At 45.6% G+C, this 144,179-nt stretch overlaps 1 long non-coding RNA gene across 1 annotated transcript; it reads left to right on the top strand.

Moving 5' to 3' along the window:
* Nucleotides 1-38,080: 38,080 nt before the first annotated feature.
* LOC137561711 (uncharacterized) lies at nt 38,081-135,938 on the top strand. Its single transcript, XR_011030093.1, has 3 exons — nt 38,081-38,172; nt 61,254-61,319; nt 135,683-135,938. It is a non-coding gene; the product is annotated as an uncharacterized lncRNA (long non-coding RNA).
* Nucleotides 135,939-144,179: the final 8,241 nt, after the last annotated feature.

The raw sequence follows: 144,179 nt of genomic DNA, 5'->3' as shown, positions 1-144,179 counted from the left end.
GTAACACCGCTCAGCCAGACTATATACCATTGTTTACTGACACTCTGTGTACACCGCTCAGCCAGACTATATACCATTGTTTACTGACACTGTGTACACCGCTCAGCCAGACTATATACCATTGTTTACTGACACTCTGTGTACACCGCTCAGCCAGACTATATACCATTGTTTACTGACACTCTGTGTACACCGCTCAGCCAGACTATATACCATTGTTTACTGACACTCTGTGTACACCGCTCAGCCAGACTATATACCATTGTTTACTGACACTCTGTGTACACCGCTCAGCCAGACTATATACCATTGTTTACTGCCACTCTGTGTACACCGCTCAGCCAGACTATATACCATTGATTACTGACACTCTGTGTACACCGCTCAGCCAGACTATATACCATTGTTTACTGACACTCTGTGTACACCGCTCAGCCAGACTATATACCATTGTTTACTGACACTCTGTGTACACCGCTCAGTCAGACTATATACCATTGTTTACTGACACTCTGTGTACACCGCTCAGCCAGACTATATACCATTGTTTACTGACACTCTGTGTACACCGCTCAGCCAGACTATATACCATTGTTTACTGACACTCTGTGTACACCGCTCAGCCAGACTATATACCATTGTTTACTGACACTCTGTGTACACTGCTCAGCCAGACTATATACCATTGTTTACTGCCACTCTGATTCTGCTGGGAACAGTAGTACACCGCTCGCTCAGCCAGACTATATAGCATTATGTTTACTGCCACTCTGTGTACACCGCTCAGCCACACTATATAGCATTGTGTACTCTGCCAGTCAGTGTGTATATTGCTGGGATCAGTAATAATCCACTCACCGTCAACCACTATATGAGCTCAACATGAGTTCCCCAGAGACCTCCGCTGTGAGCAGCACTCCCAACAACAGCAACAGCCAACGCCCCACGCAAGCTATAACATCCACCCCAGCAGCCAGTGGTCAGCAGCAGCCCTCCCCGGAGGAGAACGTTGTGTCCATCGGTCCGTCGCCAGAGCGATTAATGAGGGCTGCCATTGAGGAGATGATGGGGCCTGATGTGGAGGAGGAGGTCTGGCTCAGGCCAGCATCCCAAGTTAATGTTGAGGACGATGAGGGGTCTGTGTCTGGGGATGTTGGGGTGGCAGAGGTGGTGGGTGGGCCAGACTCAGGAGAAGAGTTGTATGATGAGGATGATGATCGGGACCATCTGTATGTGCCTCAGAGTCCGACCCCGGAAAACATATTGTATCGTGTGTTTAGGTACTAAAATCTGCGTTCCCTCCCAGTAGTGTTGGGCGAACAGTGTTTGCCACTGTTCGGGTTCTGCAGAACATCACCCTGTTCGGGGTGACTATATAGCAGACTATATAGCATTGTGTTTAATGCCACTCTGTGAACACGGCTCAGCCACACTATATAGCATTGTGTTTACTTCCACTCTGTGTCTGCTGGGAACAGTAGTACACCGCTCACCCGCCACTGTATAGCATTGTGCTCTGTGTCGCTGCTGACAATAGTGGTACACCGTTCACCCACCACTGTATAGCATTTCTGTACTGCCACTGTACTGCTGCCAGTCAGCGTGTACTTTAAGGATAAGTGAAATGAGGAAGAAATCCGGTGAAAGAGGGAGGGGCAAGGGAAGAGGTGTTTCCCCTGACGGTTCACGTACAGGCCACAGGGGAGCACCCAAGAAAACCCACTCAATACCGCCCATGTTGTCCAGGACAACAACCCTCACAGATCCAAAAGAAGAGGACCAGATAATTACTTGGATGACCTCTCAAGCGTCCAGCAGTGGGTTAAGCAGCACCAGCACATCACGCACGAGGTCCGAGTCCTCAGCCAGTTACAAGGAGCCAGTGGGCACAAAGCTGACACAACCGGCAGCGACACCACGCACACAACTGCCAGATAACCAGACGACGTTGGAGTGAGCTGCGCAGAGGTTGTTCTGGGGAGCTCTACTCCACGGCGGCGGCCCCCCACAATGACATATGACGAGTTTGGGGAGATGGAAGAGGAGGGTATGGACAATGTGGACATAGACCCAGATTTTGTTTGTGAACGAGAACATCGCCGTCGTAGCAGCAGCACAGATGAGTCTGTTGAAGAACCCACTGCTGCACGAGTTCGCCTTGTGCCACAAGGTAGGCGGCGCGCAATTTCAGGCACCGCAAGCATGGAAGTTCAAGTGAGAGGCAAAAGAGGCGCAAACAGAAATCGCCAGCAAGGCAGGTGCTCCAAAGTCTGGGCTTTCTTTGAAGACTGCACTGAGGATGTTACCATGGCGATTTGCAAGGTGTGCAAGACCCGCCTGAGCAGGGGGAAAAGTATTAACAACCTCTCCACCACCAGCATGAGCCGCCACATTCTATCCAAACATCCCACTCTGTGGGCAAACGCGGCAGGACAGGGTACCACCAGCAACACTGCCTCCCTTGGGTTCACCAGACTCACCACCAGACCCGCCTCAGCAGCAGCAGTAGCCCAGCCATTGCGTGGTTCACAACATTCACAAACATCAGACGATGCTGACACTGTCACTTTCCGGACTAGTGCTCTTGAGGTCTCCCAGTGTTCATCAAACACAACAACCAACAGCCCTTCGGTGTGCAGCCCTACGGTTGAGTTGTCTGTCTCTGAGATGTTTGAGCGCAAGAGGAAATTCCCAGCAAATGACCCCCGGGCCGTGGCAGTAACAGCCAGCCAGCATAGCCAAGGTTCTGGCCTGCGAAATGCTGCCATATCGAGTGGTGGAGACAAACAGCTTCAAGGGCATGATGTCAGTGGCCATCCCACGTTACGTGGTTCCCAGCCGCTACCACTTTGCGCGCTCTGCAGTGCCTGAGTTGCATGAGCACGTGGTCAGCTAAATAACTCGAAGCTTGAAGAATGCCGTTGCCTGCAAGGTTCACCTCACCACTGACACCTGGACGAGTGCGTTCGGCCAGGGTCGATACATCTCCCTTACCGCGCACTGGGTGAACCTTGTGGAGCCTGGCAGCGATTCCTCACCTGCTACGGCGCGGGTGTTGCCCACGCCGCAAACAGCTGCACCGCCGTCCCTCCCACTGGATAACAACAGCAGCACCTACCTCTCTGACTCCTTCTCCTCCAACGCATCTCAAAGCTGTACCTCATCCGGAAACGCTAACCCAGCACCAGCAGCAGTAGGATCGTGGAAGCAGTGCAGCACGGCTGTTGGCATGCGTCAGCAAGCGTTGCTGAAGCTGATCTGCCTTGGGGATAAGCAGCACACAGGGGAGGAAATTTGGAGGGGAATAAAGGAACAGACGGATTTGTGGCTGGCACCGCTGGACCTGAAACCGGGCATGAAGATAGACACCTGGCACGCAGGCGCGGAGCTAGGGGGGTCAGGGTAGGACAAGTGCCCCGGGGCGCCTGGTCCCTGAGGGCGCCCTCAGCCTGGCTGAGCTGCGGGGTTTTTGTTTTTTTTTGCGGCGGAGAGGAGGGGAGCAGCGCAGAGAAGAGGGAGAGCTGCGCGGACGGTGGGGAAGGGGGGCCATATCCCCCCTCCTTCCCTCACCTTAGGTGCTCTCCCTCCCTCGCTGTCCCCTCCAATGTCCGGGTGGCTCAGGCTGGCAGCGGCGGGCGGAACTCACCTCCGTCTCGCTCCAGCGCCGGCCGGAAGTTCGAGTGCGCAGCCGCTGCTCTGGTCTGGACCAGACCAGAGTAGTGGCAGATCCATCCGGCGCTGCGACGAGACGGAGGTAAGTTCCACCCGCCGCTGCCAGGCTGAGCCACCCGGACATTGGAGGGGAGAGCGAGGAAGGGAGAGCAGCTCTTCTCTGCGCTGCTCCCCTCCTGCTGGGGAGGGGGACACCTGACCTGGCTACCTACTCTGGGCACATATACCCCTGGCTACATATACTGGACATATATCCCTGGCTACCTACTCTGGGCACATATACCCCTGGCTACCTACTCTGGGCACATATACCCCTGCCTACATATACTGGGCATATACCCCTGGCTACCTACTCTGGGCACATATACCCCTGGCTACCTACTCTGGGCACATATACCCCTGGCTACCTACTCTGGGCACATATACCCCTGGCTACCTACTCTGGGCACATATACCCCTGGCTACCTACTCTGGGCACATATACCCCTGGCTACCTACTCTGGGCATATATACCCCTGCCTACATATACTGGGCATATACCCCTGGCTACCTACTCTGGGCACATATACCCCTGGCTACCTACTCTGGGCACATATACCCCTGCCTACATATACTGGGCATATACCCCTGGCTACCTACTCTGGGCACATATACCCCTGGCTACCTACTCTGAGCACATATACCCCTGGCTACCTACTCTGGGCACATATACCCCTGGCTACCTACTCTGTGCACATATACCCCTGCCTACATATACTGGGCATATACCCCTGGCTACCTACTCTGGGCACATATACCCCTGGCTACCTACTCTGGGCACATATACCCCTGGCTACCTACTCTGGGCACATATACCCCTGGCTACCTACTCTTGGCACATATACCCCTGCCTACATATACTGGGCATATACCCCTGGCTACCTACTCTGGGCACATATACCCCTGGCTACCTACTCTGGGCACATATACCCCTGGCTACCTACTCTGGGCACATATACCCCTGGCTACCTACTCTGGGCACATATACCCCTGCCTACATATACTGGGCATATACCCCTGGCTACCTACTCTGGGCACATATACCCCTGGCTACCTACTCTGGGCACATATACCCCTGCCTACATATACTGGGCATATACCCCTGGCTACCTACTCTGGGCACATATACCCCTGGCTACCTACTCTGGGCACATATACCCCTGCCTACATATACTGGGCACATATACCCCTAACTACATATACTGGGTACATATACCCCTGGCTACATATATTGGGCATTTATACCCCTGGCTACATATACTGGGCACATATACCTCTGGCTACATATACTGGGGACACATACCCCTGCCTACATATACTGGGCACATATACCCCTGGCTACCTGTTCTGTGGACATCTCTACCCCTGGCTACCTGTTCTGGGGACATCTATACTGCTGGCCACCTATTCTGGGGAAACCTATAGACCTGGGGCTACCTATTTTTGGGCAAGCATTGCTGTCAGATTGAGTGTATTTTGGGGAACTGCTGCCAGGTGAGAGGTGTCTACCATATTAAGGGGACATTCTGCCTATTTATGTGAAATGCTGTCTATTTATGTGCCTCATGACTGCTGAATTTGTCTTGTTGGGGGCCTCCTGGTTACTGAATTTGTCTTGTTGGGGGCCTCATGATTTGTTGGGGGCCTCAAGATCGCTGAATTTGTCTTGTTAGGGGCCTCATGATTGCTGAATTTGTCTTGTTAGGGGCCTCATGATTGCTGAATTTGTCTTGTTGGGGGCCTCAGGATTGCTAAATTTGTCTTGTTGGGGGCCTCATGTTTGCTCATGATTGCGGAATTTGTCTTGATGGGGGTGGGGGGCTCATGATTGCTGAATTTGTCTTGGAACATGCTGGAAGGTACATACTGAGGGAGGGTGGGTGAGCGTGAGCCTGCTAACCTCCATGTACATTTGAAGGGGCGTGACCAAATGTGGAGTACCCATAACCACGCCCACATTTGGTCACGACCCTTCACCTTAGGGGGCGCATTAATAGTCTTTGTCCCCGGGCGCTGAAAACCCTAGCTACGCCTCTGCTGGCACGAACTGGCAATGTACGCAATAGAGGTGCTGGCTTGCCCGGCAGCCAGCGTTATGTCGGAACGCTGTTTCAGTGCTGCCGGAGGCATCGTCACAGATCGGCGTATCCGCCTCTCCACAGAAAATGCAGACCGTCTGACTCAAATTAAAATGAATCAATCCTGGATTGGAAACGACTACGCAACACTCCAGGACCCCAACCAAGTAACATGACCAATGAACATCTGGGATGGTTTAGCGTTTCCGGTCCCTGTTTATTGAACCTCTCATCTGTATTACATTTATGACTGCATGGTGGCAAAAAGCATTGCTGCTATATCCGCACGCTTTTTGTCCTCATGCAAGGCCTGGGTTGTTGTGTCTCAAAAAGCATGGCCTTCTTCTCCTCCTGCGCCTGCTCCTGTTCCATCACGTGTGCTGCTGCTGCTGGGTTAGCGTTGCCGCCCGGTCCCTGTTTATTGAACCTCTTATCTTTATTACATTTATGACTGCATGCATGGCGGTAAAAAGCATGCTATCCGCACGCTTTTTGTCCTCATGCAAGGCCTGGGTTGTTGTGTCTCACAAAGCGTGGCCTTCTCCTCTTGCGCCTCCTCCTGCTCCATCACGTGTGCTGCTGCTGCTGCTGCTGGGTTAGCGTTGCCGGTCCCTGTTTATGGAACCTCTTATCTTTATTACATTTATGACTGCATGGCGGTACAAAGCATGCTTTCCGCACGCTTTTTGTCCTCATGCAAGGCCTGGGTTGTTGTGTCTCACAAAGCGTGACCTTCTCCTCCTGCGCCTCCTCCTGTTCCATCACGTGTGCTGCTGCTGCTGCTGCTGGGTTAGCGTTGCCGGTCCCTGTTTATGGAACCTCTTATCTTTATTACATTTATGACTGCATGGCGGTACAAAGCATGCTATCCGCACGCTTTTTGTCCTCATGCAAGGCCTGGGTTGTTGTGTTTCACAAAGCGTGGCCTTCTCCTCCTGCGCCTCCTCCTGTTCCATCACGTCTGCTGCTGCTGCTGCTGGGTTAGCGTTGCCGGTCCCTGTTTATGGAACCTCTTATCTTTATTACATTTATGACTGCATGGCGGTACAAAGCATGCTATCCGCACGCTTCTTGTCCTCATGCAAGGCCTGGGTTGTTGTGTCTCACAAACGTTGGCCTTCTCCTCCTGCGCCTCCTCCTGTTCCATCACGTCTGCTGCTGCTGGGTTAGCGTTGCCGCGTGATCCCTGTTTATTGAACCACTTATCTTTATTACATTTATGACTGCATGGCGGTACAAAGCATGCTATCCGCACGCTTCTTGTCCTCATGCAAGGCCTGGGTTGTTGTGTCTCACAAAGCGTGGCCTTCTCCTCCTGCGCCTCCTCCTGTTCCATCACGTCTGCTGCTGCTGGGTTAGCGTTGCCGCGTGGTCCCTGTTTATTGAACCACTTATCTTTATTACATTTATGACTGCATGGCGGTACAAAGCATGCTATCCGCACGCTTCTTGTCCTCATGCAAGGCCTGGGTTGTTGTGTCTCAAAGCGTGGCCTTCTCCTCCTGCGCCACCCTCCTCCTGTTCCATCACGTGTGCTGCTGCTGGGTTAGCGTTACCGGTCCCTTTTCCTGGAACCTCTTATATGTATTACATTTATGACTGCATGCCGACAAAAAGCATGTTACCTGTGCAAAGAAAACAGACATTTCCCGCATTTAAAAGACAGTTTTCCCTTTGAAACTTTAAAATCGATTTTCTCAAAAACTATAAGCTCTTTTTGCTAAATTTTTTTTCCTCTTGTACCCACTCCCAAGGTGCACATACCCTGTAAATTTGGGGTATGTAGCATGGGCAGCACGGTGGCGTAGTGGTTAGCTCTCTCGCCTTGCAGCGCTGGGTCCCTGGTTCGAATCCCAGCCAGGGCACTATCTGCAAAGCGTTTGTATGTTCTCTCCGTGTCTGCGTGGGTTTCCTCCGGGCACCCCGGTTTCCTCCCACATTCCAAAAACATACAGATAAGTTAATTGGCTCCCCCTAAAATTGGCCCTAGACTACAGTACTTACATTACATAATATAGACATATGGCAATGGTAAGGATTAGATTGTGAGCTCCTTTGAGGGACAGTTAGTGACAAGATATATATATATATACAATGTACAGCGCTGCGTAATATGTCGGCGCTATATAAATACTAAATAATAATAATAAAATAATAATGTAAGGAGGCTTTACAAAGCACAAAAGTTCGGGTCCCCATTGACTTCCATTATGTTCGGAGTTCGGGTCGAACACCCGAACATCGCGGCCATGTTCGGCCTGTTCGGCCCGAACCCGAACATCTAGATGTTCGCCCAACACTATTTCATGCCACCTCTCTGCACAAATTTTGTAGCTCCCGTTCCAGCAGCACCCCCTGGCTGTGAGAGAAGCAGCCCTTGTGCCAGCTGCAATCACCACTATAATAGCAGCAGCCCCTGTGCCGGCAGCCACCATGCACCAGCAAAAGCCACGCAGCAGCAGCCCCCACTATGCCAGCAGCAGCAAAAGCCACTATGCGAGCAGCCCCCACTATGCTAGCAGCCGCCATGCACCAGCAGCCCCCACTATGCCAGCAGCAGTAACAGTTACTCACCAGCAGCCCCCACTATGCCAGCAGCAAAAGCCACTCACCAGCAGCCCCCACTATGTCAGCAGCAGCAAAAGCCACTCACCAACAGCTCCCACTATGCCAGCAGCAGCAAAAGCCACTCACCAACAGCTCCCACTATGCCAGCAGCAACAAAAGCCACTCACCAACAGCTCCCACTATGTCAGCAGCAGCAAAAGCCACTCACCAGCAGCCCCCACTATGCCAGCAGCAAAAGCCACTCACCAGCAGCCCCCACTATGCCAGCAGCAAAAGCCACTCACCAGCAGCCCCCACTATGCCAGCAGCAGCAAAAGCCACTCACCAGCAGCCCCCGCTATGCCAACAGCAGCAAAAGCCACTCACCAACAGCTCCCACTATGTCAGCAGCAGCAAAAGCCACTCACCAGCAGCCCCCACTATGCCAGCAGCAGTAAAAGCCACTCACCAGCAGCCCCCGCTATGCCAACAGCAGCAAAAGCCACTCACCAGCAGCCCCCACTATGCCAACAGCAGCAGCAAAAGCCACTCACCAGCAGCCCCCACTATGCCAACAGCAGCAGCAAAAGCCACTCACCAGCAGCCCCCACTATGCCAACAGCAGCAGCAAAAGCCACTCACCAGCAGCCCCCACTATGCTAGCAGCAGCAGCAAAAGCCACTCACCAACAGCCCCCACTATGCCAACAGCAGTAATGGCTACTCACCAGCAGCCCAGCAGAGAAAGGAAGACTGGGTCTCCACCTGGATTAGTGCAGTTATAGCAGAACATTGTATTCCATAGCAGCAAAAAGCACACAACGTTTCAGCACTAGGCCTTTGTCAAGGCCTAGTGCCGAAACGTTGTGTGCTTTTTGCTGCTATGGAATAAAATTTTCTGCTATAACTGCACTAATCCAGGTGGAGACCCAGTCTTCCTTTCTCTGCTGGGCTGATGTATCTGCACCTTGATGGATCCAGGTGCTGACTGGTCGACTCCCTGGTATTGAAATTACATTGCACAGTTGAGCTCTGGGACTTTCTTTTTCCTGTACTCACCAGCAGCCGCCACTATGCCAGCAGCGTAATGGCAACTCACCAGCAGCCGCCACTATGCCAGAAGCAGCGTAATGGCAACTCACCAGCAGCCGCCACTATGCCAGCAGCGTAATGGCAACTCACCAGCAGCCGCCACTATGCCAACAGCGTAATGGCAACTCACCAGCAGCCGCCACTATGCCAGCAGCGTAATGGCAACTCACCAGCAGCCGCCACTATGCCAGCAGCAGCAATGGCCACTCACCAGCAGCTGCCACTATACCAGCAGCAGAAATGGCCACTCACCAGCAGTCGCTAGTCTACGTGTCACGAAAATCTGAACGTTTGGTGTGATGTGTCACGACTCCAAAAAGGTTGGGAACCACTGCTGTATGTTATTCCAGGTAATATACTATGTGTGTGCCAAATTTCATTCAAATCCGTTCAGCCATTGTTGCGTAACAAACAGTAACAGTAACTGACTGTTAGTCAGTTGTGAGTAACAAACATCCAAACTTTCACATTTACAATATTAGTGAGATTAGTTCACTGCATCAGCATACCTCACAACTTTTTGAGATGTGAAAGAGGGACACTTAAGCCACGCTTCTGCCACACCCCTAATCACGCCCCCGCCGTGCCCCTAGTTACGCATACCATAAAGATTTCATAAGAAAAATATGTGGTTTTATAATTCAAACTACACTGGTCCTTTCTATCCTGGTTCATTTTCCTTCATATTAATGTTATAAAATTAGTAATATATCAATTTAAAGGATGAGAATAAAGTTTAGAGTCAATCAAACACATGTTTTAATAGATACATATATATATTTACATAGAAAGAGGGACAAAGTCCTGAAAGAGGGACAAATGAGGTGGAAAGAGGGACAGAGGAACTGAGTTCCCAAAGAGGGTCTGTCCCTCCGAAAGAGGGACAGTTGGGAGCTATGCATCAGCGGTAATCCACTATTGTTTTGTATTAACTGTTGTATTGCTTATTTTGTATTGTTAAACCCTGTATGCTGTTGTGAACCAGGTTCACAGACAGGAAACTGTGGGAGGGGTCACACCCCAATATCAGCCACACAGATGTCCCTGATACACTATTAAAGAAAAGGTAAAGATTTATGGTGGGAAACGCGGTATCTGCTACCAGGATGAAGTTTGATCCTGGGTTAAAGTTACTTTTTAATGTGCCTATTATTGATATAATTTTAGCAAATGATCAACTTTCCCATCTGATAATTGTAGCAAAACTGTAACAGAGGCACCAACAAGTATAGACTGTATTAAAACTGGTTAAAAATAGAGGTAGGGGTGAACTTCCTGATTAATGACCCAAATTGTCAATTTCAGAAAATATTTTAATTAATCGGGGACTGTAGAGAAAAAACCCTCAAAAAATGCCATGCGTTTCGTGGGACACAACCCGCTTCCTCAGGCAAAAACAGGAGCATCAGAATTAGGATCTGTGCTTAGCGACAGGTGTGTGTAGTGTTCCCAGTTGCAGTGAGACATGTCCTCCAATATCCGTTTGCCTGACCCTCTTTGTGGGCCTGACTGCCACTATGTGGAAGATCTTCCCTGCAATGACTGCAAAGTGTCCTGCTTGTGTTTAAATCCACCACAATCTCTGTGTGTACACTCCATAGATCTGACTGCCTAAACCACCGCTCATTTGACCAGGCGTGAGCAAGCATGACTTCCTGGTTACAGAAGTAGGGGAGAAGCCAACAAATCTCACTAATGTTATAAGAGTGAAAGTTTGGACGTTTGGATGTTTGTTACTCAATCTGGCAACAATGGCTGAACGGATTTGAATGAAATTTGGCACACACATAGTATATTACCTGGAATAAAGTATAGGATACTTTTTATCCCCATAACCAAAAAGTGGGTGGAGACAAATACAAATCTCACTGGAAAAATGTAAATTGCAGCCATTCTTATGCTTCATACACACTTGAGATAACAGTCTTTGGAAAATGAAAGATCACAGACCAATTTTACCCCATTCCATGTAGTATGAGAGCCATACTCTACACAGTCTATTCTATGGAGCTGCACTCCCCATCAGATAAAATCTTTGCAAGATGCTGCACACAAAGATGCCCGTACACACTCAAAAGATCATTATCTGCAAAAGATCTGTTCCTGCAAAAGATCCATTCCATGCAAAATGCATTATAGTCTATGAGATCTGCAGATCATCATACACACTTGGTTTAACAGACTTCATCTGCATATCTGGCAATCATCTGCAGATCTGAAAATCCACCCTGTTGAATCTGATCTGCAGATGATCTGCAGATGATTGTCTGTTAAACCAAGTGTGTATGATGATCTGCAGATCTCATAGACTATAATGCATTTTGCATGGAATGGATATTTTGCAGGAACAGATCTTTTGCAGATAATGATCTTTTGAGTGTGTACGGGCATCTGTGTGTGCAGCATCCTGCAAAGATTTTATTTGTTGGGGAGTGCAGCTCCATAGAATAGACTGTGTAGAGTATGGCTCTCATACTACATGAAGGGTGGTAAGATTGGTCTGTGATCTTGCCTTTTCCAAAGACTTTTATCTCAAGTGTGTATGAAACATTACACTGTCAATCGCAGGGTTCTCCAACTTTGCACAGTTGGTCACTGAGTGACTGGGATTAATATTCAGCAAAGTAGGTGGAGCCTACAAAAGCCAATCAAAATTCACCTATTGATTTTCAAGGGGAATTTTTAATTGCTGCCATTCTTGCACTGTTAATGGCTCAAGCCTCAAACCTGGCACAGTTGGTCATTGGGTAACTGGGGTTCCAATTCAGAAAGAAAGGGGTAGAGCCACAGCCAATCAGATTTGTTTCATTTCAGTGTAAATTATTGATGCCAAAGACCGCAAAGCTCACAAACTAGGTCATTGAGTAACTGAGTAACTGTGTGTTAGGGATAGAAAAATTGGGCGCAGCAAACAAAAGCCAAATAAATACCCGGGCAACACCGGGTCATCAGCTAGTAAATAGTGCAGGCTTTGCCACTGGATGGAAACCTGCACAAATAAAGATGCACTAGCGTAAAAAATGCTTGGTTATTATCACATCAAAAAAATGTTATCCCAATAGGGTTTCGGCATTTGCCTTCGTCAGGGGCCCATAAATGGTATAAAAAAGTATAACCAATCCCATAATTTCAAATTGCAATTGGACCATTAAGGACCAGGGGATTTTCTTCTGATCGGTGCTGCGGGCTGGAGAGTCCAAGGATTATGCCAGGGTGATCAGACTTACCCCCTTTTTCCCCACTAGGAGGATGTCCTCCTGGGGGGTCTGATCGCCGCCGGCTTGCTGCGCTTTGCGGGGGGGGGGCTCTTCAAAGCCCCCCTCCGCAGCGTTTTCGGCGCTCTCTCCCTCTCCCTCCCCCTGTGGGCAGCGCAGGACGGATATCCGTCCTGCGCATTGAAGGATAGGCTTCAGCCTATCAAATGACGGCGATCAGAGGCCAGGGATTGCCGATCTGCTCTACGGCGCTGCTGCGCAGCAGCGCCGTATGATGTGAACAGCGGGGATTTCTTCCCCGCGTGTTTACATTTTGCCGGTGAGCCGCGATCGGCGGCTCTCCGGCTGTTCACGGAGACACCCTCCGTGAACTGACATGGAAAGGCCGCTCGAGCGGCCGTTTCCATGGTAACCCACTTAAGACCTGCTGACGCCTATGGGCGTCAGCTGGTCCTTAAGTGGTTAATAAAGTGATTATTTGTGGTTGATTGATTGGCACCATCAACACTATTTGATCTGTGCAACTGGAAAGGTCGATTATTCACTAAATTGTGTCTTTAATGGGCAGCTTTACAGTTGGTTGTACAAATCTGATAGATCTGATAGATTTTGGAGTAGTCCAACTCCTCATGGGGGATTCTCAAGGGTTTCTTTATTTTCAAAAGCACTTACTGCATGATAGTTGCTCAAGCCAACTGCTAAATTAGCGCACAAACCCATGAGAAACAGGGCGGCGCAGGAATGCTGGGATGGACCGAGGACTGAGAAGGATTTATGGTATATGGAACCTTCCCTCAACATAGGTATGTATCTATCCAGAACTGAGTTTCCTCCCCCCTCAGGTTCACTTTAAATGCTCATTGATATAGGTTAAACAGGAAGTAAGCAAAACGAAAACAAAAAAAACTCCATAAAACTAAAAAATGTAATAATTATTTATACATATCTGTGCCTATTCTGTATGCTACTGTAGCTAAGGAGCTATGAGCCCCAGTGCAAGTTTTACATTGGGGCCCCCAAGAACTCTATACATAACAATTTTTAAGGTGCACCAAAACCTGCCAAGGACAACCACAGTGTCAGAGGTGCAAGTAGGGGAGGGGGAACAGCTTGTCAATGATTACTACTATTCAAAGCATCTATAGAAGTGATCATTACCAGCACAGGACCAATAAAGAGTTAAAACTGCAGTTGAGGGAGGGCCCTACAGGCTGTGTTGATCGCAAATTTTCACTGAAATAATTTTTTTAAATGGCATTTTCGATTTTCAGAAAATTTTTGTGAAAATACATATCTTTGCAATATGGCAAAATTTCTTAAAAAATTCAAACATTTTTTATTTTCACCGCAAAAATGCAAAAAAAATCGTTTATTTTAGCAACAAAATTAAATAAATAAATAATAATAAATAATTTAATATAATAAAAATAAATAATAAATAAAATAAAAAGCAAACATCATTTATTTAAAGAGAAACTGTGACCAAGAATTGAACTTCATCCCAATCAGTAGCTGATACTCCACTTTACATGAGAAATCTATTCCTTTTCACAAATGGATCATCAGGGACTCTGTATGACTGATATTGTGGTGAAGTCACCAGAGACTGTGAGGAGTCGAGGACCATTTTCCTGGCAGGTTCCTGTCTGTGAACCTTGTTGCACTGTGGGAAATAGCTGTTTACAGTTGTCTCCAACTGTCAAAAAAGCAAGCAGCAGCTACATAACCTGCCAGCATTAAAAATGTCACCCTGTGATAAATGTCAGAATATAAAGGGAGAGGAAAGCTTTTACAATGGGCCAACACTGACTAAACCATTTATACATAATTATTGTAAAAATGAAGCACTTTTTTATTACATACTTTTCACTGGAGTTCCTCTTTAAAGGGGTTCTTTCACGAATGAGGAAAATAAAAAGTGGTTTATGCATGAACTATTAAACATTCTTGTAAAATAGTGTAAACAGTTTTTTAAAAAAATGAATGGTTTCATCAATATAACATGTATTGTAAATAGTGACGGATGACGGCTGGGAGGCTAATCCATTTGTTAGGGGTGGTTTGTTTGTTTTTTACTTTCTTTTCACAACCATAACTGCTGCCTACATAGTTTTCAGTGGTATAACCCACTTCTACCAGGAATCGCCTTTATAACTTAACTGCTGAGCTCTGCTGAGCTGCTGAATATGTGTTTATATTGTTGCTAGGCAACCAGACCCCGGGTGCAGAGACTGGTTTTGTGAAAAGAGTCATAAGCTGCAGGGAGAATCAGTCTCATCTACACCATATGATTCTTTGTCAGATTCGATTCAATTTGATTTGATTCATTGATATGATTTGACTCAATCTGACATGTCTGATTCATGATTCGATTGAATTTAATCATGAATCAGACATGTCAGATTGAATCAAATCAAATCAATGAATCGAATCAAATTAAATCGAATCTGACAAAGAATCATATGGTGTAGATGGGACTGATTCTCCCTGCAGCTTATGACTCTTTTCACAAAACCAGTCTCTGCATGGGGTCTGGTTGCCTAGCAACAATGTAAACACATATTCAGCAGCTCAGCAGAGCTCAGCAGTTAGGGTTATAAAGGCGATTCCTGCTAGAAGTGGGTTATACCACTGAAAACTATGTAGGCAGCAGTTATAGTTGTGAAAGAAAGTAAAAAAAAAAACACCCCTAACAAATGGATTAGCCTCCCAGTCCTTCATACGTCACTATTTACAATACATGTTATATTGATGAAACCATTCATTTTTAAAAAAAACTTTTTACACTATTTTAGAAGGATGTTTAATAGTTTATGCATAAACCACTTTTTTTTTTCCTCATTCGCGGAAGAACCCCTTTAAGTGTGAAAATTCATGAAAAAATTTGAAAATTCACAAATGTATTACAAAGTGATTTTCGATAGCATTTTTTCACTCAACAATCAAATTCAACATTATTTTTGAAAAAATGAACGTGAAAAGAATATCAGCATTCTTGCTACCCTGCCTTCAGGGCCCCTCTGGCCCAAGGGCCCCGGTGCGGTCACAGCCTCTGCAACCGCCATTGCTATGCCACAGTTTCTAAAGCAAGGTGTACTTAAACGCACTACCGGCTCTCAAGATATGCTTACAGTTCTAACTGCGTCTGCGTGACGCACAAAGTCATTTAGCCAAATTTAATTTGATTAGCTGCTAATTTCCCAGTCAATTTGTACATAATGGTGGGTACAGTCGATGGGGCCGGCAGGTTGATAGTAGCAGAGTAATGGACATATTAGTCCCTTTGAATCACATGTAATGTATATGTGGATTGCAGGCTCTTTACATTATCCTGTAGTTCATTACATGATATAACGGAGTGCGCAAGGCTGCAGGGTTATCCTGATGTTACAGAATGCCGTGGGGATGATTCATAAAGATCTATTAGCAGAAGTCTGTAATTTGTAGTGACTTGAATAGTGAATACATAACCTTCCCCCTAATGGAATGATTAATCACCTCCTTCATTGCTCATATTCATGACTTGTTTACCGAGACGCCAGCGAGGTCCATGCTCAAATGTTTAAATGCATAAGTGGCCATTTTCAAAGCCAGTGAAACGATGATTCAGTTTTGTATTGGTTTTATGTGATTCCAGGTAAGCGGATATCTTATGTTAAATGAAAGCTGTAACCCTGGATGGAACTTTATCCTAAGCAGTAGCTGATATCCCCTTTCCACCGAGAATTCTTTACCATTTCTCGACTAGATGATCAGGGACATCTGTATGGCTGATGTTGTAGTGGTGTAATCCCTCCCACAGTGTGATGTCAGGGCCAGGGTCCTGACAGTTTCCTGTCTGTGAACCTCAATGTGTTTCGAGAAATACCGTATTTTTATGACTATAAGATGCTTCTGACCTTAAGAGTCTAAGACACACCTAGGTTTAGAGGACAAAACCAGGGGAAAAATAAATATAAATAAATATATATCTATATATATATATATATATACACTAAACCTGGTGCGTCCATAGTGAAGCGGATTCTTGTGGATTATGCCCCCTTGTACCGCTTGTGTCTCTATATGTCCGCCTTTGTCCCCCGATTTCCGGGCACTGCGCAGTTGCATAGCTATAGAGCTCGGGCCCCGGTGCGAGTTTTACATTGGGCCCCCCCTAAGCACTCTATACATAACACTTAATACGGCGCAACAAAACCTGCCAAGGTCATCTACAGTATTTGAGGTGCAAGAAGGGGATGGGGAACAGCGTGTTAATGATTACTACCATTCAAAGCATCTATAGAAGTGATTATTACCACCACAGGACCAATAAACAGCTTATTGTAACAATTCGGTGAAGCAACACAGATGTCTGATTATTAGGTGATCTGCAGTATCACCAATAATACAGATGCTATACCTGATTATGTGGTGATCTGCAGAATCACCAATAATGCAAGTATAGCTAGCAGAGATACTGTGTAAGTAGTGCTTGGTGCAACAGTACGTAATGGTTAGATAGGCCTTGCCAGAGGAGCTGAAAGGTCTACCTGAAACAGTAATAAAGTAGACAACAACCTCACCAGAGGAGCTGGTGGGTTAAATATAACAGTAACTGTATAGTTTGGCTGGACCTTCCAGAGGAGCTGGTAAGGTACTATCAGTAACTGTAATTAGATAGTTTGGCTAGACCTTACCAGAGGAGCTAGTAAGGCACTATCAGCAACTATAATCAGATAGTTTGGCTAGACCTTACCAGAGGAGCTGGTAAGGTACTATCAACAATAGTAGCTCACCAGTGGCAAGGGCCCACTGGTGAGTAGAAAGGTCACACAGGCTGGGTTCGGTAACTGAGAGGCAGATGCAGTACAGAATCAGAAGACAAAAGCATAGTAGGTAAACAGGCAGGGGTTCAGCAACAGAGATCAGATGGGCAGAGGTACAGGACAGTGGCGTAGCTAAGGAGCAGTGGGCCTCGATGCAAGTTTTACAATGGGGCCCCCCCAAGCACTCTATACATAACAATTGATGCAACGCACCAAAACCTGCCAAGGGCAACTACAGTGTCAGAGGTGCAAGAAAAGGATGGGAAACAGTTTGTTAATAATTACTACTATTCAAAGTATCTATAGAAGTGATTATTATGAGCACAGGACCAATAGAGAGCTAATACTGTAGTTGAGGGAGGGCCCTTCGTGGCCCCTATTGCCCAAGGGCCCCGATGGGGTCGCTACCTCTGCAACCCCTATTGCTACGCCCCTGGTACAGGAACATTAAGCAGAAGCAGGGTCAGAGAATAGCCAGAGTCATACACAGAATATCAATACAATAGTCCTAGTGTTGTGTGAAATCCCTGGTTTCCTCCCAGATCAAAGCACACCAGATACTAGTCTAAGATCTGAGCGCTCACACGACAGTATTCACAACAGCAGACAGTTTGCAAATGGGAGCGAGAGGCTTAAGAAGCAGAGGAGACCTCACAGCCGCGCCCACAGTAATCAGCCAATCCTGAGCGGCGTGAGTCTCCTCTGACGTCAGCCGACCAGCGGGTCAGCTGACGCGCCTCCTCCCAGCATAAAGTTCCTGTCTACGCGCGCGGCCGTGCGATACTGCATCCCTCTGTGTAAATGACAATTCTGTCCTCGGCGTGCTAGACGCCGTCAGAATGGAAAAGCCTTCCGAGCAGGGAACCGAGGAGGCTGCGGATGCACCCCGCATGCCCGCAGCCGCCAGCCCGGCAGACGTTACAGTACCCCCCCTTGAGGCGTGGACTCCGGACACGAGCCCCCCGGTCTGTCAGGATGCAACCTATGGAACTCCTATTCTAAATTCTTCTGCATGCATGCGATGACTGGGAACCCAAGATCTCTCCTCAGGCCCATACCCCCTCCAATGAACCAGGTACTGTGTAGAATTGCGCACCAACCGAGAATCCAAAATCTGTTCTTTCATACTCAGGTTCACCCTCAATCACAACGGGGGGGGGGGGGGGGGGGGGTTAGGGAGAGAGGAATCGACATGCACTGCAGGCTTCAACAAGGACACATGAAGTGACCTAACACCTTTCCAACTGGAGGGAAGAGAAACAGCACATGTGACTTTATTAATTCTTTTGGAGACAGGGTATGAGCCTATATATCTAGGGCCCAATTTGGCAGAGGGTTGTTTCAGAGTCAAATGTCACGGAGACACTCACACCAGATCCCCTGGAGCCAGGTCCCACTCTCCCAAATGTCTCCTGTCTGCCTGTCTTTTCTGGGTCACAAAAGGCTTTTTTAAATTTTTCTGAACCAAGGTCCAGATTTCTTTCAAAGTTCCCTGCCACTCCTCTAGTGCTGGAAAAGGAGATGCCACTACAGGCAATGAAGAGAATTTAGGAGATCTCGCCGTCACAACCTGAAACGGAGAGAACCCTGAGGAAGAACTCTTCAGATTATTATGGGCAAATTCTGCATAGGGCAAGAATTTGACCCAATCTGTCTGGGTGTCTGCCACATAACACCTCAAAAACTGTTCCAGGAACTGGTTAACCCTTTCTGTCTGCCCATTTGTCTGTGGGTGGTAGCTGGAGGAGAACGGTAGGTTCATGCCTAGATGATTACAAAAGGCCCTCCAGAATTTGGATACGAACTGGACTCCCCTATCTGACACCACATTGTCTGGGATACCATGCAAACGAAAAATGTGGTGAATGAAGAGCTCTGCCAGTTTCTGAGAAGAGGGGAGTCCATCCAAGGGAATGAAGTGGGCCATTTTGCTAAACCTATCGACTACCACCCATATGACAGTCTTTCCCTAAGACCTGGGCAGTTCCCCTATGAAGTCCATCATGGACAAATGTGTCCATGGCTGTTCTGGCACAGGTAGCGACTGTAAAGTGCCAACAGGAGCTCGTCTGGAGGGCTTGCTCCTGGCACAAACAGAACAACTCCCCACAAAATCCTTACAGTCAGATACAATGGAGGGCCACCACACACATCTGTCTAATAACTCCTGCGTACGGGCAACATCAGGGTGAACCGCATTCTTGTGAGAATGAAACATATGAAGAATTTTCAATCTGAACTGGAGTGGTATGAAAAGAACTCCATCTGGTCTCCCTTCAGGGACTTCTTGCTGAAATGGGCCCAGTGTAGCTGCCCAGTCTTTCCAGGCTTCAGTATCAGTAGAACCAGAGGAGTGAGTCAGTAACTCCTCCACTTGGATCTCGGTAGCTGCTACTGTGACCTTCTCCAAACAATGATGATGACAGTAGGAGGACCAGGCTAACAACTGTTTGGAACTCCAGTCAATCTGAGGGGAGTGTTTTCTAAGCCACGGCATACCGAGAATCACTGTGGAGGTAGACATCTCTAGAACCAAGAACTGTATCTGTTCCCTATGCAACACCCCCAGCTGACACAACAATAACGGAGTCTGAGTGAGTGGTAATTTCCCTTGCAATGGTGAATCATCCATTGCAGTCACTATAATCTGACGTTCCACAGGAAGGAAAGGAAATCCAAACTTAATGGCAAAGTCATGCCATCACATTAACTGCAGAACCCGAGTCTATAAAGGCCGGGGTGGAAAGGACTTGATCTTCCCAAGCAATAGAACACGGGAGAAGTACACGTTTACTCTTTAGAGGTAAGACTGGATCGCCTAAGGTAGTACCTCCAGCTACACCTAGGCGATGGAGTTTTCCGCCTTCCTGGGACAATTTGATACAACATGCCCTCTCTCTGCACAATAGAGACAGAGCTTCTCCGTACGCCTCCTGTCCTTCTCAACCTCAGTGAGCTTAGCCTGTCCAATTTGCATCGGCTCATTTGGCGGAGGAGAAGAAGAAACAAGAGGAGAAACGATGCCAGAAGCAAGTCTCCCTGGCGTTCTGCCTCGAGTCTGCCTCTGGTATCGCACTCGGCGATCAATTTTTATTGCCAGGGAAATGGCCATATCTACTGACTAAAGGCCCGTACACACGCCGGACTGGAGGCAACGACGGGTCCATCGTCACCTCCCGCTGGGTGAGCGTTCCAACGACAGTCCGGCGTGTGTACGCGCTGTCGGCGGACTGATATGGCTGTTTCTGAGCGATCCGCCCGGAGAGGATGACACTTGTGCATTAGGATTTCCCAGATGGTTAACTGTCACTGGTCTATTTGGCCCTGCTGTACGTTAACCGTCTTAACGAGATCGGTAACAGTCGTGGTCAAAAGCTCAATCCGATTGCACAGTGTATCCATATTTTTTCTGGTCTGCTGTTCTGTAATGATTCGGTAGAGCAACACAGATGTCTGATTATTAGGTTATCTGCAGTATCACCAATATTTCTGGCAATAGATGTCATTCACTAACAGAAAGAGTAGTCTTTGAGCATTAAAATTGTTAAAGAAAAAAAAGGAATAAACCCGTCTTTGAGCCATTATGATTTTCAGTGCACAGTATTTTAAGGAAATCATCTTGAATTTGATATATTGTCCTGAAAATTAGTATTGATGCTCATTGATTAATTTATGTGGTCATTAGCGTAAATATCATTACGGTCATTACAGTCTGTATTGACGCGGCGGTTCTTCGACCACTTGTGGAGGAAATGGAAAAATAATGTCTCTGTCGATAGTTTTGGCTTCAGGACATGGTGAGGAGCAACGTTCAACGAGACCAATCCTTGTGTCCTGCTGTTTTTTTTAATTTCATCTTTCTAATTCAATAGGCTCCTCTGGATCATTGCATTAAAAGGACATTAATGGTAAATTTTTCATCGAGGAAGCAATCTGTGTTCACATCACAAGGAAAAGAGTTGGAAGCTGGAGAGGACTTCTTAGCATGCTGTGCTATGGGGTGCCCAGGCCTGAGGACTTACATTGCTACAATTCCAAGAAAGATGGATATGGTGGAGGCAATGGCTGTGAAGGGCTTTGAGACAAAAACGCCCTCTAGGCCTACCTTAATTTCACTTTAATTGCTCATTAGGTTGAAGAGGTCAAACTGTTCCTTACAGATTTGCTTCAGTTGATGCGGTGTAAATAATGGCTTGACACCTGTTGTTATACTCAAGTAAGTGGAACTGTCTTATCAGGGGAGGTATAGATCCTTTGTGCCACCAGAAGATAACACGAGTCCCACCCAAGGTTTAGAAGGTTCCAGTGGCATAACTAAAGATCGTCGGAAATGCAGATTTCCACCAATGTCAACGTCTGAAGATTTCCGATTTTGGATTTCTGAGTATCCTAGCCTTTTTTTTTTGTTATTGTTTGCATTCTCTGATTGGCCAAATACTTCCAAGTTGTTTCTGCATTCTTTGCTTGGCCCAATGCTTCCGGGTTCTGATTGTTCTAAAATTACCGAGTTGCTGTAATGCGGTATTTCCACCAAAATCCGATTTCTGAGTTATTTTTGAATTCCGAAGATTACCCTTTTTGGTAATATTTTGCTTTTTCTGATTGGCCAAATACCTCCGACTCTTAGTTGTTCCTGCATTTTCGGATTGGTCCAATGCGTCCGAGTTCTGTGATAGGTCTAAAATTACTGAGTTGTGGTAATGAGGTATTTCCGCCAAAATTCAATTTCTGCGTACTGATTTCCGATTGGAAATATGGAATTTCGATCCAAAATATGGAAATTTCCATTCTGTGAGACCCGTATGAGGACGCCAAAACGTAACTACAAATCAAGGGGCCTCCCAGAAAAACTTTGATGGGGCCACCCATGCTCACACCCTTTCCTTTGCCTCCCCTGAGCCTCACAGCCTGGGGGCCCATCTCACAAGGGTCATAAAACAAGTGTGGCCATCATGATCTTCACACCCATAACAAGTGTAGCCACAAAAACACCCGATGTGAAGGATGGACCTTTTTATTAAAGACGGGGAAGGTTATAGTTGGGGCCTCTCACAGCTATGCCCCCCCCCCACCCCCGCGATTGCTGGAGCTACTCTCCTATAGTTGGACCCCTGGAGGGTTCGATATGCATGGAGTGGTTGACAATGGTTTGCATGCAGGCATTACGTTCTGGGAATAGTCATGTTGAGATTCGTACATCTCAGTTATGCTACATGGTTTCTGGGTTTCAAAGCTAGACAAGATCATTTACCTAACCAATTTTCTTACCATTAAATCTTATTCCCCATGTTTAAACCCAATCACCCCCTTTAACAATAAACATTATCTATTCCTATCTAGTCCTATCAAGTGTGTCCCTCCCCACTAGATTGTAAGCTTATGGCAGGATCTCTTGACGCCCCCTCCCTCTCGTTTGTCCTTCTTGATCTAGTGTCCCCACCAATGACACTCTTCCGTTGGACTAATCCACATCTGAATTGCTAGGTCTCTGTAAAATTGCATGATCTTCTACCCTGTTTGCAAGTATAACCTCCTGCTTGTTGTATAACCTTGTGGTACCTCTCTGCCTGACACCTCTTTGTATTTATCCCTATTTATTGTCCAGCTCTGTGTAAAATGTTGGCTATTTATAAATACAATTAAATAATAACTTTGCGGAAAATACATTGCAAAGTGAGAAGTTAAAAAAATAGAATATAGATCAAGAAGTAATTGACATTTGCTGTGTAATTTGGTATTGTTATTTGATCCAGCACCAGCTGCTATTATCTATAAGCACACCTACCAACAGTGGGCTAAAAGGATTTTATATATATATATATATATATATATATATATATATATATATATATATATATATATATATACATAGGAGAATACTGCTTGCTTGGCAAGTTGGCCATGACCATGATAACATCACACTGTGGAAAGGGATGGCCCTGATAACATCACACTGTGGAAGGGGATGGCCCTGATAACACCACACTGTGGAAGGGGATGGCCCTGATAACATCACACTGTGGAAGGGGATGGCCCTGATAACATCACACTGTGGAAGGGGATGGCCCTGATGACATCACACTGTGGAAGAGGATGGCCCTGATAACATCACACTGTGGAAGGGGATGGCCCTGATGACATCACACTGTGGAAGGGGATGGCCCTGATAACATCACACTGTGGAAGGGGATGGCCCTGATGACATCACACTGTGGAAGGGGATGACCCTGATAACATCACACTGTGGAAGGGGATGACCCTGATAACATCACACTGTGGAAGGGGATGGCCCTGATAACATCACACTGTGGAAGGGGATGGCCCTGATAACATCACACTGTGGAAGGGGATGGCCCTGATAACATCACACTGTGGAAGGGGATGGCCCTGATAACATCACACTGTGGAAGGGGATGACCCTGATAACATCACACTGTGGAAGGGGATGGCCCTGATAACACTGTGGAAGGGGTTTCACCACAATATCAGCCACAAAGATGTTGTTAAAGATCTACTTGAGCAAAGGTAAAGATTTCTCATGGGAAATCAGCTGCTGATTGGGATAAAGTTCAATTCTGGGTTAAAGTTCCTCTTTCACATAAAAATTCATCCTGATGCCTAATGCTGGGAATACACGGTTCGTTTCTGCCATGTGTTTCTCCTCTCAATCATTTTTGCCGCTCGATTCTGCAGTCAATTCTCTTATCTTCCGCTCATTTTTCTTATCTTTTTCCATTTACTTCTATCAGAAATCGAGCGGCGAAAGAATCGAAAGGGAGATCGGACATGTAGGAAATTAACTATCGAACCATCTAATCACCTAAAAAAAATGTGTATTCCCAGCATAACACTTACCTTCCTTGCTTCACGTAAACCCCTTTCTGACATTATCCCAACGTCTAACATTTGCCTTCTGATCTCTAACACAAACTTGAATCTCTGACAAGTAAATCTAACCTCCCCTCTTGTACCACATAGTTCTTTTATTTATGGATAACCCAGAACTCTTATTCTGATACCCACCTTTTATCATCCTCAGTAGGCGCTGACTGGGGCTACGTGTTGCCAAGTGCTGTCCTCCAAATGAAGCACCACTTCTCAAGAAATAGCCCTTTTTGTCCAAAAGAACCCACAGCCAAAAGAAATTCCCAGAGCCCACTTCTTTCTTTCATATATCTTCATGAAAAGAACAAAATGCAAACATATCAAAACATATTATAGCCCACAGCCACCTATGGCTGTGAAACATGGATTGCCACTCAAGATCTAGCAGGTACTGTAACTTCGATACATTTATAGGAAGATACTATGTAAAATCTGCCATCCCACCAATACAAATTGGTGAGTCAAATACAACTATGAGCTGTATCAGCTGTATAAAGGACTCCGACCACTAATGGAATACATTCAGTACATGGAGTACATAAGTTAATTGGCTTCCCCTAAATTGAATTCCCCATAAATTGGCCCTACACTACAATACATAATGGGCCTGATGCTATTCCAGGTGATAAGTAGCTTGCAGATGCGAGGTACTTATCACCTTGCCATCGCACGAGGATTACCGGCAAATCCTATTGCCAGTTTCACTCGTGCGATGGCCGATCGTTAGGGAGCATTACTCAGGCGAAAGCCTGAGCGATGCTCCCTATTACCGGGCGATGGGGAGCGAGGTTTACCCTGTGGTGCTGTCCATCAGCACCACGGCCTCGCTCCCCACACATGCGCACAACCCGCCGAACATCCGCCGCCATCTTCCGCCGCTGCATCTGGGGGTCTCCTTTAATAAGGAGACCCCCAGAGCTCCCCGCCGGCCGCCGCTCGTCTCCGCAACCCCCCACAAAGTTACAAAGCTACAAATTGCTTAAATTCCTTACCGCCGCTTTACACCCGTCGGCCGCCGCATCTCGCCGCAAATCCCCGCTGTGTAATTACAGTGTACGAGTTACTGTAATTACACTCACTAATAACAGAGTCCCGGCAAAGCATCTTTGAATCAGCCGCTGGGGCTACCCATTGGTTCACAGGCTGGACTCGTACACTGTAATTACACAGCGGGGACTTGCGGCGAGATGCGGCGGCCGACGGGTGTAAAGCGGCGGTAAGGAATTTAAGCAATTTGTAGCTTTGTAACTTTGTGGGAGGTTGCAGAGACGAGCGTCGGCCGGCGGGGAGCTCTGGGGGTCTCCTTATTAAAGGAGACCCCCAGATGCAGCGGCGATGTCGTGCGTTAGCATGTTTAGACCTGCTTTTTTCAGGTCTAAGCTAACGCTCATGTCTGCCGGGAAGCATCGCTTCCCGGAGGCATGCAAAGTGTAATAGGATAGGGTGTAAGGAACTTGCTGGGCGATAATATCGCCCAAGCGAGTTCTTTTAGCACCCTGCCTAGGGCTAAATGCAATTGGATCAGGCGACTTTATAGTCGACTGATTATCGGACTCACCAGCGTTTAACACTGGCGAGTCTGACAATTGCATCAGGCCCAATGTATTTTTCTGACTATAAGACGCACTTAGGTTTAGAGGAAAAAAAAAACAGGGAAAAAAGAAATATACTAATCCTTGTGTGTCCATGGTCCATGGGTGTCTTGTAGATGTTCATCCACAATTATTGTGTCCTTCTCAGGTCCTTTTTTGTGTTCTCCTCTTATCCCCCTTTGTGTCCTCCTCCTGCCTCCCTTGTGTCCTCCTCCTGTCCCCCTTGTGTCCTCCTCCTGTTCCCCTGGTTTCCTCCTCTTGTCCCCCTTTGTGTCCTCCTCCTGTCCCCCTTTGTGTTCTCCTCCTGTCCCCCTTTGTGTTCTCCTCCTGTCCCCCTTGTTTCCTCCTCCTGTCCCCCTTGCTTCCTCCTCCTGTCCCCCTTGTGTCCTCCTCCTGTCTCCCTTGTTTCCTCCTCCTGTCCCCCTTTGTGTCCTCTTCAGTGTCCCCTATTGTCTCCCATGTCTTCCATGTCCTCCTGCACTCCCCCGTGCAATGAAATTAGCAGCGGCAGCCATGTGTATCTCTCACCTGATCCTGGGAGCCCATGGAGATCAGCGGCTTCTCCCTCTACTCGCTCTTACCCCTAGTGGGGGGAAGAGCAGTTTGTACCGGCGGGCGATCATAAGTCAGGGACTCCCTGTATTTGGACTATAAGATGCAGGGACTTTCTCTCACCATTTTAGGGGGAGAAAAAGTGCATCTTAAAATCTGAAAGATACAGTACACTGCACAATACATACATAGACATATGACTCCGGTAGGGATTAGATTGTGAGTCCCTCTGAGGGACAGTTAAGTGACAAGACAATATACTCTGTACAGCACTGCGGAAGATGTCTGCGCTATATAAATACTAAATCATTATGAAATAATAATAATTCCAGTCCAAAGGTTGTGATGCCTGGACAAAGAACCCTAGCCATGTGCCCAAACAAATAAACAGGGCTTCTGCAGCTAAAAAAACCCTATTTTGAAAATTAAAACAATAGTCCTGTAACCCACAGCAGTTCAGCTGGAAGAGATAACAGCAAGCTGAGACGTGAGGAGGTTGGATGACATCATGGGGCCTCCCAGCAAAACTTGAATGGGGCCCCCCAATGTTCACCCCCTTTCCCTTGCCTCCCTATGGTGACTCTCACAGCCTGGGGTCCCATCTTGTAAGAGCCATAAAACAAGTGTAGTGGGTAGGATGGAGGCGCCCAATGTATGTTCTATTTTGGTATTTTTAAATGCAAATAAAAATCTATATAATAAAAAGAGAGGCAATTGCTTACCTCTCCAGAAGATATAGACATTAGCTCAACTGGATTAAAGTTTTTATCCAAAAAGCAATCTGACAACGCGTTTCATGGGTCATGGCCCGCTTCCTCAGGTCAATACAAAATGCCATGATAGCATAGGGGATGGATTAGAGGCGCCTACGCTCTATCCCCTTTGCAATCAAGGCATTTTGTATTGACCTGAGGAAGCGGGCCATGACCCGTGAAACGTGATGTCAGATTGCTTTTTGGATAAAAACTTTTTCCCAGTTGAACTGGTGTCTATATCTTCTGGGGAGGTAAGCAATTACCTCTCTTTTTATTATATAATTTTTATTTACATTTAAAAATACCAAAATATAAAACACATTGGGCGCCTCCATCCTACCTACTACCAGTGAGACCCCCTTTGGAGGTAATAGTTTTGCAGTTTTTCTAAAAAAAAGTCTATCATAGTACAGGAGAGCAACCATCCAGTATACAGCAGGACCTGGAGGACTGAGCAGGGACATTTAATTCCCTGCAGGCCTATACAGTGATTGCCGGAACTGCAGCCCACCTTTGTGAGTATATATTTATATGATTTTATCCTCCCTATACCTGACCATACTGCACCATTGAGCTCCTGGTCTCTCCCTACTTCTCACCTAGGTATTCTTGGCCCTTACAAGAATCACCAAAAGGAAAAAAAATATATAAAACAGTAGACATCATAATCTTCACTGCAAAACGAAAGAGAATGGGGTTCCAGCACTCAAGTAGGACTGCAGCTGGAGACTAGACTGGGCTGTAATAAATTGTGGACTGAAAGGGTGTAGGTCCCTTTAAACTACGTGCTCCGGCAAAATAGCAAAGTAGCAATCTTGTACTAACGGAGAGAGAAGGCAAAGCCAGAACTGCAATTAAGGTTGTTTATTGGAAGGTAAAATCACTTACAGTCGAGTTGCAGCCAGATGCTAGAGCAGGTCAAGTGGGCGCCACGTCTGTGTCCCCCTGCGGACGTCCGTTTCGCGCTCATAGCGCTTGTTCACCGCAATGGGGAGATTTGGGGGCGGGCCGCATCAGCGTGAGTTACATACCCACGTCACGGCGGCACTTCCGCCTACGTGGGCTAGCCACGCCCCCAGGTTTCCATGTCAACCAATGTTGCCCACTCGCCCTGCAAGAGGAACGGAGAGCATCCATGTAACCTGGCAACCATAGATCCCCCCACCGGCGCATCCCACCACACAAACCGGAGCTCATCCTCCCAGCAGAAAGATGCACATAGAGAGGAAATAAATAAAAATGTGCACGGTCAAAAACACTTACTATATTAGAGGTTTAGACAAACCTACTTCCGCCGCCCATACCTCCTTGCAGTAGGTTTGTCTAAACCTCTAATTTAGTAAGTCATTGGTTGACATGGAAACCTGGGGGCGTGGCTAGCACACGTAGGTGGAAGTGCCGCCGTGACGTGGGTATGTAACTCACGCTGATGCGGCCCGCCCACCCAACTCTCCCCATTGCGGTGAACAAGCGCTGTGAGCACGAAACGGACGGCCGCAGGGGGACACAGACCTGGCGCCCACTTGACCTGCTCTAGCATCTGGCTGCAACTCGATTGTAATGTAATGTAATGCAACTCGATTGTAACTCGATTGTAATGTCGCATAATTTTGTGACTACTTTAATGGTTAAAGAGGAGCTTCAGCCTAAACAAGCATACTGTCATTAAGTTACATTAGTTATGTTAATTAAAATAGATAGGCAATATAATCTCTTACCCACCCTGTTTTAAAAGAACAGGCAAATGTTTGATTTCATGAGGGCAGCCATATTTTTGGTTGAAAGGAGGTGACAGGTAGCATGAGACACAGTTCCAACTGTCCTGTGTGCTGATCACCTCTTCCAGTTGCTAGGCAACGTGAATAACAACATAGGAAATCCCATCCTGCTTTGCACAGTATCAAGGAAAAAAAGTCTGGGCAGTTTTCTTTGATGGGTGGAGCTTAACTAAAATGCAGCTAAAAATGATGCTTTGGTAAGAAAAACAAAGTTCTGATGCTGTGAAACTGTTAAAGAAACACCAAGCCTTTTCAGTTCTGCGGAGTAGATAGTTAGTCCAGAGGTTCACTTTAATATCAAAGTCCCCATACATGCTTTTGCAAAATTGCTACATATGTTACGCAGAATGGTGGGTGCAAGTAAAAAAAAAAAAAGTATTTATCAAAAAGACCTTGTAGTCGATTTAAAAAAAGCAAAGAAAATGGTTTTTAAACTGTCATTTTTCTGCTTTTAAAAAACATTTTTTCTTAGCATTTTTAGACTTTTACTTTTTTCACGCTGATTGGCGTGAGCAGCACAGCAGCCCCAGGACAACTCCACGACAATTGTCGTGAAGCGCTAGGGGCGGGGATTGCAGGAGATGACGCGCGCCTATGCGTGCATCTCCGCATGAATGACTGAGCTCCCCTCCGCCATCAGTCTCCCAGGAGACTGTTAGATGGTGAAACCGCTGTCTACTTACTGTAACGATTGTGGAACTTTCTCCGTGATCAGCGCACAACGCATGCGCTGATACGGCGGAAATCCTCCACAAGCGTATATTTGCAGGCACCCAGCAAAAGGTGCTACGCACCTGTAGAGGGAAATTCCTGTCGGCAGATGGCGCTGGGGAGTGCAGAGGAACCAATCCTCTGTACCTCCACAAATGCCAGACAGGAATTGTACGAAGCGCAGAACGCAATCGCAAGAGAGGCGATTGCGAATGAGAACGAGCAAAGGGACAGGTTGTATGTGTGTGTGCCAATCCAGTCGCCACCCCACGACCGCGCACACACAACAGCAGATATGAAATAGGAACGCGATCGCGAGAAGTGCGATCGCCAGACGTAACACGAGGCAGATCAGGACAGAATACGAGGTAGTAAAGGCACAGCAAATAATACAATGAGGAGATACGGAAAATAACAAACGCTAGATAACCGTGAACACCGCACTCATTCGCAACAGTGCACGCGGTTATGCGCGGTCTCCACGTGATAAGCACAATAGAGACAAGCACGCCTAACTAACCATCGACAGACAAACATGAAACAGAGGACGCGAGCGCTTGCTTAACGGTTACCTCACCGAGCCTCCAGCAAGCGTAGCAGACAAGACAGACACACGAAAACAGGGACAAGCGAGAGATAGGATCCACAGCACTAGCGAAAAGTGGCTAGCGTGATCCAGGTACAGAGTAGCAGAACAGGAGGATCCCCAGCGCTAGCGAAAAGTGGCTAGCGCGATCCCGGAAGACAGAACAGAAGGATCCCCAGCGCTAGCGAAAAGTAGCTAGCGCGATCCCAGGAGACAGAACAGAAGGATCCCCAGCGCTAGCGAAAAGTAGCTAGCGCGATCCCAGGAGACAGAACAGAAGGATCCCCAGCGCTAGCGAAAAGTAGCTAGCGCGATCCCGGAAGACAGAACAGAAGGATCCCCAGCGCTAGCGAAAAGTAGCTAGCGCGATCCCAGGAGACAGAACAGAAGGATCCCCAGCGCTAGCGAAAAGTAGCTAGCGCGATCCCGGAAGACAGAACAGAAGGATCCCCAGCGCTAGCGAAAAGTAGCTAGCGCGATCCCAGGAGACAGAACAGAAGGATCCCCAGCGCTAGCGAAAAGTAGCTAGCGCGATCCCAGGAGACAGAACAGAAGAGATAGCTGGTAGCAACCGCTGCACCAGCTATACTCCAAGAACAGAGATCAGAACCATTTCCTGTCGACCACCATTGGGACAGGACAATGGCAACAGGCAAGACAAGACAGAACAGGCAATACAGATAATACAACCTGACTGGGCTAGAAGGGGAGCCTAAAGCAACCCCCAGGAATTAACTATACTAGATAGCAATGGCTGACACTTCAGCAGTGTCCATCAGGAACAGACCATGGAAGGGAAATGACCAGCCAAGCCTTCTGGGAAACATAAAGCTCTTATAGTGCCAGTCATCAAAGAAGGCAGGTAGGGGATTTGCATAATGAATGTATGCAAATTCCTCAGCAAGAGAACAGACCAGAAACTTGCAATGGAAAGACAGGTCTCTGTTCCAGAGACCTGCAGCCCACAGACTAGAGGAATGGACAAACAGCTGTCTGCCTGTGCAGCCAGCTGAGCGGATCATCACAGTACCCTCCCCCCCCCCCTCTAGGGATGGATTCCAGACATCCCTCAAAACTGGTATCATCACAAAACTCTAACTGAAGACTCATGAAGGTCGGGACAGCCCGACAAGGCCCAATTTCACAGTCAGTCCATCCGAAACCGACCTCATCGGAAGCAGAAGCCACCGAAACATGCCCATCAGCACTACAAGTCTCAGCGTAACACCCATCAGGACTGTGGACACCAGAGAAGAAGCCATCGACACCCTCCAGACAATACCCTCCACCTTCCAAGGAGCGTCCAAGAATACCAAACCCGCCGCAATACCTGTTCGAAGTGTCCCTTAGAAGACACCAAAGCCATTGCTGATCGTATTCAGGGCACCAAGCAAAACCTTTCCCGGAATCTCCCAGAACGCCTTGAAGCTCCGCAGAGATCCCAAGAAGCCAGAACGCTCACTAGGCTCACATGGAGAACCACCAAGAACCACCAAGAACCCCTATGGAACATATGATCATTCCAGACTCAAAATTAGCAGGACACCCATCAAGATCAGGACTTTCAGGGACCACTTCTGGGCATGCAAGCAGGCAGGCTATATCAGAACATGTCTTCACTGAGGAAGCATCTGAGTACGCTGGTAACCGAGGCATACTTGGGCTTTCTGGGTCACAGAGCACATCGGGGTACACTAGTACAGGAGAAACCTCAGGACATGTCGGGGAACTGCCAACCTCAGAGTCCGACACGACAAGACCAAAACCAGTACCGGGCAGAAAATCATCACGAGTAAAGGTCACAGGTACTGGTCTTTCAAAAGAAGACTCGGACTCAAATTCAGAATTTTCTGTAACTGTAATATCATCATTGACTACACATGAATGAAGCTCCACAAGAGCTGCAAAAGTAGTCAGCAAGGCAGCAATGCCCACTGAAGTGGGCAACACCTCAGAAGGACCTGGGGGGCAGGAGACATCTCCTACAAGTTCTGCACCCTTTGGGAGGAACTCGGAGATCTCCAGGACATCAGACAATACCTCAGGAACACCATTTCCCAAGTTTTCTAAGAAGGATTCTGAACTATCCATGTTACAGGGCAAAACTGGAACTTTATTTTGAGAACAGGGCAGATGTCCCAGGGAAGGTTCCACCATAAACTGAGACTGAATTTCATCATCATGACTCCCTAACTTTAATCTCGCTGCACCCAGAATTCTGCGTAGCAGTCAAACCAGCTTGCAACTCCAAAACTGCAGAAAGACAGGTAAAAATAGCAGCAATACCTAGATGAGCCTCTAGGGGCAGGGCAGGAGATATTGTACAAGGCAATATTGACTCATCCAGAGTACAGGGTGGAGAGTCAGAACTTTCTTCAAAGCAAGAAAGGGACTCCCAAATGTCAGTGTGATTGGACATCGTTTTGATATTCATGGTACAGGGCAGGCTCAGAGAAAGCGTCTCTGAATAAGGCAAAGAAGGTTCAGCATCAGATTCGCAAAACCGAAGCGCTGTCTCACTCTTAGATTCGGCTAACAATGTCGAATCTGAGGAATCAGAACGCAAAACCTGCGAATCAAAATTCACTTTAGGTTGTGAAACTGATGCTTCCATAGCGCAAACCTCCGCAATCTGCGGAGCAGACTGCAAGGCATCTAGGACCGAAACACTGGAGCAACTGTCTCCAGGCAACGGGCCCTTACAGGTGAGAACAGAGTGAGACAGGGAATCATTTGCAGAAGAAATAGCGACATTAACAGGATAAACTTTATTAGGCATATTAATTTTACTTTTGACGCTGCATAGTCGAGAAACTTTCCCCATAGCAGGGTCACAGATGGAAGATCTCAAAGATCTGTTTCTAAATGACAAAGGATCCCACACATCCTTGAGGAAACCGGCAGACTCATGCCGATCACAATCTGCAGGAACATCCGAGAAACAGGCATCAGATCGCACAGATTCAAACTGCACACTGTCAGGAGAGAATCCATCAGGATTCGCACAGGAATCAACCACAGCGGCATACTCATTCATTTCAGATTGCACAAAGTCAAGACTCTCATGCTTTACCCCAGAAAGGCAGGAACAATCATCCGACCACGATGTCTCTTTATTGGAATCAATTGGTTGGTGTGTGTGCAACTCATCCAAAATCGTTTGCCATACATAGATCACCAGATCCACATCATCCTTGTCACATTCATCGGAATCAATCAGAAGGTACATAGAATCAAGACAAGCATTCAAGACATCTACGCTTTTTGCGATGTAAAAATCGCAAAAGGCTTTCCAATCAAAATCGAATTCCTCCAGCAAGGCCCCAACATCCCAGGAAGCAAATGGGGGTTCAAACAGGCCAGTATCCAGATAATCTCCATAGGGGTGGAGTTCAGGAACAAGAACAGATTTTTTAACTGCTTTAATGTAGTGTGCGATCCTACCTATAGCAGGATCCACATAAGCTTTGGATTGGGGCAAAAAACCTGGAAACTGATCAGCAGATGCATTATAAACATCATTATCATACTACATGGTTTTGCCCATTTCAGACTTGACAGAAATAACCTCTTGATTTGTGTTTGCTATGGGCAACGGATCTTTCCGCTGGGAAGCCTTCCTAGATCTTTTACGTTTAGACTTAGAGGCTTTGGATGGCTGCTTTATGGATGAAAGAGTAGATGGAACAGCTGATTGAGCTGCTGACAACAACTCATTAAGGGGGTATGGTAATTGAGGTAATCTCAGCCAATTGTGAATTAAAAAGGCCAAGAATTCCAAGGGTCTTTGACTCAGGGTGGTATGATCTAACACATCATAAGCCCACATTGACATTTCGCCCCCCAACAGAATGTAGACCATTTGGGGGGCCCAGGTAGACACTGGGATGAATTGGAATTCAGGGTTCGCTAATAGTTTCGTACACTCAGACAAAAATTCGTCTGCTGATTCAGGTTCAAGTTTTTTAAATCTCTTAAAAGTACAAGAGCCATATTCGACAAAATCGTACAAATCGGAAATTCCGTCTACACTGGGGTTTTGGGTTGGGCTGGTCATTCTGTAACGATTGTGGAACTTTCTCCGTGATCAGCGCACAACGCGTGCGCTGATACGGCGGAAATCCTCCACAAGCGTATATTTGCAGGCACCCAGCAAAAGGTGCTACACACCTGTAGAGGGAAATTCCTGTCGGCAGATGGCGCTGGGGAGTGCAGAGGAACCAATCCTCTGTACCTCCACAAATGCCAGACAGGAATTGTACGAAGCGCAGAACGCAATCGCAAGAGATGCAATTGCGAATGAGAACGAGCAAAGGGACAGGTTGTATGTGTGTGTGCCAATCCAGTCGCCACCCCGCGACCGCGCACACACAACAGCAGATATGAAATAGGAACGCGATCGCGAGAAGTGCGATCACCAGACGTGACACGAGGCAGATCAGGACAGAATACGAGGTAGCAAAGGCACAGCAAATAATACAATGAGGAGATACGGAAAATAACAAACGCTAGATAACCGTGAACACCGCACTCATTCGCAACAGTGCACGCGGTTATGCGCGGTCTCCACGTGTTAAGCACAATAGAGACAAGCACGCCTAACTAACCATTAACAGACAAACATGAAACAGAGGACGCGAGCGCTTGCTTAACGGTTACCTCACCGAGCCTCCAGCAAGCGTAGCAGCCAAGACAGACACACGAAAACAGGGACAAGCGAGAGATAGGATCCACAGCACTAGCGAAAAGTGGCTAGCGCGATCCAGGTACAGAGTAGCAGAACAGAAGGATCCCCAGCGCTAGCGAAAAGTGGCTAGCGCGATCCCGGAAGACAGAACAGAAGGATCCCCAGCGCTAGCGAAAAGTGGCTAGCGCGATCCAGGTACAGAGTAGCAGAACAGAAGGATCCCCAGCGCTAGCGAAAAGTAGCTAGCGCGATCCCAGGAGACAGAACAGAAGGATACCCAGCGCTCGCACAAAGTAGCTAGCGCGATCCCAGGAAACAGAACAGAAGGATCCCCAGCGCTAGCGAAAAGTAGCTAGCGCGATCCCAGGAGACAGAACAGAAGAGATAGCTGGTAGCAACCGCTGCACCAGCTATACTCCAAGAACAGAGATCAGAACCATTTCCTGTCGACCACCATTGGGACAGGACAATGGCAACAGGCAAGACAAGACAGAACAGGCAATACAGATAATACAACCTGACTGGGCTAGAAGGGGAGCCTAAAGCAACCCCCAGGAATTAACTATACTAGATAGCAATGGCTGACACTCCAGCAGTGTCCATCAGGAACAGACCATGGAAGGGAAATGACCAGCCAAGCCTTCTGGGAAACATAAAGCTCTTATAGTGCCAGTCATCAAAGAAGGCAGGTAGGGGATTTGCATAACGAATGTATGCAAATTCCCCAGCAAGAGAACAGACCAGAAACTTGCAATGGAAAGACAGGTCTCTGTTCCAGAGACCTGCAGCCCACAGACTAGAGGAATGGACAAACAGCTGTCTGCCTGTGCAGCCAGCTGAGCGGATCATCACATTTACTATGTACAGCGCTGCGATCTATAGAAGCGCTGTACTGGGGACAGCCGTGTCACTCGGCTGTCCCCCGGGGAGGCAAGACAGCGATCCGCGTCAGCGACAGCGGAGCCTATGACACCCGATGGCGCAGATTGGCTGAATGGCTGGTGGGGGGAGGGAGAAAAAGTATAAATAAAATAGGGAAATTAAATATATATATATATATATATATATATATATATATATATATATATATATACAGTATATATTAAATATTTGTAAAAAACAAACAAACATCCTGGCAGCAATCATAGCCCACCAACAGAGAGCTGTTGGTGGGTGGAAAAGATGGGGGGGGGGGGATCACTTGTGTGCTGAGTTGTATGGCCCTGCAGCAAGGCCTTAAAGCTGCAGTGGCCTAATTAGCAAAAAATGGCCTGGTCACTGCAGGGTTTAAGACCGGTGCCCTCAAGTGAATATGTAGCAATTTTGGTGGCAATAACATGTATGAGGGCTTTGCTATTCACCGCCAATCAATTAAATATGCAAATCGTAATTACGTATAGGCGTAATTGCAAAAAATTGCGTAATCGTAATTAGCTGATTACGATTATCACTAGTCCTGAAACAAGTGTGGCCATCATGCTACTCGTACCCAGAAGATGTGTAGCCACAAGAACACCTGATCGGAAGGATGGACCCCTATATCAGAAGGAGGGAAGGTTAGTGGTTGAGGCAGAGCAGAATCGACCACAAGGCAACCTAGGCAGGTGCCTAGAGACTAGTGGGTGTCAAGGGGCACACCTGCCACCTTCTCTGACCTCTCTCCACTTCAGCTTAACAAAATGATCACAAAGAGGCACCAAATCTACTACCTTGCCCATTACATTTGAATCCATCTCTCAGTTGGGGCCCCCCACAGCTCTGGAGCCCCCCCCTGTGGTCACATGGTCTGCTCCCCTGTAGCAAAGCCCCTGCACTGAGTGCCTACACAAATCTAAGAAAACATCCTGTGCGGAGTTGGAGAACATAAGAAAAAAATGTTTGGGAGAGTTATTTCATTTTTGCTTTGCTAGTACCAAAATAGAAATAGTGAGGTTTCCAGCTGTAGAAATAAAATAAAAATAAAATCACAGCTGTTAATGGAATGGAATATCTGCTGTAAGCCATTAAAACATTACCGTAAATTGTTTTCATGGCCTGGACAGAGAAACGGAGTAGATGGACGCGCTTCCTAATGCATCTCATAATTAACCATGGTATTTTTAACATCAATTTTTTCCAATTTGGAGACCTGTCCTCACAGTGAACATGGCTGGTGTGATCAGAAGGTAGAAGCTGAAGCTATTGCGGACTGACAGCCGGTAGTGTGACTACTAAGCAGAGAATGATTGTTCCATTCTTGTGTCTTGCAGGGAGTTCCGGGCTAAGCCTCCAGTGTCGACACTTAGCTCCTGATACTCCACCGTACACCATTAAATCCCTCATCTGAAAAACAGATCCTGAAATTCCACAGGGGAACCTAACTTACCCATGGGAAGATGCAGTTATCATTGAGTTCAGCTGTCTAATGCCTGGTACACAGGATGAGATTTTCTGGCAGATTTACTGCCAGACTGATTATTTCCAACATGTCCGATCTGATTTCTGATCGATTTTCTATAGAAGTGAAGGGGAAATCGATCAGAAATCAGATTGGACATGTTGCAAATCTGTCAGAAAATCTCATCATGTGTTCCAGGCATTAGGCACCGTGGTGTTCCTATCCAATTCTCTACTCTACCAGGAAGAGAATGAAAGACTCCCTTGTGATTATGATCTGATAGCAGATTGTCATTTCTTGATAAACGGTCTCTGTAGTTATGCTGGTTACACTGGTTTCTTTTTTGACCGGATTGGATGACCACCATCTTACGTGTATGGTAACCTGCAGCCATTTTGTGTTGATCTAACTTCCGCAAAAACTTATAAATGGCCTAGAGAGGAAGAAACAAAAACATCATAGGTGTGGCCTCTATTATTTCCTGTTTTCTCCAGATCATACTAAAGAGCACTCTATACATGATAGATCTCTACATAGGCATGTACTTGTTTGAACGTGTTCTTTATTAAATCATATTCCCCCCCCCTCCCCACAGAAGTTAAAATAAGAACAGTACAGTGTGCGTATTCTAATTTGTGGAACATTGTCAAATGAGCAGAGTCATTAATATATAAATACGTCCGCAACTCTATTATACAAACAGAGGCAGATTCGCAGCTCTTCTCGCTGTGGTGGTTGCCATGGAAACATCAAGGCCTGTCCTAATGCTGGGATCTGAGTGAGAAAACACATATTTAAGGTAAGTGATTATAATTACCATTTTCAAACAGACACAGCAATACGGCCATAAATGTGAACCAGGGTCCTTTTCTTACCAACCTCGGCCTTCACGTTTGAGCCTGGAAAGTGCTACAGTTTGAGATCTGAACCTCGAAGGCCGCAGACAGTCGGAATTTGGAGTCACGGACAGACGTGAAAGGGAAAGTCTCACATTCACAAAGACCAACCTACTTTTCGGTAGTATCCTCTCCTCTATTTGCGTGAAGGCTATTTCTACTTAGCACGCTTTACTTGGTACCATCTATATTGTTTTTTATGCATTGCCACGGGTAACCTGTTTCTGCTAACTGATTTCCATCGACAGTCACAGGTTTTCAAGGTTAGTCCATTAATTATTTTTATAGCTGGGAATGTCCCTTATTTTTATTCAGATTTATGCCACCTAGTAATGCAGCCAAGGCCCGATTTATACTTTTATCGCCCCCTAGGCTGAGAATGTTGGGTCTCCCCTTCCATGTGCAGCAGTGTCCCTCCCATTCCATGTGCAGCCCCCTCTTCCATGTCGAACATCCGCCTGATAAAATAGCAGGCACCTGGGCCTTCTGCTAGGCAAACTGCAGCTGCAAATAGTGGGTGCTTAGGTTAGGCTTGGGGGATGTTTTTTTTTAGGATAGGCTTTGTTGAGGGGCGAGAGGGTCTTTCAAGGTTAGGCATCAATGGGGGGGGGGGTGTCTTTTAAAGTTAAATGCCGGGGGATGAGAGGTAAGGTTGGCATTGATGGGGTGGAGTCTTTTATTGTTAGCCATCAGAGGGGAGTGGTTTGGATTAGGTATCAGTGGGGGGTGGGGCTAGGCATTGGAGGGGGTGGTGGTTAGGTATCCGTAGAGGGAGGGTACTGTGTGAGAATAAGGTTAGGTTTAGCTGTAGCAAAATATCTGTTAGAATTAACACTGCAAAATAGTAGAATATCAGTAAATGTACTGATATTCTACTAGTGGGCTATCTTTTTGCATTTACACATCATTTTTTTTTTCTTCTTCATTTACTTAAGAACGGGGGTTTATAAGCACTTTATCATTTCCACAATTCCAAGGATAAAGCTACTGGTACACTTGGGCGCTTTCATTGAGGCAATGCATGTTATCAGGTACGTTTTTTGGCATAGGCAAGCAAGCAGATGCCTTGGGTGATACCTGCAGGAGGTGGCGCCACAGAGCTATTTTTAGAACACTTTGGCCTCAATTCACTAAGTAGTTTAGACTAGTCTACAGATGGTTTTAAGTCTACTGATGGTTTGGTGTAATGTTTTAGACCTGTTTTTAGGCCTGGTCTAACATTCAGTAATTACACAATTCACAAAGGCAAACAAGGAGTAACCACGCCCACTTTTTCTGACGGAGATTAGACCAGCTGATTTTGTGTGTCTCAGTAAAGTAATTCTGTGAAGTATATGTGAGGATGGATGTCAGTCATAGCTACTTGTTTGCGAATTGCAGCTTTTGATGATTTCCCCTGCTTTACCCACCTAATTACCAAATCGTTTACACCAGGTCTAAAAACAGGTCTATAACATTTGGTAATAGTGAATTCCCCTTTGATGCAACTGACAAAACCATCAGTAGACTAAAAACCACCAGTAGACTAGTCTAAACTACTTAGTGAATTGAGGCCTATGTTTTATGGAATTCTAATACACAACCGCTGGTTCCCTTAAAGGAGAACTGTAGTGAGAGGAATATGGTGGCTGCCATATTTATTTTCATTTAAGCAATGCCAGTTGCCTGGCTGTCCTGCTAATCCTCTGCCTCTAATACTTTCAGCCATAGACCTTGAACAAACATGCAGCAGATCTGGTGTTTCTGACAATTTTGACAGATAGAGTATGAAAAGATTAGCTGCATGCTTGTTTCTGGTGTGATTCAGACACTTCTTCAGCAGCAGGGCTGCCAGACAACTGGTATTGCTTAAAAGGAAATAAATATGGCTGCCTCCATTTACCTCTCACTACGGTTCTCCTTTAAGAAAGGCATGGATGGTGTTATCAACAACTAAATGAGCACTGCTAATTAGCTTACCAAATGAGGTCTGAATTGAATAATAATTATGTGGCGGGTGCCATTTATGAGCTAGTTAAGCTGTAATTGTTATAAATTTTTATAATGTACAGACGCAAGGCGTCCAGTGCCTGCACAGTATGGCCGTGCTTGTTCAGAGATGGGAGCACGGCTGTGAACTTCCTGAGGGTGCCATCACTAGTCATGGGAGATGTGGGAAGCCAAGGCTTCCCTTTACCAAGGTAAATATCTAACTTTTGCTTTTTTTTAAACTTGCAGGTTTACTTTAAGTCTTTAGGCCATAAGTCACGTCACTAGGGAGGTGTGGCTGAAGCAGGGCGGCTCCCTCTGTGACGTGAACGACAGTCACTGTGAATACCATGTGACCTCGTGCCATTTTTACTGCTGGTATAAAGAAGAGCGGGAGTGAGTGTAGGTGGGCATTGTGCTGTCGACAAGAAGGAGCTCAGCAGCTGTGATCTGTTGCAGCAAATACTGTCACTTTTTATAGAAAATGCAAAGTTTAGCAAATGCAAAACTTTTCTGCAAAGTAATCCAAATTTTTTTTTATATACAACAAATAATAAAAGAATGCTATGACTTAAAGGGCCTGGAAACTCAAATATAGTCATATATTTCAAGCAAGAAATGTGTAATTTTTAGTCTTCCGTTTGAACTGCACTGCCCAGTAACCCCCCCCCCCCCCCCCCCCACATGCCAAATCAGCTACACACAGACTGCGGTGCAACACTGGGATCAGGGTTGGTTTACGCTACATGGGGAGCCCCGGGACAAAAGTAACCTACCACTCCCCCCATCAACCCCTGGGGCCCCCGATCTGGCTCACCGCACATCCACCCCGACCGAGGGAGAGCTACTAGTTGTGTATGGCATTACAGCACTGCATAGGATATGCAGAGGTCACATGTCTCCGCACTACAACCACCACAATCCCTTGCAACATTTACTGCTTATACCAGGTGACCGTTCCTAGCCAATGAGCGGAACCCGGTACAAGCAGTAGGCGATGGAAGGGATTGCGGGGGCTGTAGTGCTAGAGCGTGGCCTAAAAGGCACAGGGAGGCCTGCCAGCTGTCATGGGTCCTGCGGCAATTGCCCCCTTTGCCTTTATGGCAGTTACAGCCCTGACTGGGATCAGAAAACCTTCACAGCTAATACTTTGTCGGCTTGGCAGGAAGACTGAGCTGTGCATGTGGCTGTCTCTGAAATAATGTTAATATAGTTTTAAAAAAATCCCTTTCGATGTATAGATCTTTACTGAGGGGATGTCTTATCTATTTTTATCAACAAGTAAGGAATATGACTTTAAATGACCTCAGATGAGGTAATATAAACAGGCATAAACTATTACACAAACAGGAAATTTTCCCCCTGATTGAAATGTCTGTTTATGAAAGAAACATTCATAGAAGAGATATAAATTACAAGGGTTATTTCCCTGTTTATATAAGAGATTGCAATAACTGCTGCTATCTCTCTGTCCTAGCTAAACAAAGTTATAATAATGGTAGTTGTAGGAAATGAGAACTCAGCACTGATACAGCCAGAGCATTGTTGGAACTTGGAGACTGGAGACTCACAATTGTGTTGCTTCTATTTCAGTTTATATTTTACAGCCAATGTCCTGGAATGTGGATCATTGTCCAAAGATGTGCTGATCTGCTTAAAGGAAACCTAAACTAAGAAGGATATGGATTGTTACTTTTAAAATAATACCAGTCGCCTGACTCTCCTGCTGATCCTGTGTCTCTAATACTTTTAGCCACAGCCCCTGAACAAGCATGCAGATCAGGTGCTCTGACTAGGAATGGGCGCTGGAGTCCGCGGAATTAAAAGTTCTGTGATTCCGGCCGGAATTTGATGATTCCGTTCTGTTGTGACGGAACGGAATTGCTATATCACTATGGTGGAATTTCCACAGAAAATTATGAAATTCCGCAGAATTTTACGAAATTCAAAATTTTTTCCCCATCGAGCTAATTTCTGCCTAATAAGAAGAATTTCTGCTCGACAGATTTCCTCCCTTCCTCCCGGAAGGGAGGAGGAGAGTCTTGTCTTCCAGAGAATTGTAGGATTTCAAAAGCCAGCTTACATACCTTGGCCGGGAATCAAACCCAGGTCTAGTGCTTGGTAGGCAGCTCTCCTCACCACTATACCACCACCAACACTGCATGCTGAAGCCAGCCTAGCATGTACCATTATGATATATCCAAGAGAAAAATGAGCTTGCTTAGGGATTTGTAGGATGTCAAAAGCCAACTCACATACATTGGCCAGGAATCGAACCCAGGCCTACCACTCTGTAGGCTGCTATCCTAACCATTATACCACCAACACAACAAACTACAATGCTACATGCTGAAGCCAGCCTAGCATGTACCATTGTGATATACCCAAGAGAAAAATGAGCTTGCTTAGGGAATTGTAGGGTTTCAAAAGCCAGCTTACATACATTGGCCGGGAATCAAACCCAGGTCTAGTGTTTGGTAGGCTGCTATCCTAACCATTATACCACCAACACAACACAGTACAATGCTACACGTTGAAGCCAGCCTTGCATGTACCATTGTGATATACCCAAGCGAAAAATGAGCTTGCTTAGGGAATTGTAGCGTTTCAAAAGCCAGCTTACATACATTGGCCGGGAATCGAACTCAGGTCTAGTGCTTGGTAGTCTGCTCTCCTCCCCATTATACCACCACCAAATGCTGAAGCCAGCCTACCATGTACCATTATGATATATCCAAGAGAAAAATGAGCTTGCTGAGGGATTTGTAGGATGTCAAAAGCCAACTTACATACATTGGCCAGGAATCAAACCCAGACCTTCCGCTCTGTAGGCTGCTCTCTTAACCATTATACCACCAACACAACACACTACAATGCTACATGCTGAAGCCAGCCTAGCATGTACCATTGTGATATATCCAAGAGAAAATGAGCTTGCTTAGGGACTTGTTGGATTTCAAAAGCCAGCTTACATACATTGGCCGGGAATCAAACCCAGGTCTAGTGCTTGGTAGGCTGCTATCCTAACCATTATACCACCAACACAACACACTACAATGCTACATGCTAAAGCCAGCCTAGCATGTACCATTTTGATATAGAGATGTCGCGAACCTCCTTCGCGGAAGGTTCGGTTTGCGGAAAAGTTTGCAAACCGCAATAGACTTCAATGGGGATGCAAACTTTGAAAAATAGAAAAAAATATGCTGGCCACAAAAGTGATGGAAAAGATGTTTCAAGGGGTCTAACACCTGGAGGGGGGCATGGCGGAGTGGGATACATGCCCAAAGTCCCGGGTAAAAATTTGGATGTGACGCAAAGCAGAGTTTTAAGGGCAGAAATCACATTGAATGCTAAATTGCAGGCCTAAAGTGCTTTAAAACATCTTGCATGTGTATACATCAATCAAGGAGTGTAATTAGAGTTCTGCTTCACACTGACACACCAAACTCACTGTGTAACGCACCGCAAACAGCTGTTTGCGTAGTGATGGCCGTGCTGGACTGGTGCGCACCGTAGCGAGAGTGTAGGCCGTGGCGGTTTTCAAGCCCATATGGTCACCGGGCTGTGATAGCTCAATGATAGAACAACAGTGACTGTCCAGCTGATCAAATTTGGTCTGACCACAATGAAGCAACGACCTTATTATCTTCTTGTATGTAGGTAGGCATAGGTAGGAGTCCCAGTATAGGTAGGTAGGCATAGGTAGGTCCCCTAGTATAGGTAGGTAGGTAGGTAGGTGTCCCCGTATAGGTAAGTAGGTGCCCCAGTAGTTAGGTAGGCATAGGTAGGAGTCCCAGTATAGGTAGGTAGGCAGGGCCTGGCTGGCACAGTAATAACAATTACCAAGGTCCAGCTGCAACAGATAGGGCTGTATAATGTCAGTGAGCAACACACACAAAAAAACCACATCAGGAGATCATTAGCTCTCAAAAGAGCTGTTGAGGGGTGCTATAAAAGCAATAACAATCAGCCAGGAGCAAGCCAAGAGCCTAACTAATCTTTCCCTAGGAGAAAGAATCTGCAGCAGCTCTCCCTAGTCTGTCTATTTGCAGCAGGCACACAAGTGAGTGTCATGGCCAGCGAGCCTGCCTTATATAAGGGGGGGGGGGGGGCTCCAGGGCTTAGTGTAGCCTGAATGGCTACAATGTGCCTGCTGACTGTGATGCAGAGGGTCAAAGTTGACCCTCATAGTGCATTATGGGGCGAATCGAACTTCCGTAAAAGTTCGCCTGGTGCAGGTGAACGCGAACCACCAAAGTTCGCCTGGAACCGTTCGTCGGCGAACTGTTCGCTACATCTCTATTGTGATATAAACAAGAGAAAAATGAGCTTGCTTAGGGAATTGTAGGATTTCAAAAGCCAGCTTACATACATTGGCCGGAAATCGAACCCAGGCCTACTAGGCCTACTATTTCTCATAATGGTACATGCTAGGCTAGCTTCAGCATGTAGCGTTGGTGGTGGTATAGTGGTGAAGAGAGCTGCCTACCAAGCACTAGACCTGGGATTGATTCCCGGTTAAGGTATGTAAGCTGGCTTTTGAAATCCTTCAATTCCTTGGAAAACGAGACCCTCCTCCCTCCGTGAGGAGGGAGGGAGGAGAAAAAGGACTAAGGGAACAGTGAAAAGGTTCTATGGTCTACCATTTAGCATAAATAAGGTTCCATTTGCGAATACTTTAATTTTTCTGCTGGAATTTCGCGGAACTTCGCAAAAATCTGGCAGAATTTTCATAGCGACCCAATTCAGCGCTGGCGGAATCCGCGAATTCCGGCGGAACGGAATTTGCTCTTTCCGATCATCCCAAGCTCTGACTGAAGTCAGACTGGATTAGCTGCATGATTGTTTCAGGTCTGTGATTCAGCTACTACTACAGCCAAAGAGCTCAGCAGGGCTGCCAGGCAACTGGTATTGTTTAAAAGGAAACATCCATATTCCTCTCAGTTTAGGTTCCCTTTAAAGCAGATCTGAGATGAAAAACTATAACAAGTAACTTGTCTATTTATCTTAGCTGAAGTTTAGATAGTTTACACAGCAAATCCAGCTGCAAACTGCGTCAACCGTATATGATTATTTCTTTCTGTGATACAGTGAAAGCAGCCATATTCTGCTTGTCATCACACAGGCAAGCTGCTCTCTATCTTCACCCCTCAGCCTGTAAAAAACTCCTCTCTCCTCCCCTCACCTCTAAAATCTCTGGCTGGTTATGCCTCCTTCTCCTCCTTTGGGAAAAGCCTCCTTACCAGACTGAGCTCCCATGAGCACTTGCTACATGGGACTCAGAATGCCTAGGTGCTGGAGGAGCTGTGGGCCCAGCTTGTTTAGTTTATAGGGAATTAGGGTATTAAAAAAAAAAGTATTTGACTTGAGGAATGCCCTATAGAATATATGTAAGGGGCACAATTATGCAATGAGTAAAAGTTTATATCCGATCCCCTTTAAAAGGATATCTGAGACAGACGGGGGCAAAGATATACTTTTCTGGGGCTTCTCCTAGACCCTAGCAATCTATTACGTCCCTCGCCAGCAACCACTTGGGGCCTCACCCACAGCAGGGGCCTCCCATGCTGACAAGGCTGTCTTGTCTCTGACTTGTATGGCCACTGCTGCCACCCCGTCACTCGCACACAGACCTCAGATCAGCAGCTGTGTAAACACAGGCGAAATGGGCACTGTGACCACAGAGGACACTACAGATATAGAAGCGACATCATTGCGCATTTCCAGCATTTGAAGCGTGCCACACGATTACTTTGCGCTGCTCTCCTCTCTTGAGGTTGCCATTGATCTGCCTGTAGCTGTCCCGTCTTCTTCTCAGCTCAGAGAAGAAACTCGGGAGCGAGCACGGAGGGAGTCCCTCTCCTGCAAAGGAGGCCTCTTCTGTTTGTAAGCTGCCAACATGCTTGCTGTTGGAAATTTCAAGGTGAGGGCGCGCGGGGGGAGGGGGGGGGCATAGGGTCAGTCGGCATAGACCAGCACAGAAAGGAAGGACACAGAGGTGTGTAGTTAACTAAGTGATATGTGTCTGTGTCCCAATTACTAGGAACACACTTTAAGAGTGAAAAAGGCAAGCGTTCTGACACCATAAATAGTCTTACTCAGGTCTGACTGAAGAGAAAGTATCATGTACATAACTGGATTTTTAACCCTTACAGTGAGAAAAAAACAAAAAAGGAACACAGCCTACTTCTCTGTAGGCTTGGGACTGTACATACGCATTCATCTTAGCATATCCCATGTCAATTCAGATACCCTTTAACCACTTGAGGACCCACCCTTTACCCCCCCTTAAGGACCAGCGCTGGTTTGATTGATCTGTGCTGGGTGGGCTCTGCAGCCCCCAGCACAGATCAGGGTGCAGGCAGGGAGATCAGATTGCCCCCCTTTTTTCCCCCCTATGGGGATGATGTGCTGGGGGGGTCTGATCTCACCTGCCTGCTGTGGGTGGCGGGGGGGGCACCTCAAAGCCCCCCTCCGCGGCGAAATCCTCCCCCTCCCTCTCCTACCTGGCCCCCTCCTGGAGATCCGGCTGCACAGGACGCTATCCGTCCTGTGCAGCCAGTGACAGGCTGTCTCCTGTCACATGGCGGCGATCCCCGGCCGCTGATTGGCCGGGGATCGCCGATCTGCCTTACGGCGCTGCTGCGCAGCAGCGCCGTACAAATGTAAACAAAGCGGATTATTTCCGCTTGTGTTTACATCTAGCCTGCGAGCCGCCATCGGCGGCCCGCAGGCTATTCACGGAGCCCCCCGCCGTGATTTGACAGGAAGCAGCCGCTCGTACGAGCGGCTGCTTCCTGATTAATTAGGCTGCAGCTGGCGACGCAGTACTGCGTCGCTGGTCCTGCAGCTGCCACTTTGCCGACGCACGTTATGAGTGTGCGGTCGGCAAGTGGTTAATGAGACTTCTTATTTCTTCTATCCTATAAGTTCCTATACCTGTTCTAATGTGTTCTGTCTAACTGAAGCCTTTCCTAGTTGCACAATGGATGTATTATCTCTGTTATATGATCTAATCTTCTCTCCTCTGTCGAGTCTGTCGGGCTGAGGCAGTCAAGCTGGAATGCACTGTGCTGCTTGTGATTGGATAGAAGCTATACACACCCTCTCCAGGCCCCCTGCACACTCTGTATGACTCACACACTGAGCTCCTCTCAGCCTGTAACTTGCTATGTCTTTTGTTTGTAAACACTGCCTAAAACAGGCAATTACAAGCCAGGATTGCAGCAGGAAGAGGCAGAAATAGCACAGAGGGGCACAGGAGAACATAATGAATAGAATGGTATGCTTTTTATTGTTCGAATTTTAGAGTACAGATTCTCTTTAAGCCCCCTAAAAGAAGGAATGGGTGTGTATTGGCTCTTAATTTCCTGTATTTCACATGATGTGACCAGGCATGGAGCAGTTAATGATCACATCCCTGATGCCCCTTATATTCCATGTTTCCCATGTACCTGATGGTCTTTGTCTTTCATCCTACGAGCTTCCGTCTGCATTCTCCCAGCCTTCTGCTTTCATCATTTGTCCTTCGAAGAGCTCAAAAAATCAGCCACCGAACTGCAGGCAGACTCGCTTATTCATCCAGCCTGTGCAAATATCACAGCACGACCATGAACTACTATTTAATAAAATGCCAAACATTGTTTTGAAATTCAATAGAAAATAGTGAAGAGGAGTGTGCATGGTGTCTCTAGAAACATCTTTCATATTGCAGATGCCTCCGAGCTCAGATGTTGGTGTTTGGAAACAAAAGAATGCTTCTGTAATCAAAAGAACTGAACACTGTTCAAACTTTCTGAGCTTAAAGTGACCTAGTAATAATAATAATAATAATAAGGCGGCTTTTGTTTGTTACAAAACCCTGATGATCCCTGGCCAATCTTAACTTCAGCCGGCATTTCTGAGTAGTGGAAGTGCAGGCAAACCTTGTGATGTCATCAACAACTTTTTCTACACCAGAAGTGTCAAAAAAAACACAAAGTGGGCCGAAAATTAAACACTGGGACCAAGTTGCAGGCAAACCTCAATGTCTTGTGCTCACCTCCCTCCCTTATAAAGTTTCCTGGTGTCTAGTGACCCCCCTCCAACCACTATACAGTTCCCTAGTGGATAGTGATTGTTCTCCCTCCCCTATACAGTTTCCTGGTGTCTAGTGTTCCTCCTCCCTCCCCTATACAGCACCCTTGTATCTACTGGCCCCTTTCCTCCCCTATAGTGTTCCCTGTTGTCTAGTGGCCCTGCTCCCCCCCCCCCCCCCTACACAGTTCCCTAGTGTCTAGTGGTGCCTTATAGTGTACTGGTTAAGGGCATTGCCTCTGACACATGGGACTAGGGTTCAAATCTCAGCTCTTCCTGTTCAGTAATTCAGCACCTATTCAGTAGGAGAACTTGGGCAAGACTCCCTAACACTGCTACTGCCTATAGAATGTCCCCTAGTGGCTGCAGCTCTTACACTTTGAATCCGCCAGTAGAAATGCGCAATATAATTGTTGTGTGTGTGTTTTGCAGCGGTCCCTCTCCTATACAGATCCTAAGTGTCTAGTGACCCGTCCCCTTCCCCTGTACAGTTCCCTGGTGTCTAGTGCTTTCCCTATTGTCCCGTGCCCCCTACTGGTCGGAACCACTCAATGACTTGGGACAGGCCAGGAGGGAACATGCGAGCAACACAACCATTATAGTACACAATATTTCAGAAAAGCTGTCCCCACCCTGGATTATAAGGGACAAGAGAAACCTTTCTGACTATTCTAAGCCTGCGGATAAATCAGTTAACACACTCTAGTCTGACTGAAACAATACAATACTTCAGGTAGCGAATGTTCAGAAATTCTAGGATTCGTTCTGCGGTACTCAAATCAGGTGCAAAGCCATAAAAATTACCTTAAGTCGTTTTATTTTAAATTTTATTTTAAATGCATTAAAAATAATTCATACATACAGAAAATTACAGAAAGTAGTATAAGTAATAATTGTGAAGACAGAAGCCACAGTATAAAATAAAAGGGAAAACAGAGAAAATGAATACTTATTGATGATTCAGTCCATGTGGGAGTCCAAGAATCATTTGTCTTTAAGAACTCATTCAAAATGGAAGCTAACCTTGGGTTTTATTGCTAGCTCCAAGTCCTTAGGTTATGGTCAATGTAGAGAACTCCAGCTGAAAATGCAGTGTTCTCTTTTATACAGCCCTCAGGGGCAACCCCTGCTCTGGAAGTTAGCCAACCCCAGACTTTTGGAGGGAAAAATTAGTCTGAAATATATGACTGGTCTACTGTATATCTCAGGCAATATTTATCGCACACAAATAATAATACCGATTCCAAAACCTTAAAGAATACGGATCACATTAATACCAGACATACAGTGGCTTGCAAAAGTATTTGACCCCCTTGAAGTTTTCCACATTTTGTCACATTACTGCCACAAACATGAATCAATTTTATTGGAATTCCACGTGAAAGACCAACACAAAGTGGTGTACACGTGAGAAGTGGAATGAAAATCATACATGATTCCAAACATTTTTTTTACAAATAAATAACTGCAAAGTGGGGTGTGCGTAATTATTCAGCCCCTTTTGGTCTGTGTGCAGTCAGTTGCCCATAGACATTGCCTGATAAGTGCTAATTACTAAATAGAGTGCACCTGTGTGTAATCTAATGTCAGTACAAATACAGCTGCTCTGTGACGGCCTCAGAGGTTGTCTAAGAGAATATTGGGAGCAACAACACCATGAAGTCCAAAGAACACACCGAACAGGTCAGGGATAAGGTTATTGAGAAATTTAAAGCAGGCTTAGGCTACAAAAATATCCCCAAAGCCTTGAACATCCCACGGAGCACTGTTTAAGTGATCATTCAGAAATGGAAGGAGTATAGCACAACTGTAAACCTACCGAGACAAGGCCATCCACCTAAACTCACAGGCCAAACAAGGAGAGTGCTGATCAGAAATGCAGTCAAGAGGGCCATGGTGACTCTGGACGAGCTGCAGAGATCTACAGCTCAGGTGGGAGACTCTGTCCATAGGACAACTATTAGTCATGCACTGTACAAAGTTGGCATTTATGGAAGAGTGGCATTTACTCAGGGGGCTGAATAATTACGCACACCCCACTTTGCAGTTATGGATTTGTAAAAAATGTTTGGAATAATGTATGATTTTTATTCCACTTCTCACGTGTACACCACTTTGTATTGGTCTTTCACGTGGAAGTCCAATAAAATTGATTCATGTTTGTGGCAGTAATCTGACAAAATGTGGAAAACTTCAAGGGGGCCGAATACTTTTGCAAGCCACTGTACGTACAGTGGCACGAATCATTAAAAATGGGCACCCGTGGCCGGTCAGATATCTGGGGCTCCTTTAAAGACCACAATGTTAACTGCAGCTATAATGGCGGCCAATTAACAATTTCAGGACCAGAGGCGGCGGAAAAGCCATCAAGGAAAAATCCTCTTCCCTCCTCTTATTTCCAAGAGAGGGAATAGTAAACAGAAGGGGAGATGAAGTAAGTAACGCGTGTGTAGGGGTAGAAATTTGGAAAATTAAGAAGAGGACAGGGAATAAGAAAGAGAATGGGAAATGGGAAAGAGGATGGGAAATGGAGAAGAGAATGAAGAAGAGGATGGAAAATGGGGGGGAAGAGAATGGGAAATGGAGAAGAGGATGGGAAATGGGAAAGAGGTTGGGAAATGGGAAAGAGAATTGGAAATGGGGAAGAGGATGGTGCTCACAATTTTTCCTTCGATTGATAACCCTGCTGGCAGGTTTACCCGAAATGCACTTTCAAATGTTTAGTTGGTGTGCAATTCCTTTTTCTTTTTTTTTTCTTAAAGTTTGAACATGAATATGAAAGGATACTGTGGTATTGAAAATGTTGCTGCGATGCTATAAAGAGCACTTTTTTCCTCTTATCTATGTATACTGTTGACCTTGGTGACTATAATTGATTAATAAAAGAATCCGTCTGCAAAAGAAGGCCTGGTGCCGTCTGGATTATCACTAATATCACTCGGAAAATAAAAGACTTTAAATGCACTAGTTATGACAAGAAAATAATAATAAAACTCATTACTGCCAATTTGAAGCAATTAAGAAAAAAAAATACTGAAATCATCTAGTACTGGAATATTGTCTCAATAGTTTTAAGCCTTTGCAATTAAAACTCTTGGTTTGCAATTTTGATCACCTGATCAATAGAGATGGTCGGAAATGCCTATATCCGATTCTGCGAAAATTCCAATTTTCGATTTTCTTATTTCTGATATTCCATTTTTCCGATTTCTGATTTTCCATTTTTCCCATTTTTGAGGAGAATTTTACTGGTCATTTTTTTTAATCAAAGAATGCAGAAAAATAAAAATAAAAATCGGAAAATAGAAAACCAGTCTTGTGATTGGGCTAAAATTTAAATTTTGCAGAAAGATTCTGCATTCTCTGATTGGTCCAATACTACCGAGTTCTGTGATTTGGCTTAAATTACAGAGTTAAAGAGAACCTGAACTGAAAATAAAAAGTCAAAATAACCATACACAGGTCATGCTTACCTCCTGTGTAGTGTACGCCTCAATCTCTTTCTCCTCTCCTGCGTCCTATTTGTCCACTGTGATCAATGGATTTCTCCATCCTCCATTTTGAATATGGCCATTACCCCATAACAGCTTCCTGGTTAGCATACTGTTAAACTGCAATATCACTCACTTGAGCCATAGGGAAACATAGACATTACCTTGCACATTCAGTTGTAACTGACAGCTGCTGAAATATAACTGCAACTGGTATATTTCAGTTCTGACAAAATATTGTCAGAACTGGAAGGGATCACTGGAAGAAGACAATGGTGAGCTTCTGAGAGGAACTGACGGCGAGGTAAGTATGCAATATTCATTTGCAGCTACGTCAAGTGTTTATTTCAAGTACATTTCCTTTCTTCAGGTTCCCTTTAAGGAAAATTGGATTTCCGCGGAATTCTGATTTCTGACTTTCATTTTCCGATTTCCAAACAGAAATATGGATTTTCGAACGGAAATGTGGAAATTTCAGTTCCGCACAATCTGAACGAGCATCCCTACTGATCAAGTTCACTCATCTTCAGGATCTGTTGGTGCTGCTGCAGTTGTTTGAATTGTATGTTTCATTTAATCAAACGGCAAGGAGAAAGGCACAGACCGTTTCCTTCTGAGAAAACTGCTGCCTATAGTACTTCAATGTATTTTCAGATTGATTTATTTGATAACAATTGATCAGGGAAATAAAGTTTAGTATACATGCGCACTGTCACATGGCAGGAATAGGGATTCGATCCCTTGTGCGACAGTTCGGACTGGGTTATGTACAGGTGCAGACGCAAGGGAATTGGGGTCCAAGCCCTATGCCATAGAGCCATATCAATCCCTGCCATGCACTGATGAGGAGCAAAAGTCCTAAACAACTGTAAAATTGATGTGCGCTGTTTGCATGTGTTGTCTGGGTAGATTAAAAAAGGTAACATTTCATACCCTTTAACCTCCCTGGCGTTCTGGGTAATGCGTACATAAGTACGCATTACCCATTTTGTTAAATATTTTTTTTCCGCGTGCTGTAGCTAGCGGATTGCTAGCTACAGCAGTACGCCACGCTGTCCACATCCACCCTCCCAATCCCCGCCGGCCATACTTACGTGTCCGCGATCCCGCGAGAAGTGTGATATCCTATTGTCGCTTCTCCTGTCGCCATGGTGATGATCGGACATGACATCATCGACGTCATGAGGTCATGAGGAGCTCCGATCCTTCCCATTGTGCAGCCTGGCGGTGATTCGCTAGGCGTTTTGGGGGGGGGGGGGTGGGGACAGCCCCTTTAGTGGCGCATCGTGGCAGACCGGCGGATTGTGGTGGCGATCGGACAGAACATGTAGCTAGCAAAGTGCTAGCTACATGTTCTGAAAAAAAAAGTAAGTAAAAAGACCCCCCAGGGGCTGAGCAATCCTCCTTGGCATACATGGACGAGCTGAGCTCGTCCATAACGCCAAGGAGGTTAAAGAGAAACTGTAACCAAGGATTCAACTTCATCCCAATCTGTAGCCGATATTGCCTTTCCCATGAGAAATATTTACCTTTTCTCAAACAGATTATCACGGGGCTGTGTATGGCTGATATTGTGGTGAAACCCCTCCCACAGTGTGATGTCAGCACCTAGGTACAGACTCACCGTGGGAGCCTTGTTGCATTGTGGGAAATAACAGCTGTTTCCAGCAACCAAAAAAGCAGCATCTCCTTCCACAGACATCACCTGCCAGCAGTATAGATGTCGCCATGTGAAACATTTCAGAATGTAAATCAGGGAGAGGAAAGATTTTACAATCAGCAAACACTGACGAAATATAAGTTTATAAATAACTGTGGTAAATATTAAGCACTTTTTTCATTACATTATTTTCACTGGAGTTCCTCTTTAAATGTACATAAATAATGAATGCACCTTACATGTAAAGCATCTACAAATATTGTCTCACTCCTTGCTAAGAAAAAAAGATCAAGTCTTGACCTTTACGAACAACATGTTTAGTACTTTAAAGGGAACCAGAGATGAACGTTTCACACAAAATAAACATATCAGTCGATAGCTTGTAAAGAATAAATGCCCTACCTGATAATTTCGCCGCTCTGGTGTGCCTTTTTAAATGTTTTTTATCCATTATTGCTCCAGGAAAAATAAAATATGGCCGCCGGCTCAAATCCCTTCTGCTTCCGGGTTATGAGTTGTTCTGGATGTGCTGTCTAGGCTATATGAGACTAGGCTGCTATCTAGGCTATATGAAAAAGGGCCCGACTTGATAACGAAATGGCGCAGGTTATTAATGAAATCTGATAACAATAAACATCATTGTCAAGCTTTATTAACGATAAATACCGTTGTAAAAACAGACGAGAAATAATAAAAAGATATTAACGTTAACTATCGTTACATAATTCAACAATACAGCTTAACCCAACCCTACCCTCACACAGAACCCTCCCCTGGTGGTGCTTAAAACTAACCAACCCCCCAGGTGGTGCCTAACCCTAATCACACCCCCTGGTGTTGCCTAAAATTAACCACCGCCCGGGTGGTGCCTAACCCTAACCACTCCCCATGGTGGTGCCTAACCCTAACCACCCCCCCCCCCCCCGGTGTTGCCTAAAACTAACCGCAGCCCAAGTGGTGCCTAACCATAACCACTCCCCCTGCTGGTGCCTAACCCTAACCACTCCCTCTGCAGAAACACCCTTTTACACATAGAAACGATAATATCTTTGATAACATAAAATCTGTACATGCAAACGAAATAATATGACAAAAACTACAATGTTGCGAGCTTCTAAAATGATAACTACTTCAAAAACTATAATGTTCTAATGTTGTTAACGATATTTATCGCGGCACCCTTTTTTCTTCTTTTTTCGACGTATTAACGATAATTACATTAAAGTCTATTGCAGCGCCCTTTTCGTCCACCCTCAGCCGGCGCCCTTTTTTCCTGCTACTGTGTTTCTGTACTCAGAGACATTTGTGTTATGCGCATGAATGGAGCTCAGCTTTTTCTACCCTACTATAAAGCAGGACGGTGGTATGTGGCGTAACTACACATCGTGGGGCCCACGAGCAACATTTTGATTCCCCCCAGGTCCTTTGCCTCCCATTTGTGACGGCTTTGGTGCCCATCTCACAAGGGTCATAAAACAATTGTGTCCTTCATGAACTTCACATCCATAACAAGTGTAGCAAAAAAACACCTGACCTGAAGTATTGTCCTCTGTATGGGAGGAAGGGAAGGTTGGTAGATGGGACCTCCCACAGCTCTGAGCCCCCCTGTGATCGCAGGGGTCGCTCCCTTCTAGTTACAACCATGGCAGTGGGGCTTAGTAATTTGGGACTGTGTTAAAATTAACCCCGCCCCCTATACATTATCATTGAGCTAAATTTTGACCCCTTACCTCACAGTCAGCAGACACATGGCAGCCAACAGCTAGCACCCTGTCCTGGACCACCACCCCCCTATCAAAAAACAGTTGTGGTGGCCATATTGGATTCATTCTATGCTGGCTGCTGACTGTTAGGCCCCATTCACACTGCACGCGTTTCCAACCGCGTTTTGGAAACGCGTGCAGGTGGCCGACACGCACGACATCAGACATTGCATAGAGTGCAATGGCTGATGTTCACACTGCATGCGTTCCGGAACTGTGCGGTCCGGGAACGCATGCTGCACGCATTTTTTGTAAAAACGCGTGGCTGTCCCATTCACTTTTCAGTGATGGGATCAGCCACGCAACGCACACAAACGCGGATGGCGTGCGGTTGCATGCGTTGCGTTCTGCATGCGTGGCCATCCGCGTTTGTAATGTGAACGGGGCCTTAGTGAGAGTAGGGTCAGACTCGCTGCAGATCGGTAGGGAAAGCATTAACTAGGCCTACCTGTGTTCTTGTTCCTCACTTTCTGTGAAAGCACCCTAAATAGCCCTATTGAGGGCTAGCACATCGTTCTCCTGTGGGTTTTTTTTTTTTCTTGTGTGTGTGTGTGTGTGACACTCCACAGCCCACTGACACCCAGAGCTGTGTGCATACTGCTGTTGCCTCATTAACTTACAGGCACAGAACCTGCCCTTTAGGGATTAAAACCCGACTTTGCGTCAACTCCGTACTTTTTGGTGGGACTTTTGAAACGGATCCTCCTCCGACATGCCTCTATCCAGATGTTAGACCCCTTGAAACAACATTTTCATCACTATTGTGGCCAGAAATAGTCTTTGTAGGTTTTCAAATTTCACCTGCCCATTGAAGTCTATGGAGGTTCACCAGATTAGAGAGTTTTCAGGCAAGGGAACGTACAAATGTGGTGGATGCTCTGTATGTGAGTATGTGGATACTGGAAAAACGTTTCAGGCACCGCATAAAAGCAAGCAATGGGAAATCAGCTGTTTTATAAACTGTAACACTGAGTGGACAGTATATATCATACAATGCCCTTGTCCCCTGCTATATGTGGGTATGACGACAAGAAAACTGAGAAAGAGGATTTCAGAACACTTGAGTAACATCAATTGTGATAGGAAACTCAATGGAGATTATAGGAGCTCAGTAGCGGAACATTTCTGTGAAATCCATGATGGAGAGACATCTGAATTTAAAGTGAACCTCTGGACTAAAAATCTACTCAGCAGAACTGAAAAGGCTTGGTGTTTCTTTAACAGTTTCATAGCATTAGAACTTTGTTTTTCTTGCCAAAGCATCATTTTTAGCTGCATTTTTAGCTAAGCTCCACCCATCAAAGAAAAAAAGCCCTGGCTTTTTTTCCTTGATGCTGTGCAGAGCATGATGGGATTTCCTATGTTATTCACGTTGCCTAGCAACTGGGAGAGATGTTTAGGACACAGGACAGTTGGAACTGTGTCTCATGCTCCCTGTCACCTCCTTTGAACCAAAAAGATGGCTGCCCTCATGAAATCAAACATTTGCCTGTTCTTTTAAAACAGCGTGGGTAAGAGATTATATTACCTATCTATTTTAATTTACATAACTAATGTAACTTAATGACAGTATGTTTGTTTAGGCTGGAGTTCCTCTTTAAGTTTAAGGGGATATACAAACTCCAAGGCAATAGGAGGGGTGGAGATAAGGAGAAGCTGCTGCTGCAACATGAGTGTAGATGGATTTATCTCCTGGACTCTCTGACCCCAAATGGCTTGAACCAGGAATTATGTTATGCTCCGTTTCTGTAATTGACCAGATTTGCAAAGTCCAAATAAATCTATGTAAATAGATATCATGGACAACCTTATTATTAACAATATGATTATAATCCGAGGTAGGATGAGCACCAGGACTCTAACCGTCAATCTGAATGGAAGATTATGCAGACTTACATCTAGCTGCTTGCACGGTATCTTGTGACCATGGAGATGAGTCATGTAATCGAAGCTGTAGCTAAGACTACGAGTGACGCTGTAGCCACGCCTCCTAAACGTACCCACGTACGCATAAATCACTCTTCTGTCCCTCACACCATGCTACCTGACGAAGCTCGCAGTGGGCGGGTGCAATGCGTCTGTGGAAGGGGCTACACCCCGCTGTGCGTTCTGAGCGCTGGAATTGGCCGGCCGCACGGCAAAAGTCTCTGATCCACACTGCTCCTGCTCCCCCTTGTCATGCTGTATGCTAGGTCAAGCTGCGAGCTGGATGGAGGTGATTACCTCTCGCTGGAATAATAACAGGCTCCCCGCAGCGCTGTAACCTCACATGGACGAGCTATGAGAGGAGTGGATTCAGTAAACTCAGGAAGTGATCGCTGATGACCAGAGAAGACATCTCTATCTGCTGGGTGGTAAGACACAGAAGGCAGTGAGTCTGTTACGACTGCGGTCCGTTTCAGTTGAGACTTGGAATTTGCTAGTGCCTTGCCGGTTAACGGCCTACCTCAAATCCCTAGGCAGCTATACCTATCTCCACACTCTGAAAATAATGTAATAAGAAAAGTGCTTTATTTTTACAATAATTATGTATGAATGATTTAATCAGTGTTTGCCCATTGTAATATCTTTCCTCTCCCTGATTTACATTCTGACATTTATCACATGGTGACATTTTTACTGTTGGCAGGTGATGTAGCTGCTGCATGCTTTTTTGGCAGTTGGAAACAGCTGTAAACAGCTATTTCCCACAATGCCGCAAGGTTCACAGACAGGAAACTGCCAGGAGTACGTACTCAAGAGTTTCTTGTGGGAGGGGTTTCACCACAATATCAGCCATACAGCGCCACCTGGTGGTCTGTTTGTGAAAAGGAATAGATTTCTCATGTAAAAGGGGGTATCAGCTACTGATTGGGATAAAGTTCAATTCTTGATCGGAGTTTCTCTTTAAGGACATTTGGTACTGGTACCAGAGTGAATGGAGTGAATGTGGGTTGCTGTGTATGGTGATTGTGAGGAGCGCTCCACACTGTTATAAGTGTTTTTAGGGTAGATATTGTGTGATTTGTGTTTTTGACACTGATATGTGACAATAATAAAGGTGCTTAACTTTTGTATTCCCTGAGCGGCAGCATAGTTTTGTTTTTTTCTTCATGCATTATGTGTTGTCTATGAGCAGCTCCTGTGTATATTGATATTCTATACAACATGCAGTTACAGGGTACTAATACTGGTGAGTGAGATAAATAGTCCTTGTGATTTTGCGGTTCACCACATTCACCTGTTCGCGAACATTATTTCGGAAGTTCGCATTTACCGTCCGTAAACAGAGAGTTTACTAAAGCCAGTAGAGTTCTAAAGCCAGTAGAAAAGATCTCTGTTCTTCCAGAGTGCTACGGCAGGAGAGTTCCCCATAATAAACAGCCTAGGCTAATCCTCACTGGGAAGTCAGGCCTACATACCTATATACATCAAAAATTAGCTATAGGAAGTGTTTCTGATGCTGCAACCACGATATTTAGTGGAAAAGTGAGTATCCTGAATCATTCACTGCAATATACTAAATGTTGTTATGTCGCCCCCCCGGAACAAGTATCTACATACCTGAAAACTTCACCTTAGCTCGCAGGAGTGTAGATACTTCTCTCTATATGTTTACAAGAGGCGTGCAACCCCCCCCCCCCAAACACACACACACTTTAAGTCACATGGCAATGCACAGATTGTTCAATGGGAATATGTGTTCCCAAAGCCAATCGAAGTGTCTGAATCAATTATCATTGCTGCAACCAGTAACAGTGGTCATTAATTGGAAACAAGACAAACTATCCCTCCCTGCTTAATCAGAATACTGTGATTCAGCATTATAAGTAGGCAAGAGATTGTGTGGGGACATCTAATGGACACAAAATAATATTACATTAAAAAATATTAAACAATACATTTCCTGTACATATAATATGCTCTTTAACCCATTCTGCCCCCTTGCCACTACCATATAACACACGTGTAAATAAATACTAAAAAAAACAAACAAACAGATTTTTAAACGGAATTGTTACCTTAGGGACTTAGCTTTTAAAATATGTATGCCCTGAGGGCGTATTACTGTTACTTTTGCATGTAATTATTGATAGAGTACAATGAGAAGACCAAAAACACAAAATTTAATACAAAAATACACTTTATTTCCAAATAAAATATTGTCACTATACATTGTGCTAGGGACACAATTTTAATGTTGTAATAACCAGGACAAAGGGGCAGATACAATGTGTGGGTTTTATCTACAGTAGCATGTTTTATTTTAAAACTATAACGGCTGAAAACTGAGAAATGATTACTTTCCATTTTTTTCCTTCTTATTGCCTTTAAAATGCATAGAAAAAAAAAAGAATTCTTACCAAAAGTACCACCCAAAGAAAGCCTAATTTGTGGCGAAACACCCCCCCCCCCCCCCACTAAAAACAACAATATATAGATCATTAGGGTGGGACAAGCAGGGCCGGTGCTTCCATAGAAGCAAAGGGGGCAATTGCCCCAAGGCCTCAGAGCCTGTGGGGTCCCCAAGGTGCCCCTCATCCCCTCCAGCTATGGTGACCCATGACTGCAGGAATGCTGTGTATAGGAAAAAGAGGAGTAGAATAATGGGAACCCCAAAAATGCTTTTTAGTGGACATATGATGGACTCCTAATGATATTCTGTGATGCGGGGGGGGGGGTTGGATCAGGCCTGGCAGCCAGCTCAGGGGCCCTGGGTTAATATGGTTGGAAGGGGGCATTAGAGGGGTCCCCTAAGTTACTTTTGCCCCTGGGCCCCATTGAAACTAGAACTGGTGACAAGTAGTGATAAAGTTATTGGCGAATGATTGAAAGCAGCACTGAAATGTGAAAATTGCTCTTTTTGTTTAAGGGAAAAAAACTCAGTGGTGAAGTAGTGAAGCTGCCCTAGTTCTGATCACCAGTACTTTTATATAAACATGAGTATGCAAATGATGTAAGTAAGGATTCTGGGTGTAAAAATCTTCCCCTTTTTTATCGCTCAGTTTTGTTTTTGTTTTGTTTTTATCATTTTATTGTTGCTTAAATTTCAAATGTAAGATTTGCCAATCCGGCAGCAAGTCAAACAGAGGCCGACATTTATTTTAATGCAGTTGTATTCTCTCAGTGATCAGCAGGAGTACCTAAATTCTATGCACCCTGTGACAAATGATATGCAGTGCTGTGAACTGGTTACGAATCCCAAATTTTTAAATGGGGGACAGGCGCTCGGATGATTTACTAGCAGTGCAACAGGGAAGAAATATAGTCAGTATTTTATAATACACACATTTGTTAAACGTAGAGTCCAATGGAGCTGCCAGAGGCATACTCAGCAAGCCACTTATTCCAGGAATAATGTGGGTCTGAGGGAGAGGTCTATGTTCCTGCCTCTGCTATCTATCTTGGCGTCCGCTCTGGAGGGAGACAGCAGACAGGAGAGTCTAAGCGCATTTCTCAGAGCACTTAATCAATACTTGACGTGACTGGCACCGCCACTTCATATCATATACACTATATATATATACTTAATAGGGAGCTGTTGAATTACACGGAGCGAAGTGTAACCCTTCATGTCACAGATCCTCTTAAAGGGCTGCTCCGCTTTGAAGGACAACTGTAGTGAGAAGAATATGGAGGCTGCCATATTTATTTACGTTTAAACAATACCAGTTGCCTGGCCGCCATGCTGATCTAGTGGGCTGCAGCAGCTTCTGAATAACACCATAAACAAGCATGCAGCTAATCTTATCAGATCTGACATTAAAGTAGTCTGAAACTCTGACATAACGTTCAATAAAAATGTGTTTTTCTACTTTGTATTATTCATACAGTTATCATATTTGCTTTTGTGCACACCTAATATTGTCTGCATGCAAATTACACGTCTCCAAAGTGTAGTTTTTCTTGGCCAGAAAACTGTCATTGCATTTTATTCCAACTGCTTTTTAGTATATATTAAAATCTTTGAATGAGTTCTTCTGAACTGTGTGTGTGCCTGAAGCAGAGACAGCTTCTCAGAAAGTGTTTTTTACTTGTTACAGACAATGTTTCAACATTGGAATGTAAACAAAGATACCGTTATCTCCAGTTTGGATGCAGATTTGAAGGTAAATAGCAGGACAAAGTGCTTTGTTTAACCAATTCAGTGATGTTCTGCTAAAAAAAATTCTGGGATAGTAGCTTTCAAGCTGTGAGGAATAGTTTAGAGCAAAGTAGAAATGCTGGCTTTCAGACCACTTTAATGTCAGAAACACCTGATCTGCCGCATGCTTGTTCAGGGGCTATGGTTAAAAGTATTAAAAGGCAGAGAGGATCAGTAGGACAGCCAGACAGTCTCCACATAACTCTCACTACAGTTGTCCTTTAAGACAAAAATCTTGATGACTTAGGCATTGTTCACAGTAGCTAACACAGATGACCGTACGATCGGAACGCAATGCATGCAATCGCTGCCGTGTGTTGCGCTGCTGATCCCATTCACTACAACAAATGGGACAGTATTGCGTTTTGCTAAAAATGCGCACAGCGGTGCAATATTGCAATGTACTGCCATGCAGAGCATAGAGTGACAATGGCAGACGGTGCAGTCTATGCATTTATGATTAGCGATGGTCGGAAACGCCCATTTCGTGTCCGCAGAAATTCCGATTACCTCCAATTTCCATTTTTCTGATTTTCGAGGGGTATTTACTTAGTCATTTTTTTTGCTTTAGAGAATGCAAAAAAAAAATTGGAAAAATGGAAACCAGTCTTGTCTAAAATGAACGCGGTGATCTAATGTTTGCTGAACAATTCGGCATTCTTTGATTGGTCCAATGCTTCCGAGTTCTGTGATTGGGCTGAAATTGCGATAAATCAGATTTCCACGAAATTCAGATTTCAGTTTTCTGATTTCCAAATTCTCATCTGAAACGTCCTAAATTATGATGTTCTTGCGAGTCGCACACCATATGCATTGCCAAAACGCAGTATAGTGTGAACGAGGCCTTACACCATTATAAAAAAGGAACCTAAGGTGAGAAGTATATGGAAGTTGCTATATTTATAACCTTTTAAGCAATACCAGTTGCCTGGCAGTTCTGCTGATCATTACGGTATCAGTAGAGTCTGAAACGCACACCTGAAACAAGCATGCAGCTAATCTTGTCAGATTTATTTCATGAACGCCTGACCTGCTGCATGCTTGCTCAGGGTGTATGGCTAAAAGTATTATAGGCAGAGGGTCAGCAGGACAGCCAGGCACCTGGTATTGTTTAAAATTAAAAAAAAATATCAGCCTCCATATCCCTCTCACTTTACGTTCCCTTTAAAAGAAGTTACTCCAGGTTCGTTCAAAAAGCTTTTCTTTTGAATTTTCTCATCTTACTTATTATTCTACTTAACTTTAAAGAGGAACTCCAGTGAAAACAATGTATTAAAAAAGTGCTTTATTTTTACAATAATTATGTATAAATGATTTAGTCAGTGTTTGCCCATTGTGAAATATTGTAAATCCCTGATTTATATTCTGACATTTATCACATGGTGACCTTTTTACTGTTGGCAGATGATGTAGCTGCTGCTTGCTGTTTTGACAGTTGGAAACAGCTGTAAACAGCTATTTCCCACAATGCAACAGGGTTCACAGACAGGAAACTGCCAAGAGTACGTACTCAGAATATTTTTGTGGGAGGGGTTTCACCACAATATCAGCCATACAGCGCCCCCTGATGGCCTGTTTGTGAAAAGGAATAGATTTCTCACGAAAAAGGGGGTATCAGCTACTGATTGGGATAAGGTTTAATGCTTGGTCGGAGTTTCTCTTTAAGCAGAGCTATGTCATGAGATAAACCAATAAGGACAACGAGAGAGAGACAAATAGAGAAAATATACATGATATGAACCTATAATGGGCCATATTTACAAATGTTCCATAAAGTTGCAGCGCATGGCAATTTTACTGTTACCCTGACAACAAAATGTATGTTGTGCAATTAGCGCGACCTGTGTTACCTAGGTAACACGAGCGCCTATCAGGAGCAGATAATCATACTCACTTATAAGAGCTCCCTGCATAGCTATGGCGCTGGTTGAACAGGGCAAGTTCTACACTCTTTGCCACCTGAAGCATTTACCTTCATGCTCAGGAAGAAGTTTGGCTATTATCTTCCCCCAACCCCTCTTTGTAAGAAGTGCAGCCAGATTCGGTGTCCCCTTCTTCCTGCCCCTTGGTATAAGCATAGCTCACAACAGTCCCTCTTTTTGAGGGACAGTCCCTCTTTGGGAACCCAATCCCTCTGTCCTTCTATCTTCCTCCATTGTCCCTCTTTTATGACTCATCTGCAGATTTGTGGAAATATATGTATTTTTATACTGAAAAATGTGTTTAACTGCCTCTAAACTTTATCCCCATCCTTTAAATTGATATATCTCTTATTTTCAAATGTTAATATAAAGGATGAACCAGGAGAGAAAGGTTTGTGTGTGTGTTGAATGACAAAACTACATATTTTTCTTATGAAATCTTTATAGGACGTGTGACTGGGGTGGTGCTGGGGGATTGGTTAGGGGTGTGGCAGGGGCGTGGCTTAAGTGTCCCTCTTTCTTATCTCAAAAAGTTGGGAGGTATGCATGAGAAGTGCCTATAGGCTAAGGGGCGCACTTCTTTCCTCCCCTGAGTGCACAACGAAGCACAAATACCTAGTCCCCTAATGGGTCCTCTTCTCTTGGGCACTGCAGCCTATTAGCACACAGAAGCATCCCTTTGTAAGCTCGTGCTGCATGTCACATGACATTGGGAGCCTATGGAGAGTCACTGCTGCACAGTGATAGGCTGCAGTGCAGAAGAGCAGTGCTGGACTAGGTAATTTACGTACGAGAGATATCAGCGCAGAGACTTGGGCGCAGGATACAGCCGGTATATGGCTAATCCTGCTGCTGCTCAAGTCCCGGCCGTGTAATACTTTTCCCCCTCCAGGTCGCCATGGATAGTGGGGGAATGAAATAATTCGGCTGCCAGTAATTGCTGAAAGCCAAATTATTGTGTTTTAAAAGTAAGTTCAGCTCCATCTTCTGGCGGCGCCTAAGTTACTCCCTGTGTTCTGCTGTAGCCGTAATTCCTATTATGGCCTATGGTGGCGCCGGCTGCGCCCAATTCTCCAGTGCTGGAAACACTGTGTTCGGGTAATTGTGCTCTGGTGCATGCTATGCTGTGCAGATTGGGCCGGACACCAGCGCCGCCAACTTTTTTTTGCCACCTAAATCATGTGATTCAGGTGGCTTCATGGTAGGCGCTGTGGTGTAGGTATTGCCCGCTGGGCAAAACAAGTCTATGGAGACCTTCATACCGCCATGGTACAGAGTGATGCGACAGAAGTGATGATTTCGCCACATCCCGACGCTAGAACAAAATACGTTAATGTGCGTATTCGTGTCACTCTGCTTTGGACCGGAAGTCATGTCACTCTATGGCGACGCTGGGATTTTAAAAATGTTAGCATCATGACGTTGCTGCACACATGCATGGAAGCGCATTTTAACAATACGCTTCCGTGCACGGCCACATACCCAAAGCAGGAAGTGACGGCAAATGGCAAGCACGCGTCACTTCCTGCTTGGCTGGTGGCCAGACAGGGAACACCGCGGTGTTCCCTGAAGGCCTGTTTCTGGCGGTTGCGATGCGGTGTGGCGGGCGCGACACACTGCATTGCTGCCGCCAGTTTTCAGTGTGAAAGGGGCCTGAAGATATCAGAGTAGATATATATTGCTTATGAATGTCAAAGGGGAGGGCCAAATACAAGCAAAGCCCTTTATGTTGTTTTACTTATAGGCTAACATGAGAAGATTACAGAACATGCTCTATACATCTGAAAACGTATCAATGGATCAAGCCCCAAATTGATGTTCAGATCCATTAAATGACATATTTATAGAAATGCCAGCAGAGGATCACTTCTAAAGATTGTTAACTAAGCCCGGTACTAAATAAAGCTGGATAATCCGGTACTCCAAAACAAAAGTTAATTAAAGGGTCACTCACATGTTGCCCCTGCGAGGGATTTTGTCATCCCATTTCCTAAAATGCCACTTATGACTGAATATGGATGTGTAGTGAGTGCTGCATTAAATACTCAGATCTAGCGAAACCCTCGCTACTTCCTGTGGAGAGTACGCAACACTCTCACAGGCAGAGTGGGAAACGACTCTGAACAACGACCCAGAATTACCCTGACAGGTTGCTGGTTTTGTTCCATCTTGATAAAGAAAAAAAGGATTCAGGATTTGCATCAGGTTAAACAAGATGAACATGTATCTTTCTCTCAGTCGGAAGGTGGACACTAACGGTCCAATTTCTAGCGCAAAATCATTCAAGCGATCAGAAATTCTGATCGCATTGGTTGTAAATAATCTGGCACAATCAGTTACATACGATTATAAAATGAGTCGTCCGATTGGATTTCTGGCAAACCAAAATTTGATTGGCTCGTTGGTGGTGCAGTGAGCGATTTCACTTCCGATCAGAATTTCTGATCGCTCGAATGATTTTTCGCTAGAAATTGGATTGTTAGTGGCCACCTTTAAGGTGGTCACTAACGGTCCAATTTCTAGCGAAAAATCGTTTGAGCGATCAGAAATTCTGAACAGATTGGTTGAAATAATCGCAGTTGATGGACACAAGCGATTTTGAACAAATAGTCGTCCGATTGGATTTTCATCAAACCAAGATTTGGATTTTTTTTTTTTTGATAGATAGGAAGCAAAGATTGGTTCGTTGATGGTGAAGTGAACGCTTTTTCTTCCGATCAGAATTTCTGATCACTCAAATGATTTTTTGCTAGAAATTGTACCATTAGTGGCCACCTTAAAGGTTGGCACTAACGATCCAATTTCTAGTAAAAAATCGTATCGTCAATCAGATAATTCGGATCAGAAAAAAAATTGTTCACTACACCACCAACGAACCAATCTTTGCTTCCTATCTATCACAGCCAACAAGAAAAGCACAATTTTGGTTTGACCAAAATCCAAATCGGATGATTATTTTTAAATTGTTCGTAATCAATTGTGCCCATCAGTGGAGATTATTTACAACCAATCCGATCAGGAGATCGTTTAAGCGATCAGAAATTCTGATTGGATTGGTTGTAAATAATCTCAGTTGATAGGCACAAGCGATTTTGAACCATTATAAAAATAGTCATCATAGATTGGATTTTCATCAAACCAAGATTTGTATTTTTTGTTGGTTGTGTGTAACGATCGGTGTAACACAGAGAGGGTCTGATTACCGGTGATCTGCAGTATCACCGAGAATACAGATATATACCCGATTATTGATGATCTGCAGTATCACCGATAATTAAATATATCTCTAACCTCTGGACACCGGGGTAATAGGAGTGTTTGGTGCAACAGAAATACTTTGAGGACTGCACCTGAGGAGCAGGTGCCCAGCAGTAAGGAGTACTGCACAGTAACACGTTCCTTCCGCAAGCCTGAGACTCTGCCGGGGGAGGGGTCAGGCTAGGAGTAGGAAGGACAGAGTGTGAGTGACACCAAGGAAGGGTGTCACCCCCAGGTCTGTGAGCTATCTCTTGACTGAGGAGATAGCTCTCGAGGTCGGGCAAGCCGGGTCGGCAACAGACAGACAGATCAGGGACAGAGACAGGAGACAGATGCGGAATCCTAAGACAAGCAGAGTTCGGCAACAGAGTATCAGATATAGCGAAGTACCTAATCAGAGATCAGAAGAGTAGTCAGGAAAGCAGAAGGTCATAACAAATAATCAACAATGCCTAGTCTGGGGTGTGAGCTCCTTGATCATCAACACCCTGGAAACTGGTCTAAATAATAACACAGATAATATACAGTTTTCCCTAGACTGAGGTGTGAGGTCCTTGATCATCAACACCCAGGAACTGGTCTAGATAATATCACAGATACTGACAAGGTCTGAGTGCTACCACGTAGTGATCGCAACGCCAGACACCAGAGAAATGACCAGCACCCAGTATTTATACACCAGCGCTCTCCAGCGCCTCCCCTAAGTGCTGGACCAATGAAACCTGATAGAATTGTCAGCTGATCGGACACCCTTCTGACTGCCATAAAGGCTCTGCCTCTCAGCACGCGCGCGTGTCCTTCTGAACCTGTGTGGACTATCAGTCCCAGCCACACCAGACATGTGTTGTAATGCATCTGTTGGTTTGAACGCGGGGCCAGCCGCACCGCTGTCAGAGCATGCGGCGGTTTCCCCGCGTTCAGCCATACTGCTAGTGGTAAGCCCATGCGTGCAAACCGCCGCGTCGGATGCGGAATCCGCCGCCTTGTTCACTGGGCATGCGGCGGTTTCTCCGCGCTCCATGCTAGTGGATGCAGGCCCATGCGCGCAAGCTGCCATGTTGAACGCGGAATCAGCCGCCTTACTCTGAATACTCGCGGCGGCTTTTCTGCGTTTTCTCACATTGTGATAGATAGGAAGCAAAGATTGGTTGGTTGATGGTGAAGTGAACAATTTTTCATCCGACCGATGATTATTTCTTGCTAGAAATTGTATCGTTAGTGGTCACCTTAAAGAGAACCTGAGGTGGGTTTGTGAAATATTATTAGAACACAGAGGCATATACTGTATACAATGACCAGCCTCTGCGTCCTTCTATAGTGTGTCTAGAGCCCCCCCCCCCCCCCCCCCCTGCTCGAGTGCAGTGAAAAATGGCGTGGGATAAATAACGGCGTACGGAGACGCCGATAAAGTTATTTAAAATGCTATTTAGCGTTTTATTCAAACTGTGCTGCAGCTTACTTCTCCTGCCTGCAGTGAACCCACCATAGAGCCCGCAGTCTTTGCAGGATGATTGGCTCAGGCAAGTGCCTGCAGCCGCGATGATTATAGAGGCAGGACAGTGCGCTGATAGCCCCATAGTTCCGGTGCTGTTACCGCTCCTCTGCCTGACCAGCTTGCACTGTGCTCCATGATTTTTGGTCAGGCAGAGGAGCGGTAACAGCATCGGAAGTATGGGGCTATCAGCGCACACAGTCCTGCCTCTGCAATCATCGTGGCTGCAGGCACTTGCCTGAGCTGATCATCCTGCAAAGTCTGCCGGCTCTATGGCGGGGCTCCACTACAGGCAGGAGAGGTAAGCTGCAGTGCGGTTTGATTAAAACGCTAAATAGCATTTTAAATAACCTGCGCCATTTTTTAACAGTTAAAACGCTAAATAGCGTTTAATAATGTAACTGAATGCGGCGCCATTATTGTACCTGTGGTGCTGTGCGCCATTATTATCTGCTCCGCCCAGCTCTGCTGTCCCCCATTATCCCCCACTGTCTGGACGCATTATTGTCCTAATGGGATTTCACAAACCTACCTCGGGTTCTCTTTAATAATTAACTACCGTATATACTTGCATATAAGCCGACCCGCATATAAGCCGACCCCCCAACTTTTCCCTGAAAAACCAGGGAAAAATGATTGACCCCCATATAAGCCGGGGGTAGGAAATGCTGGATTGGTGCAGCCCCCACAGTGTGTCCCAGTATAGCTAGTATAGTGCCCAGTATGGGTAGGTAGTGCCTCAGTATAGCTAGTATAGTGCCCAGTTTAGCTAGTATAGTGCCCAGTATAGCTAGTGTAGTGCCCAGTATAGCCAGTATAGCGCCCAGTATAGGTAGGTAGTGTCCAGTATAGCTAGTATAGTGCCCAGTATAGCTAGTAAAGTGCCCAGTTTAGCTAGTATAGTGCCCAGTATAGCCAGTATAGTGCCCAGTATAGGTAGGTAGTGTCCAGTATAGCTAGTAAAGTGCCCAGTTTAGCTAGTATAGTGCCCAGTTTAGCTAGTATAGTGCCCAGTTTAGCTAGTATAGTACCCCAGTATGGCTAGTTAAGTGCCCCAGTATGGCTAGTATAGTGCCCCAGTATGGCTAGTACAGTGCCCAGTTTAGCCAGTATAGTGCCCAGTATAGGTAGGTAGTGTCCAGTATAGCTAGTATAGTGCCCAGTATAGCTAGTATAGTGCCCAGTACAGCCAGTATAATGCCCAGTATAGCTAGTAAAATGCCCAGTATAGCTAGTATAATGCCCAGTATAGCTAGTAAAATGCCCAGTATAGCTAGTAAAATGCCCAGTATAGGTAGGTAGTGCCCCAGTATAGCACTCCCCCCTCCCCCTCCCCGCTCCCCCCGCGGCCGCCGCTGCTAATACCTGCTTAGGCAGCGGCCGCTTCCTAATCCACGATCCCCTTCTCATGTTCAGTTGCAGAGTATATCACAGCAGCGTGCCCGGCGCTGCTGCTGTGACGATGCAGGGGGCAGGAAAGAGCGCGCCTCCCTGTAGCGGCGATCTGTATCGCCGTTACCAGGGAAACCGCTCTTTCCTGCCCCCTGCATTGTCACAGCAGCAGCGCCGGTAGCGCTGCTGTGATACACTCTGCAACTGAACATGAGAACAGGAACGCGGATTAGGAAGCGGACGCTGCCTAAGCAGGTAATAGCAGCGGCGGCCACGGGGGGAGTGGGGAGGGGGGCGCGGGGCGCGGACCACCCGACCACTAGACCACCAGGAAAGACTCGTATACAAGCCGACCCCCCAACTTTTGACCCCCTTTTTGGGGGTCAAAAATTCGGCTTCTATGCGAGTATATACGGTATGTTCCATAATTTTTGTAATATTAGCGACTGCATCCCAACAGATGCTATTACTGTTATATTCAACAAAAGAATCAGTGAAAAGGTCGCGCATCTAACCAAGATGCACCTGACTAAGGCCTCCTTTCCACGAACTGTTGAACTGTGTGCTCAGCAAGCAGTTACCAGGCAGCAGTAAGCAGGTATCATGCAGCAACAAACAGTTACCATGCAGCAGCAAGCAGTTGCCAGGCAGAAGTGAGCAGTTGTGAGAGTTTGAGAGGCATTTCACTGCATGGAAAAGAGGCCTAACACTCACTGCATAGGGCTAATGAGCCTCACAAAGGCACAACTGTGCTCATTGCAGTTGAACAGGTGCATTAAGGCGTACGTTAAAAAAGGGCATCGGGAAAAAAGGGCGCGGGGTTTAAACGATAAGCACTAATAGCATTTTATAAAAATATTGTACTGTATTTCGTTTAAAAATAATGGTTTACAAATTTATAAATCATTAAATAATGAGTATGAAATCGGCAATTGTGAAAACGTTAATCTTTCCTGTTTCAAAAGTGAAACTTATAATTACGTTTTGTAAAAAAAAAAAAAATATGTTTAATCGTTGTAATTGTATATTATTGTGAATAACCTTCATTTATTGTTTCTTCTTATAATAAAATCTGAAAATATTGTTTATAACGATGATATAAATATAACTAAGTTTGTAATAAGTGTGGTAAAATTTTACTAACACTATACCTAAACCTATTCTCACACAGAACCCTCCCTGTACCTACCCCTAACCCCTAGACCCCCCTGGTGGTGCCTAAACCTAAGACCCCCCTGGTGGTGCCTAAACCTAAGACCCCCCTGGAGGTGCCTAAACCTAAGATCCCCCTGGTGGTGCCTAAACCTAAGACCCTCCCGGTGGTTCTTAAACCTAAGACCCCCCTGGTGGTGCCTAAACCTAAGACTCCCCTGGTGGTGCCTAAACCTAAGACCCCCCTGGTGGTGCCTAAACCTAAGACCCCCCTGGAGGTGCCTAAACCTAAGACCCCCCTGGTGGTGCCTAAACCTAAGACCCCCCTGGTGGTGCCTAAACCTAATACCCCCCTGGTGGTGCCTAAACCTAAGACCCCTCTGGTGGTTCTTAAACCTAAGACCCCCCCAGGTGGTGCCTAAATCTAAGACTCCCCTGGTGGTGCCTAAACCTAAGACCCCCCTGGTGGTGCCTAAACCTAAGACCCCCCCTGGAGATGCCTAAACCTAAGACCCCCTGGTGGTGCCTAAACCTAAGACCCCCCTGGTGGTGCCTAAACCTAATACCCCCTGGTGGTGCCTAAACCTAAGACCCCCCTGGTGGTGCCTAAACCTAAGACCCCCCTGGTGGTGCCTAAACCTAAGAGCCCCCTGGTGGTGCCTGAACCTAAGACCCCCCTGGTGGTGCCTAAAGCTAAGACTCCCCTGGTGGTGCCTAAACCTAAGACCCCCCTGGTGACGCCTAAACCTAAGACCCCCCTGGTGGTGCCTAAACCTAAGACCCCCCTGGTGGTGTCTAAACCTAAGACTCCCCTGGTGGTGCCTAAACCTAAGACCCCCCTGGTGGTGCCTAAACCTAAGACTCCCTGGTGGTGCCTAAACCTAAGACCCCCCTGGTGGTGCCTAAACCTAAGACCTCCGTGGTGGTGCCTAACCCTAAGACCCCCCTGGTGGTGCCTAACCCTAAGACCCCTCCTGGCGGTGCCTAAACCTAAGACCCCCCTGGTGGTGCCTAAAACTAAAACCCCCCTGGTGGTGCCTAAACCTAAGACCCCCCTGGTGGTGCCTAACCCTAAGACCCCCCTGGTGGTGCCTAACCCTAAGACCTCCCTGGTGGTGCCTAAAGCTAAGACCCCCCCTGGTGGTGCCTAAACCTAAGACCCCCCTTTGTGATTGCTTTATTGTGTGGATAAAAATGTTTTAAAAACAGTAAAGGATAAAATATATTACAATTTACGTTATGTACTGATTGCTTTATTTTGTGAATAATAATGTTTTACAAACAGGAAGGGATAACATTTTAATATGTTAATGACAATGATCGTGGGGAAATATGGAAAACATAAATTAGCAAAAATGTAATGATGAATCGTTATTTTACGCGGGCGTCCTTTTTTCCTGGTGGGCGCCCGTCAAACGATAATTAATATGGCAGTCTATGGCGGCGCCCTTTTTGTCCACTTGCCTCATGCGCCCGAATTTACTGTTTCCTGCATTAAGAACGAATGTATCTCACAATACAAATAATGAAAGCAAACCTATGCATTACACATTATTCAACTTATTAGGGACCTTACCCTTCTCCCGAGAGAAGGCTGCACGAGCCGTCCCTGCTAACATGCTTCGCAGCGTGGAACAGATGTCTCTCTCAATAAGAGAAGGGTAAGGTCCCCTAATAAGTTGAATAATGTGTAATGCATAAGTTTGCTTCCAATATTTGTATTGTGAGATGCATTCGTTCTTAATGCACCTGTTCTACTGCAATGAGCATACTTGTGCCTTTGTGAGGCTTTTTAGCCCTATGCAGTGAGTGTTTATCAGGTGCATCTTGGTTAGATGCACGACCATTTCATTGAATATTTTGTTGCATAAAGATGCTATTACTGTGCTGCTTCAATAAAATGTACTATAGCACTGCCATTTAAAATATCTTGGGTGAGTAACTGCTGCAATGTACGCATGGTTTGAATACAGGGCTGGATTTTTGGAAAGGCCACAAAGCACTGGATCTTGGGAGGCAGCTGGCCAAGGGGCGGCTGTAGATGGAAGAGGGATTGCTGCATGTGGAAGAAATGACAGATGTAACGCGATGAATAAAATGTAGAACAAAGTGCAAGCTATGAAATGAATAACACTTTACAAGACATAAAAGGGTGAGAGAACTGTGCCCTTGTGATCTTACAATCTAATCATATAATGTTGATAGCTACAGCAGCACTTTACAGACTACATAGTCATGTCACTAACTGTCCTCAGAGGAGCTCACAATCTAATCCCTACCATAGTCATAGTGTAATGTACTTACTTACTTAATTACATTATTATTATTATTAATATTAATATTATGTATTTAGATAGCACTGACATCTTCTGCAGCACTTTACAGATACATAGTCATGTCACTGGCTGTCCTCAGAGGAGCTCACAATATAATAACAATAACAATAATATTTCTATAGCGCTTTTCTCCCTGGGGACTCAAAGCGCTGTGACCCTGCATTATGCAGTCTCAAAGGCTAGGGAAAAGAGGTGAGTTTTTAGCCTTTTTTTAAAGCTGTCCAGAGAAGGAGCCTCTCGTACTGATTGTGGAAGTGAGTTCCATAGAGTAGGGGCTGCATAGGAAAAGGCCCGAGCACCAAATGTTAAGTGTATCCTGGGAATAACCAGCTTCATCTTGTTGGCAGAGCGGAGGGTGCGTGGAGGGGCATAAAGTTCCAATAGATCCGCTATGTATTTGGGTCCCATGTGGTGTAGAGCCTTGAATGTCAGCAGGCAGATCTTAAAATTGATTCTCCATTTTACTGGCAACCAGTGAAGAGTTTGCAGTACTGGAGTGATGTGGGAGCTGCGGGGGTCATTGGCTAGGAGTCTGGCTGCAGCATTCTGTACTAATTGTAAGGAGCGCTGAACCTTTTCTGTAGATCCGATGAAAAGGGCGTTGCAGTAGTCTAGGCGGGAGGATACAAATGCATGAACCAGGGAAGGTAGGTCTTCAGCTGGGATAAGGTGTTTGATTTTCGCTATATTTCTTAGATGGAAGAAGGAAGACTTGACGACAGCTGATATCTGCTGTCTGAGTTTTAGATTTCCATCCAGGATCACCCCAAGGTTTCGCACAGTCTTTATACTATACGGTATCTCCCCCAATTGCTAGTTTGAGGTGGTGAGTGTTTTGAACTTTATCTATCATGTGTGGACCACCTACCATCAACACCTCTGTTTTGTCAGAGTTCTGCCTCAGCCAGCTGGTGTTCATCCAATTTTGTAAATCCACTAGACACGCATTTATGGATGCTGATGGGTCTTGCGTGCCAGGCTTGAAGGACAGATACAGTTGTGTGTCAATGGTATCCTAGGTCATAGTTCTGGATTATTTTGCCCAGTGGGAGCATGTAGACTGCAAAGAGTAATGGTGATAGTACAGAATCCTGTGGAGCTCCATAGTCAAGTGGCACTGGATTAGAGTAGTGTGTGCCCAGACATACTTGCTGTGTCCTGCCAGATAGGAAGGTCTGAAACCAGTTGAGAACAGTACCCTTTAGGCCACAGTAATTCTTCAGTCGCTGGATAAGTCATGATCCACAGTATCAAATGCTGCAGACAAGTCAAGAAGAATCAGAATTGAGCAATCACCCTTGCCCCTTGCAGTAAGTAGATCATTCATTACTTGGCTAATCCTACCATGGTCATAGTCTAATGTTCTACCATATTATTATTGTGTATTTATGTAGCATTGGCATCTTCTGCAGCACTTTACAGAGTACATAGTCATGTCACTGACTGCTCTCAGAGGAGCTCACAATCTAATCCCTATTATAGTCATAGTGTAATTTCCTACCATATAATTATTATGTATTTATATAGCAATAATATCTTCAAGCACTGACATCTTCTGCAGCACAACTAGAGTACATAGTCATATCATTGACGGCTCACAATCTAATCCTTCCATAGTCATCATCTAAAATCCCTTTCATAGTCTAAAAGTGGCCATATATCAGGCAACTTTGCGGCCGATGGGTGAAAATCGGTGCCGCCAAGTGCATGTCGGTGAGACCATGCGACCGATTTTGGGACATGCTGCAAGACGTTGGGCTGACTTGCTCAAATGGGTGTGCGGTGGGAATGGCATGTAATTTCACAACAAATGAAAAATGCGCAAAAAAATTTTTTTTCAAAAAGACCTTGTAGTTTTTGAGATAATGGATTTTAAGAATGCAAAGAAAAACGGTTTTTAAACCAAGAAAAATTACAGTTTAAATTTTTTTTGCATTTTTAAAATCCATTTTCTCAAAAACTACAACATCTTTTTGAACAATTCTTTTTGTGACTTGTACACACTATTCTTCTTAACATATGTAGCAATTTTGGTAACAATGGCATGTATGGGGGCTTTACTATTCTCTGCCAAAATCAGCACAAAATTACGCGTAAACTACGCATAAATTCATGCGTAATTAAGAATGGGAACTATTCACTACAAAATAGCTTACATTGTTTCCCAGAAATTACGCATTACGATTATGATGCGTAATTGCATATTACGATACGTAATTACACATGGGCGTAATTTCTGCTCATCACTTCTCAATCAATATTGTAGTATGTATATCCCATATGGAAACAAAATGTCTAGGAATAAAAAAAGGCCTCTATGGATATTTCTATGGATGAATAGAAAGGTTAAAGATAAAATGAAGAGGAAAAGGAATGCCTATAAGGTCCTAAAACAGGAGGGGACCGAGGCTGCACTAAGCAATTATAAGGAGTGCAATAAAATAAAAATAAAATAAAATTGTAAAAAATAAATTAGGCTGGCAAAGATCGAAGCTGAAAATCAAATCGCTAGGGATATCAAAGCTAACCCAAAAAAGTTTTACAAGTACATCAACTCTAAAAAAAAGAAAGGTTGACTGTATAGGACTCCTAAAGGATGAGGGTGGGAACTCAATGGTGGATGGCCAAGGTAAGGCAGAGTTATTAAATGCTTTCTTTGCTTCTGTCTTCACAAAGGAAACAGCACTGTTGCAAATTACAGAGGCAGAACAGTCTCAATCTTCTAACTGTAATATTAAATACTTAACGCAGGAAGAAGTGAAGGCAAGACTAAATAAATTAAAAATAGACAAGGCACCTGGCCCGGATGGCATGCATCCTCGGGTCCTAAGGGAATTAAGTTCAGTTATAGATAAACCCCTTTATCTTATCTTTTGTGACTCTCTTTCAACTGGCAGAGTCCCAGTGGATTGGAGTACAGCCCACGTTTTCCTATTATTTAAGAAGGGCAAAAAATCAGATCCAGGAAATTATAGACCTGTAAGCTTAACATCAGTTGTATGCAAACTATTTGAGGGGTTACTAAGAGATACTATACATGACTTCATAGTAGAAAATAATCTTATTTCTCAGCATCAACATGGGTTTACTAAAGACAGGTTCTGTTTGACTAACATGCTCAGCTTTTATGAGGTAGTGAATGCTAATATGGATATTGGGAATGCTGTAGATGTGATATACTTGGACTTTGCAAAGGCCTTCGACACTGTTCCCCACAGAAGTCTGGTGCAAAAGTTGAGGATGCAAGGACTGGGGAAGAGTCTGTGTGCATGGATAGGGAACTGGCAAATGGACAGAAAACAAAGAGTTGTGGTCAATGAATCGTACTCAAAATGGGAGACTGTTAGCAGTGGGGTCTCACAGGGGTCTGTACTAGGTCCAGTGCTCTTCAATGTATTTATTAATGACCTAGTAGATGCAGTAGTGAGCAATGTTGCTATTTTTGCAGATGATACAAAATTGTGCAGAATCATCAACTCTCAGGAAGATAGTGTCATATTGCAACAGGATCTGGATAGGATGGCTATATGGGCACATACATGGCAGATGAAATTCAATGTTGAAAAATGTAAAGTCATGCATTTTGGTCGTACCAATGGTCTAGCACCATACAAAATAAGTGGGATACAGTTGGGGACATCAAACTTGGAGAAGGACTTAGGAGTACTCATCGACAGCAAGTTAAATAATCATACTCAATGCCAAGCCGTTGCAGCTAAAGCTAACAGAATTTTGGGATGCATTAAAAGGGAAATAAAAACTTGAGATGCTAGCATAATATTGCCCCTGTTTAACTCTCTAGTAAGGCCACATCTGGAATATGGAATTCAGTTCTGGGCACCACATTACAAAAAAGATATTGCAGTTTTAGAGCAGGTGCAGAGACGAGCAACAAAATTGATACGTGGGATGGAAGGTCTCACTTATCAAGAAAGGTTAGATAAACTGGGTTTATTTAGTCTAGAGAAAAGACGCCTTAGAGGGGATCTAATTAACATGTATAAATACATCAGAGGGCAATATAATAGCTTGGCCGATGAGCTTTTTGTCCCTAGGCCTTCTCAAAGGACTAGAGGACATGATCTGCGCATGGAGGAAAACCGTTTTAGCCATTTATTTAGGAAAGGGTTCTTTACAGTAAGAGTGATTAAGATGTGTAATGCATTGCCACAGGAAGTCGTTATGGCAAACTCTATACCTGCATTTAAAGGGGGCTTAGATGCTTTTCTTGCGTTGAAAGACATCCATGGCTACAATTACTAGGTTATGCCTAATGATGTTGATCCAGGGATTTTATCTGATTGCCATCTGGAGTCGGGAAGGAATTTTTCCCTTTTGGGGCTAATTGGATCATGCCTTGTAAGGGTTTTTTCGCCTTCCTCTGGGTCAACAGAGATACTGTATGTGAGGGAGCAGGCTGGTGTTGTACTTTGTACTGGTTGAACTCGATGGACGTATGTCTTTTTTCAACCAAAATAACGATGTAACTATATGTAACTATGTAACTATTCAAGTTATAGTAAAGTGGGCTGAACTCCTAACCTTCCATTTTAATCTATGAAACCAGCTATCATATTAATGGGCCATGGGAAGTCTTGAGATAGAGCAGTCAGTCTTGCCTCTGTATGAGCTCAGTGTGGGTCATCATTTGACATAGCCATTGAATACACAGGATACTGAGATCAGCGATGGCATTACCACGCACGGATCCTGATTGACAAAGCTTGGAAAGGAACTCATATGATTCAGCATGATTACATGACAAACATCAATCATTTAATTACATGACAAACATCAATCATTTCTTGACCTTTCTTCTATTTTTTAACTTCTCACTTTGCAATGTATCACGTTATTATGTATCACGTTATTTTTTCCCCCCTTTGCGCTTCACTTCCTCTTTAAGTCTTCAGGACTCATTAGTGATTGTGAAGGCAGTTACACTTTGCCATTGAATACCAATCTCTGCCGCCCAGTCTTTCGAGCTGATATTACAGCCTCTTAGTGAGTATGAAGATTAGCCCAGCCCCCCTATCTAATTTTACATTCTCCTTAAGAAATTCCGCCTATATACAGAAACTGCAGTGAACCTGACCTCCATCAAAGGTGTGTACGGCTCTCCGAAATCGACTATGTTTCTGTAAGGATCCGCTCCTCTCGGCCGCAGTATGGTCTGAGGCGACGACTGAGGTAGTCAGCTGACACTTAGCAGGGGTTTTATTTAAATATGAAATAATAATTTCTGACCCTGCCTGGGATTGAACCCTGGTCTCCCACGTCGGAGGTGGTGAGTTTGACCACTGTGCTATGACTAATACTGTCAGAAAGGTTTGCTGGTCAGTATTGGGTGGGTCAGTTGGCTTGTTGTGGTCATCTGTTTCAGCTGACCTCACTGTCAGCTGATTAATGCCTGTGTGTGATTGGCTGTTGGGTGCATGTGGCCGGCCACTGATTGGTTGCATGTAGAATATAAGCCTGCTGAGTGCTTCCTGTCATTGCCCGTGATAGCGTTAGCTTTTGCTAGTTGCCTGGGTGCTGTTATACTTCTGTGTCATTGGATTCCTGGATTTTGACCTTTGCCTGTACCTTGACCACTCTTGCCTGCCGCCTGCCTAGACTCGGATTGTTACTGGACTCTGTTATTGCCTGCCGCCTGCCTAGACTCGGATTGTTACTGGACTCTGTTATTGCCTGCCGCCTGCCCTGACTCGGATTGGTATTAGACTCTGCTTATTGCCTACTGCTCTGTACCTTGCATATCTGATCTCACGTGTATGACCCTGGACTGTTCTGGACTCGATATATTCTGTGTGTCTTGTTTGGCCTGGAGGTTTATCTGCTCACCCTGCATTCAGCTCCAATACTTTGCACACTTAAGGCCTGGGTGTAACCGAAGTCAGGTAGGTGTTACTTCCTCACCTCCTGTTCAAGCGGGGACGCGCCACATAGGGTGAAGCGTGTGGTGATAGATTGGGGCATTGGAGCTGATTTGTGAGCAGGTACTCTGAAGGGCCTTACAGTTTCACTTTGTGGGTTTACAGCGCTGAAAATTGAGTGCTAGTCAGAATTCATATCTTATATTTATTTAACATCTGAGTAATTTTTCAGTGTCTGCCTTTACTGTGTCTGCTCGCAATCATCAATCAAACATAAGCTCTCCCTCATTGTCATTGGTCATTTATATCTATTCTCCTCCTGACAGCCAAGCAAAAACACAATCAGGATCTACAGCATGTGCTGATTTTGGTAATTACCCTTTATTCAGAGATTGTTATCCAACCAATTCCTCACTCATCACGGTCTTCTCTCTCTCTCTCTCCTCCTCCCAACTCCGCACTACCTTGCTGCATCTGCGCCACAGCGTGTCCCTCTGTGGCATTGACGATATTCTCTCTCTACCACTGGAATTCTTAAAGGAATACTGTATGGGGGTAGAGGGAAAAAGAGTTGAACTTACCCGGGGCTTCTAATGGGTCCCCGCAGACATCCTGTGCCCGCGCAGTCACTCACCGATGGTCCGGTCCCCGCCTCCGGTTCACTTCTGGAATTTAAGAAGTGAAATGGAGGTGGGGACTGGAGCATCAATTAATGGCTGCGCGGGCACAGGATGTCTGCGGGGGACCCATTAGAAGCCCCGGGTAAGCTCTTTTCCCCCAACCTCCTACAGTATTCCTTTAACCTCCTTGGCGGTAATGAGGAGCTCAGCTCGTCCATTACCACTAGAGGGCGCCGCTCAGGCCCCACTGGGCCGGTTTTGATAAAAAAAAATTTAAACAAAATCAGGCACTTTGCCTGCTGCGCGTTTACAACGCTCGCCGCCGATGCGCCGCTACCCGCCGTGTTACCCGAGACCCCGTGCGCAGCCTGGCCAATCAGTGCCAGGCAGCGCTGAGGGGTAGATCGGGACTCCCGATGACGTCATCACGATCGTCGCCATGGCGAAGGGGGAAGCCCTAAAGGAAATCCCGTTCACAACAGGATTTATGGATGGGCTTGATCGTCGGCTGCGATCGGAAGGGTGGGAGGGACGCCGCAGGGAGGGGGGAGTCATGTAGCTAGCGCTAGGCTAGCTATATGGTTAAAAAAAACCCACACATACACAAAATAGTGCTGCGCCGCCACCCTGGCGCATTTAATAGAACGCCAGGGTGGTTAAAGTGGACCTGAACTTTTGCACAGGTGAGAAGGAAAACACAGAGAAATACAACCTGTATGTATTTAGAGAGTTTAGCCTGTTTAATCCCCCCCTCAGGTGTGACTAATCAAAAATTTTATTTAATCTCTCAGCTGTGTCGGCTGGCTGACTTGGCAGAGCAGCTAATTTGTAAACACAGGACGTTAACCCTATGTCTGCTCCCATGAAAACAGGAAGTAGACACACTGCAGATTTATTGCAGGATTTGTATCTGCTGTAAAAAGAAATGTTTTACTGAAGAGGTTATTATGTTATTGCCAGGGCCGGATTTACCATAGGGCACTTTAGGCACGTGCATACAGGCACCTGATGATAGAAGGCGGCTCACTCCCCTTCTCAAGTGCTCCTTTCCTGTGCAGAGTCCTGTGAGAGTGTAAATGAGAAGTTACAAACAAGAAAGGAAACAGAGAGTCCGGTATAGTGTAGTATGTATTGGAATAGGGAGAATTATAAATTGTAAAGTAAGTATACTCACAAACCAGGGTTACCGTTCAGGCAAACACTGTAAATGCAGGTGGGGTGATTAAGCCCGTCCCCACTCAGGACTAAGATGTCACTCTCTGTAGATCAGTCAAGGCGCTAGGCGTGTACTAGACTTCTGCTGTGTGATACTCCTCCTTTTATTGCCTGAGGAAGCAGGAATATACCTGCGAAACGCGTTGCCTGTTATATTTGGAGTATGTGAATACATTTTTTTGTGCTGATAAATCAACAGCTTTGTGTCTGTTTGGGGATGGTTTGCGTTTATTTAAAAATCGGAACGCAGCAATGGAAAAGGCCACCCAAGATTCTTATTTTAAACAGGCTACACATAAAGAGAACCAGATATGAATAAAATAACATTTATACATACCTGTCATCCTGTCCCTGTGTCCGTGCGTTTGCGCTACTGCGCATGTGCAGCACAGACAGCCGTTGGGAAAGGGGAATGGGGCCAGGCAGCCGGGTGGGCGTGTGCGCGGGCCGACGGGGCGCGTGCATGCCCACTGACATGTGGCGGTGGTGTGACAGAGACCTGGAGCCCATTTTTAAACGGGCTTAGGTCAACTAGTATATCCTATGTAATAATTTGGCTTTGTCTCTGCATCCCATGTCCCTGTGTCGGTGCTTTTGCACTACTGCGCATGTGCCGCACTGACAGCCGTTGGGACAGGATGCGAGGACGGGCCAGGGGGCCGGGCGGGCATGTGTGCATTTAGGTTGACTAGTATACTATAAGACCTTTGTTAATAGATCTTTAATACATTTGTTTCCCTGCAGATTGCCAATGGTGTCATCCTTGACTGCGCCATACTGATGGTTGGTAGCCAGTCTTGCGCTATGTGATATGCTTTTAATGGTATTTATTTCTGCCACCCTCTGTGACAGTTCTGAAGCAATGTGACTGTACCTCTACATGATTACAGGCACTCTGCAGACCTATGGCGATTGTTCTCAATGTCTTTTACCTCTAAACTTTCATCTCTAACAGATCCGACGCCATGATTCCACCTGGAAAGAACCCACAGAGTGATTTTCGTTTTTGATGTTGTCTTCACTACTTCTGACACATCCTTACAACCCTCTCAATTATTGATCATTCTGTGAGTTCCAAAGGACTGTTGGACTGTTGATAGATTCCGCTTGGATGTAGCTGTAATAGTGGCAGCAGCAAGCTGAGCTAAGGGGGTAGTGGTTGGACAGCAGCTGGGAAGGGTTGGCTTATTGCCCACTTAAACCTAGATCTGAAAAAGGAAAATTCTTATCACGATCAGGATAATAAGTGAATATGAACTGTGTACAAAACGTAAAGTGGTGGACAGATTACCTTTCTCACAGGCCTGAGTTGCAATACAACTTGGTTTCTGACCATCCTGGCTGCAGCTGGTAGGGAAGGTCAGTCAAGTACGACCACGTGACACACAAAAGGAAGGACAAAGGCACAACATAGGGAGGACAGTTTCTACAGCCACATGGGGACCAGGGCCACCCCTTCTGAACAAATGTTCTTGTGACCATATCTGTTATAGGTGAAGGGGGTTATGGTGGCAACACGTGTTTTAAGATTTATGGAATATTGACTTCTTAGCTATGGTGGTTGCCTCAAGGAAAGGGGTGTAACTATTGGTGTGACTATTGGGAGGACACCATTAAAGTTTTGTGGGGGCCCCTATGCTTAGGAATGAGTGAGCGAAAGTATAACATACAATTGCGTGGAGAACACGAGAGGCCTAGTAATTTACCATGCGGTCGCTTCCTTGCTAAACGATGCTCCCAGGATGCACAGCAAACCACAGCAGCCAATGAGAACAGATCCCACCAGAGGCAGACATAACGCTTGGTTGGAGGGAGGGTTTTTTCACTCCATCTTGTGTTGTCTTTGTGATAGGAACTAGAGAGACAGGGGAGAAGTGTATGCATTAGGGAGAGATAGTTGTTTTACAAACTTACAACTGTGATTTATAGGGTGTATTGGAATCATTGTCTTATTATGAAGTCCACCCTTGGTGAAGGGGTGCTACCCCCTTGTTTAGGGTCCTTTTCCACTACAAAACGCATGCACTTGCATTTTTGACCAATTTTAATGTGCATATTTTATGCGTTTGCGTTTTTCTGATTGGCAAGTGTTGTCTTGATTTTTGAAAATAGATACTAGTGGTTCAATCAATACAAACCGCAATCGCATTTCTATCGGTTTTTCATGCGTTCCTTAACTTTACATTGAAACACAAAACGCATCATAATCGCACAGAGATGCGTTTGCGTTTATTTAAAAATCGGAACGCAGCAGTGGAAAAGGCCACCCAAGATTGGAGGGTTGGAGGGAGGGTTTTTTCACTCCATCTTGTGTTGTCTTTGTGATAGGAACTAGAGAGACAGGGGAGAAGTGTATGCATTAGGGAGAGATAGTTGTTTTACAAACTTACAACTGTGATTTATAGGGTGTATTGGAATCATTGTCTTATTATGAAGTCCACCCTTGGTGAAGGGGTGCTACCCCCTTGTTTAGGGTCCTTTTCCACTACAAATGCATGCACTTGCATTTTTGACCAACTTTAATGTGCATATTTTATGCGTTTGCGTTTTTCTGATTGGCAAGTGTTGTCTTGATTTTTGAAAATAGATACTAGTGGTTCAATCAATACAAACCGCAAACGCATTTCTATCGGTTTTTCATGCGTTCCTTCACTTTACATTGAAACACAAAACGCATCATAATCGCACAGACATGCGTTTGCGTTTATTTAAAAATCGGAACGCAGCAGTGGAAAAGGCCCGCCCAAGATTCTTATTTTAAACAGGCTACACATAAAGAGAACCAGATATGAATAAAATAACATATTTATACATACCTGGGGCATCCTCCAGCCCCATCAGCCTGGATCGCTCCCACGCCGCCGTCCTCCGCTGCCTCTGTCCGCCGGTACCGGGTCTCGTCATTTTGACCAGTCGATGCAAGCGAAGTGCGCTCCCTCAGCACTGCGCAGGCACATGCGTACAAAGCCGGAGGGAGCAACTGGTCGCGTCCGGCGGAAGTGACGGGACTCGGTACCGGCGATAGAGGCAGCGGAGGATGACGGCGTGGGAGCGATCCAGGCTTATGGGGCTGGAGGAAGCCCCAGGTATGTATAACATCTTTTTTTCATTTCGAAACTTGGTTCGTCTCTGGTTCCCTTTAAGAATCAGCAAACACATGCATTTTGTGTTTTTGGCAAAAACGCAGCTAGTGAAAAAGGGCCCTTTACTGTCTACAAAGAGCGACTTCTTAACCCGAGTGGGGTCGGGCTCTTATTCTCCCCACCATCGCAGTGGTTGTCTTTGTGGTGACCTTTGCTTGTGTGTATAACCATATATGTTATACTGTATATGCTCAACAGTTTTGCAATCTAACCTACCACACTATATTAGGCTCTAGGTGTCCCCATTTTGTTTCCTTGCACAAGTAATATTGTCATTGTTCCTTTTTATACCATTATAAATATTGTACTGATTAAAAAAAAATTAAATGAAAGCAGCATTACTTGCTCTCCCCTTATCTCCCATGCATGCTGGATTTGACCATGAAAGCTGCCTGCAGCCCTTCAGGCGTGGGCATCCACCACCTGAGCAGTACCAGCTAACATTCTTAAAGTGGGCCTGAACTCTTGCACAGGACTGAAGAAATACATAGAGAATTGCACCCTCTATGTATTTAGAGAGTTTAGCCTGTTTAATTCCCCCTCATTTGTGTCTAATCACAAGTTGTAATCTGATCTCTCCCCTGTGTCACATGACTGCCTATGGCAGAGATGGCAGATAAGGCTATTTGAAAGCACAGGAGGTTAATAATATGTCTGTTTCAATGAATCAGGAAGTAGAAACTGTGCATATTTATTTTAGGATTTGTATCAGCTGTAACAAAGTTTTTTTCTTTTTGTTTAAAGATTATTATGCTGTCGAGTATCCTTTAGAGCAGAGAGGACATTCTGAGTTCAGGTCTACTTTAATTGGGGGGGGGGAGGGGGGGGTCATGCAAGGGGAAGGGAGATTGAACAACTTTACTCCTCTTTATTAAAGGGGCATTACAGCGAAAAACTGTAAAATTTAAAATATATGCAAACCAATACAATTAAGAAGTATGGTTTTTCCAGAGTAAAATGAGCCATAAATTACTTTTCTCCTATGTTGCTGTCACTCGCAGTAGGCATGAGAAATCTGACATAAGTGACAGGAGTGACATAAGTGACATAAGTGACAGGATTTCGACTAGTCCATCTCTTCATGGGGGATTCTCAGCAAGGCTTTTATTCTTTATAAAGATATTCCCTAAAAGGGATTAATACAAAGATGCTGGCCAGCTTCCCTGCTCCCTGCACAGTTTTTGGCAGTTGGACAGAGCAACTGCCATTCACTAAGTGCTTTTGAAAATAAATATATCCCTGAGAATCCCCCATGAAGAGATGGACTAGTCCAAAACCTGTCACTTCTGTCAGATTTCTACAACCTACTGTAAGTGACAGCAACATAGGAGAAAAGTAATTTATGGCTCATTTTGTTCTGGAAAAAATGTACTTCTTATTTGTATATGTTTGCACATATTTTAAATGTTACAGTTTTTTGCTGTAGTGCCCCTTTAAGCACCATCGTCCCATGGAACGGTCAAGCGTCTCTTACCTATTGCTAGTGCCCAGGGTGAGGGTGAGAGTGATAGTTTGGACAAACATATGGTGGCATCAGGAAATCCCTTTTAAGGGAGACCCTCAGATATGCTAAATCCAGGGGGGTGAGTAAAGAGAAATATCAGCATTTTGCTGTCCCTTTAATTTCATTTTAGTTTCATTACTATAGAAATATAATTATTAGAAATTGTTTTCCTTGTGATAAAATTTTTTGTTTTTTGTTTTGACAAATGTCTGATAAGAAGGGAAAAAAAATCTAAATATAATGTTAATGCTCACTTACAAAATCAAATTTTTACTTTAAAGCCAGTCCCAAAAAATACAAACCCTTTGCCGAAAAGTACAAAATAACAAATAATTCTCATAGATAGATGTCCATTCCTTATATTTCAGGATCTTCTCTTGGTTATCATGTTGGATTCCTTGGCAATGTTTATCCAGTGATAAGATATTCTGGAGGATGAGGTTACAACAGCCCTTTAGAAAACAGTGGGGTTGGCTATTTTTAAAGCTGTTCTACAAATTTGCTATGAATTGAGGCCAAGGAAAAACGTTAAGCGTAGAACAAGAATATCCCAGCAGGCAAACAGTAGGAGAAATATTTTTTGAACTTTAGGAAATGCATCACTTCAGACACATGACTCATATGGGTAAAGGTATTCTCCCAGTGTAAATATACAGCATTTCAGTATTCAGTGTAAGTGGGGGGTGTCTAGCGTGAGTTCGAGGTTTCATTATGTTCTTTTGCTGCATGGATTCAGTGCAGTGTTCTTTCCATTTCTCCACCATATCTTTGTTGTTTTTCACTCTTTGAGCATCCGATACTCCCCCTTCTATAACTAGTATTGCTGAGAAGGTCAATGTGGGGGTACCAGGATAACCTGTGTGACAAAGACTAGACCAGGAGCCAAATGGTGCAGTATCATAGGATAAACTTAGCTCAATATTACAAGAGTAATTATACTCACAAAGGTGGGTTGCAAAATGTGCAACCACCGTATATCGCCTATGAAGAAAACACTGTCCCCGCACGGTACTCCAGGTCCTGCCGGAACCGTGTGGTCACTCTCCTGGGATCCTTACTAACTATGGATGGCACCACCAGGGCCTGGGCGAGGCAGAGGCTAGAGAGGCTCCAGCCTCAGGGCGCAGTATAGGAGGGAGTGCACAACTCACTCAGGTATCATTCCCCTTATATTGTGTTTGAAGCAGAGAGAAATCAGAAAAGGGAATACACGGCAGTGACGGCAAGCCAGATAACTAGAGATTAAGGTGTTGGGGGGTTGGGGGCCCTGGGGTGCCTCTTAGTCTAATAGCAATCAGTGTGTGAGGGCTGGGGTGGGAGGGATGGAGGGGCGCACTTTGGTGTCTCAGCCTTGGGTGCTGGAGTAACTTGTCCCGCCTCTGGGCGCCACACAGGGGAAAACCCAGGGTTTTTAAAGAGCGGGGGGATTCCTGAAAGGTCTCCCTCAGCCACACACAATACAGTATAATAATATGGCAGGACATCATGCTGGGTACACATAATGCGCCGACCAACAACGTTGGGATCGATCAGAAGCAGTTTGGATACAGATAATAATGAGGACAGCCTACATTGCTAATAAAGGGAAAAGTGAAGCATTTACCCAGCAGGGGCACAGGGCTGTGCTCATACCTGGCTCTGTGCTCTGTTTAGTGCCCCAGAGCTGCTCCATGCTCCGTACACACACTGCTGCTCCATGCTCTGTACACACACTGCTGCTCCATGCTCCGTACACATGCTGCTGCTCCATGCTCTGTACACACACTGCTGCTCCATGCTGTGTACACACGCTGCTGCTCCATGCTCTGTACACACACAGCTGCTCCATGCTGTGTACACACGCTGCTGCTCCATGCTCTGTACACACACTGCTGCTCCATGCTCTGTACACATGCTGCTGCTCCATGCTCTGTACACACACTGCTACTCCATCCAAAGTGAACTGTCGCAGGGAAAGACATTGGGCAGTGCTGTGAGCTGCAGGATGCCTGCAGATATTCTGGTGCCTTAACTGTACCAGCCCTGGTCTGAGGGGGATTCTGGGCAGCTGTAATCCCCCCTGCGTTTGCCCATGTCACACTAGTGGGAAGGACACCTCCGTAAGAGAGGTAGTGGGCAATGAAGAAGAGTAGCGGCGCCCAAAAATAAATATCTCCCAGAGTACACATTATAAGGACATAAATAAATACATGAGGTATCTTACCTTTCCTTATGAACCAACCCAGAAAAACAAGGTTTTAGTTCAGGTAAGGTTTAATCAAACACAATTAGAAAAGACAACACGTTTCTCGGGTCTCTGCCCGCTTTCTCGGGTCAATAAAGTGCCTTAGGGAATTCAGTTTGCAGTGTGGCCACCAAAAACTCTGCATGTCAACTCACTGCCAATACAATACTATGAGCCTGTTCACACTTCTGTGTTTTAATAGATTGGGTTATTCTAACTTACTGCATGTAGGCTTAGAAGAATTAACGTGTATAGTATAACATACACAGGCCCATATGCAATTAGCTTTTTCTCCTGGGCTATCTCCTACAAGATAATTTTCATATGCTCTGTAAAATAACTTTTAAGGATTTTATAATTAAAAAAGTACTATCAAAATCCATTGAAATTCACACACATTGCAATGTTATGCATTGCACAATATGGGAATTCATCCTCACTGGTGTGAATCCACCCTCACTCTAACTCACACTAACTAACACTAATTATGATGTGGGGTTCAGCTACATAATAGCTGAACCCCATGCCTCCGATCACTTACCTCTGACGCTGCTATCTGTCCCTCCAATGCTTTGGCTATCCTATTGCCCCAGGAGCCAAAATTGTCCACTGGGTGCTGCTATAGCTACAGTTAAAGTGAACCTCCAGAATAAAAATCTACCTAGCAGAACTGAAAACGCTTGGTGTTTCTTTAACAGTTTCACAGCATCAGAACTTTGTTTTTCATACCCAAGCCTCATTTTTTGTTGCTGCACAGAAGAAATCTGCCCGGGCATTTTTCCACTGATGCTGCGCAAAGCATGATGGGATTTCTGATGTTGCTCTCCTTCTGCTGTTTTGGTGAATTTTTTTTTTTTAATTTTTAATTTGAGATTTGAAGCCTTGTGCACGCAGCTGGGAGGTGTGATCAGGACACAGGACAGTTGGAACTGTCTCATGCTCCCTGTCACCTTCTTTCAACCAAAAAGATGGCTGCCCCCATGAAATCACAAACATTTGCCTGTTCTTTTTAAACAGGGTGGGTAAAAGATTATATTACCTATCTATTTTAATTAACAAACCTAATGTAACTTAACCAGCTGAGCGGTCTGGACGAGCTCAGCTCGTCCAACACCGCCAGCGGCTGCCGCTCAGGCCCTGCTGGGCCGATTTTAATGAAATAAAAAGCAGCACACGCAGCCGGCACTTTGCCAGCCGCGTGTGCTGCCTGATCGCCGCCGCTCTGCGGCTATTCGCCACGAGCAGCGGCGAAAGAGGGTCCCCCCAGCCGCCTGAGCCCAGCGTAGCCGGAACAAAAAGTTCCGGCCAGCGCTAAGGGCTGGATCGGAGGCGGCTGACGTCAGGACGTCGGCTGACGTCGATGACGTCACTCCGCTCGTCGCTATGGCGACGATATAAGCAAAACAAGGAAGGCCGCTCATTGCGGCCTTCCTTGTTTATTCTGGGCGCCGGAGGCGATCGGAAGATCGCCTCCGGAGCGCCCTCTAGTGGGCTTTCATGCAGCCAACTTTCAGTTGGCTGCATGAAATAGTTTTTTTTTTATTTAAAAAAAACCCTCCCGCAGCCACCCTGGCGATTTAATCAGAACGCCAGGGTGGTTAAAGCGGAACATAACCCTGCATTTCAACTTTGCTCTAAAACATTATTTACAGCATATTATATGCAACCAGCATTTTTTTTTTTTACTAGACCAGCATTGGAAGGGTTACACACAGAGCTTTAAAGTTCCATGGAGAGAAATGCTGCCGCAGCCGAAGTTTAGATAGATACATTTAAGTAAACACAATGTAACAAGTGAGGAATGTGACTCACTCTCTCTCTGTGTCTGGGAGCTCCTGCACAGTCAGAGAGTGAGTCACATTCCACACTTGTTGCATTGTGTTTACTTAAATGTATCTATCTAAACTTCGGCTGCGGCAGCATTTCTCTCCACGGAACTTTAAAGCTCTGTGTGTAACCCTGTAATGCTGGTCTACTAAAAAAAAATGCTGGTTGCATATAATATGCTGTAAATAATGTTTTAGAGCAAAGTTGAAATGCAGGGTTATATTCCGCTTTAAAGAGATTCTGAACCCAATTTAAAAATGGCTTTTTACCTTTTATTTATGTTAGGCATGTTTGCCCCTGTTAAAACACCACTATCTTGTGGCCGACCGAGGGTTTTTACCCCCCTAAATCCGCTGGGGCACATTACGGGGAGCTCTTCCGTGAGAGGCAAAGCTATTGGCTGTAGCTCTGCCTCTACACGGGTCTATCAGCGCGTATCGCCGCCTCTCCCCGCCCCTCTCAGTCTTCCTTCACTGAGAGGGGCGGGGGAGAGGCGGAGATACGCGCTGAATGACGCGCATGGAGGCAGAGCTGCAGCCGAAAGCTCAGCCTCCATTAGCAAGAAGGGGGTAACACAGGGGAAATGGGGGGGGTAAAAAATCCTCGTTCTGCCGCAGGATAGCAGCGTTTTAACAGGGGCAACACATGCCTCACATAAATAAAAGGTAAAAAGCCGTTTTTTAAGTGGCTTCAGAGTCTCTTTAATGACAGTATGTTTGTTTGGGCTGAAGTTCCTCTTTAATTAAAGGATACCCGAGGTGACATGTGACATGATGAGACAGACATGGGTATGTACAGTGCCTAGCACACAAATAACTATGCTGTGTTCCTTTTTTTCTTTCTCTACCTGAAAGAGTTAAATATCAGGTATGTAAGTGGCTGACTCAGTCCTGACTCAGACAGGAAGTGACTACAGTGTGACCCTCACCGATAAGAAATTCCAACTATAAAACACTTTCCTAGCAGAAAATGGCTTCTGAGAGCAAGACAGAGGTAGAAAGGGGAATTTCTTATCAGTGAGGGTCACACTGTAGGCACTTCCTGTCTGAGTCAGGACTGAGTCAGCCACTTACATACCTGATATTTAACTCTTTCAGGTAGAGGAAGAAAAAAAAGGAACACAGCATAGTTATTAGTGTGCTAGGCACTGTACATACACATGTCTATCTCATCATGTTACATGTCACCTCGGGTATCCTTTATTATTGGCGTCTGTGGAAGCAGCCAAATCTCCACAGTTGCCCATTTTTTCCAATTCGGTCTCTGACACCACCTTGAGCCACATATTTACTACTGCAGAATTTTGTTATTCTTGTTTTGTGAGTCACATGGTCACTTCTGACTGACCTACCAGCTACATCTAAAGTAGGCAGGACGCAAGATCAGCGGCGGTTTCACAATCACATTCGACTCGTTATAAAGGACAACTGTAGTGAGAGTTACTGTATATGGAGGCTGCCATATTTCTTTCCTTTTAAACAATACCAGTTGCCTGGCAGCCCTGCTGATCTATTTGGCTGCAGTAGTGTCTGATTCACACCAGAAACAATCATGCAGCTAATCCGGTGATATCTGACAATGATGTTAGAAACACCCGATCTGCATATGCTTGTTCAGGGTCTGTGGCTAAAAGTATTAGATGCAGAGGATTAGCGGGACTGCCAGGAAACTAGTATTGCTTAAAGCAGATCCTAGATTAAAAACTAACTATAACAAGTAACTTGTCTATATTACTTATCTAAAGTTTAGATGGTTTACACAGAAAATCCAGCTGCAAACAGCTGCAACAGTATATGCTTATTTCTTCTTGTGATCAAATGAGAGCAGCCATATTCTGCTTGTCATCATTACACAGGCAAGCTGCTCTGCATCTTCACCCCTCAGCCTGTGAAAACTCCACTCCCCTCTCCTCCTCTATCCTCCCCTCTCCGCCCCCTTTCCGCTGAAATCTCAGCAGTTCCCGGCTGGTAACGCCTCCTCCTCCTTCGGGAAAAGCCTCCTCCTCTCTAGACTGAGCTCCCATGACCACCTGCTACATGGGACTCAGAATGCCTAGGCGCTGGAGGAGCTGTGGGCACGGCTTGCTTAGTTTATAGGGAATTAGGGCATTAAAACAAAAAAGTATTTGGCTTGAGGAATGTTCTATAAACTATATGTAAAGGGCACAATTATGAAATGTGTAAAAGTTTATCTCGGATCCACTTTAAAATGAAATACATATGGCAGCCTCCACATACTTCTCATTACAGTTGTCCTTTAAAAGAGTATTGTGTCCACCACATTGCTTCTGCACAATGCTTCTATTCACTTATCAATGGGATTGCTATAAAAATTTGCTTTGTTTGATTTTGGCTTTAGTTGGGCTCTAAAAAGAAAAATATTATTCATGAATGTGATTATTTGCAGAGAAAACACACAAAGTGAAAAAATCTCTCTTTGCAGTACGAGGGCTCTTTGAATAGCCTGGCCAAAAATATCACAAAAAAAAACCCAGCATGAGAAAATCCCATGGAAAACAAAAACATAGATATCATAAATAAACAGTGGAGGCCAACAGCCTGATACCGCCAGTACATCTGAAAGCGGAGGTTTGGATTTCCAGTTTATCTCTAAATTTAGAAAACCCATTTGTAGTTAATTTCCAGATAAATTAACATTACTTTTAATTAGTGATACCTGTTAACTAACCATAATGGTTCTTAATTAACGTTTTAGGCTAAGAATTCCTCTTCATACGCGAGCCCGCCTATCCGATCAGCTGGAGTGTTCATTCATTATGTTCGGAGCTCTTCTCATCTCTGGCGCTCTTACCCTTTCTTTAGATAAATATTTATGCATTTTAAATTGCGTGTGTGCTGTGTGCAAATAGCATGCCCAATAAAAGCAATAAACAAGAAATTGAGGAAGGAACGACAGCTTTAAACGGGAACACTGACACGTGATATTAATAAGTCCCTCATTTCTGCCACTTTTGCTCCCCTAAGAGTATTTCGTATCTCGCTATATTTAATTAATGCCAGCGCGGTAAGTCTTGTGCAATATAATTGCTGTTAAACAGACAAATATTTAGAAGTTACTTCTAGTTTTCAATTCATGCAATAGCAATTAATATTAAAATGGGACACTGAAGTTGGGGGCATCACGTATAGCTGTTATGGGGGATACTCATCATTCCGTGGCACAGGGCTGGACAGGCTGCAAAGGCACCACTCGCTAAACTGTGTAAGCGGTCTTCATTAGCAATCAAGCTGAGCACTAATGATCCACCAGTTCAAAAAAGCTAAAAATATTTCTCTGAGTACAGTACATCAGAATACCCAAGCAGCTCAGGGTGACACAAAACCACTAGGAAAGTATAGGGGACTAAAAGAGACTGAAAATGCGCTGTGAAAAAAGGGCTGGATAACAAAATGGCGACAGTGGATAACGAAATCTGATAATGATAAACATTGTTGTCAAACTTGGCTAACGATAAATATCGTTGTTAAAACAGACGGGAAATAATAATGAAAAGATATTAACGTTAAAAATCGTTACTTAATTCAACAATACAGCTTAACCCAACCCTACTCTCACACAGAAACCTCCCCTGGTGGTGCCTAAAACTAACCACTCCTTTAGTGGTGCCCAGGGATGGTCGTAGTCAGCCAACTTCGCTACGCTGGAACTACGTGTAGTTTTACGCAATTACGCTTCACCAAACTATGGCTTCGAAATCAAATATTCGCTTTGTATGCATTGCGTAGAATATGCGTTAAAATACGCAATTACGCGTAGTGCGAAGCATAGTGTATGTGGATGCTTATGCCCGTATGCAGAAAATTTTAAGCATTAATTCTTCTTTAAATGGTTCTTCTATGCGTACATTCCTCTTTCCAATGTGTAAATTTGTAAGCATACAATCGCATGCGGAAAATTAGACGCGAGTAACGCATTCGTAGTTCACTACGCAATACACATGTTAACTATGCATAGTGGGCGTAAGCTACGCATAGCGGTACTTCGCTAAACATAAATTCCTAAGCATAGTTTTGAAACTTCACCTACGAACTATGATGCGTAGATGCGAACTACGATGCGTAAACTCGCACTGGCGTAGTTTCTGCTCATCCCTAGTGGTGCCTAACCCTAACCCGAGTGGTGCCTAACCCTAACCACACACCCCTGGTGTTGCCTAAAACTAACCGTCTCCTGGGTGGGGTGGTGAAAAACCCTAACCACTCCCCCTGGTGGAGCCTAACCCCAACCACTCCCTCTGCAGAAACACCCTTTTCCACATAGAAATGATAATATCTTTGATAATGTAAAATCTGTACATACAAACGAAATAATATGATAAAAACTATAACGTTGCAAGCTTCTAAAACGATAACCTACTTCAAAAGCTTTAATGTTCTAATGTTGTTAACGATATTTATTGTGGCGCCTTTTTTTCTGCTTTTCTCGCCCATATTAACGATAGTTGCATTAAAGTCTATGGCAGCACCCTTTTCGTCCACCCTCGGCCGGCGCCCTTTTTTCCTGCTACCCTTGTTGCTGTACCCTCCTACTAAAAAGCAATGTTTAGTGTGTTTTGCCTTCTTAAAACCGAAGTTATTTTTCATTAATTCTGTGGTTACCCACAATGCACTGCTACTGAACATGCAAATTATCTCTTTATGCCCCTGAAGCCAGGCTTACATCCAGAACTGCTGGTGTATAGCAAGCCTACAGCTTTACATTTTACAGAGCCACATCAACCCAACATGCAGACAGCCTGTTTGGACTTTTGATCTTCATCAGTGCATGACAGGGATTGATATAGCTCTGTAAGGTAGGGTTTGGACCAGTACAATAGTATAACCAAGCAGCTCAGGGTGACCCAAAGCCACTTGGAAAGTATAGGGGACTAAAAGAGACCGAGAGTACAGATAACAGTAAAAATAGTCCAACAGGAGTCTCCCAGTAGACAAGCGACCACCGGACTACTTCAGTGAGATAGCTCACCATGACAACCCAAGGAATGCCTTGTTGTCTGCCTCTGGCACAAGTGGATCAAATCACCTCAAAGATAAACATATTCAGGGCCACCATAGTGTAAAAATGTAAAACCAGTTTAATAATGAAAAGAGTGCACACACAAACATATCGAGTAAAAACAGCATTGCATCTTATCGGGCTCAGCCCCGTGCATTGGCTGCTTGGTCGGCTATAATTATACTGTGTATCATGTCAGCTTTCTCCATGGTCATGCCAGTCACCTTCACGAACCTGTAGAGATGGCCCGAACGGTTCGCACACAAACTTATTTGCGCAAACTTCGGTGGTTTGCGTTTGCGGTGAACCGCGAACTATATGCGAGTTCGACCTGCCCCCTATACTACATCATTAGGGTCAACTTTCACCTTCTACATCACTGTCAGCAGACACAGGGTAGCCAATCAGGCTACACTCCCTCCTGGAGCCCCCCCCCCCTTATAAAACGCAGGCAGCGTCAGCCATTTCACTCACTCGTGTGGCTGCAGTAATTAGAGAAGGGAGAGAACCTGCTGTAGACATAGGGAAAGCTTAGTTAGGCTCTTGTATTAGGCTTGTAAGCTTGCTCCTTGCTTTTACTTATTGCTAAAATGCACTCCTCAACAGCTCTTTTGAGAGCTAATGTTGTTCTTGTGATCAATTTTTTGTGTGTGTGTGTGTGTGTGTGTGTGTGTGTGTCTCACAGACACTTGTGTTGCATATACAGCCTTGTCAGTCAGTCGCAGCTGTTGGATCTTGACCCCTTGGTAATTCCTACTGTGCCACTGCCAGGCCCAGCACATTCAGTGGCTACCTGTGTGTGTGACAGCTGCACATTTGTAATACCAATCCCTGCATACCTGTTCAGTAGTGCACCTACCTATTTGAGCGCACGCAGTGTTATATACCAGTCACTCGCTGCACCTGTTCATGGTACCTGTGTGTGTGACAGCTGCACATTTGTAATACCAATCACTGCATACTTACCTGTTCAGTGCACCTACCTACCTACGTGAGTGCACGCAGTGTTATTTACCAGTCACTCATTGCACCTGTTCACGGTACCTGTGTGTGTGACAGCTGCACATTTGTAATACCAATCACTGCATACCTACCTGTTCAGTGCACCTACCTGCGTGAGCGCACGCAGTGTTATATACCAGTCACTCACTGCACCTGTTCATGGTACCTGTGTGTGTGACAGCTGCACATTTGTAATGCCAATCAATGCATAACTACCTGTTCAGTGCACCTACCTACCTACGTGAGCGCACACATGCCATGCCTGCTGCCTTCTTGGATGTGTGGTTGTAGCCGTTCCTGCTCCTTTGCCCACAACATGCCTGCTGCCTTCCTTGGATGTGTGGTGGTGGTAGCCGTTTCTCAGGCTCCCACTCCGGACCGGAATGAAACCCTGATTGCCGGTCATTACCCGTGGTCACCATGGTACTGAGAAAGTAATATGGAAACTTGTTTATCAGTCACACAGTTGAATAGATGGCAGACTTGCCCTCCATAACAGATTGTCATTAAAGGATTTAAAGTTGATTCGTCTCATACAGCAGGGCCTCGAAAGTCCTCCTGTATTGTTATTTTCCGTCACTACCTCCCTGAGTTGGGACTTGCATGCCATGCCTGCTGCCTTCCTTGGATGTGTGGTGGGGGTAGCCATCTCTCAGGCACCCACTCCAGACCGGAATCGAAACTGGATTTCCCGGCCATTACCCATGGTCACCATGGTACTGAGAAAGTAATATGGAAACTTGTTTATCAGTCACACAGTTGAATGAATGGCAGACTTGCCCTCCATAACAGATTCTCGTTAAAGGCAAGAGGTGTCATCTCTGGCACACAGCGCTGGGTCAAGGGTCCATCTGACCACAGATGCCTGGTCTGCAAAGCACGGTCAGGGCAGGTACATTACTTATACAGCACAATGGGTCCTTCCTTGGATGTGTGATGGTAGCCGTTTCTCAGGCTCCCACTCCGGACCGGAATCGAACCCTGATTCCCCGGCCATTACCCGAGGTCACCATGGTACTGAGAAAGTACCATCGAAAGTTTCACACAGTTGAATGAATGGCAGACTTGCCCTCGACATCAGATTCTTGTTAAAGGTACTGAACAGCCAGCAGAAAAAGTAGTTTAAGAAAATAGATGTAAGCTTTTACTATGGTAGAGAAAGAACCATCGAAACTTGATAAGGAAGTCAGACATTACCTGATATCACTGAGGAAGAGCAATCTCGCCATGGTGCGCACCAGTCCAACACGGCCGTCACTACACAAACAGCTGTTTGCGGTGCTTTACACAGTGAGTTTTGCCGTGTATCCCACTCCGTCATGCCCCCCCTCCAGGTGTTAGACCCCTTGAAACATCTTTTCCATCACTTTTGTGGCCAGCATAAATGTTTCTAGTTTTCAAAGTTCGCCTCCCCATTGAAGTCTATTGCGGTTCGAAAAGTTTGCGCAAACCAAACTTTATGCGGAAGTTCACGTTTGAGGTTCGCGAACCGAAAATCGGAGGTTCGAGCCATCTCTACGTACCTGTAGGGCTACAGGTGCACTCTTTTTATTATTAACCTAGGTTTACATTTTTACGCTGTGGTGGCCCCAGATATGTTTATCTTTGAGGTGATTCGATCCACATGTGCCAAAGGCCGACAACAGTGTTTTCCTAAAAGACAGGAGGTGGCCAGTGTGCTAGAATATTTGACTTTTGTATATATTTGGTAGTTACAGTTGTTACTCTGGGATCTGTGGCGCACCGTGTGTTTGTATGTATATATTGCACATTTGTAAATAAAAAACTTTCCTGCCTAGTGTCCCTTTGAACATATCCAATAAGGGCTTGTTGGATATGCTCTTGTTACCACGCTGCTCTCCATGTATGAGTGCGGCCATTTTGCGCATGTGTAATTATGGTTGCATCTGCGCAGCAGCACAAAGTCATTTGTTCTTAAAGAGACACAGAGATGAAGAAAGGGGACTTTTTTTCTTACTTAATCAGGGCTTCCTCCAGCCCTATAGGCATGGATGTGTCCCTCGCCATCCTCCCGCGTGACTCCGTTAAGCCGCAATCTTCTCCGGTATTTGGCTCAGTGACATCAGCAGGGGGCCTTCTGCACATGTGCGGACCTTCTGCGCAAGTGCAGAAGACCCCGGCTGAAGTCACTCATTAAGACTGAGCCTGACTGAGCCGAGTACTGGGGCTTGATTGCGGCTGAATGGAGGATTGCGTGAGGACTATAGGAGTACGGTGAGGGATGCATCCATGCTTATGGGGCTAAAGGAAGTCCAGGGTAAGTAAAAAAATGGACCCTTTCTTCGTCTCTGGGTCTCTTTAGGCAGCTTTGTGGCAACAAAGAGGAAGAGGGTCCAGGTAAGCAACGGCGGGGTCCAGGAGGACATGGGAAGTCTCTGGGGTATCCAGGGGTTTCCCTCTACTTAGGTAAGTATCTTTTTTTTTTTAAGTTACAGGTTTGCTTTAAAGCTGCTATTATTTGCAGATGCATTCCAGATCATGTCATAGTTCATAAAATAAAAATGTCCTTCGGTCTCAGGCAGTTTTGAAAGGCAATTAACCCCATCATATTGATTTAGTAGACTTTATATTAAAGTGTCCCTATTTATACATTATAATTAATGAGCTGGCATAATTGAGGTCTGCAGACACAAGATGGCTACAATATGATATATTTCACCAGCCGAAACTGTTCACAGAAAAAAAATGACGTCAGTCGAAAACTCGGGATTTGTTTTTTTTTTGTAAAGTATTTAAGCCGACTTCTCCTTTTCCCAAGTCAACTTGTTAAAGAAGATTATACGTCTTTAGAACAAAAAGAAACAGTGACGGAAGACTGCACTTTACAATAATTAAACCCAACATCATTTTTTTTACGGATGTTTAAAGAAGTGAGAAAGCAGAAGCTTCAAAACAGTGGAGACGGGATATTTTCCAGCTTCTGAGCTCAGTAAATTGTTAAAAAGCAGGATTATAATGCAGCTAACAAGCTCCATCCTTCTATGCCTGGGAAAGATCCAATAATTGTACGAAACAAGAGGCAGGAGCTGTTTGATTTTCTCTCTCATGGTCAGATTATTAATTAACACACTGGCTAAAAGGCACGGCTCTAATCCGAGGACACTTGTCAGATCTATACGTTTACCCTGACTTTATTCTACTCTTTAAAGTAAATGTGGTTAATCATATTTCACTTAATATGAGCGAGACATTTTGATAGGATCAGAATAATACTGTTTATTGGCTGACTTAGAGGTATACCTGATCAGGAAAGGAATGAATGTGGGAAAAATAGGACAAACTCTACATGAGCGCATTAAGGGCTGGTTCAGATGGACGTCAGGTTCACTACTAACAGCAAAAAAAAAAAAAGTTAATAAAAATATACTGATCTTCCATTGCCCACACAATTCTGTTTATGTGGACACAGTTTAAGCAATCTTCTCATGGCTGCCTTAGGGCTGGTTCAAATGAACGTTTGGAGGCGTTGCGTTCGTTGGCGTCGCGTTCGTGGGCTTTCAGCAGCAATCGTGTTGCTTTTGGATGCGGTCGCGCTTTTCTTCCCCTAGGGGGACATTAGCCGTCGCGGTTAACTGCCCCTGGAAGCTACATGTAGCTTGCAGGAGCTCCTTGAACGCCAGGGAAAATTGGGACCCAAACGCCGCGTTTGTGTAAACGCGCTTGAAAGCTTGGTACAAACGCTCCCATTCACTTGATTGGGAGCGTTTAACACCAAGCCTTGCACGCTAACTGTAAACGCTCTGCAAGCGTCCGTCTGAACCAGCCCTTAATGGGTGGCTTCAAAGCACAAAAGAAAGACTAACAAAAGAGACCCATTTTTTATATTGGTTCAAAACTGTAGAAGGTTTAAAAGGTTTAAGCAAGGACTCTAATTTCTTGTGTTGGTATGATGGGTTTGAAATGCCACAATGCTGTTTATTTTCTTCATTCATATGTTTCTAACGCCACTATACCTTTATTGTGTGCTGGTAAGATGGGTATTAAATGCCACAATTCTCTTTAGAATATAACAGGGATGCCCAACTCCAGTCTTCAAGGACTGAGATCCTCACACATTTTTGCACAGCTCAATTTTATCGATTGGACTGAATCAAGAAAGGTACGGATCATCAAGAAGAACACATTTGCTATTTCTCTGTCCATCCTGAACACCGGCATGGATATGGCCCTCGACTCGAGGACTGGAGTAAGGTATCCCTGGCTTATAACAAATAGTGTATGCACTCTGCCCAGTCATGTTTGAACAAAAAATGTAGAAGAAAGGCTGGCACTAGATGGTGATGGGAGGCTGACTGGCCACACACTGGACTGTGTACCAGCAATGCTGGACTCTCATAATGAAGGTCATGCAAATACAGAAGTAGAGGGTTGAGGCACTGTGAATTGCAAATAGGTACCTTTAATCAACAGTGTACAGACATCGGAGTATGCAGTTTGGGTGATGGAGGCCTTACATCCGTTTTGCTTGACAACAAGCTTCCTCAGAGGCCAATAGAGTCTATTGGCCTCTGAGGAAGCTTGTTGTCAAGCAAAACAGCTGTCAGGCCTCCATCAACCCCACTGCATACCCTGATGTCTGTACACTGTTGATTAAAGGTACCTATTTGCAATTCACAGTGCCTCAACCCTCTTCTTCTGTATTTGCTAGTCATGTTTGAACTCTGGATTGTCTTCCCATCACCCAGAGTTTGTGTCATGTGATGTTTTAGCAAACAAGTGATCTTATCTATTTGTCATAAATTAGCATCCCTGTGAGACCCTCCTGAAGTTGTAAATAAGGCATCCAATGACATTTATTTATGTTTGCAAAATAAGGTTTCTCCTCCGAATGTCTAGTGTATATAAGGTGTGTTTTAACATTGTGTTAATAAACAGGAACTAAGTCCGAAGAAGGCTTATTAGCTGAAAGCTTACTTTTTATTTACTCTTTAAAGAGACACTGAAACGGAAAAAAAAATGATATAATGATTTGTATGTGTAGTACAGCTAAGAAATAAAACATTAGGAACAGAGACATAAGTCTAATATTGTTTCAAAGTCGCAGAGAGCTCTGTCTTCTGAAGCTTATTATCTCAAGTGTCTTGCACTGTATTGTTTTTTCTTCTGCAGAGGACAGTTTAAAGGTTCACTAGCCTGCTCTGTAAAATCATTTAGAATGCTGAGTAGTGTGTAAACTGCAAATATTAGAGAATTATGCAATGTTATATAAAAAAAAACAAACTATATACCGTAACTGAAAATAAAAATATGAGAATATTTTCTTTGTTTTCTAATGTTCTAGTAATTCAACGTACTACACAACCAATTCAGTATATCATACTTTTTATTTTGTTTTCGCTTTAGTGTCTCTTTAAGTTAGCTAATAAATGGTATAATCCTGATTCAAAACTTCTTGCATTTACTAATGGCTAACACCATTCAGCACTTTACAGCACTTTACTGCTTCCTAAAATGAGTGATAATTAAAAAACAAAATTTTAACGTTTATTTTGCAGAGATTTCCTCACCAAGATTGTTAAACAGAAACCTCTTAATTATCCCAGAACACCTTTCTAGGGCATTGGATACCCTCTTCCATTCCTTCCACCCTACGGTGGTCTTCAGGCCCTTGTTATCTGCATAAGATATAAACCCTCTTGCACTGACTATTTTTTAGTAGTTTCTACAAAATCTTACTTTTTATTGCCCAACAACCCCAGCAATACATTTTTATTTAGAACCACTTGTCCACCCATCAAGAAATGCACAAGGCTCTTCTCCCATGGGTGTCTCTGGTTGGTTTTACCTCAAAATTGTTTTCATGAAAGTTGCTTTATAAACAATATCTAAATGAGTCCTGGCAAGTTTTGTTACAGTCCACATTTCAAGGTTGTAAAAGAGCAGTCATGCTTTCTCCAAAGTCATCGTTCAGGTTCTGCACCAATAAAGAGAGATGGAAAATGTCCACGCAAAAGGAGTGGCCAGGATCACAAAAACCCACAATTTCTTCATGGCATAGGATCCTGAGAATAATTTTGCCAATCAGTCAACACAAAGAAGTAAGCAAGGCAGCAGAGTTTTACATTTTTGGTGGTCAACTCTCTGAATAGAAACCTCAAGTGGTTGAAGTCTTCATTTGGGAGCCTCTGTTTCTAGTGAGTGGACCATCACCGGTTTAGGCCACCCGGGATTCATGAACTGAAGATTAATAGTCACTTCACTTCCTTTTCCAGTTACAACTCATCCAGTTTTTCCTGGTGGAACCACAATGGCAGACGCTGCATAACCAACAATTTGTAAAATCTCCATGGAGGAGATGTTTCAGAATGTTTCTCGTTAGTTCATTGTCTAATCTTGTCTTTGTACAACCGTACAATCAATGTTTTCTAATACTGTTCTCCCAATCTGTTAAAGAGTATAACAGTATAAACAAGATGACATTAATAGGCTAACTCATATAAACAATACCCAACATCAAACAGCTGATGATAGATAAAAGAACAACTGAGAAAATGTCCAAAAACAGTCATTCACTATTGCAACAATTTGCGATTTTCTGAAACAACTTGTTAAGTGCCAGACGGAATATAAACATTATTACAGACCACTGATACATTTTCCTGTGCGATTTACATATTTATGCACATAAACACTCCTGTATTCATACGTGTGAACATATGTCCCTCAAACATTGGTGTAGGATCTTCTGAGAATGTCATGTTTATGTGTAGTATTTTCCCTTACACCACATCAATCAGATATATGATCTGGGCATCCTGGTCCGCTTCAAAAATCATTTAGCATTTTAAATAGATGATCTAAATAACATACAATGGGATGCGAAAGTTTGAGCAACCTTGTTAATCGTCATGATTTTCCTGTATAAGGGCCTGTACACACTGCTGCGCTTGCGCTGCGCTTTTCAAATCGCATGCGCTTTTTAATCGCAAGGTCTTTTGAAAAATAATGAAAATCGCGGAGACCTGTACACACTGCTGCGATGCGCTTTTCCTATTCTCATGAAGGCTTGCGCTTTTAAAAACCGCATGCGATTTTAAAAGAGCAGCAGTGTGTACAGGCCCTAAATCGTTGGTTGTTACGATAAAAAATGTCAGTTAAATATATCATATAGGAGACACACACAGTGATATTTGAGAAGTGAAATTAAGTTTATTGGATTTACAGAAAGTGTGCAATAATTGTTTAAACAAACAGGTGCATAAATTTGGGCACCACAAAAAGAGATGAAATCAATATTTAGTAGATCCTCCTTTTGCAGAAATTACAGCCTCTAAATGCTTCCTGTAGGTTTCAATGAGAGTCTGGATCCTGGTTGAAGGTATTTTGGACCATTCCTCTTTACAAAACATCTCTAGTTCATTCAGGTTTGATGGCTTCCAAGCATGGACAGCTCTCTTTAACTCACACCACAGATTTTCAATTATATTCAGGTCTGGGGACTGAGATGGCCATTCCAGAACGTTGTACTTGTTCCTCTGCATGAATGCCTTAGTAGATTTTGAGCAGGGGTGTTATCTTTTTGAAAGATCCAGCCCTGGCGCAGCTTCAGCTTTGTCACTGATTCCTGGACATTGGTCTCCAGAATCTGCTGATACTGAGTGGACTCTATGCATCCCTCAACTTTGACAAGATTCCCAGTCCCTGCACTGGCCACACAGCCCCACCGCATGATGGAACCACCACCATATTTTACTGTAGGTAGCAGGTGTTTTTCTTAGAATGCTGTGTTATTTTTCCTCCATGCATATCGCCCCTTGTTATACCCAAATAACTCAATTTTAGTTTCATCAGTCCACAGCGCCTTATTCTAAATTGAAGCTGGCTTGTCCAAATGTGCTTCAGCATACCTCAAGTGGCTCTGTTTGTGCTATGAACGGAGAAAAGGTTTCCTCTGCATCACTCTCGCATACAGCATTTCCTTGTGTAAAGTGTGCCGAATGGTTGAACAATGCACAGTGACTCCATCTGCAGCAAGATGATGTTGTAAGTCTTTGGTGCTGGTCTGTGGGTTGACTCTGACTGTTCTCACCATTCATCGCTTCTGTCTATCTGAGATTTTTCTTGGTCTGCCACTTCAAGCCTTAAAGGGAAGGTTCAGGGAGGGTGGGTAAAAAATAAAAATCAAATTCCACTTACCTGGGGCTTCCTCCAGCCCGTGGCAGGCAGGAGGTGCCCTCGCCGCCGCTCCGCAGGCTCCCGGTGGTCTCCGGTGGCCGACCCGACCTGGCCAGGCCGGCTGCCAGGTCGGGCTCTTCTGCGCTCCAAGGCCCGGAACTTCTGCGTCCCACGCCGGCGCTCTGACGTCATCGGACGTCCTCCGGGCTCTACTGCGCATGCGCAGTAGTTCTGCGCCTTCAAACAACTCTCGGCCACCGGAGACCACCGGGAGCCTGCGGAGCGGCGGCGAGGGCACCTCCTGCCTGCCACGGGCTGGAGGAAGCCCCAGGTAGGTGGAATTTGATTTTTATTTTTTACCCACCCTCCCTGAACCTTTCCTTTAACTTGAACTGAGCCTGTGGTCTTCTATTTCCTCAATATTTTCCTAACTGTGGAAACAAACAGCTGAAATCTCTGAAACAGCTTTCTGTATCCTTCTCCTAAACCATGATGGTGAACAATCTTTGTCTTCAGGTCATTTGAGAGTTGTTTGAAGACCCCCATGTTGCTACTCTTCAGATAAAATTAAAAGAGGAGGGAAACTTACAATTGACTCCCTTAAATACTATTTCTCATAATAAACCTGTGTAAGTAGGTCAAGGGTCACTGAGCTTACCAAACCAATTTGAGTTCCAATAATTAGTTCTAAAGGTATTGGAATCAATAAAATGACAACAGTGCCCATATTTATGCACCTGCCTAATTTTATTTAAACAATTATTGCGCACTTTCTGTAAACCCAATAAACTTAATTTCACTTCTCAAATCTCACTGTGTGTGTCTCCTATATGATATATTTAACTGACATTTTTTATCGTAACAACCAACGATTTATACAGGAAAATCATGACGATTAACAAGGTTGCCCAAACGTTTGCATCCCACTGTATGTATTTGTAGTGCTAAGCACACAAATAACAAGGCTGTGCTCCTTTTTTTCTTTCCCTGCCTGTAAGAGTTAAAAATCAGGTATGCAAGTGACAGTGTCTGTCTGAGTCGGGACCGGGTCAGACTGAGTCAGACTATAGCATAACCCTCACTGATTAGTAATTACAGCCATAAAATACTTTCCTGTCAATAAATGGCTTCTGAGAGCAGGAAAGAGATAAAAAGGTTCAATCATTCATAGATTTGAGCTCTAGCATACTTCAATGAAGGGGTAATTGAGCAGAGACATTGAAATAGTAAAAACTTAAAAACTAGATTAAAATATAAAAAACTGCTGGATATCTACAAAAGTCATTTTTAGGAGAAGGAGGATGGATACAATTGTTTTTCTCATCAGTTTAATCTCACCTCGGATGTCCTTTAAACACATTTTCAATAGAAAAATGTATATATTTACATAGATCTGTACATCAGTCCTGAAAGAGGGACAAATAAGTAAGAAAGAGGGACAGGAGGCTTGGGTTCCCAAAGAGGGACTGTCCCAAATAGAGGGACAGTTGGGAGCTATGTGTCATCCATACCTCGCATAGGTGTAGGGCTATATGCAAGTAACTTTTCCTTACGGAGTTTTATCCTAGGAGATAATGTATCATCTTTGAATGACTTTTCAGCACTTTGAAATGGAAAAAGTACTAAAAAGTAGGCAGGGGCGTAACTAGAAATCACTGGGCCCCCCTGCGAATATTTGGATGGGGCCCCCCCCCCCATAGGTGCCAAATAATCGTAATGGGGCAGCGTTTCACTGTAAATTAATTGTAAAGTGGGCAGCACCAGTCACCAGAAAATAGTAACGTGAGCAGCAGTCACCAGAAAATTGTAACGTGGGCAGCATTCACCAGACAATCGTAATGTGAGCAGCGTTCACCAGAATATCGTAATGTGGGACAGAAAATCGTAATGTGGGCAGAGTTCACCAGAAAATTGTAACATGGACAGCATTCACCAGACAATCGTAACTTGGGCAGTGTTCACCAGAAAATCGTAATGTGGGCCAGAAAATCGTAATGTGGGCAGCGTTCACCAGAAAATCGTAACGTGGACAGCATTCACCAGACAATCGTAACGTGGGCAGTGTTCACCAGAAAATCGTAATGTGGGCCAGAAAATCGCAATGTGGGCAGCAGTCACCAGAAAATTGCAATGTGGGCATCAGTCACCAGAAAATCCTAATGTGGGCAGCAGTCACCAGAATATCGTAATGTGGGCAGCAGTCACCAGAAAATCCTAATGTGGGCAGCAGTCAGTCACCAGAATGTCGTAATGTGGGCAGCAGTCACCAGAAAATCCTAATGTGGGCAGCAGTCAGTCACCAGAATGTCGTAATGTGGGCAGCAGACACCAGAAAATCCTAATGTGGGCAGCAGTCACCAGAAAATCCTTATGTGGGCAGCAGTCACCAGAAAATCGCAATGTGGGCAGCAGTCACCAGAAAATCCTAATGTGGGCAGCATACACCAGAAAATCGTAATGTGGGCAGCAGACACCAGAAAATCGCAATGTGGGCAGCAGACACCAGAAAATCGCAATGTGGGCAGCAGACACCTGAAAATCGTAATGTGGGCAGCAGGCACCTGAAAATCGCAATGTGGGCAGCAGACACCAGAAAATCATAATGTGGGCAGCAGACACCTGAAAATCGTAATGTGGGCAGCAGACACCTGAAAATCGTAATGTGGGCAGCAGGCACCTGAAAATCGTAATGTGGGCAGCAGACACCTGAAAATCGTAATGTGGACAGCAGTGACCAGAAAATCGCAATGTGGGCAGCAGACACCAGAAAATCATAATGTGGGCAGCAGACACCTGAAAATCGTAATGTGGGCAGCAGACACCTGAAAATCGTAATGTGGGCAGCAGACACCTGAAAATCGTAATGTGGGCAGCAGACACCAGAAAATCATAATGTGGGCAGCAGACACCAGAAAATCATAATGTGGGCAGCAGTGACCAGAAAATCCTAATGTGGGCAGCAGACACCAGAAAATCGTAATGTGGGCAGCAGACACCTGAAAATCGCAATGTGGGCAGCAGACACCAGAAAATCGTAATGTGGGCAGCAGACACCAGAAAATCGCAATGTGGGCAGCAGCAGTGACCAGAAAATCGCAATGTGGGCAGCAGTGACCAGAAAATCGTAATGTGGGCAGCAGACACCAGAAAATCATAATGTGGGCAGCAGTCACCAGAAAATCATAATGTGGGCAGCAGACACTAGAAAAAAAATGCACCTGTGAAAAAAAACCAATTCACTTACCTGACAGAAGTCTTCTCCTCTCCCGGCATCTGGCTCGCAGCTCCCCGAGTCCTCCTGCAGCACATCTCCCGCGCTGACAGGCAGAGTGCAGGGCTACGGCAAGATGGCTGCTGAAGCCCTGTACTAGAGACACAAATAGTCTCCAGTGTAGGGCTTCTTCGGCGGCCATCTTGCCGTAGCCCTGCTCTGCCTGCCGGAGACTATGCAGGCTGCTGGAGCGGAGCTACGGGGAATGAACTGGCGCAGCGTCTATTAGACGCTGCGGCCAGTTGAGCACCTTGCTGGGGGGGTCCAGAGCAGCGCTCCCCCCACGCACAGTGAGCGGGCCCCAGAGCAGCCCTGGGCGGCAGGGCCCCCCTGCGGCTGAGAGAGTCGCATCCCCGGTAGGTACGCCGGTGGTGACAGCCTTTCCTCCTCCGGGCCCCTGACTTGCTAGGGGCCCCCCTGCAACTGCAGGGGCTGCAGGGTCTATTCCTACGCCCCTGAAAGTAGGTGAAAAGCTACTATCAAAATTATTTTAAGTACTTTTTTTTTTGCTTGATGGTGATATAATAGACAAAGGGCCTGATTCATCAAGCTATGAGATACTTCATCAAGCTGCACATACTTCACTTGCACCCGCTACTGTGTTAATTTACATAGTTGTAACAATGTAAGTTCACAAAGTAGCGGCCGCGAGTGAAATATTGTGGTAACGATATTTCACAGAAGCTGGACCGCCCGAGCTAATTTTACGCACGTTGCTAAGGAAGCAGTGTGTGTAACTAAGCGAGCGCTGTTATGTAAGGCGTGCATAGCGCGTGCACTACTGCACATTGTATTTTATACACTGGCGTAATAATAGGGGATGCGACCCCTGCCGTCGCGGGGGGCCCGGGCCCCCCTAGGGCCCGCTCAGGGACTTTTGGGGGGCAGGAGGGGTTGCAGCATAAGAGGAGAGTGTGGCAGATCGGTGGGGAGGAGGGAAATCCTCCCCCCTCCCTCACCTCGGGCTCTCCTCTCAGCTCTCCCCCTCCTGAAATCATTGGTGGCAGCGGGCAGGCAGCAGCAGCAGCGGTGGAGGCAGGATGACTCATTACCTCCTTCTCGCTGGAAGTCTTCCGTTCTCTAAGTGCAACTTCCAGTTTACACAGGAAGTTGCATGAAGCACTTAGAGAACGGAAGACCTCCAGCGTGAAGGAGGTAATGAGTCATCCTGCCGCCACCGCTGCTGCTGCCCGCTGCCACCAATGAATGCAGGAGGGGGAGCGCTGAGAGGAGAGCCCGAGGTGAGGAAAGGGGGGGGGGGGATTTCCCTCCTCCCCACCGATCTGCCACACTCTCCTCTTATGCTGCGACCCCTCCTGCCCCCCAAAAGTCCCTGAGCGGGCCCTAGGGGGGGGGGGGGGGGCGATTATTTTTTTTGCAGGTGGGTCTGGGGATTTCTAGGTACGCCCCTGATCTTATAGTTCTGTTATTCGAGTGTCCTGACTTAGAACACTAGTGACATCCTTACTTTAACATTTCTTAAGCTGATAATAGTATTAGGCTGCAGGTTACCTTGCAATGCAGCTCCTACTTGCTGCTGTGCTGTTAGATGAGGCCCCATTATTGTCCAAACATGAGAGACTTCCATCAGCTCCCTCAGGTTATGGCAGGCGCTGACCCCTTTACTCTCTGTAGATATATTTGCTCTGATTCAAGCTATTTGCCATGTGTGCAGTGTAAGCAGGTCACACTGTGTTATTTTTTTTTTTCCGAGAGTCGAAAGACATGAACCGCCTGATAAGATTGTCTGCAGCAAAACAGTTACTTGGCCGAGAGGTCAGCGAGGCTAAATGGGAGATGGAGCTTCTTGCATCTGGCCGGATGCAGGTCACATAGACTTGGAAATGGGCTATTGTCTGAAGTACGTAGATTTCGGAGTCTCAAGGGGGCTTCTGTGCATTCAAGGACCAACGGTGCTTCCTGCAACTGAAGTGTTAATAGGCTCACAGAAGAATAGGACCACTTCCTTCATTGTAATGTCACATTCTGTCACTACTTTATGACACACTAGAATTGTTACATGGTGTCCTGAAATGAAAAGTGGATCCTCATGTCCATGCTGTTGTCATCAAAGTACTAAATGCTAATTTAAATGCGTGATGAGATTATATAAACACATTTGTGGACAGAGTCTGACTCCATATGTAAAAAGAGGCACTAGGCTGAGATATAGACACTTGTTGCTGTATGCTCCATCCCCTATTGCCTGATGAAGTGGGGCCACACCTGCGAAACGCGTTGTGATGACCCTTTGGAGTGTATATATGAATAAATGTGCTTGTTAATATAATATCAACCACTGCCTCCCCCGTTTTTTTTTGTTTTTTTTTAGCTACTCTTATCCTTTTGGCACCTCTGTTCATTTCCCCATATGTAAATAAGTTTTTCTCCTGAGTTTTCTCAGAGATATTTTTTTAATCTTCTAATTAAAATAACTTTCAGTACTCTGCAATTGAAAAAGTACCAAAAAGTAGGCGACAAAGTACTATCGAAATTATTATGAGTATCTTTTTGTTTTTGCTTGCTGGTGATTTAATAGACACAGACCCATATGCAAATTCACTTTTACTCCTTATTTTTCTCCTAGGTGATGCATTTTTATTTTCTCATTAAAGTAACTCTTCAGCATTTCGTAATTAAAACAGTACTAAAAGTAGTAGTAAAAGTACTATCAAAATTATTTTGTGTATTTTCTTGCTTGTTGGTAGTTTTAAAGGCATTCATTGACAAGGTGTAAAAATTTAATCTTAGAGAAAACTAAGAAGAAAAAGTGAATTGCATATGGGCAGGGGCATAACTAGATCCCCCCGGACCCCCCTGCAGAAATTCTGAGCGAGCCCCCTCAGTTTGGGGGGCTGGAGGGGTCACAGCATGAGAGGAAAGCCATGCTGCACTTCGGCGGGGAGGGGGGGCGGCTTCCTGTTTATACAGGAAGTTGCGTCAGAGGCTAGAGAGAGAGGAATGTCCTCGCTGGAGCGCACGGAAGGTATGTAGCTGCGGCTGCCTGCCACTGCTCACACAATGGTATTGAAGCTGGAGGGGAGCGCACAGGGGAGAGCCCAAGGTGAGGGAGGGGGGGGAGACCATCCCCCTCCCCGCTGAAGTGCAGCATGGCTTTCCTCTCATGCTGCGACCCCTCCAGCCCCCCAAAATGGCCCGAGTGGGCCCCAGGGGGGGGGGGGGCAGGCCCCCCTGCTAGGGCAGGGGCTGCAGGGTCTATTGTTACACCAGTGCATATGGGCCGTTGTATTGACAAGTTTAGAAATATCACCTAGGAGAAAACTCAGGAGAAAAGTGAATTGCATATGAGCTAGAGAGAGGTAAGGAGGGTTTATGGCTTGTCTGCTCCTTTGTCTTCTGTAATGAGACCCCTGTGACAGAAGACGACCTCTCGGAGGTGCTGCTGATCAACAGTGTGGGGTTTGTCCGGTACTTCTGCAATCAAGCTTTGTGCAGACAAGATGCAGGGGACACCCCTCATTCAAAACCCTTTAACTTGGCAACGGAGCATTACACTGACACGGGACCTAGTGTAATGGAAAGCCAGGACTTTCAGCTTTTCAAAAAGGGTTTAATCTTGATAGTGGAACAAACAAAACTTAAACAAGGAACTTTCAAACTCTTACAGAGTACAATACACAAGTACCGTAAAATCTTCTCTCTCCCTGATTTACATTCTGAAATGCATCACACATGGGGGCAACTTTAGTCCTGCCACGCAATCTGTACGGAATATTCATTACTGAGAGTTCAATGCACAGAGGAAGATGCTGCTTGCTTAGCAGTTGGAAACAGCTGTTATATAGCACAATGCAACAAGATTCACAGACAGGAAACTGTCAGGGCCATGGTCATGACATCCCACTGTGGGAGGGGATTCACCACAATATCAGTGGATGTCCTTAATGGTCAATTTGAGAAAAGGTAAAGATGTTTCGTAGGGAAGGGGGTATCCAAAACTAATCAGGATGACGTTCTATTTGGGGTTAAAGTTCTCCTTTCAGTTTGTTGATTTAACCACTTCCCCTCCCCCGGGATGAGTAACTACGTCCCTGCAAAATACCATAACTCTGTGCAGGGAGGTAGCTACTATGTCCCTCCCTGCTGCGCATTCCCGCCCTCCCCCCTGACCCCCCCCCACACACACTCGTTACTGCCACCGGTAACATAGTTCCCATTCATCGATCTAAGTCCCCGTGTGAATGACCGCAGCCGTCTATGAGATGGCGGTGTCATTCACAAAAGCCGTCCATGCATTGCTTCCTGTTTGCGTAGTAATACTACGCATAAGGAAATGAGCAGTGAGGATATCTTGTGGCCAAATAGTAAAATTACATCTACATTTGTTTTCAATAGAAGACCTATGTTGACCTATTTTTTGCATTTTAACCACTTCAGGACCACAGTGCTAAACCCCCCTAAAGACCAGGCTATTTTTTTATTAATTGGCCACTGCAGATTTAAGGCCAAGCTGCAGGGCCATGCAACACAGCACCCAAGTGATTCCCCCCCCTTTTCCCCCCACCAACAGAGCTTTTTGTTGGGGGGGGGGGGTCTGATCACTCCACAGTTGTTTATTTTATTTTTTTATAAATATTTTTTTTATTTATGTTTGAATTTTGATTCCCCTGCTCCCTCTCCCCCCCACCAGCCAATCAGGGTGATCAGCTGTCATAGGCTTCAGCCTATGACAGCCGATCACTCCCCAGCCTCAGGAGGGGACAGCCGTGTCACACGGCTGTCCCCAGTACAGCACTGCTGCAGATCGCAGCACTGTACATGTAAATAGACGGCGATTACACCGTCTAACAGTCTTCCGAGCGGCGATCACCGCTCGGAGACTGAAGAGAGTGTGGAGCTCCGCCTCCCAAGCAGGAGATGCGTGCGATCTCCTGCAAACTGCAGCCCTAGGACTTGACGCCAATGAGACCTTGCCTCAGGATGGTTAAATCTTTGGTACAGGACACTGTGGATATTTTGAATACATTGGAGAACTTTGAGTGGAAGGATGGCTACCATCTGGCCACAATTGATGTGGTCAGCTTGTATAGCCGAATTCCACATACGGCGGGGCTACGAGCATTGCGCAACGTGTTAGATCAATATGGGAAAAGTGATGAATTCTCTGAATACCTGTGTGAATGTATGCAGTTTATCCTAGAACAAAATTCATTTATGTTTAACCAGAAGTGGTATAAGCAAGTTTCAGGAACTGCCATGGGGACCCCTGTGGCCCAAACCTATTCTAACCTCTTCTTGTCAGTATGGTAGGATGAAACCATCTGGTCCCCCACTAACCCCTTCCGCAAGCAGATTAAGTTGTGGCGTCGGTACGTGGATGACGTCCTGGTAGTCTGCGATGGTGAGGAGGTGGAGTTTTCTAAATTTATGGAGTGGATTAATTCCAACCAAATCAATATGAGTTTTACCTCACACTTTGGCGACAGGGAAGTGGAGTACCTGGACCTGAAGGTGGTTATTGAGGATAAGGTGGTGACCACTAAAGGATATAGGAAGGTAACCGCCACTAATAGTTTGCTCCATTTCGATAGTTACCACCCCGGACATGTCAAGGACGCCATCCCGTACGGACAATTTTTACGTCTCAAAAGGAACAACAAGAATGAGACAGATTTTGAGGAACAAGCAGGTGAGCTCAGTGAACGCCTCCTAAATAGAGGGTACAAGGTGGAATCAGTGCATAGAGCTCTGGTTAGAGCTTGTGAGGTCCCAAGGGAACAATTACTGGTCAGGAGAAGTAGGACACGAATGAAGGACAGTCGATGTAATTTTGTATTCGACTTTTCCCCACTCTCTGAAAAAATCAGACAGGCGTTCCTAATCAATGGCGTATCCTTCCTAAAGCTGGACAAACATCTAAAGGATCTAACCACCTCACCCCCAAGGGTTAGTTTTAGGAGGGGAAAAACAATTAGGAGAATGCTAGTACATAGTGACATTAGAAGGAAGGAGGACGAGTTGGGTAACTGTTTAACAAAGAAAAAATGGGAAGGTAATTACGGTTGTGGTCACTGTAGTGCCTGCCGTTTTATTAAAAAGGGCAAGGTAGTACAAGTGGGTTCAGTCACCTGGAGAATCAGGGAATTCATTAACCACTTGAGGACCGTGGGCTTTACCCCCCCTTAACCTCCTTAGCGGTAACCCCGTGCTGGACACGGGGTAAGCCGCCGGACGGTGCCACTCAGGCCCTGCTGTGCCGATTTGCATAATTTTTTTTTTCAAACACGCAGCTAGCACTTTGCTAGCTGCGTGTTTGGTCCGATCGGCGCCGCCCGCCGCAGATGCGCCGCTACCCGCTGCTAAACAGGGGCACCCCCCCCGCATACCTCTTGCGCAGCCTGGCCAATCGCCGCCAGGCTGCACTATGGGGTGGATCGGGACTCCGTGTGATGTCACGACGTCGATGACGTCGGTGACGTCACTCCGGCCGTCGCCATGGCGACGGGGGAAGCCCTCAAGGAAATCCTGTTCAGAACGGGATTTCCTTATGGGCAAGCGGCGCCGGCGGCGATCTGAGGTGACGGGGGACGCCGCAGGGAGGGGGGAAGCATGTAGCTAGCGCTAGGCTAGCTACATGCTAAAAAAAAAAAAAAAAGTTTAAAAAAAAACCCTGGCGGCCGCGCAGCCGCAGCAATCATACCGCCAGGGGGGTTAAGGACCAGACCCTTTTTTTCCATTCAGACCACTGCAGCGTTCACGGTTTATTGCTCGCTCATACAACCTACCACCTAAATGAATTTTGGCTCCTTTTCTTGTCACTAATAAAGCTTTCTTTTGGTGCTATTTGATTGCTGCTGCGATTTTGACTTTTTATTATATTCATCAAAAAGACATGAATTTTGTCAAAAAAATGATTTTTTTTACTTTCTGTGCTGACATTTTTCAAATAAAGTAAAATTTCTGTATACATGCAGCATGAAAAATGTGGACAAACATGTTTTTAATTAAAAAAACCCCATTCAGCCTATATTGATTGGTTTGGGTAAAAGTTATAGCGTTTACAAACTATGGTGCAAAAAGTGATTTTTCCCATTTTAAAGCATCGATGACCACCTGTCATTTTTCATGAGGGTCTAGAATTCCAGGATAGTATAAATACCCCCCAAATGACCCCATTTTGGAAAGAAGACATCCCAAAGTATTCACTGAGAGGCATGGTGAGTTCATAGAAGATTTTATTTTTTGTCACAAGTTAGCGGAAAATGACACTTTGTGACAAAAAAAAAGTTTCCATTTCTGCTAACTTGCGACAAAAAAAATGAAATCTGCCACGGACTCACTATGCTCCTCTCTGAATAGCTTGAAGTGTCTACTTTCCAAATTGGGGTAATTTGTGGGGTGTGTTTACTGTCCTGACATTTTGGGGGTGCCTAATTGTAAGCACCCCTGTAAAGCCTAAAGGTGCTCATTGGACTTTGGGCCCCTTAGCGCAGTTAGGCTGCATAATAGTGCCACACATGTGGTATTGCCGTACTCAGGAGAAGTAGTATAATGTGTTTTGGGGTGTATTTTTACACATACCCATGCTGGGTGGGAGAAATATCTATGTAAATGACAATTGTTTGATTTTTTTTTTACACACAATTGTCCATTTCCAGAGATATTTCTCCCACTCAGCATGGGTATGTGTAAAAATACACCTCAAAACACATTATACTACTTCTCCTGAGTACGGCGATACCACATGTGTGGCACTTTTTTGCACCCTAACTGCGCTAAGGGGCCCAAAGTTCAATGAGTACCTTTAGGATTTCACAGGTCATTTTTGTTTCAAGACTACTTCTCACGGTTTAGGGCCCCTAAAATGCCAGGGCAGTATAGGAACCCCACTAATGACCCCATTTTAGAAAGAAGACACCCCAAGGTATTCCGTTAGGAGTATGGTGAGTTCATAGAAGATTTTATTTTTTGTCACAAGTTAGCGGAAATTGATTTTAATTGTTTTTTTTTCACAAAGTGTAATTTTCCGCTAACTTGTGACAAAAAATAAAATCTTCTATGAACTCACCATACTCCTAACGGAATACCTTTGGGTGTCTTCTTTCTAGAATGGGGTCATTTGAATCAGAATCAACTTTATTCGCCAAGTACGACAGGAGCCGCACCTGGAATTTTTTGTGGACACAACGGCAATTGGCTTAACAGCAACAACTTGGTGAAAAGAAGGTAAACAGATGATATCTACATACACACTACAACAGTTTGACGGTCAATAGCAGCAGTTGGCAAACAGCACATGGTACAGATCTTAGCTATAGAGACACCCTGACGTCAATTTAACAGGCAGCAGCAGTTCATAGATCAGATGGGCAGTACTATCTTATGTACAACATACAACATACATTTGTACGGTGGCATGTGGTGCAGCGTGGCCAGCTGGAGATAGTTCCTTCCGTGCTCGTATTCCGCACGGGGGTGGCAGAGGAAGATTAGGGGATGTCGGTTGGGAGAGTGCATGAATTAAGTAGGGCAACCGCTTGGGGAAAGAAGGTGTTTTTATGCCTCGTGGTTTTAGTGAGGATGGACCTATAACGGCGACCTAGAGGAAGGGGGACGAAGAAGCAACTGCCCGGGTGGGAGGGGTCTTGAGTGATCTTGTTTGCCCTGGACCTCATTCTTGATGATTGAAGGATGTCCAGGGGTGGCAGGGGTGACCCGATGATCCTCTCAGCAGCACTGATTACCCTTTGGAGTTTGTGCTTGTCCCTTGCATTAGCCCCGGAGTACCAGACAATGATGGAGGAGCAAAGGACAGACTCGATGGTGGCAGAGTAGAAGCTGATCATTAGCTCCTGTGACATCCCGAACTTCTTCAGCTGCCTGAGAAAGAACAGTCTCTGCTGGGCTTTCCTTTGAATTACGGAGGTGTTTACATCCCACTTCAGATTGTCCGTGATGGTGGTACCAAGGAACCGAGCGCTGTGTACTCTTGAGACCTCGGTACCATCAATGGAGACCGGATTGGGAGCCGGAGCGTTTCTTCTGAAGTCTACAATTAGTTCCACAGTTTTTGCTGTATTTAATACGAGTTTGTTTTCCTTACACCACCCGAGGATTCGCTCAATCTCCTTGCGGTAATCGTGCTCACCGTTTTCATCTATGAGGCCTATTATGGTGGTGTCATCCGCAAACTTGATGACCTTGACAGAGTCAGCGGATGAGGTACAGCTGTTTGTGTACAGTGAAAAGAGAATCGGGGACAGCACACATCCTTGCGGGGCACCGTTGTTGGTGATTCTGGCAATGGAAGAGCAGCCGCCGATCTTGACTAACTGTGACCTGTTCGTAAGGAAATCCTTGATCCAGGCGCACAGATTAGGGTCAACGCCAAGTCGTGCTAGGTTGTCATACAGGATGGTCGGACAGATGGTGTTAAAAGCGGAGCTGAAATCCAGAAGCAGGATCCTGGCGTAGGAGTTGGGTTTATCCAGATGTTTCATGACGTGTGCTAGACTGATGTTGATGGCGTCCTCCACGGACCGGTTTGGCCTGTATGCAAATTGCAGGGGATCTGTTTTGGTGGCGGTGTACCCCTTCAGATAGGGGAGGACCAGTCTTTCAAAGGTTTTCATGATGATCGGAGTTAAGGCAACCGGTCTGTAATTGTTTAGATCCGTAACACCTGGCTTCTTGGGGACCGGAATGATATTCGCTTTCTTGAAGCAGGAAGGGACCTCGCTCACTGTCAGGGATCTGCTGAAGATAGAGGTTAGGATCGGGGCCAGCTGGCTTGCACAGATTTTCAGGCAGGTTGGGGATATGCCGTCCGGGCCTGGAGCCTTCCTGGTGTTGAGCTTCTGTAGGTACATTGGTACGTCAGCCTCCTGGACAATTACCGGTTCTTGGAGGTCAGTGGCAGCTTGGGGAGGTGTGTCAGGAGGCTCCTCGGGTGGGGATGAGATTGCTAGGTCCTCGGAGTGGGTGGGTAGGTGCTCGAACCTGCAGTAGAATTTGTTGAGCTCCTCGGCTAGCGCAGTGCTAGGAAGTGTGTGTTGGGGAGGGGCCTTGAAGTTTGTTGCTGCCCTGAGGCCTTTCCAAACTTCCCGTGTGTTGTTGGACTGAAGGTCCTGTCTTAGTTTGTTTGAGTAGTCCCGCTTGGCCACCTTCAGTTCTCGGTTCAAGGAGTTCCTGGCTTCCCTAAACTCCTCTGGGGTGCCGGTTTTGTGTGCTTCCTCTTTGATTTTCCGTAGGTGGCGTAACCTGCCATTGAACCAAGGTTTATTGTTTGGGAAGACTTTGATGTTCGTCGTTGGGATGCATGCCTCCTCGCAGAAGCGGATATAGGAGGTGACATTCTCCGTCCATTCATCTAGGCAGGGAGCCTCCAGGACCGACCAGTCCGTGCTGTCGAAGCAGGCCTGTAGTTGACCCTTGGCTTCCTCAGTCCACTTTTTAACAGTCCTGACCGTCGGCTTGGTAGTTTGAAGAAGCCTTCTGTAGGTGGGGATCAGGTGGATTAGGCAGTGGTCGGAGTTGTCTAGGGCAGCCCGGCGAGTAGCCTTGTACGCATCTTTAAGGACCGTGTAGCAGTGGTCCAAGGTGTTTTGGTTCCTGGTGGGGCAGGTGATGTGTTGCTTGTACCGAGGCAGCTCCTGGCGAAGGTTTGCTCTGTTAAAGTCTCCTAGGATGATGAAGAGGGAGTCCGGGAGGGAGGTCTCCCAAGCTGATATGGTGTCGCTGAGTGTACGCAGGGCGATCTTGGTGTCCGCATCCGGGGGGATGTAGACGCCTGCCAGGACATAGGAGGTGAACTCTCTTGGTGAATACTGGGGCCTGCAGTTGATAAGAAGGATCTCTGCATCTGGAGAGCAGCTTCTGTGCAGGATGGTTGTGTTTGAGCACCAAGCGCCGTTGATGTAAAAGCAGATTCCGCCACCCTTACTTTTCCCTGAGAGAGCGGGGTCACGGTCTGCTCGGAAGAGATTGAAGCCCGGTAGGTCGAGGCAGTTGTCTGGGATCATGTCGCTTAGCCAGGTCTCTGTGAAGCAGAGAACCGGGGAGTTGCCTTCGATCGAGGGTTTGCTTCCAAGTAATAGGAGCAGTTCGTCCAGCTTATTCTGGAGGGAGCGGACATTAGCTAATAGAATGGCAGGGATGGGGGACCGCAGGCCCTTCCTTTTTAGTCTAACCTGAGCACCCGCCCTCCTACCCCTAGGCCTAAATCTGCTCGTCTTGAACCATTTGTCGATCTGGGACCGAACTGTGTCCCAAATTGGCAGTTCCTGAGCCCGTGCCTCCCATTTCAGAAGCTCTGCTCTGGTGTGGGAGATGATACCCTGAGAGGCAGGGGGTCTGGGGGTATGGGCCATCACGTGTTGGGGCACTTGCAACAGGTTGCGACCTGAACATAGAATGTGGATACACAGTATTTGAGTGGGGGCATCAGGGGCACAATATAGATGAGCACAGCACAGATAAATAGAGAGCACAGTTCATTTAGCAGGCTGTAAGTGTAAGACAGTTCTTTTTTGGGAAAGCAGGAGCAAGCAGTTCATATAGATAAATAGAGAGCACAGTTCATGTAGCAGGCTAGGAGTTAGTGTAAGACAGTTCTTTTGTGGGAAAGCAGGAGCAAGCAGTTCATATAGATAAATAGAGAGCACAGTTCATATAGCAGGCTAGGAGCTAGTGTAAGACAGTTCTTTTGTGGGAAAGCAGGAGCAAGCAGTTCATGGCATGCAGTTAAGGACAGCCTTTCGTGGGAAATCAGGGGCAGCAGTTCATGGCATGCAGTTTAGGACAGTCTTTTGTGGGAAAGCAGGAGCAGCAGTACATGGCATGCAGTTAAGGGGCCTATGCGTATGTCAAGCGGCTCCAGGAGAACTCTTACTATCGATAAGAATTGGTAGTAGCCTTACTCACGTGCTTCTGCTCCAGCAGTTGGGAAGGCAGAATCGGGGGATGCAGTGCCGGCCTGTGCTGTGGGGCAGCGATCTTGGGAGGCCTTACGCACGCTGCTCTTGTGGTGGTGGCTGCTACTGTGCAGATGGTAGGCCGCAGCGAGCCACGTGCCAGCCACGTGGAATGAAGATCACTGTCGGAGTTCCAGGGGAGCAGGAAGCAAGCTGGCAGTGCTGGGCAGCAGACCGCTGGGCTAAGCCGGAGGGGGAGTCAGGATTTGCTTGGTCGCAGCTTTCAGCGGCTAGTCGCATCGTTCACCTCCGGTGGAGGACTGGGGAACGTTGTGGGTGGTCCCCTGGCAGCCGCGGTGTTCCTCTCCGGAGTCGGCGGTAGGCTTCCAGATTTACCGGTGTCTGCAGGATGTCGGTGGATGGCCTCCTGACGGCAGGGTCACGGTGCCGGCAGCTGGATCTCCTGCGTCAATGAGGTCTCGGGTGCCTGCAGGGCTGCGGCTAGTCGGCGGGTGGTCTCCTGAGGACAGGCGGCTGGATCCGCTCTGCGCCGTGGAGAGACAGTCCTCTGGCGTCGGAGCGACGGGAGCGGAGGGACTGGCAGCGTCATCCAGACTGAGGTTGGTCCGCCGTTCGCTCCGTGCGTCCCCCACCGGCTGAATGCTGGGAGCCGATCAGAGAGGGCAGCGGTGGCAGGATGTCGGCTGGAGTGGGTGCTCTGGCCGGCTTGAGTGGGTGCTCTGGCCCTGGATCTCTGGTGGCTAAGGGCTGGCTTAACTAATCTAATGACTAAAATAACTAAGCTAAGAAGACTAACTAAAAAAATAACTAAAAAAATAACTAAAAAACTAGTAAATCTAAGAATTGCCGGGAGCCGATGTGTCCCTGGCTGCCTCTCACGGCGCCCTATACTGCCCTGGCATTTTAGGGGCCCTAAACCGTGAGAAGTAGTCTTGAAACCAAATGTTGCAAAATGACCTGTGAAATCCTAAAGGTACTCATTGGACTTTGGGCCCCTTAGCGTACTTAGGGTGTAAAAAAGTGCCACACATGGTACCGCTGTACACAGGAGAAGTATTATAATGTGTTTTGGGGTGTATTTTTACACATACCCATGCTGGGTGGGAGAAATATCTCTGTAAATGACAATTTGTTTTACACACAATTGTCCCTTTACAGAGAGATTTCTTCCACCCAGCATGGGTATGTGTAAAAATACACCCCAAAACACATTATACTACTTCTCCTGAGTACGGCGGTACATGTGTGACACTTTTTTGCAGCCTAGGTGCACTAAGGGGCCCAACGTCCTATTCATAGGTCATTTTGAGGCATTTGTTTTCTAGACTACTCCTCACGGTTTACTGCCCCTAAAATGCCAGGGCAGTATAGGAACCCCACAAGTGACCCCATTTTAGAAAGAAGACACCCCAAGGTATTCCGTTAGGTGTATGGCGAGTTCATAGAAGATTTTATTTTTTGTCACAAGTTAGTGAAAAATGACACTTTGTGAAAAAAACAATAAAAATCAATTTCCGCTAACTTTTGACAAAAAAATAAAATCTTCTAAGAACTCGTCATACACCTAACAGAATACCTTGGGGTGTCTTTTTTCTAAAATGGGGTCACTTGTGGGTTTCCTATACCGCCCTGGCATTTTACGGGGCCCAAAACCGTGAGTAGTCTGGAAACCAAATGTCTCAAAATGACTGTTCAGGGGTATAAGCATCTGCAAATTTTGGTGACAGGTGGTCTATGAGGGGGCGAATTTTGTGGAACCGGTCATAAGCAGGATGGCCTTTTAGATGACAGGTTGTATTGGGCCTGATCTAATGGATAGCAGTGCTAGGGGGGTGACAGGAGGTGATTGATGGGTGTTTCAGGGGGTGGTTAGAGGGGAAAATAGATGCAATCAATGCACTGGGGAGGTGATCGGAAGGGGGTCTGAGGGGGATCTGAGGGTTTGGCCAAGTGATCAGGAGCCCACACGGGGCAAATTAGGGCCTGATCTGATGGGTAGGTGTGCTAGGGGGTGACAGGAGGTGATTGATGGGTGTCTCATGGTGTGATTAGAGGGGGGAATAGATGCAAGCAATGCACTGGCGAGGTGATCAGGGCTGGGGTCTGAGGGCGTTCTGAGGGTGTGGGCGGGTGATTGAGTGCCCTAGGGGCAGATAGGGGTCTAATCTGATGGGTAGCAGTGACAGGGGGTGATTGATGGGTAATTAGTGGGTGTTTAGGGTAGAGAACAGATGTAAACACTGCACTTGGGAGGTGATCTGACGTCTGCAGGTGATCTATTGGTGTGGGTGGGTGATCAGATTGCCCGCAAGGGGCAGGTTAGGGGCTGATTGATGGGTGGCAGTGACAGGGGGTGATTGATGGGTGGCAGTGACAGGGGGTGATTGATGGGTGATTGACAGGTGATCAGTGTGTTATTACAGGGAAGAACAGATCTAAATATTGCACTGGCGAATTGATAAGGGGGGGGGGTCTGAGGGCAATCTGAGCGTGTAGGTGGGTGATTGGGTCCCTGCAAGGGGCAGATTAGGGTCTGATCTGATGGGTAACAGTGACAGGTGGTGATAGGGGGTGATTGATGGGTAATTAGTGGGTGTTTACGGTAGAGAACAGATGTAAACACTGCACTTGGGAGGTGATCTGATGTCGGATCTGCGGGCAATCTATTGGTGTGGGTGGGTGATCAGATTGCCCGCAAGGGGCAGGTTAGAGGCTGATTGATGGGTGGCAGTGACAGGGGGTGATTGATGGGTGATTGATGGGTGATTGACAGGTGATCAGGGGGATAGATGCATACAGTACAGAGGGGGGGGGGGGTCTGGGGAGAATCTGAGGGGTGGGGGGGGGGTGATCAGGAGGGAGCAGGGGGCAGTTTAGGGCATAAAAAAAAATAGCGTTGACAGATAGTGATAGGGAGTGATTGATGGGTGATTAGGGGGGTGATTGGGTGCAAACAGTGGTCTCGGGGTTGGGCAGGGGGGGTCTGAGGGGTGCTGTGGGCGATCAGGGGGCAGGGGGGGGGGGAATCAGTGTGCTTGGGTGCAGACTAGGGTGGCTGCAGCCTGCCCTGGTGGTTCCTCAGACACTGGGACCACCAGGGCAGGAGGCAGCCTGTATAATACACTTTGTATACATTACAAAGTGTATTATACACTTTGTATGCGGCGATCCGGGTGCTAGTAACCCGCCGGCGCTTCCGAACGGCTGGCAGGTTACAGCACGAGGGGGGCGGAGCCAGTCCCCGGCGGAGGATCGCGTCACGAATGACGCAATCGCTCCGCCCATGCCCGTACAAGGACCGCCGCCTCTGTGCATGCGGCGGTCCTTGCGGGATCCACTTGCCGGCCGCCTCTGTGCAGTGGGCGGTCGGCAAGTGGTCAATTGTCGTACACGATATGTCGTCTACTGTGTGTGGTGTCCCTGCAGTCGCTACTATATCGGTAGGATGGTTCAGCCCCTGAAGGAGAGATTTTTTCAGCACAAAAGGTCCATTAAAAACGGTGTAGGTGCTACCCGTTTGATTGGACATGTGAACGAGACCCATTTGGGTGATGCTGATTGTCTCTCCTTTGCTGGGCTGGAGGTTGTACATTGTGACCCCAGGGGAGGATTAAGAGATGATAGACTCTCTAAAAGAGAAGCTTGGATGATCTATCATACTGAGGCTTTGGGGAATCTGGGTTTCAATGAGAGGGATGAGGCTAATGCTTTTTTTAAATAGGTCCTTAGTAGGAATTTTGTATATACTACACTGTCACCTATACTCCAGATCTTGTCTCTTCCTCCCTGATCCTGCCCTGTGAGAGAGAGGTGAGAGAGGGGGAGGGGTTACCTGCTTATAGGTGGGGTAGGAAGTAAAGGTGTTAGGCCCCACGTGTCCTGAAGAGGCGTGAAACTCATGTGAAACAGCTGTAAAAAGACAGAAGGGGCATTTGTTGTATCTGTTGCTGTGTGGCTTCAATAAACAGAAGTATTCCTATGGAGTGCCGGAGCCAGTGAATTTCTTCCTTGACTATATTGACGCCAATCGGCGTTAGGCGGTCCTGGGGCTGCCGCCGTGGCCACGCCCATGGGCGTGGAGCGGTCTTAAGGTAGTTAAATTAATCCCTGACCTCCCAGACTTCCCAATAGTTACCAAATTATTATTATTTTTTTTTTTTTTATTACAAATTTAAAAAAAAAAACATAAATAGTAACCTTAGGGACTGAACTTTTTTTTTTTTTTAATATGTATGCCAAGAGGGTATATTGCTATTACTTTATAAATTATGGGCTTGTAATTAGGGATGGATGCAAAACTGGAAAAAAAATGCACCTTTATTTCCAAATAAAATATTGAAACGTTTTAAATATTTCCCTAGTACAATGTATGGCACACATTGTACTAGGGAAATATTTAAAATGTTTCAATAACAGGGACGAATGGGCAAATCAAATGTGTGGGTTTTAATAAACGTAGCATGTATTATTTTAAAACTATAATGTCCGAAAACTGAGAAATAATTATTTTTTTTCAATTTTTCTTATTTTTTTTTTGATAAAACACTTTTAGAATAATATAATTCTTAGCAAAAAGTACCCTCCAAAGAAAGTGAAAATAAACAAGATACAGATTGTTTTGTTGTGATAAGTAGTAATAAAGTTATAGGTGAATTAATGGAAGGAGCTCTGATAGGTGAAAATTGCTCCGGTTTTCAAAGGGAAAAAATTCTTAGAGTGAAGTGGTTAAGGCACAGGTGTCGAACTCCAAGCCTGGAGGGCCAGATCCATGCCAGTGTTTAGGATGGACTGAGAAAGAAAGGAATGTGCTCTACCTCAGTGTTCCCCAACCCTGTCCTCAAGGCCCACCAACAGTGCATGTTTTGTGGAAACCCACAGAGGTAGTTAATCAGCTCTGCTGAGACACTAATTACCCCATCTGTGCATGTTTGTGGTTTTCTGCAAAACATGTACTGTTGGTGGGCCTTGAGGACAGGGTTGGGGAACTCTGCTCTACCTGATGGACCACACCTTTCCTGATGCAGATGCATCAATTAATTTGAGTTGTGTCAAAAATGTGTGAGGACCTGAGGCCGTGAAGGATAGAGTTGGGCCGAACCTCCGATTTTCGGTTCGCGAACCGGGTTCGCGAACTTTCGCGAAAGGTTCGGTTCGCGTTAAAGTTCGCGAACCGCAATAGACTTCAATGGGGATGCGAACTTTGAAAAAAAAAATTAATTATGCTGGCCACAAAAGTGATGGAAAAGATGTTTCAAGGGGTCTAACACCTGGAGGGGGGGATGGCGGAGTGGGATACATGCCAAAAGTCCCCGGGAAAAATCTGGATTTGACGCAAAGCAGCGTTTTAAGGGCAGAAATCACATTGAATGTTAAATGACAGGCCTAAAGTGCTTTCAAACATCTTGCATGTGTATACATCAATCAGGTAGTGTAATTAAGGTACTGCTTCACACTGACGCACCAAACTCATCGTGTAACGCACCGCAAACAGCTGTTTGTGTAGTGACGGCCGTGCTGGACTGGTGCGCACCATGGCGAGAGTGCAGGTTTTGGTGGCTTTACAGCCCATATGGTCAGTCACCTGGCTGATGTAGCTGAATGACAGAACAGTGACTGTCCAGCTGATCAAATTTGGTCTGACCACAATGAGGCAACGACCTTATTATCGTGGGTGTGCCCCCCGAGACACTCATCTAGGCGCCGGTCATTGCTCCATTGTGATACGCAAGCCCCTTCACCACGGCAAGGTAATGATCACGAAGGGGAATGGGCGCATGTTCATGCCTTTTCTTTTGTTGTTGCAGCTGCCCGCAGTGCAGCCAGAAAAATTAGGCAGTCATGTACACGCACCCGAAAAATTATTACAGCGGCCGCTGCTAGCAGCGGCCTAAAAAATTCAGCAATCCGCCTGGAGTCCCGGACCCTGTTGGTGGTGGCGGAGAAGGTAGTGAAGCGGCCTGCAGGCAGACATGCTGTGTGGAGGGACTGGGAGCGACTTAGTCTTCTTGGGGCAGGCCAGGCAGCCAGTCACACGGCGTGCAGGCAGAGATGCTGTATGTGCGGGGACTGACTTAGTCTTGGGGCGGGCAGCAGCCCTCCGGGATCCATGCCTCATTCATTTTGATAAAGGTGAGGTACTTAACACTTTTGTGACTTAGGCGACTTCTCTTCTCTGTGACAATGCCTCCAGCTGCGCTGAAGGTCCTTTCTGAGAGGACGCTTGCGGCAGGGCAGGAGAGAAGTTGGATGGCAAATTGGGACAGCTCTGGCCACAGGTCAAGCCTGCGCACCCAGTAGTTCAAGGGTTCCTCATCGCTGTTCACAGCAGTGTCTACATCCACACTTAAGGCCAGGTAGTCGGCTACCTGCCGTTCCAGGCGTTGGTGGAGGGTGGATCCGGAAGGGCTACGGCGAGGCGTTGGACTAAAGAACGTCCGCATGTCCGACATCACCATGAGATCGCTGGAGCGTCCTGTCTTTGACTGCGTGGACACGGGAGGAGGATTAGTGGCAGTGGTACCTTGCTGGCGTTGTGCCGTCACATCACCCTTAAAGGCATTGTAAAGCATAGTTGACAGCTGGTTCTGCATGTGCTGCATCCTTTCCACCTTCCGGTGAGTTGGTAACAGGTCCGCCACTTTGTGCCTGTACCGAGGGTCTAGTAGTGTGGCCACCCAGTACAGCTCATTCCCCTTGAGGTTTTTTATACGGGGGTCCCTCAACAGGCAGGACAGCATAAAAGACGACATCTGCACAAAGTCGGATCCAGTACCCTCCATCTCCTCTTGCTCTTCCTCAGTGACGTCAGGTAAGTCAACCTCCTCCCCCCAGCCGCGAACAATACCACGGGAAGGTTGCGCAGCACAAGCCCCCTGCGACGCCTGCTGCGGTTGTTCTCCTGCCGCTGTCCCCTCCTCCTCCTCCTCCTCCCCCAAAGAAACACCTTGCTCATCATCCTCTGAGTCTGACTCATCTTCTGCACATGACCTCTCTTCTTCCTCCTCCTCCCCCCTCTGTGCTGCCGCAGGTGTTGAGGAAACAGCTGGGTCTGATGAAAATTGGTCCCATGCCTGTTCCTGCCGTAACGGTTCCTGGTCACGCTCATTCGCAGCTTCATCCGCCACTCTACGCACAGCACGCTCCAAGAAGTACGCGTAGGGAATTAAGTCGCTGATGGTGCCCTCACTGCGGCTCACCAGGTTGGTCACCTCCTCAAACGGCCGCATGAGCCGGCATGCATTTTTCATCATTGTCCAGTTGTCGGGCCAGAACATCCCCATCTTCCCAGACTGTTTCGTTCTACTCCAGTTGTAGAGGTACTGGGTGACGGCTTTCTTCTGTTCTAGCAGGCGGGAGAACATGAGGAGGGTCGAGTTCCAGCGAGTGGGGCTATCGCAAATGAGGCGTCTCACCGGCATGTTGTTTTTACGCTGAATTTCTGCAAATCGTGCCATGGCTGTGTAAGAGCGCCTCAAATGCCCACAGAACTTCCTGGCCTGCTTCAGGACATCCGCTAAGCCAGGGTACTTTGCCACAAATCTTTGAACCACCAGATTCATGACATGTGCCATGCAGGGTATGTGTGTCAGCTTCCCCATATGCAAAGCGGCAAGCAGATTGCTGCCGTTGTCGCACACCACGTTGCCTATCTCCAGGTGGTGCGGGGTCAGCCACTCATCCACCTGTTTCTTAAGAGCAGCCAGGAGAGCTGCTCCAGTGTGACTCTCCGCTTTGAGACAAGCCATGTCTAAGATGGCGTGACACCGTCGTACCTGGCATGCAGCATAGGCCCTGCGGAGCTGGGGCTGTGTAGCTGGAGAGGAGAACTGCCACTCAGCCAAGGAGGAGGAGGAGGACAGCGAAGAGCATGTAGCAGGAGGAGAGGAGGTGGCAGGAGGCCTGCCTGCAAGCCGTGGAGGTGTCACAATTTGGTCCGCCGCTTTCTGCTTGCCATCGTTCACCACCAGGTTCACCCAATGGGCTGTGTAGGTAATGTAGCGGCCCTGCCCGTGCTTGGCAGACCAGGCATCCGTGGTCAGGTGTACCCTTGACCCAACGCTCTTCGCAAGAGATGACACCACTTGCCTCTCAACTTCACGGTGCAGTTGGGGTATGGCCTTTCTGGAAAAATAAGTGCGGCCTGGCATCTTCCACTGCGGTGTTCCGATGGCCACAAATTTACGGAAGGCCTCAGAGTCCACCAGCCGGTATGGTAACAGCTGGCGAGCTAACAGTTCCGCCACGCCAGCTGTCAGACGCCGGGCAAGGGGGTGACTGGCCAAAAGTGGCTTCTTCCGCTCAAACATTTCCTTCACGGACACCTGACTGCTGCTGTGGGCAGAGGAGCAGGAACCGCTCAAGGGCAGAGGCGGAGTGGAGGAGGGTGCCTGTGAAGGTGCAAGGGAGAGAGCGGCATAAGCAGATGATGCACCTGAAGGAGGAAGAGGAGAAGGAGGGTGACTTTGCTTTTGTGTGCTGCTGCTGCTTTTGCTCAGGTGGCCATCCCATTGCTGTTTGTGCCTTTTCTGCAGGTGCCTTCGTAAGGCACTTGTCCCTACGTGAGTGTTGGCCTTTCCACGGCTCAATTTTTGTTGGCAGAGCGAACAGATGGCTTTGGTCCGATCTGAGGCACACACATTAAAAAATTTCCACACCGCTGAGCCACCCTGGGATGTGGGCACCTCAGCAGCTGATGCTGAAGGGCAAGTTGGCTGGCTGTACATAGGTGGCGAATCTGGCGATACATGGTGCCGGACTCTGCCACCAGCTGTTTCTGACGAAGAGCTGCCCCAGCTTCTTTCAGCAACTTCTATCCTCCTACTACTCTCTGACTCCCCCTCTGAACTGTCCCCCTCTTCATCTCCTCTATTGGGAACATACAGAGGATCCCTATCATCGTCATCATCGTAATCATCCTGCCCAGCTTCGCTTGCCTCAGAAAAATCCAAATGTGTAGGTCCTTCATCCTCCTTACACGTTACATCCATAGTGTTGTCGCGTAACGCAGACATATGAGCTGGTGAAAATTCATCTGGCTGTAACAATGGCTGTGCATCAGTGATTTCACCACCACTAAATAATTCTTGCGAAGTGTCAAATGCAGCGGAAGTGGTGCTAGTAGTAGCGCTGGTGGCTGAGCAAGATGAGGTGTTCTGTGTCGCTAAATACTCAACCACGTCCTGACAATCTTGGGAGGTGATGGGACGTGCCTTCTTCCGAGCACTGTACTGTGGGCCAGGTCCACACGAAATTACATTTACACGACCTCGCGCAGACCTGCCGGGTGGCCTTCCTCTGCCTCTGCCACTACCTCTTCCTCTTCCTCTACCTGTTTTGTCCATATCGGGTATGCACGGAGTGGTATATCACACTGCGTGCACTCACGTAGGTAGGTGGGTTCACTTAACTGCACAGGTATGCGCACTGATGCGGTGGGTTCACTGAACAGTACAGGTATACAGTGGCGGGTTCACTGAACACAACAGGTATGCAGTGGCGTGTTCACTAAACAGGTATACAGTGGCAGGTCCACTGAACAGAACAGGTATACAGTGGCGGGTTCACAGAACAGGTATACAGTGGCGGGTCCACTGAACAGAACAGGTATACAGTGGCGGGTTCACAGAACAGGTATGCAGTGGCAGGTTCACTGAACACAACAGGTATGCAGTGGCGTGTTCACTAAACAGGTATACAGTGGCAGGTCCACTGAACAGAACAGGTATACAGTGGCGGGTTCACAGAACAGGTATACAGTGGCGGGTCCACTGAACAGAACAGGTATACAGTGGCGGGTTCACAGAACAGGTATGCAGTGGCAGGTTCACTGAACACAACAGGTATGCAGTGGCGTGTTCACTAAACAGGTATACAGTGGCAGGTCCACTGAACAGAACAGGTATACAGTGGCGGGTTCACAGAACAGGTATACAGTGGCGGGTCCACTGAACAGAACAGGTATACAGTGGCGGGTTCACAGAACAGGTATACAGTGGCGGGTCCACTGAACAGAACAGGTATACAGTGGCGGGTTCACAGAACAGGTATACAGTGGCGGGTCCACTGAACAGAACAGGTATACAGTGGCGGGTTCACAGAACAGGTATACAGTGGCAGGATCACTGAACAGGTATGCAGTGGCAGGATCACAGTACAGGTATGCAGTGGGCTGAGGGCTCACTGAACAGAACAGGTATGCTGTGGCAGGATCACTGAACAGCTATGCAGTGGCAGGATCACAGTACAGGTATGCAGTGGGCTGAGGGCTCACTGAACAGAACAGGTATGCTGTGGCAGGATCACTGAACAGGTATGCAGTGGCAGGATCACAGTACAGGTATGCAGTGGGCTGAGGGCTCACTGAACAGAACAGGTATGCTGTGGCAGGATCACTGAACAGGTATGCAGTGGCAGGATCACAGTACAGGTATGCAGTGGGCTGGGGGCTCACTGAACAGAACAGGTATGCTGTGGCAGGATCACTGAACAGCTATGCAGTGGCAGGATCACAGTACAGGTATGCAGTGGGCTGAGGGCTCACTGAACAGAACAGGTATGCTGTGGCAGGATCACTGAACAGCTATGCAGTGGCAGGATCACAGTACAGGTATGCAGTGGGCTGAGGGCTCACTGAACAGAACAGGTATGCTGTGGCAGGATCACTGAACAGGTATGCAGTGGCAGGATCACAGTACAGGTATGCAGTGGGCTGAGGGCTCACTGAACAGAACAGGTATGCTGTGGCAGGATCACTGAACAGGTATGCAGTGGCAGTATCACAGTACAGGTATGCAGTGGGCTGAGGGCTCACTGAACAGAACAGGTATGCTGTGGCAGGATCACTGAACAGCTATGCAGTGGCAGGATCACAGTACAGGTATGCAGTGGGCTGAGGGCTCACTGAACAGAACAGGTATGCTGTGGCAGGATCACTGAACAGGTATGCAGTGGCAGGATCACAGTACAGGTATGCAGTGGGCTGAGGGCTCACTGAACAGAACAGGTATGCTGTGGCAGGATCACTGAACAGGTATGCAGTGGCAGGATCACAGTACAGGTATGCAGTGGGCTGGGGGCTCACTGGACAGAACAGGTATGCTGTGGCAGGATCACTGAACAGCTATGCAGTGGCAGGATCACAGTACAGGTATGCAGTGGGCTGAGGGCTCACTGAACAGAACAGGTATGCTGTGGCAGGATCACTGAACAGCTATGCAGTGGCAGGATCACAGTACAGGTATGCAGTGGGCTGAGGGCTCACTGAACAGAACAGGTATGCTGTGGCAGGATCACTGAACAGCTATGCAGTGGCAGGATCACAGTACAGGTATGCAGTGGGCTGAGGGCTCACTGAACAGAACAGGTATGCTGTGGCAGGATCACTGAACAGCTATGCAGTGGCAGGATCACAGTACAGGTATGCAGTGGGCTGAGGGCTCACTGAACAGAACAGGTATGCTGTGGCAGGATCACTGAACAGCTATGCAGTGGCAGGATCACAGTACAGGTATGCAGTGGGCTGAGGGCTCACTGAACAGAACAGGTATGCTGTGGCAGGATCACTGAACAGGTATGCAGTGGCAGGATCACAGTACAGGTATGCAGTGGGCTGAGGGCTCACTGAACAGAACAGGTATGCTGTGGCAGGATCACTGAACAGGTATGCAGTGGCAGGATCACAGTACAGGTATGCAGTGGGCTGAGGGCTCACTGAACAGAACAGGTATGCTGTGGCAGGATCACTGAACAGGTATGCAGTGGCAGGATCACAGTACAGGTATGCAGTGGGCTGAGGGCTCACTGAACAGAACAGGTATGCTGTGGCAGGATCACTGAACAGGTATGCAGTGGCAGGATCACAGTACAGGTATGCAGTGGGCTGAGGGCTCACTGAACAGAACAGGTATGCTGTGGCAGGATCACTGAACAGGTATGCAGTGGCAGGATCACAGTACAGGTATGCAGTGGGCTGAGGGCTCACTGAACAGAACAGGTATGCTGTGGCAGGATCACTGAACAGCTATGCAGTGGCAGGATCACAGTACAGGTATGCAGTGGGCTGAGGGCTCACTGAACAGAACAGGTATGCTGTGGCAGGATCACTGAACAGCTATGCAGTGGCAGGATCACAGTACAGGTATGCAGTGGGCTGAGGGCTCACTGAACAGAACAGGTATGCTGTGGCAGGATCACTGAACAGCTATGCAGTGGCAGGATCACAGTACAGGTATGCAGTGGGCTGAGGGCTCACTGAACAGAACAGGTATGCTGTGGCAGGATCACTGAACAGCTATGCAGTGGCAGGATCACAGTACAGGTATGCAGTGGGCTGAGGGCTCACTGAACAGAACAGGTATGCAGCCAGGAAGAAGTTAAGCCTAACTAATCTTTCCCTATATGAGAGACTGCAGCAGCTCGCCCTACTCTCACTAATGCAGGCACACGAGTGGCCGTAATGGCCGCCGCTGCCTGCCTTATATAAGGGGGGGTGGGGCTCCAGGGGCTAGTGTAGCCTAATCGGCTACACTGGGCCTGCTGACTGTGATGTAGAGGGTCAAAGTTGACCCTCAGGTGCATTATGGGGCGAACCGAACTTCTTCCGCAAAAGGTTCGCGTGCGGTACCCGCACGCGAACCACCTAAGTTCGCGCGAACCCCGTTCGCCGGCGAACCGTTCGGCCCAACTCTAGTGAAGGACCAGTTTGACATCCCTGATTTAAGATAACGTTTATGGCAGATATTGCTTAGTATTGTCCACTGTACATTCGGCAGGTCTCCAGCACCCTCCCTGCCATCTGAAAGGAAGTACAAGGAGCTCCCGTAGGAATGACAATGTCTTAAGTGTACGGTTTGACAGGCAGCCTGAAGATTGCCGACACTAAAACCACTTATGCTGACCCGTATCATCGAACACATCCCTCCATCATCATCATTACGTGCCAGGCAGGAAGCAACAACAGACTTCGCACTTGTTATTCTCTGCAGTCCGGTCCGTGGACTCAGGAGACCCGATTGTTATGTAAAGCCGTTTGCACAGGCAGGACACGTTGTGTAAGAATTGGCACTGACACCATTTTAACCCTTTCTGCAATTCCTGGTGGGACTAATCCTTGTCAGATCCGCCATCCTTTGGCGCCCGCAGAGTGGACAAGGTTGTTGGGAATGTAAAGTGACAGTAGATAGAATTTGTTTCCCCCCCTCCCTCCTCCTCCTCCTCCCCCACCCTCAGGAGCTATCATTGTTTGCTGATAACCCTTTGCCTAACCCTATTACCTTCCATGAGAAGTGCCATAACTGACATGCTTTCAGCACTAATGATATGCTCCGAACGTCAACCGATATGACATCCCCGGGCAGTAAAAAATCAATGACACAGGCATTCGGAAAGCATTGCTGAGTGGTATTAAAAAAAAGCAGAGTCAGGTGCTAAATTTCAAAGCAACCAATCAATAATCGTCTCTTGCTACAGATTCAATAGAAAGGGACTTTTAAGAGGGAAGGTGCAAATTCTCAGAAGAATTAAGGATACATTATTGGAGCTGCAATTAAATTTGATTAAATCTAAAAAAGAACAGGCACTAAAAGTCACAAACACGATACAGTCTTTCGTCACACAATATGCCATGAAATATATAGACTGCCGGGAACTGAAGTGACACCCAACTTCACTAGTAGTTTTTTTTTTAGTGTCTACAATTCCAATAGGTCCATTGTTGGGCTACATAGAGAACAAAAACCTATTCAGTAATTGTTTAGCAGGTTAACTTAGCATGTTTTGTGAAACTGAGTTCACTTCCTCAGGATATACTGTAGTTGTTTAGGAAGATTTGCTCATAATAGTGATCAGCACAAATTTCACATAGATGTAATTTTGCATTGAAATTCTCAATGCAAAATCGTAGTAAATTTCGGGATAATCGTAATTAATTCCGTCTGTTATAGTAATTATTTGTAATTTCGCGTAGTTTAAAAATTATTTTTCCTTGGCATTTTTAAAATCAATTTTTCTCAAAAAAGACAAGGTCTTTTTGAAAACTTTTTGACTTGTACCTACTATTCTCCTTAAAGAGAAACAGTCGGGCATAAAATCAAAAATCAATTCTTTATTTGTATCTGGTAAACAAGTAATAAAGATGCTAACCAGGCAATCCAAAAGTTAAAAATCACTCCTATTTTTCTTCTACATCAAAGATCATTCCCCAGTTTCCCTGGCTCTTATAGGGTACATCTGCTGCACAAAGGAAGTTGCAGGGCATGCTGGGTTTTCTTTTTTTCTTCTTTACTTTCCCCTTAGACTTAAAGAGAACTGGAGACGAAGCACCCTCATGTATTTTACCATATAGATCAATGGGAACATGACAGTAAACCCCTAATCTGCTCTTTGTTTCATTCTTCTCTGCTAAATCTGCTTGGTATCAGCTCTGATAAGAATCCCCGACTGAGTGAGCATCCAGTCTAGCTTTATCAGAATGATTATAGCTGAGTCAGTTTTCTGTAATTTTTTCAAGCCCAAGCCTGCCCCCTCCTGGCTCTGCTTTCCTGCTACGAAGATACATAGCAGGAAAGCAGAGCCACAAGGGGGTAGACTTGGGCTTGAAAAGACATCACAGAAGACTGACTCAGCTATAACATTCCGGGGCAAAGCTAGACTGAATGCTCAGTCGGGATTCTTATCAGAGCTGATAACAGGCAGGTTTAGCAGAGAAGAATGAAACAAAGAGCAGAGTAGGTGTTTACTGTCATGTTCCTATTGACATATATAGTAAAATACATAAGGGTGCTTCGTCTCTAGTTCTCTTTAACTAATGCAGCCTAATTGGCTGAAGCCTCTTTCCCTCCTGTTTTCCTCTCCTACACCTCTCTGATTGGCCAGTATTTTTCAATGCACTTTCTACTGCAGAGTTGGGTGGGAGTGTCTGAAGACTGGGAGGAGGGCGGGCAATGATACACAGACAGAGTAAGGGAGGAAATGATATCAGGATTGGCTTCAAGATAGACACAGATAAAATGGAGAATCCTGAGAAGGATTTTCTCTTTTTTTACTATAGAAAAATCACTAAAATCAAAATGTGGACAGTGCAGTACATATATTATGTAAGTAGAGCGAGCATTTATCTACTTATGTATGTGGGTTTTTTTCTGAGATAGTATGGTTGACAGCTACTCTTTAACGTATTTAGCAATTTTGGTGACAATAGCATGCATGGGGCCTTTACTATTCACTGCTAAAGTCGGTACAAAATTACATAAAAATTATCTGAAAATTATCTGAAATTAGGAATGATTATACAAAATCAATTGAATTTACAAACCGTAATTATGTATTGACATATGATGCCTAACCCTAAAGCCTCGCTTCCTGATGCCTAAAAGAAAGCCGACTGGCACCCAAATTACCTGCTTTAATAATTTATGTATCTTTTATAGACTAATTTGAGAAACATTTCTGTATATATAACCTATCAATTTCTTATTGGTGCCTGCAATGGCCTCAATTCTGGTAGGGTTATCAAACACATTACCTCATGTGAGGTAATTTACCTCATGAGGTAATAACATTTAGCAATTTTGGTATGTTTTAGTCATATTTTACCTCGTGAGGTAAATTATGAGGTAATTCATGAGGTAAGGTAATATGCATTCATTTTACGGAAAATAACTATTCTCATGGAAATTAGGGGGCCTGTTAGCACATTTACCGATCAGTTTAATCAATCAATTTAAAGTGACTCTGTAACAAAAATTACAACGTTTTTTCTACCATCCTACAAGTTCCTAAACCTATTCTAATCTGTTCTGGCTCACTGCAGCACTTTGTACTATCACAGTCTCTGTAATAAATCAATGTATCTTTCCCCTGTCAGACTTGTCGGCCTGTGTCTGGAAGGCTGCCAACTCTTCCGTGCTGGTCTGTTCCTCTATGCACACTCCAGTGTGTGTTTTATTTACATAAGCCAGCAGCTTCTCTGCTATCTTATCAGTGATAGAAGAGAGCTGGATAAAAATCCTCCTCTGTTAGGCTGTGAAAGTAGCTGGCTGACACATACTGAGGGATTACAAACACAGGCACAGGCAGAGCTGTCTGCAGGAAGCCTGTAATGTTCAGTGCATGAGAGAAGAAGGGGACAGAAGGTAAACACACAAATGATCTTTTGAGATTCAAAAGGAAGGGTGTATACAGCCTGCTTGTGTATGGATGTATTTTCTATGTGTGGACATACTGTACATCAATCTACTTCCTGTTTTGGTGGCCATCTTGTTTGTTTATAAACAAACTTTTTAAAACTGTTTTTGACTACTTTTAATGCGGCGGGGAGCGGCGAAATTGTGACAGAGGGTAATAGGAGATGTCCCCTAATGCACTGGTATGTTTACTTTTGTGCGATTTTAACAATACAGATTCTCTTTAAGACCTGCCTGTACCTGGAGGTAAAGTCAATTTGTGTGCATTTTGCAGTTTTTAGTGGAGTTCCTATTGCTGTTTTAAAGGGACTCCGAGCAGTGCAAAAACTATGGAAAGATGCATATCATTTTAAAGCTCTCTTTCTCCTCTTTCCAATGATATAAAAACCGCCACCTTACGCCTTTTAGTTTTCGCTATTTTCGTGATTGAAATTGCAGTGGCCACGATTTCAATTGCGAAAATAAAGAAAACTAAAAGGCGTAGGGCGACGCTTTAGGTGTCACCAGAAAGAGGAGAAAGAGAGCTTTAAAATGATATCCATCTTTCCATAGTTACTTGTATTACACAGGACAACACTTTCCCCAGTGTCAGCAGCTCCATTCAGCAGAATGGAGCTGCTGACTTTAGGAAAAAGTCGCCCTGTGTAATGCAATGTAACTATGAAAAGATGGATATCATTTTAAAGCTCTCTTTCTCTCTTTCTGGCGTGTTTACCTGTGTGGTTTGGATATAGAGAAAAATCTTTCAGAATTTCTAAAAAAAAAAGAGGAAAATACTGCATGAGTTATTTTACCTACAAAAAATATTTACCTCACATAGCTACCAGAATTGAGGCCAATGTTGACAATGATCTTTCTTTTCACTAGTCTGGGGTACAAGCTGCCTGGGGCAACAAGATGTCCAGAAGAAACAGCCCTGCTCTGACCTCCTGTGCCCAACATTACACCAAATAGCGTTACGCCACATGGTTGCAGTGACCTTCCCGGCAATTTCAGAAATTCACAGCTCTGCAAATCAAAACGGAAGTATCGTTTTTTATTAACACCAAATTTACAAAATGACTCTTACAGCACTGATATATTTTATAGCAATGTTTTAATGAAAGTAGAATTACACTGTAATGAATGCAAAACTAGATTAAATGGTGGCTTTTCTTTGCCTGGAATTAGGTTTTAAGTGGTTTGTATTTTTATTGCATTTTTTTGTTGGCGATGCATGAAAATGAGACTTTGGATTTTGACTCCTTCATGGCCTGGCTGTGTCTGGAACTGTGAAACGGTCACATCTCTCGCTCAATGTGTCACAAGATCGACTATTAGATAGATCCCTCTCTGATCAAATGGGATCAGAGTGGGATCAATTGCCTGCCAACACACTGCACATCATCCTAGCATCACCGCTGCTGCCTGCCGGACTGGTGTCCCCCCCAAATGTAAAAGTTGGGTTCCCCCCATGACGTGTGCAGTGTTGACGGCTCAACTGTCAAACTGGGGTGAATCCTGGTCTCCTCCGGGGTCTGGTGCCCTAGCAAGTACCCGTACCATGTGACTATGGCCAGATTTCAGGCAAGGCCACGAAGGGCATTGGCTAGGGCACCAGGAAAGCAAGGGGCGGGCTGTGGGCAGTAGGGTGGCAGAAGCAGTTAGCCTGCCGAACATTCGTCCTGCTACACAGAGTTTTCACATAGCAGTGGGCAGCTACCAACAGCCGGTTCTGGCACTTGGGGGATAAAGGGGCAGCGAACGGGCACTTACAGTGATTTCTGAGCTGCCTGTCACTCACTGAATGTGCCGTTCACCAAGTAGCTTACAATCTTATCCCTGCCATCAAGCAACATCCTCTGGCCAGCCTGATGTGCCCTATTAACCCTCCTGGCGGTTTGCTAAAAAATCGCCAGGGGGCAGCAAATCTTTTTTTTTAAATTATTATTTTTTTTTCATGTAGCGAGACAAAGTCTCGCTACATGATAGCCGCTGCTCAGCGGCATCCCCCCAGCCCCTCCGATCGCCTCTGGCGATCGGCGATCAGGAGATCCCGTTCAAAGAATGGGATCTCCTGGAGGGCTTCCCCCGTCGCCATGGCGACGGGGCGGGATGACGTCACCGACGTCAACGACGTCGTGACGTCATAGGGGATTCCGATCCACCCCATAGAGCTGCCTGGCACTGATTGGCCAGGCAGCGCACGGGGTCTGGGGGGGGGGGGCGGCTGCGGCGCGACGGATAGCGGCGGATCGGCGGGTAGCGGCGGCGATCGGGCACTGCACGCAGCTAGCAAAGTGCTAGCTGCGTGCAGCAAAAAAAAAATTATGCAAATCGGCCCAGCGGGGCCTGAGCGGTGCCTTCCGGCGGCATAGCCCGAGCTCAGCTCGGGCTTACCGCCAGGAAGGTTAAGCAGTCCCCCCCAGCAACCAGATGTACCTCCCAGATGTACCTTTCCCCCTGCCCCAACCAGTACAATTAGCCTCCCCTCTCCAGTGTCAGTGAGTCTTTTCATATATGCTCTGCTCACACCCAGCAGAGTGAGGGAGGGAGAGAGAGAAGGGAAGCACTAGGGGCAGCCAGCGAGCTGCCATTCAGACATGGGCTGCCTGTAGGCACTAGCCTACAGTGCCTACTGGTAAATCTACCTGATCCAGAGGCTTCCCTCCCCCGAGATAAGTATCTAATTGTGGCCTTTGCAAACCTCTCAGGTTTACTTTCCTTTCCCAATAACATTTTTATGCATTAGACTTCTGACCTATTTTTTGCCGTTGAAATCGTTCTCACCATACAACTTAAACCTCTGTGGATGGACTTCGTGAATTCAAATCTATCTCCCTGAATAATGTAATACCACTTAGCTTTCTGGTATTGGGAAATTTGCAACCTGGTGAATCACATGAATAACAGTTTCATTTGAATACGGAGGGCCGGCTGCATAGATCTGGACAACAAATAGAAGCGCAGACTGGGAGCGGTCGGATCCCGAATCTCAGACTTGGAAGAATTCAGCAATAGATGACATTGCACTGGCAAGAAGCTGTAAATATAATGGATGGAAACGCAATTGTGGATTCTCATTCACGTTGCCACACAAATCAGCGGGAGAAGAATATACAAACTCTCGGCTCTGCTGAATAGCTAATATTACTGTGAAAGGACTCATGTACAATCGGTCTGAGCGGTGAAAAGAAAATATGTGCAATTTTCTCGGAAGGATAATTTTGTCGGGTTATATCTCGAATACTTTGTCAGAGGAGAGTATGAAGCCTGAGCAAAAAAATGTATGACTGCAGCCCAGTCGCTAATTAAAGAGAACCCGAATTGAGAGCGATAGGGTTCAAGCAAATCTAAAGCGAAAATAAACTTGCGAGATAACGAATTGAATGTGTAGTCCAGCTAAGGAATAGAACATTAGTAGCAAAGAAAAGAGTCTCATTTTGTTTCCAGTACAGGAAGAGTTAAAAAAAACAAAAACAGACTTGGGGCTTGATTCAAAAAAGAGTGCTAACTGTTAGCACGGGCGTTTTTGGCGCGAATTTTTGCAATGCGTGCAATCGCGAATTTTTGCGCAAAACGATAACGTTTTCGCGCACAAATGCGGTTTCCCGCTAAATCTATATGGTTTTCGCGCAAAAATTTGCGTTTGCGCGTGACACCGTTATCGTTTCGCATGAAAATTCGCAAGCGCGCACAATGCGAAAATTTGCGCGAAAACGGCCGTGCTAACAGTTAGCACTCTTTTGTGAATCAAGCCCTTGAGTTGTTATCTATGCAAAAAGAGCTTATCTGAGCTATTTGACTAACTTGATCAAATACATTCCTGTTTTCTAAAGCACTTAAAGGGAACTAGAGACGAACGCAAGTTAAAAATGAAAAAAAGATGTCATACATACCTGGGGCTTCCTCCAGCCCCATAAGCCTGGATCGCTCCCACGCCGCCGTCCTCCGCTGCCTCTATTGCCGGTACCGGGTCCCGTCACTTCCACCGGACACGGCCAGTCTTCTGCATGCACAGGGGCTCCCTCCGGCTCTGTAGACATGCGCCTGCGCAGTACGGAGGGAGCGCACTGCGCTTGCGTCAACTGGCCGAAATGACAGGACCCGGTACCGGCGGACAGAGGCAGCGGAGAAAGGCGGCGTGCGAGCGATCCAGGCTGATGGGGCTGGAGGAAGCCCCAGGTATGTATAAATCTATTATTTTTTCCTCTCTGGTTCTCTTTAAACAGCCAAGACACATTGAGATACAGTTCCAGATAAGGTTTTTTTGCAGGAAAGTTCAGGATCATTATTTCTGTTTTGTTTTATAGCTTACAATACAGAGTGTGGTTTTAAAACTGTAACACAGTTGTGTGCACTTTGTCTGCTTTTTAGCATCTGTAACATTGCACAAATTTCGCATAATTGTAATTTTGCATTGTAATTTGCAATTAGGATGCAAAATCGTAATGCGAAATGTTTGTGAAAAATCTTAATTCATTTTGTATGTAAACGTACTCGGGAACTATAATTTCAGGTAATTTTTGTGTAATTTCGTGCCGAGACTTTAGAAGTTAATAGCAAAGCTATTGTCACCAAATTGTCATTGTTAATAGATGCTATTGTCACCAAAAATGCCAAAAACCAGAGATGAACGATTTGGCACAAAATAAACATATCCCCCCCGATAGATTTTAAAGAATAAATACTATACCTGGTGTTTTCGCTGCTCTGGTGTGCCGTTTTTTTGTGTTTTTTTTTTTTTTTACTAAAACTCCATGCAAAACACAGTTCATCAGACAAGCAGATTATTTAGTGGGCTGTGGGCAAAATGAAATCACCATTTCTAAAATTATCTTAGTTATTACTAACAAATATAGAAAAAAAACATTATATATAGTGGAAACAATATATATATATATTTAAAGACCTTGTAATTTTTGAGATAATTGATGTGGAAAATGCAAAGGAAAAATGTTTTTTAAGCTGTCATTTTTCTTAGTTTAAAAAACATTTTTCATTTCCATTTTTTAAAATCAATTTTCTCAAAAACTACAGACTACCGAGCAGGCTCATGGTAAACCAGAACTCATTGGAGTGTGTGAGGGGCTACAATGGTCCAAAAAGCCCTCTTACTAAAATGCTATGGAAAACAAATATTTGCTTTCTTAAAACAGAAAGTATTGCAATAATTCATGTTGGAGTGACCATATGAGGTCTCCCACAATGCATCACTGCTGAATATGCAAATTACCCATTGTTGTCCCTGCAAGCTAGCCACACCTCCAGATCCGCTGGAATGCAATGACGTGTCATCTTGCTAATATTACAGAGCCACACTAATCCAACATGCATACAGACTGTTTCTGATCAGTGCATGGCATGGATTATTGTGGCTCTATGGAGTAGGACTTGAAACACACAGAGTTACAGACTAACCAGCAAACTCATGGTAAACCAGAACCTTACACGCTCCAATGAGTTCAGGTTCACCATGATCTTGCTGGGTAATTTGTAACTCTGGTTGTTTCAAGTCTCCATAGAGCCACATTAATCCATGCCATGCACTGATAAGGATTAACCAATCCGAAACAGTCTGTATGCATGTTGGATTATTGTGGCTCTCTATATTTAACAAGCTGACACATCATTGCATTCCAGCGGATCTGGAGGTGTGTTTCGCTCACAGGGACAACAATGGATAATTTGTATATTTCAGCAGTGATGCATCGGTTCGTGGGAGACATCTCAGAGCTCACTTCAACCTAAATTATATCAAATACTTTGAGAAAGCAAATTGTTGTTTTCCATAGGATTTATTTTAGTAAGAGGACTTTTTGGTTCATTGTAGCCCCCTTACACACTCCAATCACTTCAGGTTCACTATGATCTTGCTGAGTAATCTGTAACTCTGTTTTTTTTAAGTTCTACTCCATAGAGCAACATTAATCCATGCCATGCACTGATGAGGATCATTCCGAAAAAGTTTGTATGCATATTGGATTAGTATGGCTCTGTAATATTAAAAAGCTGCCTGTCACATCATTGCATTCCAGTGGATCTGGAGGTGTGGCTAGCTTCCAGGGATAACATTAGGTAATTTCCATATCCCAGCAGTGATGCACTTGAAGACATTTTTTTGAAATTTTTTGAAAAATGTGTTTGATTTGTTCCCACTATTCCCCTTAACATACACAACCATTTTGGTGATGTTAGCATATATATGGGGGCTTTGTTATTAACTGGTAAATGCGGCACAAAATTAAGTGAAATTTTGCGCAATTATGCAAAATTACAAATGGATTACGCAAAATCAATTGAATGTCCAAATCGTAATTACGTATGGCCGTAATAATTGTGAAATATTATGCTAAATTTTACATAATTCTCATCGGGTATTTATTTAGCAAAAATGTGTATCTTATGAAATTTCCTATTACATTTAATTGAGTCCAGCTGATTTATTACCGCAACAATGTTCATGCTGTGAAAAATAACAAGCACGTTATCTCGTGTAGAGTGTGCATTGCGTTATGCCCGTATTGTAGCACATTTGTTACGCAACGCACATAGCACTAGACCACTATCGCAAAAAAAGTTGGCAGCTAAAATCTGACAGAACTGACCGGTTTTGGGCTAGTCCATTTCCTCATTCTCAGGTTTTTTTGTTTTGTTTTGTTTTCAATAGCATTTCCTGTCTGGAGGGAAAGTAGGTAATGGTTGCAGAGGGAAGAGCCAGTGGGCTCTTGTGATACAAGTCTGAAGAGCTTGTGTGAATGACTGGCTGTTAGGAGAAAAACACATTAGCAAGTTAGTCTGTAGGCAGATAGGACATATTTTGTATCTTTTAGTAGCGATGCACCATTCTCCATAAGAAAACCATTGGCAGAGCAGCAAAAGGTTACTGCAAGTTATAAAAACATACTGTTGTTTGCGCTGCCATCACGCAGTGATCACGAGGGATGAATCATACTTCCACGTTGTGGATAGGCTGAAGGCCGAACATATCCTATCACAGCAAGTACTGAGCATGCGTGGCACGTGATATGGTTATATAACATTGTGTTGCAATAAGCGCGTAACCCTGAATTAACTGTTTCAGGGATTACACGACTTAACCAGAACTAGTTCTGTTTATGAAAATATTGACTATAAGTCATCCAACCGTAGTGAAGCTCATGCCTGTGCATCCCCAGGATGCAATAGGGAAAATGGGTGGAGCTATGAGTATAAGAAAGAGAGATTTCCCTTGCTTTGATGGGTCTCTCCACTACTGACGAGTTGTGTGATGTTGTGTATGCGCTGCCTCCTGACGATCGCTGGTCCCCCGATACGGAGTGATGATGCAATATCCGGTAATGTATTGATTCTTTACTCTATTACTTATCCATGATTCACAGCTATACCTGTAAATAATGTAAATAATTGAATAAATATCCTAATACAGTGTGAAGTTGTAAGCTATGTATTTACCCGACCTGTAGGCTGGTGTGAGTCGAGTGTGAGGCCTTAGCAATGCCAAAAACATAGCAATACAGCTCTTTACCTCCTTGCACAGAGGCAACCCGTCCATTGCACGCTGTATCTCCAGCCAGCAATGCACAAACAGCAACATGCAGTATTTCCTATTCACAATTCCCTATTTTCCCTCCACTGTAAAAGACAGAACTTGTCATGTCGGGCTATGTCTCAATGCCATGACTGAAGCTTGGGAAGACTTGAAAAACAACACTGTTTCATGCGGGTTGCGGGGGGGGGGGGGGGGGGGGAGGTTAAGTGTCTCCTGTCTCATAGCTGCCAATAGTCCCTCTTTTTGGAACGATAGTCCGTCTTCGGGAACCCAGTCCCTCTGTCCCTTTTTTTCCCTCCTCATTTATCCCACTTTCAGGACTGATGAACGAAACTATGTAAATACTGTAGGTGTATTTTTCTTATCTCAAAGAGTTTGGATGTATGCCGATCTATTGAATTACAGGTGCTCAGGTAAAATATTAACTCTTTGATCTCCTTTTCTTTTACACTGGAAGTACACTGGAAGTTAAAAGCTGGGGAGGAATGTGGGTGATCTCTAAGATGTATTGGAAAGGGTAAACTCTACTCATCACAAGCCAGACCAGCTGGCCACTGCACATTAGCGTTGATATTGTTATTTATTATTTGTATATAGAGATGTCGCAAACATAGAGTTCTCTGTTTGCAAATGGCGAATGTGAACCGCCATAGACTTTAATGGGCAGGCAAATTTTAAAATCTACTTTTGTTGGCCAAGTTGGCCACAAAAGTGATAAAAAAGTTGTTTCAAGGAGATCAACACCTGGATAAGGGCATGCCAGAGGGGGATCCATGCCAAAAGTCTCACCAAATATTACAGAGTTGACGCAAAGTTGGGTTTTAATCCCTAAAGGGCAGGAATCACATTAGGCACAGCTCTGTGTGTCAGTGGGCTGTGGACTGTAACACACAGAGAAATGCAATAGTACTATCAGAATACAGTGAAATAATAATGCACTGGAGTGGTTCTGTGCCTGCAACTTAATGAGGTAACAGCAGTAGTGTGCACACAACTCTGGGTGTCAGTGGGCTGTGGAGTGTCACACACAAAAGAAAACACAGAAGACCGATGTGCTAGCCCTCGATAGGGCTATTTAGGATGCTTTCACAGCAAGTGAGGAACAAGAACACAGGCCTAGCTAATGCTTTCCCTACCTATCTGCAGAAAATGCAGAGAATGAATCCAATATGGCCACCGCAACTGATTTTTGATATGGGGGTGGGGGGTCCAGGAGGGCTGCTAGTTGATTAGCTGTCATGTGTCTGTGACTGTGCGGGAAGGGGTCAAAGTTTAGATGATGATGTATAGGGAGCGAATTGAACACGCCAAATGTTCACTGCGAACAGCCGATGTTTGCAAAATACTGCAAACAGTTCGGGCCATCTCTGTTCGTATAGCGCCAAAATCTTCTGCAGCGCTGTACAAAATATATTTTGTTGCTTATCTGTCCCTCAGAGGGGCTCACAATCTAATCCCTACCATAGTCATATGTCTACATATTTATATATCGTGTAGTTTATGTATCATAGTCTAGGGCCATTTTTAAGGAGAAGCCAATTAACTTATCTGTATGTTTTTGGGATGTGGGAGGAAACCCAAGTGTTCAGAGGAAACACACAGACACAGGAAGAACATACAATATCTGTACAGATGACTGCACTGACTGGAAATGAGCTGGGGAACCAGCGCTGCGAGGCAAGAGCTGCGCCAACCACTGCACCACCGTGCAGCCCCTCATAATCTACACTTGCCTCTTCTATAGGTTCCACCTCCACTGATGCTCCCACGGCTTGTTAGCGGCTGTCTCAGGCTGGCTGTGCTCACGTGCAGCATATTAATCATTAGGAAAAT

The sequence above is a fragment of the Hyperolius riggenbachi genome, chromosome 3 (assembly GCF_040937935.1).
Source record: "Hyperolius riggenbachi isolate aHypRig1 chromosome 3, aHypRig1.pri, whole genome shotgun sequence".
Lineage (NCBI taxonomy): Eukaryota > Metazoa > Chordata > Amphibia > Anura > Hyperoliidae > Hyperolius > Hyperolius riggenbachi.
This window is presented reverse-complemented; position numbering and strand designations above follow the sequence as displayed.